The sequence below is a fragment of the Sciurus carolinensis genome, chromosome 7, assembly GCF_902686445.1.
Source record: "Sciurus carolinensis chromosome 7, mSciCar1.2, whole genome shotgun sequence".
In the NCBI taxonomy this organism is placed as follows: Eukaryota; Metazoa; Chordata; class Mammalia; order Rodentia; family Sciuridae; genus Sciurus; species Sciurus carolinensis.
In genome coordinates this window covers 4,488,354-4,632,532 of record NC_062219.1, presented here as the reverse complement: position 1 = coordinate 4,632,532, position 144,179 = coordinate 4,488,354, and positions in this window count along the sequence as shown.

Here is a 144,179-nt window from a genome sequence, read left to right as displayed (position 1 = left end):
TCAGTGGTGCCAGGGGCAGGCTAGTGGAGAAGGATGCTCCCAAGAGACTGTGGCCTCAGTCTCTTTCAGAGACCTGTCCAAAGAGAATTTGTCACTCTGAGGTACACTTGCTGCTAAGTGGCCCAGATTGCTGGCAGTGACACAACATGGCCAGTGGGCCCTGACGACCCTCCCAGGAACAGGCAGATGGGATCGCTGAGCCCTCCTCGGTCAGCACCCAGGCCGTGACCAGGTTACCTTCTACTTGTGACGTGGACTGTGGGGCACAGGGAGCTTCTGACAGAAAGATGAGACAGCCCATGCCACTTCTTGGATGGGTCGAACTGTAAACTGATTGCTTTGTAGGATTCGGGGGTTTGTAAAGAAATCCCCCTAACTCTCTGCGTAGGGACACTGACAAATCTTCTATGTTTCTATTATTTCTTTTGTTTGAGATCCATTTTAGGTGAGTCTATTGAAAACTCCAGCAATCAGCTTATTTACTGGGATTTATTCATCATTCCAGGAGCATTTAAGCCAGCCCCCTATATTGTTCCAGAAACCCAGATTCGGACAGGAGAGTTTCAGGCGGGACAGAACAGGAGCAAGTGCCTGAAGCCTCTGAGCCCACCGTGAGGCTTGTTCAGAGGCCAGACAGATGCCAGGCACCCCTGGAGGGGCTTCAGAAAAGTAGCTCTTCTCCCTTCAGCGATTTTTTTTTTTAATTGTGAATCTCTAGAAGAATTTTATTTTTAGAAAATAAAAATGCGTAACATGTTTTATATGATAAAATATTTCAAATATTTAAGAGAGTAGAGACTATCACAAGACTCACCTTCATCATCTAGATTTAGCAGAAGGTTTTTCCTTTACCTTTACTTGGGGTTCTTTTTAATCGTAATGGGATGAAAGGTTTCCGGCCGCTCACGTGAGGCGAGCTGGAACCGCGGCCCTCCTCCCGCCCTGCGCAGTGTCCCTCCTCCGCGCCTGCCCTCTGGTCTGCGGCGGCTCCGCTCGCTTCTTACCTTCATTTCCATTCAGCTGGTTTCCTGGGCTTCTTGCTCAGTCTCCTGCTGAGCTCCTGGCGACTCTTGCGGACATTTCTTGCCCTTCTGTGTGTCATGGCGCCCAGCTGTTCCCGTTCCACCGCTCAGGCTGGGAGCTGGGCCGTTCCTGTTTGCGAAGCCCGTCTCTGATGAGCTCTTCAAATCTGCTTAACTTTAGGGTCTTCTAGCTCATCTGTGTGTCTACACCATGGTCATCGCCTCCTCCAGAATTGTCTACTGGATTCTCATTAGCCCACCCAGAAACAACTGTGTTGGAATGTTTTAGCTGCAGGTCTTGTTACTGCTGTGTAGTATTCCCCTGTGCAAATATCACCCACTTCTTTTGACAGCATGACATTTTTAATATTCCAGACTGTGCTGTTATGAATATTGAATATATCTCCTGTTATTCATGGTAGGTTTTTAGAGAGATGGGTGGCAGTGTAGAAGAGATGTGCGTGTTACACTTCACAGATAGTGCCGAAGATCCTCCCCAGAGCCGCTGAGCCCACCCACCCTTGATAGGGGCAGGGTTTTAAAATGCTTATCTGGTATACAGAATTGCCTTGGCCAGCCCAGCTGTTATTTGATCAAGTTTCTGTTTCAGTCTTTTTCTCATTTTTCATTGGATTGTTTTGTATTTTTTATAGCTTTATAGGATATGCTCACATACACATGCTTGTTGCCTCTCTCTGTGTGTATATATACACGTATGCTGATATATACATGTTGATGGGTGTGTGTATGCATACAAGCGTTCTAGATTCTAATTCCTCATTGATAATATGTAGTGTAAATATTTCCTTCAGAGAGATTCGTGGCTGTATTCTATAGAATCTTTTGATGGACTGAAGCTTTCAGCTCTAATAGTCATTTTTTTTTATGGTTTGTGCTTTTTACAACATACTTAAGAAATAATTTAGTATGTGAAAATTTTAAAAAGTCATTTACATTGTCTTTCAAGTTTTGAAATTTGCCTTTCACTTTAAATCTTGGAACCACCTCAGAGTTGATTCTGATATTTGCTATTATGTAGGAAAATTCTTCTCTTTTCGTTCCCTTCCTGTATGAATTCCCATTTCTGCCCAGCAGAACTGGGTAGTCCATATGTTCCCTCATCTTCTGCAGGGCTGTCTGGAAAGTAAACTGAGTGTCTGTTTCTGGGCATCTCTGGTGTATTCCAGGTGTCTGTTTAGCCTGTACCAGGACATACATTTTTTTTTAAATTTTTAGTTAAAGAAGGACCTTTATATGATTTGTTAATTGTTTTATGTGGTACTGCGGATCGAACCCAGTGCCTCACACATGCTAGGCGAGCGCGCCCACTGAGAACACTCACTCTTACCTGGCCTGGTCTTTTAGGGTTTGCTGGTTGTCTGACAATCACCATTTTTTCTTCTACCATTTGGCTACTTTGGTCCTTCACTGTTTGATACCAGTTTCAGAATCAGCACATCACATTTAATACCATAGAATTCTTGGGAGCATGTTCACTGGAATTCATTGGCTCAATAGATCAATTTGGGCATGAGTACTAAAATTCCTGCCTTTGAACACAGGGTATTACTCTATTTATTTAGGACTTCCTTGAATGATTCCAATAAAACTTAACACGTTCTTCACTAAGACGTGTCTCTTTCTGGAGTTGGTCTTCCGTTACGGAGGATGAGGTTTGGGGAAGCACGGTGGTAAGCCGTGATTTCTGTGTATGCCTGTGGACATGGAGTGTTCTCCGGTGCCTGAGTGCACCCTGAAGTGACTTGGTCCCCAGATGGGCTGCTCTAGCCTGGCGCACATCCACATCCTCCTTGTTCTTCTGTCCTTCCCACCTATGACTTTGTGGGTATGGTCCTCAAATCCCTACCTATAATAGCACGCATTTTAAATTTATTTTGGTTCTCGTTTATTCTAGCACTGTTATCAGGTATATGGACATTTAGGTAAAATGTCAACCAAAACTTCAGTCATTATATAGTAATATCTTTAAATTTATAGTGCTCTCTGCTTTAAAAACTACTTTGTCTGATAGTAATATTACCAGTTGGTTGTTGTTATCTTTCTTACATATCTTTCTTCTGTATTTAAATTTATAATATTTTTATGATTTTTTATATTTAAGTTATATGTTTTGCTAGCATGTGGCTTGATTTTGTGTTTGGACCAAATATATCTATTGTTGTAGTTACAATTTTATTTGCCAGTAAATGGGCAGAGCTGGAGAAGATCATGCTAAGCAAAATAAGCCAATCCCAAAAAACCAAAGGCCAAATGTTTTCTCTGATATGTGGATTTCACAATAAGGCGGGGGCTAGGGGACAACAGAGGTACTTTGGGTCAGGCAGGCGGGGCGAAGGAGGGAAGGGGTGTGGAGGTAGGAAGGGTGGCAGAATGACATTACCCTGTGTGCCCACTTGACCGCAGGTTCGGTGTGATTCTACGTTGCGTAAGCCAGAAGACTGAAAGTCAGGCCCCTTTATCTCTATGTGTCCAAGTGCATCCTACTGTCCTGTGTAACTAGTTAGGACAACAAAAGCAACTGTGGTCAGCAGTTAGCAGAATCCATCTGACTCTGTGTGAAGGCGAGTTGTTTCTACCGCGCTCTTTATGCTTTCCGCTCAGTCTGACTTCCATTTCTCATCATTATTTTTGCCTTTTTAAAATTGAGTTTGTTCTCTCAATTTCCCTTTGCCTGGATTTTATCAACTTCCTTTCCATAATTATGTTTTCATTATCTAAACGAATCAATATCTTTACTTCCCAATACGTCATGCAGTACCTCATTTTCTTTTTTTTATAATTTTTTGTTCTGTTTAGTTTTACATGACAGCAGAATGCATTTTGATTCATTACACAAATGGGGTACAGCTTTTCATTTCTCTGGGCGTACACGATGTAGAGTCCCAGCATTCATGTAATCTTACATGTACCTAGGGGAATGATGCTTATCACATTCCACCATCTTTCCTACCTCTGTTCCTTCCCCTCACCTCAGTTCCCTCCACACAATCCAACATTCTTCCATTCTTCACTACCCCCCCCCCCCACTTTCTGTATCAGCATCACCTATCAGAGAAAACATTCAGCCTTTGGTTTCTTGGGATTGGCTTATGTCACTTAGCATGATATTCTCCAGTTCCATCCATTTACCTGCAAATGCCATGATTTTATTCTTCTTTAGGGCTGAGTAATATTCCATTGTGTATATATATCACAGTTTCTTTATCCATTCATCTATTGAAAGGCATCTAGGTTGGTTCCACAATCTAGCTACTGTGAATATTGATGTGGCCGTGTCACTGTAGTATTCTAATTTTAAGTCCTTTGGGTATAAACTGGGGAGTGGATAGGTGGGTCAAATGGTGGGTCCATTCCAAGTTTTCTGAGGAATCTCAATACTGCTTTCCAGAGTGATTGCAGGTGACAAAAACATACAACAGAGAAAAGATAGCTTCTTCAACAAACGGTGCTGGGAAAACTGGAAATCTGTATGCAGTAAAATGAAATTAAACCTCTATCTCTCACCCTGCACAAAACTCAAATCAAATTGGATCAAGAATCTAGGAATTAGACCAGAGATCCTGCACCTAATAGAAGAAAAATTAGGCCCAAATCTTCATCATGTCAACATAGGACCAGATTCCCTTAACATGACACTCAAAGAGCAAGAAGTAAAAGCAAGAATCAATAAATGGTATGAACTCAAACTAAAAAGTTTTTTTCTCAGCAAAGGAAACAATCAGTAAAGTGAAAAGAGAGCCTAGAGTGGGAGGAAATCTTTACCACACACGCATCACATAGAGCACTGATCTCCAGAATTTATAAAGAACTCAAAAAATTTTACATCAAAAATACAAAGAACCCAATCAATAAATGTGCTAAGGAACTGAGCAGACACTTCACAGAGATAGATATGCAGATATATGAAAAAATGTTCAACATCTCATTTTCTTTTACAGTATTTTTACCAAACATTTCATCAGAGATGAATCTTGTGTGTGTTCATTCCTCTAAAGTCAGACGCGGTTTTCTTGTTTTAGGTAGTCGACATTGGTGTAGATTTCTATCAGGACACATTTCTTCTGCTCCAAGTTGTATGTGTTGTTTTCCAAGCAGGAGAGAAGACCCTTACCTCTGTCTCCCGGTGAACTCTCTTACGTTAGCACCAGAATTCACTGCAAGGCTTAGCTGAAGTGCCTTGCCCTTGCTCTACCCAGCAGAAACTGATTTTGCATTTCATTTTTCTAAATCTCGACTCACTCATTTCTTCAAATAGTGCCAGACTCCATGCCTCCTCCCGTGTTACCAGTCACAGCACTCGATCAAAGCCGAGTGCTCCTGAGAGAAGCCTTTCTCTCCTCCCATTGGCTCAGCGTCACTGCGTCCACCTTCCTCACGCAGCTCTGCAGCTCTGGGAAGCCACAGAGCCCAGACCCATGATTGATTAGGACTGCCGCCATATATAAACCTGAGATTTCTTCTGTGACAAGATAAGCACAGACAAGGGGCTTGATCACTGTCAGCAGCTGCCAGATGTTAAGCGGGCATTTGGGCAGCGTTCCTAAGGCAAGCTCTCCAGCGTGAGCACAACGAACGCTCCTTTGTTTCTCTTGGATTAGGTACGTGGTATAGCGTGGTGGAAGATCAGACCGTTTTAGATGAGTGTCTGATTGTTATTAAAACATCGCCCTTGGTAATGGCATCGTAGGGTTCTTCCATCAAAGTGAGGTGTTGCTGCTCACCACCTGCACGGCCAGCTAGCACTCAGATTTCTGTGGTGAGGCTGCTGGGGCTTGTGGGGCTGGGGATCCAGGACAGCTGGTCCTTGAGTGACAGGCAGCACTCATCCGTTCCTGCTTCGGGAACACTGGCCACAGAAAGTCACTCTGAACTTGGTTTCATGAGTCTCATGGATGAAAAGGCTGCAGATGTATGGTCATATGTTCTTGCCATGCTTCGAAGCTGAAGGTAATTGTTTTAAGACTCTGAGACTTCCTGAAAGGTCAGTTACCTCAAGTAGGAGGAGCTTGTTATGGGGATGAGCTCATCACAGTTGCATCAGAAAAAACTCCTGTTCAATGTGAAAAACTAGGAAGAAAAAGGTTTTTTTAATGAATCATTTCTATAGCTAACAAAACTATTAATTCATGATGACCCAAAGCAGGAAAAATTCTCCAGTTTTCTTATCCTTTATCAACCTTCCTCTACCTTCCACTGAGGCAGAAGACATAAGACATCCAGGAAGTCATTCAAGGGTGAACCTCTTCTTTACCAAGAAATGACTCTTTCAGAAACACTTTTGTCTTCAGGTACCATTACGTTCTTTAAGAGTACACATTATCCTCCTTCATCACTTGAGTGAAAAGAGAGAGAAAAAGATCAAAAGATAGATAGATAGAGAGAGAGAGAGAGAGAGACAGGGAGACTAAAGAACTGGCCCGTGTGCCTGAAGACTCTTCCAGTAGGACTCGGTGTACTTTTCCACTGGGCATTATGCCCAGCTCATTCTAAGTATTTATTTTTTTCTAAATTGCAGCTTTTATTCCAGCCCCTTCAGAGATAATGGGACCACACATCCTATTATCAGAATGACTCTGCTCTTTGGGCAACTTGGCAAGGGTTTTTGTGCTGCAGGTAGCATTCGCTCCCATTCTCTGGTGTGGAAAATGGACCCTGTCTGGGACCATGTTGCAGGTTCCTCTCTCCTTTATAAACACCTGAACTCTGCTTCAAAATGTCAACTCCAGTGTCATAACACAATGGAAGGAACTTCAGATTCACTTTCTCTGTGTTTTCTTGAAAACGCGGTAGATGCAATTTTCTTTCTTTGATAAGGGATCTTTAGAAATGTGCAGAAAAATATCAAGTGACATGAGCTGACAAATCAGTGCACTGAAAAGAACAGAGAATTTTTAACATGAACTTTAAGATTTCTCCTTTAAATATTTGGGGGTTTGCCGGGAGCTGTGAGTGGCTGTGCACATTACTTAACTTCCTTGAGTCTCAGTTTTGTACTCTGTGAACTCAGATGCATAATATTTCCCCTGTCTACCTTGCACAGTTATTAATAATGATACTCACCATTTCTTTGCTGATGGAAAATCTAGAATAATGAAAATTCAGTGACCAAAATGACCAGACAGGAAATCGATTCCTGGCTGGACGATTATCGTGAAGCTTCTTATCAGTTTGCTTTTTCACTGCACACGGGGGAGTTTTCTTCGCCTTGCCCTTTTAAAATTCAGAATGACCCAGGAGGCGCTCCTGGTGAGGTTAGCATGCGGCCTGCTGCTCCAGGCAGTTTGTTCTGCCTCCTTTGGAAAACAAACGATGAACTGGCGTGTGGCTTGGGGGCGACAAAGGAACTGGCAGGTGTGTCAACTGGTGAAGGACTGTGCCCCACACATTTGCATACAGGAGGGGAGCACTAGGAGTCCCTGCGAGGCTCGCCTGGATGTGGCCCGGAATGTGCCTGCACTAGGAGACACCTGTTAGTTAGTGCATATGCGGGTGCAGTGACTCCCGGGAGGCTGGGGTCTGAGTTGTCTCCCAGATGTCGCTGACTCCATGGAAGTCAGAACAAACTGGAAAGTGAGCGCAGAGTGCTGGCCTCGGTGGCCAAAGCTGGGCAGGCAGGTGACTCCGCTTGGTGGTAAGTCTCTGGTTTCGTTCCCAGAAAATAATCTTACCTTAGATACCCTGGGGCCACTTAAGTTAGGGTCCCGGTGATGATTAATCCACAAGGAGAGAACACCAGGGCTTCCTTCCCAGCTGTTAGTGAATGGGTGTGAGTAGTGAACTGGTGTGGGCAGTGCAGACAGGTGGACAGTGCAGACGGTGGGCAGTGCAGACAGGTGGGCAGTGAGGCAGGTGGGCAGTGAGGCAGGTGGGCAGTGAGGCAGGTGGGCAGTGAGGCATGTGGGCAATGCAGGCAGGTTGACAGTGAGGCAGGTGGACAGTGAGGCAGGTAGACAGTGCAGGAAGGTGGGCAGTGAGGCAGGTGGGCAGTGAGGCAGGTGGACAGTGCAGGAAGGTGGGCAGTGAGGCAGGTGGGCAGTGAGGCAGGTGGACAGTGCAGGCAGGTGGGCAGTGAGGCAGGTGGGCAGTGAGGCAGGTGGACAGTGCAGGAAGGTGGGCAGTGAGGCAGGTGGGCAGTGAGGCAGGTCGGCAGTGCAGGAAGGTGGGCAGTGAGGCAGGTGGGCAGTGAGGCAGGTGGACAGTGCAGGAAGGTGGGCAGTGAGGCAGGTGGGCAGTGAGGCAGGTGGGCAATGAGGCAGGTCGGCAGTGCAGGCAGGTGGGCAGTGAGGCAGGTGGGCAGTGAGGCAGGTGGGCAGTGAGGCAGGTGGGCAGTGAGGCAGGTGAGTAGTGAGGCCGGTGGGCAGTGCAGGCCGGTGGGCAGGGCAGGCAGCAGGAACCCCGGTAAATCCATGGCCTAGCTGGAGGGGCCTCCCCTACTTTGCCCTGCACAGGTTTCTTCTCCCTCATCTGGAGCCCTCCATGTGTCCTCAGTGTCCCCCAGGATCCCGCGGCCTGTCCTCTCTCCCACCTCCGATTCCACCTCACACCCTCTGGCTGGGCTGCTTTTCCAGAGCCACTCCCCTGACTCATGGTACCAGCCTGCGTGGAAGCTCCAGGAGCTCTCCTTTCTAGGGGCGTCCACCCAAACTCTCCTTGCTGGATTTTGCTGTCTCAGCGAGCAGGCCCGTCCCCCATCTGAACCCCTCTCCATTCCACCAGGAGGGCCAACCAGGCACCTCAGCCCTCACTCGTCTGGGTCATAACCCCCAGGCTCGTGGGTGGCAGTTTGTCCCTAGACTCACTCACTAGGATTCAGTTGCTTTTCCCTTACTTTTACTCTGGTTCTTCACCTAAAATCATTTGCCCATTCTTTAGGGTTTGACCAGAAACTTCCTCCCTACCTTCCCTAACCCATCATCCTTCTCTGCCAAAAGAAAAGCAGACTCGTTCCCTAAATCCTCATAACACTTCGGCTTCACAGTTCGATGACCAGGTACTCCCTACCACATATGTTGTGGCACATGCCACATGTCCCCTGGTGAATGAACCCTGTGGTCAGGTCGCATCTGCGACTCACGTTATGCTCCTCTGTCTCCTTTGACGTGCAATTGGCCAAATACTTGTTGAACCAAGTCAATTCCATGCCGCTTCTCCGTGTTCGGCTCTGAAGATGCCAGAAGGCACGTGCAAGCGTAACTTGCTTTCAAAAACTCCCTGCTTTCAATTCTGACCTGAAGCAGAAGTTGGGACGATGACATGATAGAATATTCATACAGTCACGTTATCATAGCTCATCCCCAAATCCGTTCCTTAAATGGCTTAGCCGACTTAATGGATTGCCTTCGTTTTAAGGATCATTTAAATATAATCTTCCTCCCCTCCAATTATTTCAATCACTGTGAGCTTTTCCTGACCTACTTTTAAACCAGTGAAGGAAACCTTTCCAGAGCCAACACTTGTGATTGCAGACTAGATAATAGTGTTATCGCAGTTACAGGCTCCCGAGGACGTTTTCCTCACCAAATCTAAATTATGTAAGAGGATTCAGATTATTTTACAATCACCTCTTGAGGTTCAAGAGGGTCCCCAACATAATACACCTCTCTTTTGCCCACATTCTCAGCTGACTGAGCACTAAAACCAAGAAATCAAAAAGTTGGGAGAACAGAATGTGACTTTTATTACTAATGCATTGACGAAGAAGAAAAGGATTAGAGCTGGCGACAGTGGTATTCTGATACCTGTATCCTCCATGGAGTCAGTGTGACTGACCTAGAGACAGGAAGTGCTGGACATGGGCAGGCACTGACCTGCAGGGCAGGAACTCGAATATCAAATCACCAGGGGTGGAGGACAGAGGTATGGAGGACAATGAGAACAGAGGGGCGGCAGCCTCACTCCAAAGGGTAGGGAGTGGTCTCTTTGCCCCCTCACTTCTATCTCTGTACCCAGAAGTCAGATGAGTGACTTTCTTCCACTGGAAGGTGACTAGTGACCACAGGTGTCACACAGTCCGGGGATTGTGAGTGACAGAATGGGGATCTCCCTCCCCAACAGATGCCTAAGATAGAGTGGAAGGAGAAAATGTGTTTTAGCTTTATATATTTACATATTTAAGTAAGACAAACATTTGAATCACCACAATTATTCATGAGAACTTTTATAAATCAATGAACCTTGAAATATCAGTTCCATCAAGTTTAAATGAGAATAAAATAGAATAAAAATGAGATGATGTATTTGTGAATTTCTATTTTTTAAACTGTAAGTTTTCTACAAACATTAGTCCAGACTAATATAAAATTCATGTCTATCCTTTAATCAAATTCCTACCATAATTTATATTATAAAAAGATTAAAAAGTTGACATGTGCATTTAAGATTCTTTGAAATAGAAGGTAAATATTTCTTATTTAATTTTAACAAGAAAGGAAAAATAAAATAAAATATATGAATCCAAACAATCAGTGCAATGAATGAATTAATGAATTGATCTATGAAAAGATAAAGACTATCAGGTTCCCAGAAGACAAAGTCTGGAAATAAATTGCTTAAAAGAGACAAACCTAAAGGCTTAGGAAAAGATGGATCAGGGATATGCAATTAAAAATAGCAAAGAATATATTTATAAGAACGCATTTAGAGTTTACAGATAACATGTCAACATCTGAAAGTTCACATCAGTAAAAACGCAGGACATGCTCAGAATTTCATTGATCAGTGAGGGGGTAAATGAGCTTAAAATATTTTATAAACAAAAATAACAATCTAGAACTCACGTCCACAGGTTTCTGTGGCATACACTACGCGAACGGAAAACACATGGTCTTTCCAAATGTCTCCTCAACAGTGTCACCTGGGTCTATCTGTCATCCTGACTGTCACTTCCTACCAGCAGCCTGGGTTGGACGTTTGCCGGTCAGACCACACTTACTGCGCCTGCGGCCGCCAGGTATTTCCTTCACAGAGCTCCGGACCCCTGGGCACCTCCTCACCCAGCCTCGAGGCTTCAAGCAAGGCTGCCATTGATTCCGCTGTGATCTGTGCAGTGGGCAGGGCCCAGCAGGAGCGGTCACCCTGCGCTCCAGCGGTGGAGCCCAGTTCCAGGAAGACCTCTTCCTGGCTGGCGAGTCCGTGCTGGACTCTGGCGACGATCTCAGCGGGGGCTATTGGCCGAGACCTGGTTTTTCTGCCCAGGTGTCTCTCCAGGGGTTGCTCAGGCCTCCTATGGCGTGACATTAGAGCCCAACAGCACATGTCCCACGGGAGAGCAGGGAGGGTCCCTCGGAACCAAGGGACCGAGTTAGGCTGCACCCTCACGGGAGTCGGCGACCTTGCAGCTCCTGCCCGCCTCGCGCCAGCAGCTCCCGCTTGTCTCTCTGTTTTCAAGGCACCAGCTTCCCACCAGTGCACAAGCTCACCAAGGGCAGCACTGCAGGGCCGTCACCTGGGACAGGGTCAGACCCCTGCATACAAATGGGCCAGCAGGAAGACAGCTCCGCCCACTCAGCGGGCTCTACTCCAGACCCTCCCACGGGCCGACTGGAGCTTGATATCCAGCACAGTCTGGCCCAAGAAGTGCCAGCCTGCAAGGCCAGTCAGTGCCCCTGCAGATACCACCTGCTGAACGGATGCGGAAAGAGAAGAGACCCTGAACGCGGGGTCGGACACTTTGCATTCAGTAGGAATCATCCTCCACCAGAGGTGAGAAAGGAAGATCTTTCCACCAGAAAAAGACAAACCAAAGTGGATAACAATACTAAACCTTAAAATAATACTGAAAATTGAAATTGCAAAAATCTGCAGTTTAAAAGGGAGGATAGATTTCTTTTAAATTTTTTTTTTTTTTTTTTTAGAAAAAAACATGATAGTGTGTTCTTCTCCACCAAAACCCTGTGTGCATCTGCAGGGCTCATGGTCTCTTGATGTCTAAGGTAAAAAGTGAAATTCCTTTCTCCTCCTCATGAGAGTGATGCACGTCGTGCTTAGTGGGAAGGTGAAGGTACAGCCCGAGCCCGGCTTCCTGGGTGGCGGTAGGCCGCCGCGGTCCTGGCATTTTCTGTTCTGTGTTCAGTGTTTGCTTTGCCAGCTTTCCTTCCATGCTTGCCCTCTTCTGAGCTGGGTTGTGCCCCCGCAAATTCCTAAGCCAAAGTTCAGGATTGTTTTAGTCACCTTTATCACTGCTGTGACTCGAAGACCCAAACAGAACAAGTGTGGGAGGAAAGGTTCCTTTAGGGGCTTGTGGCTTCATAGGTCTCAGTCCGTAAGTGGCTGGCTTTATTCCTCAGGACTTCAGGTGAGGCAGAAAGACCTGGTGGGAGAGTGTGGGGAGGGATGCAGCTCACACGATGATCAGAAGAGAGAGACTCCACTAGCCAGATATAGATATGTACCCCAAAGCCAGGCCCCAGTGTCCACCTCCCCCACCACACCTGCCACTTCGGTCACCACCCAATTAAGCCCATCAGGGATTAATTCGCTCATTGGGCTAAGACTCTCACAACCCAATCACTTCTCCTCTGAACCTTTTTGCACTGTCTCACATGTGAGCTTTGCGGGGACGCCTCACTTCCAGACCATAACAAGGATGTTGATGGGCTGGCTTCTGGGGTCCTCTGTGACGGCTTTAGGAAGTGGGCCCTTTAGCGTGTGTGTGAGGGGTCCTGAGGGTGGACCCCTGGGAGATGAAGGGAAGGAAAGAGAGCTTTATCTTGGCTGTGGGAGGACATAAGCAGCGGGTGTCTGCCAGCAAACCAGGAATCAGGGCCTCACTGGGCATGGACTGGCCCGGCACCTCGACCCTGGACTTCCAGCCTGGAGCTGTGAGACAGCCTGTAGGGTCTGCTGTGGCCACTGACCTGACTATGGCAGCATGCGACTGTACTTAGATTTGGGTTTTTGAAGAGGTGACCAAGTTAAAATGAGGTCACTGGGGTGGACCCTAACATGGTCGACTGGTGTCTCTAGAAGAGGAGGGGATTTGTTCACAGATCTGTGCACAGGGAAGACAAAGGGAAGACACAGGCAGAAGACAGAGAACACATCACCCACAGCCAGGGAGAGGCCCCAGCCAGCCCGTCACCCGCGGCGTTGGAAGGAGCCCACCTGCCCGCAGCTTGATGTTGGGAATTTCCAGCTCCAGAAATTTTAGAAAATAGACTCTGCTGTTTAAACCACTCGGTCTTCATGCTGTGTTACAGTAGCCCTTGCACATCACCCATCCTATCCAGAGATTTGAATGGACTGAAGACAGGAATATCTTCATTAAATTAGCAGAACTTTATCATGTTTTCCTATTAGTTTATTCAGCATGTTCCCCAAATGCCTTGGAAGGCGAAAGAATAAACACTAACACAGTGTGTGTATGTGTGTGCGTACATCTATACATTGAATATATAAATATATTTCCAATTTTCCAAATCAATGAACCCAGATTTATCTTTAAATGCTATTTTCAGCGTCACTGTTCATGTCAAATTATGATAGTATTTTGAAGTATGATTCTATGAATATTCAGGACATTTGAATAAAGAAATGTGCAACCTCTCTATTCAAAGTTGGCAGATGTCCTGAATATTCAGTGTATAGAGACACCAGTGGTATAGAGACCAATGTATAGAGACATCATGGCCACTGTGCAACCTGCTACAGAAAGTGTAGAATATTCATTATCTGAACTATAAGGCTTGTGTTGTGCTATTTTTGTGATTTAAAAAAAATGTGAATACAGTTTTTTTTTTTAACGTTCACATTCTACAAAGAGTTACAATAACCCATTTGGTCAATCACTTAGCTCACAACTTAGCATGGAGATTAAATGTGGTTACTCTTGTTCATGATGGACCAGTCTCTGTTTCTAGCTTCTTGAATCAGTAAGAACCACAGCAAACACTGACCAAGGGCTGGGGCCAGACCCTGAGCTAAGTGTTTTCCGACACCAGCTCATTTCGATGGCCCCCTTTGAGATGCTGCTGGAATGGTCCTAGAGTCTGACCGTGACACCTGCTTGCTGCCAGCTGGATTACTGCTGTGCCCTGTCACCCACGGGGCCCACTGATGCCAGAGCCCTGGTGACCCAGCTGGACTCTGCTCTTGTCAGTAACCCTTCCCGACACAACTGGCGCTCCTCAAGTTGTTGGCTTCCTGGTTCAGATGTCAGAAATTCACTTAGGATCCTTCCCTGGGGTCTGCTGTCCGCCGTGGACATAGCTTCTTTCAGCACATTACGTAGAGCTGAGATCCAGTTGTTTCGTTTTTTTCTTTCCGTCCTTAGTCCATGACAGAATATTGCACTCAGAAAGCAGCAAGAATAATGACACCTTAGCTACTCCGTATTGATTAGTCATTCAGTTTTCTATTTGAGGCAAATCACCATAGTTAGCTGTACCTTCTTTCATCTGCAGTGGAGCAGGAATAATTACCAGCAGGCTTACGGATTGTCAGCTTTTAAAAGATGATTCTGATTTATAAACCAGGATGTTACATTCAAGCTCCTGGGTGATGGGCTGGAGAACTTTTTCTGTCTTTGGTAACTCAAACAGCAGTCAGTGTCTTGGTGGTGGAGACCCACTAAGGAAAAAAAGTTCTAGCATAATACTGCTGGTTAATTTTATTTATTGGTTTAACTCCTTATTTATTGATCTATTCATTTTCAGTACTAGGGCTTGGCCCCGGGACTGCTGTGACACTGAGCTACATTACCAGCTCCTCCTTTGTAGGGAACATTCCTCAAGCTTATCTGACATCAGTCGCTGAACCATGGTCTAAGTAAGCCAAACCTCAGAGAAACTGAGGTCATGGGAAAGACTTGCCTTGGAATGAAGGTCTTTGCAGCTGCTGAGGCTGAGTTAGAGCTGAAGGGAGGCCTCGCTCTGTCAAGCATCCCAGCAAGTTGTGATGTGAGCTCGCCCACACTGCCTTGCCTCATGCTGTGTGCAGGGGCTTCCCGTCCCCCAGTCCTTTGTCTCAGACCTGTTGCTGGGAAGAATTGCTTAGGCATGCTTGGTTTGTGTACACAACCTCGATGTATAGTTCACCTATAGGCTGACTCTGTTATGCTTTAACAAGTGGGTTAACCTGATTGGATAATGGGCCTATATATGTCCTGTCCTAAGTAAAATTAGATCCATGCCTTCAGAGCTAGGTTTCCGATGCCTGAGTAAGCACGCTGGGTAAGGCTAGGTAGGGTAGGTGTTGTTCGTTCTCACCCTCAGTGAACCGATCTCTGAACATCTACACTCCTTTTTTTTTTTTTAATTTTTGAAAGTTGCCCAGACTGGTCTCAACCTTGTCATCCTTGCTGCCTCAGCCTCCCAAGCCTTTGGTGTCACCATGCCCAGGCTGCCTGGACATCCTCATGCATCGCTGTAACTACACAACTGCCTCCACACATTTCTCTGCACATTCAGCCCCTGTATACACCTGTCATCTAAGGGTGGCCACAGTGAGAATGTGAGTGTTGACCACAGCTGCAAGTGCACCCCTCGTGCTTCCCACCACCCTTGGCTGCAGAGTCCCAAATGTCACTTGTGTTCCAAGAGCTGGTGACCCAGGCTGAGCCCTCAGCAATGCAGAGTCCTCGACACCAGAGTTTCACAGCAGTAGGGGCTTGAATGACACTTGGTGGCACAAAAGCAAGTGCATATGATTTGCTTCTGCCCTCGCAGCCGCCGGGAAGATGAATGGCATCCGTGCTCCAGGCCACTCTGTTGGCCTTGAACTTGGAGACTTGCCACTTGACGCTTCTCACAGTTGGGCAAGTTAGGGAGTCTGCCTGAGCCCCAGTTTCTCCTTCAGTAAAATGGGAGGGGGTCACTCACAAGACGGGGCTCTCAAGTCAAGGACTGAATGAGCACGCGGTCACACAATACAGGCGTTAGCACTCGCCATTCTCCCTAAGGAATTGTTCTCCCCTGAATCTGGTCCTATGTGGTTTCTATAAACACATTTTTTTTTTCAAAATAATAGCTAATGCTGATTAATTATTAAGCAAGTCAATGAACTCCCACAAGAAAAGAATTACTCGGAGCATGAAATAGTAAATTGGTAACTCATGGATATCTTTTGTTCACAACACATATATTAAAATTTAATTAATTATCAACATTTAAATACTCATAAATTCCACATAAAACCTACACATGAGTTGCTTTGCGTGAAAACTAAAGGTTAGTAACAGGAGGCCATGCTCTGTAAGGCCTGAGCTGTAGCTTTCCATTTCTACCAACACTGGCAAGGGCAGGTGTCCACTCTGAACCCCCACTTTATTTTATTATGTCTGGTACACTTTACCTAAAATGATGTTATCTGCTTGACTCCTGAAGCAATTCATATTTGTAAATTTTTCTCCAGAGATATATAATATTCAAGAATGCTATTTTGAGGATGAAAATCTAGAAAAGGAACCAACAATTGTGAAACATAGACCCCATCTTCACAAACAAGCAAGTCAATGAACATATGAAAAAATAAATAAGAACTTTATGGAAACTGCAGGCACTACTCGCTAATTCTATCACTTTTTAAAAAACAAAGCTGTTAAGGTACATCAGGCATCTGACAGATAACGGGTGTGACGACACACAATTATGTGGATAGAAGTGACTTCCTAGAGCCCCTGGCTGGCATCTGATATTTTTCTTTCTTTACCTGAATGGAGATTTGCAAATGCTATGCAAGTGAGCCTACTATGTGCACACTCAGTGATATGACACGTATGGAGTCTGTCGTTCTTAAGAAAGAAGAGCTCTTAATACCCCACTTTGACCACCTCCCAGATCCACACCTGGGCCTCGGCCCACGTTTGACCCTTCCCAGTGCAAACCTCTGCACTCAGCCACGCACACGGGTGGCTTCCACACACTGCAGGAGGCCCAGCCAGCTCCTGGCATAGAGCCTGCTTCTCAGCACACGGCTGCGTCCTGCACGTCCCGCTCTGACAGCTGCTGTAGGTCGACCCAGGCCTCAGTCCCAGGGCAGCCTCTTCTCCACATGGACGTGATGCACCAGACCCTGTTCTTGCCTCACCTGTCTTTGCTCTTCCATCCATCAGCCCACCCGCTGGAGATGCTGGCCTGAAACACTGATCATGGTTGCAGGTTGAAAACCTGGTGGTTTCTTGCTGTCTATGCAATAAAGTCAAATATTAGGGTGACTTAGGTTTTTGGTCTGCCTTATTTTATCTCTCCAGCTTCTAGTTCTACTTTCCTCATTTATTCATCATTTGCCGATGCTCATGAATCACGTGCTGTGTTTCCAGGACGTGCTGGGTGTTTGGGATGAAGGTGTGAACAAAACAGAGACACCTGTCCTCACAGAGGTCCTGGGTAGCAAACCCTGGCTTTGCATCACGTGTTTTGAAAGTAAAGTCTGTGACCTGCCCGGGCCTGCCTTTGTCATATTTTCTAGGCGGCCCTCTCACTAGCTGCAGGCTGAGTGGCTGCACTGGAGGCCCTGTGCCTCGCGGAGCCTGCAGCTTCCACCAGAGGACCCTGCACAGGGAGCTTGCTGGCCGCCCACGGTGCAGGCAGACAGACTGAGCCTGGCCGGTGCCTCGACCCCATCTGTTCGCCCAATTCCCACAATCCCTTTCTGTGCACGTCTGACAGTCCAATTCTTTCAGGGACAGTTTTAAAATTTATCTGTATTTTAGAGTCATGATTGGTTTCCTCAACTCAGAACTTCCTTCTTTCTCTTTAGCAACAATACCCTCTTTTTCCATCTTGTGGGTCCTTTATTTCAGTCTGTGATATCAGAAATCATTCATCTGTCTGCATCCTTCTAAATGTGGGGTTTGGGAACCAAAAAATGTTTGACCCTTTTTGCATGTGTCCTCTAAGAGAGTAGAGGGTACAATCTGCACGGAAATCAGTCACCACAGTTTCCCAGGGAGAACCACGAATCTTTTTGTCATCACCCAGCGGGTATTCTAGTTGTTGTCATTGTCATTCTGCATGCGGTTTCTCTGGACTGAAGAGTACACCTCCCAGTGACTGTGCAGGGTCCTCCAGTCAGGGGTGGCACGTTCTCCCACCCCAGAGAGATCCACAGACCTGCGCTTCTCCTGATCTGTGCAAACATGCTTCCATCGTTTTATCACCTGCTACTCTTCGGTTATTACTATTATTTTAACCAGTTCACACGGCACCGAGCCCACTTATCCTCTCAGGCCTCATGTGAATGCCAGAGGAAAGTGAAAGCAGACGTGGATTCCCGAAGGAAAACCAGGGCTCTCGTCAGTGCAGCAGACGTGCGGCGCCTCCGCGGCTCCAGGAACTCAGGTGTTTTCTTTTGCAATAGACAAGACTCCCACCTGCTTTCATGAGGCTCCAGAGTTTTCCTTCAAAGCTCAACTTGTAGGATTTACAGAAAGCAGAGCAAATCCCAAAGATGTCCTTTAATTATTTTCCTTTCCTACAAAAATCAAGGAAATTGGAGGGCAATTAACAGTTGATTCACAAGGTCCCTGCGAGCCATCCGGATGTGAGTGGACCTTGTTATGGTTCGGGCCCTGCTCCTCCCTGTCCAAGGGCCCCCTATTCTGCCCTGCTTCCCTTTGCTGAGACTCTGAGAGCACAGAACCTGTCTGCAGAAGGATCAGGAGAGTCCCACTGACATGGTGGTCCTTGGCAAACTTCAGGTACCCTGCGGCAGGAAATTTCTGTGTTTTCTGGAATGCTTGTACATTTCTTACAAGCAATTATGTCGACTCTGCAGTGATCCAAATTGCCTCTTAAAACAGCTGTAACAACTAAACCAAGAGCCATCATCTGAGAGTTTTGGCTGCAGAGACAGCCCCGGATTTCTATAAAAATGAATCTAGCAAGTAACATAACTGAGAATTTGTTTCCCAATCGATGTGTTTGGTACAGTTTGTAAACCAGTCCCTTCCGTGAGTCGAGTGCTGTGATGTGGTGGAGTCTCATATGTGACGATGACGTCTTTAAAATATTTTCTAAGCTAGAGAGCAAAATTGTGTATACATGTATCAAGCAAAAATAAAAAGGGAGCTCATAATGTTTTTAGAAATTATTTCACTACTTTTGTAATTTGAGAGCTTTGGTCACAAATCTGACAGAAACAAATAGACATAAAATGTCCTTGATTTGTCACCTGAAGGTACCTCAAACCAGGGCTTGTGTTAAGCCGGATACGTTGGATGTAGCTGACGCCTCCCCTGAGCGCAGACAGCACAGACCCCCTGGCACCGTGTTGGCTCACAGGACTGCTTCCTAACGTTGCTTCTTTCCTATTTATTTCCTAACTCGACTGAGTCTCTTAGACCATGTGCTGTTGCTTCTTTCAGCTTTGAATCCTAATCCAACGGAACCTCTGTCAGGTGCTCTTTCTCCTCCCTGCTGACCTGGAGTGCATTGACTTGGTATATCTTCCCTCCAAAAGTACGCTGGAATACCAGCCCACGCTACCTTGAAATGTGGACCTCCACTCCAATGCCAAGGAGGCCCTGCGAAGGGACAGACACCTAGAGGAGCCGGGCAAGAGGGCATGTGCAGTGAGGCCCAAATACGAGCGAGAAACGCTCAAGAAGGCCAGCAAACCACTAGACGCCAGTGGCGGCGGGTTGGCTCTCCTACGTCCGAAGGGCATAACCCTACCACACCCTGATTGCTGCCTGTGGCCTTCAAAACGGTAAGATGTAAATTCCTATTGTTTAAGCCACCTACTTCGTGGAGTTTTGTCAGGGTTGCCTGGGAAGCCAACATAGGCCCCTGTGGGGACTCACTCTTCCATGGGGACCTGTCCTTCTGTCCTCGGGCGCCCAGGCTCAGCATGCTCCGCCCCAGGACGCTGACCAGGACAACTGCAGTGGGCACAGTCAGCTGACTTCCACGGGGGCTCGGCCCATGGGGAGCTTGGCGGGAGGGCAGATGGGGGTGGGGTTCATCTTGGGTGAACTGTGTCTGTCGAGTGGGAACCTGGGGCACAGCAGGGACCGGAGAGCCTGTTCTCCAATTCTCCAAAATGCTCCAGCATTTCTTGTGTGGTCCTGAGGCAGAGGAGGGAAATCACCTTGCTACTTACGGAGGACACCAGAGGGCACAGGCGCTGCTTCTCCCCAGGGTCCCTCTCTTCCCCGCGCCCCTGCTTTGCCCCATTTTTCTACAGCAACTGCCCCCCCCCTTGGCTTGGCCTCTGCTGCAACCCTGGGACCAGCATCTCCTGCTGCCCCAGCCGCGGTGAGTCCCTCAGTCCTCCCCATCTTGCAGACAGACCCTTCAGTTAATATTTCTTAATTGTCTTCAATTGAGTCAAGCCAATCCATTTCCTTTGGAGACCCTTCCTCCCACAATGCCTCTGCATCCGAAACATAATTAAAACATGTTCGCCATTTGGCCCTCTTCAGTTTTCTCTCCTGGAATCATCTTCCCTTCCAGAGCCATCTGTCAAACTTGGCAACTCCTGCTTACAAAGGAGGCTCCAGGCGAGCGTCCAGGGAGGGCTGTTCCGGGAGGGGTCTGAATGCTTTCGCAGGTGAAGATGGCTCCCTGGACCCCTGCAGAGGAGGCTGCCCAGAGGCTGAGGCCACAGACGCAGTGGGAGCAGAGGCCAGCCTGTCTGACTGACAGGTGGACGCCTTCCATCCATCCAAGCAGAAGCCACAGGTGCACAGGTGCTGGTGTCCAGGTGTGGCCCAATTAACCAGGTAAGAGGAAGTGGGTCCCACTGACTCCTGCCAGGCAGGGAGATATAGGTCCTCAGTTTGTCTCTGCCCAGTGCAGTGAGCTGTCCTTCTGCCCCAGGTCCAGAGGGAAAATAGAAGCCACTTCTCGCGCTGTGTTTTCTCTTTCCTTTTACACCCCTCCTTCGTGTTTAGAGTTGATCTCTTCTCTCATTCTTCCAAAACCCGAGACATTTCACTCATGGCAAATTAACAGCAGTTTCATTATCACATGTGATAATGTGACTTCTGAGAGTTGGCACAAGTTCACTCTAAGACCGGCGACTTGAGCAGCTACTGGGACGGAGTGGACGGCTGGGCTGGTGAGGTTGGCGCATGCTCATGGCAGCCGAGCCTGCTCCCTCGCCCACTTACCACATTTCTTCAAAAGTCATCCTTCTCACCTCTTCTTCTCGAGTCCTGTGTTATCTGCTTCTTTCCAGAATGCTCTCCCTTCTGCATGCCCCCCTGGTCCTCTCCTTCACCTCTTCCAAGATGTTTGACCTCCCAAGTTCAAGACTTGGGAACTTAATCCCTCGCGTGGCATTGTTGTGGGCTGTGCCCTTCAGGTGTCGGTGCTTGCTCCTGGATTTCCCAGTCACCGAAAACTGAGCAGAACACACTTCTGTGTGTACATGACCTGGTCTGTGATACTCTGTCACTGCAGCAGTAAAGCGGCTAAGACAACATTACTGAAATGTTATTTTTCTCAATAAGACCTGTTCAGATGCTCAAGAAAACAGTGAATAAATACATGGAGGCTGCTGGACTTGCCTGCGGCCACAGTACCTTGCCTTGAGGTCCCACGTAAGGATCAGTTGGCCCCTCCAGAGCTGTGGGCTGTGTTAGCTAGGTTTTCATCTCTGTCACCAAAATACTTGATAAAAGCAACTTAGAGGAGAAGGTTTTTTGGCTCACAGATTTAGAGATTTAGTCCATGTTTACCTGACTCCATTCCTCAGGGCTGGAGATGAGGCCGGACATTGTGGTGTGACAAAGGAAAGCTGGTCAGCCCTTGACAACCAGGAAGCAGAGAGTGTGAGGAGCTGGGGACAAGACACAGTGCCCAAAGGCATGTTCCCAGCCTCCCACGTCCTTCAGCAATGCCCCAGCCTGTGGTTTAGACATTAGGTGTCCCTCAAAATTCATGTGTGATACAATGCAAAAAGGTTTAGGGGAGAAATGACTCTTTGTGAGAGACTTAACCCAATCAGTGAATTAATCCCCTGATGGGATTAACTGAGAGGAACTGAGGGCAGGTGGGGTGTGGCTGGAGGAGGTAGGCACTGGGGCCATGCCTTCGGAAGTATGTTTTGCATGTGGCACGTGGAGACTCTCTCTGCTTCCTGATCACTATGGGAGCTGCTTCCCGCCACCACACTCTCCTGCCATGATGTCCTGCCCCTTCTCCAGCCCCAAGGAATGAAGCTGGTTGTCTATGAATTGTGACCTCTGAAACCGTGAGCCCTCTAATGAACTTTGCCTCCTTTAAACTTGTCCTTGTCAGGACTTTTAGTCATAACAGTGAAAAAGTTGACGAACACACTGTACCTGCCCCAGTTACACCCTACCTGCCCCAGTGACCACCCAGTTAACTCACCCATCAAAGGGCTCAAGTCTCTGATCAGTTGCAGCTCTCATAATCTAATGGTTTCACCTCCTGCATTAAGACAGGAGCGTGGGGCCTGGGCTCCTATCCAAGCCACGGCAGGGGACCCGTCTGCGGCTGGGCAGCGGTGAGCCTCTGAAGGAAGCGGGGGCTGGCCCGGCCTCTAACTCCCTGTGGCCACATCTCTAAACAGCAGTGAGGTTTTCCTTTTCGTCCTTGTCACTCCCTTAAGCTATCGATGGCATTTTAGTAAGGTCCAAATAACAGTGCAAAGTGGTCCTGGATGGATTGGGACAAACTAGGAGAAAGGCAGTTCCATGAGAGGGTTGGAGTGACAGGCATGGGCCTCTCACGCCTTCCTGGAGGTCCCTCTTGGTAAGGAGTGACTTTGCCAGGACAAGGGGCCCCAAGGGGCGTCAGATACCAAAGCAGCGCCCAGGGAGAAAACTTGTGTCCTGGGGACAGGCAGTCACAGTGGCCGAGCGTGGAGCAGGAGGTGGGTGACGGAGGTGGGGCTCTGGTTCTGATGATCAGGCAGATCCCGTTCACAGCCGTCATACCTGGATCCCGCAGGAATGCTATTTCATCTGTTCTTGTGACTGGTGAAACCCAGTGTGGTCACAGATTTATTCGCGTTTAAATATATTCTATTTAGATGTATATAAGCATTTATATGTAAATAAATAGCATCTATCATGCATATGCCATCTCTCAAGTATCAATCATCTGTCATCTGCCTATCTATCTATCTATCTATCTATCTATCTATCATCTATCTATCGGTTTATCTACTAGACTGTGACACTTCAAAATTCAAAGAGTATGCCTTACTCCTGGATTTAGACTAACCCCGAGTACAGTACTTGTCGTGGTAGACCTTCAGCCTTTGAATTCAGTGGAAGTTAGTAGACATGCTAAAGGCATTTGAAGGCAAAAAGTTTTCTGAGTGCAATTGAAGAGTCAGTTAAGTGAATACAGCACCTGCCATCTTACAATTAATTCAAGCAATAATGGGTGGGTATTTAACATTTATAAAGGAAAGACTTAACCTGCTTTCAAAGTGTGATTCTGAGCAAATTATTTATAGGATAACTGGGAGAAAAATAATTTTTACTTTTTTTTATTTTTCAGACTGCATTTTGATTCCTTGAACACAAATGGGGTACATCATTTCGTTTCCATGGTTGTGCACAATGTGGATTCATACCATTCGTGTAATCATACACGCGCACAGGGTATGAACAATGGTGGAATGAGACAGACATCATTACCCTAATTCTTACTGTTTTAACAACAGATGTCATTGTGTGTTACACTATGTCTGCCCTACAAATTAAAAATAAAATATTGGCCAAAGTTGAAGAAGGGATTTCTTGATAATGGTTCAAAGTGAGTTTCAATAGATCTCTCGAATTGAAATCAGGAATTCCGGAAGGCACGATGAACAGTACGCTGTGCCTGTGGCGGTGGCTCTGAGCTGGTGTTCATAAGAATCCTGTTAACCTACGTGCAGACGCTGAGAAGGAGAGCCGAGTCCAGGGCACTCCTCCCAGTCAGGGCATCCAGAGGAAAAGGAGTGGAAGGACCGAGGCCCCAGGAGTCAAAGCCTAGCAGCATTTCAGCAGTAGAGACGGAAGCGCGGCAGTGCTGTCCAGGCGGGGAGAAGGTGGGAGGAGGAAGAGCCAGCACCAGGGCACTTGCTGACTAGAGCTCAGCACTCACGCTGCTCCTCCAAGAGACCCTGAGGCTGCAAGCTGCCCAGGAGGAGGCAGAGAGAGAAAAAAATAACCGTGTGAGTGTGTGTGTGTGTGTGTGTGTGTGTGTGTGTATAAGAGTGGGGGGGAGAGAGAGGGAGACTCTTCCTCTGAGAATTATAAAAGAAGGAAATAAGAACTAAACCCACATTTGCTTCTTGGGCATGTAGCCTGCACAGTGGCCCAGGGTGCTGATCTCTCTAGGGACAGCAACACCTGGGTCTGTGGCCATCCATCCCTGTGCTGAAATCCTTATAAAGTTATGTTTGAACTGTGTTTTGTTGGGAAGCTCTGCAGGACCATCAACAGGCAGGTCAGTGGAGGAGACGTGCCAGGAAGCAGCATGTGGGCTGAGCAGCGGCCTTCCACTTGCCATGGATACCCAGGCGGGGGCAGGCCAGTGCAGTGGAGCCGAGGAAGGGTCAGGATGGACCTGGGACTGATTGCAGAATCAGCAGTTGCATCTAGCTGTCAACTCAGGAGCAAATGGAGGGGCTCCCCATGGGGAGCACGGGACCCCGGGGGGCCCCAGTCTTGCATTCCATCCATGCAACATCTGCATGATGTTTTCTCTGCCCCAAGGGCCAGGACGTGATCTGCCAGCGCTCAGAGAGCGGAAGTGTGCACAACCAGAGGTGTCGGTGACCGCCGGGGAGACTTCCCACCACGTTCTCCATGAAAGTCACAGCAAAATTTGAACACCATCTTTTCTCAGAATTCTAGAGACTAGCTGAAGGCTTGCAGAAACTGGGGGATTTATCCAACTTAACTGGCTAAATTTTGACAGTAGCAGTTGACTTTGAGGCATTGTAACTTTCCATACTCTTACCTCCTGCCTCTGCTTCCTGTGAAGCCTTGAAAAAAAATAGCCCCATGTGTAATGAAAACCAGTGGTCTGGCAGCCGCCAGAGGGAGGAGAGGGGCCTCGTGACACAGAACACTCATTATTTCTATCTGGTGTTTCCTTAGAGAAGAATCCACTTGTAGGACTGTCTGCATCTGACCTGACCAGAACTGAGCCCTTGTAGTGTGTGTGTGAGTGAGTGTGTGTGTATGTGTGTGTGAGTGTGTGTGTATGTGTGTGTGAGTGCACGTGTGTGAATGTGCGTGTGAGTGTGTGTGTGTGTATGAGTGCACGTGTGAGTGCACATGTGTGCATGTGTGAGTGCACACGTGTGTGAGTGCACATGTGTTCATGTATGTGTGTGTGCATGTGTGTTCATGTATGTGCGTATGAGTGCACATGTGTTCAGTGTACGTGTGTGTGTATGTGTGTGTGGTGGTGGAAGAGGGTTCTCCAGATCAAAGTCAGAAAAGCAAACCAAACTAGAAGAGGCACTTGATAACTTCAGGCTACCTGAGGAAGTGAATAAAATTTGATAAAACAATAGATGAGCCGAAAGTCTTAATAGCAGCAGCAGTTAGAAGTTAAGTTATGAGTTGTCCACGGGGGTTTTGATAAGCTGTAAGATATTCTTGAAAATTTAGAGGACTGTGTGCAGACACGGGGCTGCGCTCATGTGTGGGACCAGATCCAGGCAAGTCCTGAGAGGGTCCCACTCCCAGTGCGACTGGTCCTGTCACTGTACAAGCAGGAAGCAAAGACAGGACCTCCCAGGCTAAGCACTGCTGACAAACCCCAGGTCCACCAACACCCCTGGAAAACACGAGGAGACGTACTGGTTTCAAGCACGTGAGGGCATCTCTAGCCAGTCCATCAACTGACCCTCAACTGAGCAGAGACCTGTGGCTACACATGATAAAGAATACGAAACAAAGGACAAATAAAACGATTTTATGAAATTGTTTTAGAAAAGTCACCAAACAAGAAAAACTAACTCCAAAAACAAGCAAAACCAAAACTGCTGGTGTGGGGTGAGAACTTGGTGTCTGCGTCACTGCGCTGTTACTTTAAAAGACCAGCTGCCAACAAACCGAAATTATGCAGATCATGATTTTGTACATAAGAAATCTTGAGGAATCCATAAAATACTATTGGAACATAAATGAATTCAAGAAAAGTTCATTATACAAAAATCGGTTGTATTTGTATATACTAGCCACCTCTAATACAAAAATGAAATTAAGAAAGTATTTCCATTTCCAGTAGAATAAAAGAATAAAAAATTCCTGGGAATACACTCAAAAGTACAAAATTTTTCACCGAATGGCAAAAAATGTCATTGAAAGAAATTAAGAAGGCATAAGGCAAAGGCAGCTGGTGTTCATGGAGTGGAAGACCTGCTATGGTTAGCATGAAGGCATATCCCAAATAGACACACTAATTCTACACACCCCTATCACAATCTCAACTTCCTTCTTAAAATAATAAATTAAAAAGTTGTTCCTAAAATTCATAGAAAAGCTCATAGGATTGAGAATAGCCTAAACAATCTTGAAAAACAAAAACAAAGCTGCAGAATTCATGCAGGGGCTGTGGAACCTACTACAAAGATGTGTGATTCAAGCATAAACAATAGACATATTGACCATGGAGAAGAATCAAGAGTCCAAAAATCCACCCGTGTATTTTTGTTACCTGCTGTTTGACATAAGTGCCAAGACTGCTGAACGGGGAGAAGAAGAGTCTCTTCAACTAATGGCACTGGGGCAACCGGATATTCAGTTGTAACAGAACTAGGTTTGACCCCTGCCTCTTCCCATACACAAAAGTGGACTCTGCACATGGTACCTAAGCTTTAAAATACTCAGAACACAGAATAAGTTTTCATGAACCTGGATGAGGATATCTGTCCTTAGATATGACACAGAAAGCATGAGCAACTAAAGAAAATGAGATAAATTGTATTTTACCAAAAGTAAAAATATTTGTGCTTTAAAGACACTTTCAAGAAAGTAAAAAGACAATACCCAGAATGCAGAGATGGGAGAAAATATTTTTGAATCATAATTTATAATTGACCAAATATTCAGAATATATAAAGAACTCCTACAACTCCTAAGAAAGAGACCTAGAACTTATGTTTTAAATGGACTAAGTAACAGAAAAGACATTTCACCAAAAGAAGATGTATGAATGGTCAATATACTCATGAGGATATTGAAAATCATTAGTCATTAGGGAAATGAAATCAAAACCACAGTGTGACATCACTTTACCTCTGTAAGGATAGCTATCATAATCATCATTTGTAAGAGGTAGAAGTTAGTAGTGTTAAGGGTGTGGGTAAAGGGATCCCTCCTCTGTGGCCAGGGGAATGACAAAAGTCACAGCCGTTTTGGAAAGCAGTCTGGCAGCTTCTCAAAGGTTAAACGTGGGTTTACTACATGATCTGGCAATCCTACTCCTAGGCACAAACCCAAAATAAATGACAAAGCACGTTTAACAGAAACTCACTCCATATGGATACTCAGGGCCGTGTTGTTCATAGCAGCCCAAAAGTAGAAGCCATTTAAGAAGCCCTCACTTGAGCAAGGGATGAGATACATGGCATGTACAAGCAATGACATGCTTTGTGGCCATAAAAGAAATATAACCAGATGCACGACGAGTGAGCACAAACCTTGGAAACACTGCGCTAAGTGAATGAAGTCAGACAAAACTCAGCTCCGTGTTTCATGATCCCACTCAAATGAAGTGTCCAGAGAAGGCAAGTTCACAGAGACACGCTGTGGACTGGTGGTCTCCCGGGGCTGGAGGATGGCCAGAATCGGGGCAGCTGAAAGAGTGAAGGGTGAGGTGGAAACACTAAGGAATTAAATCACAGCTGCAAACACACTAAAGACCACTGCATGATACATGCCAAGAGGTAGACTCTGTGGTTTATGGGTTTCATCTCAATCAATAAGTGTGTGCATATACATTTAAATAAAGCATATCAGAGAGATACCAGCACATCAAGTCTCAGCCTCATCAACGGCTGCAGTATTGGAAGGCTTCCACTGGCAGCCTTGGAAATAGAGCTTCACTGGAAAGACTGCACGTGATGAACGAGAACACTTTTCATCTGAAGATTCAGAGAGACCAATTGTTAATGAGGGCTACAATCCTAAAGTCAATTTTTCTTCATAATTGAAGACACAGCAGTAGAATGCACAAAATATTTTAAATCACATGCAATTCATGAACACATAAGCTGCAATGGCATGAAGTCACAAGTTGCTGGCGAACGTCTGAGGAAACATTAAAATGCCATTGCATAAACTGACATTCAGAATTAAACTCAGACTTATTGGTAAGAGATCTGTGTGAACAGTTACTGTTTAAGAAGATTGTTCTGTGTGGGGCTTCAGCCCTAGCTGTACTAAAATTTATATTTTCAAATAATTCATTTGTGATTTATCCCAATGCCATGGCCTAAGAAATATTCCTGACTGTTCTGGTAATACCTGCATCTGCAGAAAGAACCTTCCCGAATTGGAAATTTTAATGACTCTTTGTAATTTTGTGTTTCCTGAGATTTCCAACAGCTGTTTACCCTCCACGTGGTCTTGGTAGTGGACCCCCATGCTCAGGGACAAGTCACCTGGGCATCATTACAGGGCCATTCCCAAATTTCTACTTAAGTAACTTAGTTATTAAAAAAAAAAAAAAAAGAACTCAATGAAACCAGAGCCAGGGATCGCTATGAAAACCAGTTCTACACTGCCTACGTCACATTCCTCAACTCCAACTGCCTGTCGATGACCAGTGACACCAACACAAACAAGTGACCAGAGTCTCCATGACGTCACCAAAATACAAACGTTGATGACCTAAGAAATGTGCTCGTGGGAAAGTGAGCCAGAAGAGCTTTGTGATCAATTAAGTATCCCATTAATGAAGTATTTCTGTCAACTACAACTATGACCTCAAAAATATGTATGGCTCTTTTGCAACTGGTATTCTTATATCACTACTACTACATTGTTTTATAAGTGATGAGAAATTTTAAAAGAAAAATCTTTGAATTTTAGCACATTTAATTGCATTTTTATTGCCTTTATAAAGGGGTGCCTCTGGTTATCATTTGGCTCAGTGTTCTGCAAATTATGTAGCTGATCTTGGGCATAAAATATATTGTTGAAAATCTAGCCTTAAAATGGTTAGGTACCCCTTTAATATTTAAAAAAAAATGTATTTTTAAAGAAATAAAACACCATCAATGTCCAGACAGTGTGATCTTCATAGACGAACCTGGTGTGGCATTAGGGAGAACTGACACACTCCTGTCCCTGCTCTGGGGTCCTGAAAGCGTGACGGGAGTGTGTGTGGAGCCTGGGAAGTAGAGTCCCCTGAGGTCCAGTCCTGTGCAACCAGCTGCGGTACCACCAGCCTGCAGGAGGGAAGGGCTCGGAGACGAGGGGGTGCATTTTCTGCTTGTTGCTGAGCCTTTGGGCTCTGCTGGGACCTGGTGGGCAGTGGGGAGAGGCACCAATGCCGCCATTCCTGGGGTGTGCCAAGCAGTCTTCCCGTGGACATTTAATCATGGGAATGTTCCAGCTGGGCCGGTCTGTCTTCTCCCTGCGTGAGAGGCAGACCCTCTGTGCGCTGTTCCACCGTCTGACCTGGCCGCGGCAGCAGCCCACACACGTGTTCCATGCAGCGGGATTTTATTCACATGGAGTCAGTAAGGGACAGCAGAAACCTACTCTACCTTGTGAGCCCGTCTCCCCAGGCTCAGGAAAGCTTCCCAGGGAGGGCAGGCCCCCAAGTGCATCTCCTCTGTGCCCCACAGCAGCGTGAACCCAGGGAGCAGACCACCCTGGGTTCGACACTCCCGTGGGGACACGGCCCTCTGGCTAATGCATTCAAGGACATGTTGCTTCTGCAGTGTGCGGGGCCGTCTGTCCGCTCCTCCTTATCTCAGGGAGTCCCGTTCTCAGCACACGCTGCCCTCCTCATGGGAACAGGAGGTGGGAGCAGGGCTGGGCCAAGGCCACACTCCTGTGCTGCCTCGCCACTCAGCGGCTCCCAGAGGCACCATCTCCTGAAGACTCATCACAGACCTCCTTCACGGAGCCGGCTTTGAGAGCACAAATCCTAGGACTTGGGAATTCAGGGCGAATTAGTTTAAAATACCATTTTTTCCACAGGACTGTCACTGTTTCTGAAGCCTGCATACGACGAAAGTACAGAGTAAGGCCTTCAGATGTCATTCCACGCAATAGATCATGTCTACGGAGCACAGAAAGACCTTCCATTAACCCGTGACCTAAGGCCGCGAGGCGCGCGTGAGCATCGGCTAACTGTGTGTGCAGTCAGCTATGCATCTTCCTTTTCCAGGTGTTATTTATTGTCCTGCTATTGCTATCTCAATTGACAAAGCCAGCATACCTTTGCACCATTATCCATAAAACTAAAATGAGCTGGAACAGCAGCAGGGACTTACAAAACTCTCTGGTGCTACCAGGGTGGTGCACGTCTACAGTACAGCATTTCCTACTAGTAAACATTTCCTGCCTAATTATACCTATTGTTCCAATGTTTAAACAGATAAGCAAAGAGAAAAAAAAAATTAGAAAGGCAAGCATGAAAAATCAACACTCCTTTTCCCTCAATGTGAGACATTACTCTGGGTTGTTAAATTTGCCATGAATTTGCAATTTATTTTAAAAGGCATCTTCCTTTTCCTTCTCTCCAATAAGATATATCTTCTGTGGTTTTTTTTTTTTTTTCAATAAATTCAATGCACTTGAAAAAATACCCAGATGGTTCAGTTTCTTTGGAGAAGTATATGTATCCAAGATAACATTCACAGCTGCTGGAAAATGTATTTCTCCATTGTGGCTACCACCTGATGCTCATCATATAAAATTGGAACAAAAAATAGAGAGGCAAAGAATAAAACTTGAAGTCGTTTACATAAAAAGAAACTAAGATTATCGCTATGTTCTCTTAAAGTAGTTTAATCCAGCTCTTAGATTGAAGCTCATTTTTAGTGACAAATTGATGTAACAGAGAAAGTATCACTGACCCTCTGAGTCCCAGGTACCAAAGAGAGCCAACGTGTATCACATCTAAAGAGGGGCTGTTCGGAGCTTGACTCGTTGGCCTTGCATGGCACCAAGTGATTCCCCGACAGTGCTAGTGGAAGATCCCAGAAAAATCAATGCTCATCAGAACCATTCACATTAGCTTCTAACCCAGAGTCACGGGCATCACTATTTAAGGGTCTTAATTTCCTAGTCAGTCAACAATGTTATTGAGAATCTACTGTGTACTTTAGATTGAATTTAAAATGAAAGGAGGGCAAAAAATACACAGTATTTATAACCTGGAATGCTCATACCTGCTTTGACATTTTCTGTGTCTTCATTAGAGTATTTCCTCATACATCTCTGAAGTCTCCTCGTCACTCATCTGAACTCTGTGCTTACTGGACTAAAGCAACAAGTCTTCTAAAGAAGCATCTGTGACCAGAAGTGAGCTCTATTTTCTGAATCAAATTTTCTGTCTTTCTGTCAATGTACCTGTCTACCTCTCCATCCATCCACCTATCCAGTTACCTCTTTCTTTTGTTGGCCTATGTTTAATCTATGGTTTATTACAATGAACCAGATAGAGATTGCTTGACGACTCTTTGTAGCAAGCATCCACAGAACCCACACTGGGTGCTGTACAACGTCCTCAGAATACTTAATGCTCAGCACACCACCAGGTGGGGAGTGTCCTCCCCCGTCCACACTTAACCTCTGAGTATTTTAAGGCACAAGACATACAATAACTTTCTCCACCATTCAGTTGGTAAACAGTAGAATTGGAATTTAAACATTGGCCATTGTAAGAATCCAAGTTCTTAATCATTTTTCTGTGTTTTGTTTGTTTGTTCTGTTTTCTTGTTTCCAGTTCACAACAGCTATATAAAAAAAGAAATGCAATGTTTATTTAACAGGTAAGAAAAGGGAGCTTCAGGGTTTACATGCTATCAAAAGACTCTGTCCAAGTTTCGTAAGTGCCGACAGGAGATGAGAGAATTCTAGTTCAGAGACAAATGACTCAGCAGTGGCAATAGTCAGGTCATTAACTGTTCTTGTGCCAGTTCCTCAATTCATAATGTTAGGAGGGTGAGACAGGGGACCTAGCACTGCAGCAGGGAACCGGAAGCTCGGGGAACCCAAGAGTCCTGCAATGGGAGGTGGGGATGCCTGTCCTTTGCCCTGGGGAGAACACACTGTCTTTCTCTTCATTAAACTTATGTATTGATTGACAGGAAAAAATTACATATATGTACGTATGTGTTTATATATGTATAGGGCACAAATATGATATTTTAATGTATGAGTATATTTTGAAATGACCAAATAAAACTATTTAATACACATATTACTTAACATACTTAGCAATTTTCAAGTGTGCAATGTATATTTTTAATCTTCACAACGTTTTGCTTTATAATGTTCTGTAATTTAGCCATCCTCCACAGTTTAAATTCAACTTTTTTTTTCCTCTTTATTTATACAGACTTCATTTTGATAAATTGTACACAAATGGGGTACAACTTTTCATTCCTGTGGTTGTGCACGATGTAGTTTCACACCAGAACTTTAGATTACGTAGAGGGAAATGAGAGGGAAGAGGGGTTGGGGGTATGAAAAATGGTCAAATGAGACAGACATCATTACCCTATGATATTTTTATTAACTCTAATCACTAAACTGTACAATAGATCTCTTGAAATCACGCTTTAAATTTTACATACTACATTTACAAAATGAAGACCAAAGGTACATATATTAAACACTACTTGTATTTGAGATAAATGCCACTTGATCATAGTGAATCATTCTATTAATGTGCTGTTTAATTAAGGTTTGTTATTATTTGTTGACTTTTCTGCATCTATCTTCGTCAGGGATATGTGTGTGTGTGTGTGTGTGTGTGTGTGGTCCCTGTCTGGCTTTGGTATCCAGCTAATTCTGGTCTTGTAAAAGAGTTTGGAAGTACACCCTCTTCTTCATTTTCTGGAAGAGTTTGAGAAGGATTGGTAATAGTTCATCTTTAAATGTCTGGTAGAATTCAAGAGGGAAGCCATCTGCTCCTGGGCTGCTTTGCAATAGGAGAATTTTTAATACTGATTCAATTTTCTAGTGCATTATCAGTAGGCTCAGATTTTGTATATCTTCATGATTCGGTCTGGATAGATTATGGGATTCTAGGAATTCACCCTCCTGTTCTAGGTGATCCAATTTGCTGAGATAATTAACTCACACAATGGTCTCCCGGGAACCGCTGCATTTCCATGTGCCCTTGTAGTACGTCTCTCTCGTGGCTGTGTGGTCTACAAACCTCCTGGAGGATCACGCCAGACCACAGAAGAGAGCGCCTTTGCTCGGGACACAGACAGGAGAGACCTGTAGGGATTTATGAAAACGTGCTCCCGGCAAGGAGAGGCGCTCGGGTTTGAACCAGTGCGTCCAGTTCCCCATTCCCCGTGGTCCACAGATTTCTCTCCAGTGGTTCACCACTGGTCCCTCTTTTCCAGGTCTTAGCTCTGTCATAAAGAACGTGGAGTCCAGTGCATATTATAAAGATCTAAATACGTACAGTCATGAATACTGAGTGAATAATTTTATTTGTACACAAATGAGTTATTACGGTCCATGAGTTTTCATTCATATCTAATACTTGAAAATTATAAAACAACCTTTATTTCACTTTTAAAATTCAACAATTTTGAGTAAAGAGTCAAACTCAGAACCTTCCCTTCACAGTGCGCTGTGCTTCCTTGACCTCCGTCCGGGCTCCGCTGCCTTCCCTGCTCGGGGTGAGCCGCGTCCTCCCGGGCCTTCTCTGCAGGGCCTCCTCCGCTCGCCCTGGCCATGCTGAGCTGCCGGCCCTGGTGTCTCCCCGCCCTCCTGGGCTGGGTTTCTTGTTCTGGAACCCACTGCTGCCCGGCCTGCCCCGACGTGCCACCTATTTGGGTTCATGAAACCTGCCAGTCCCCAGCCCCTCCTCATGGCTCAGTGCCACTAAGACCTAAGACGTCCCTACAAGAGTCACAGGCCTGCCACACACACGCGGGCAGCGTGGGGGTCCCTGCTGTCCTTAGTCTCCTTGGATTTCCATTGCTGCCTCCACAAGCCCTTCCCTGCGACTCTGCTTTGGAGTCCGGGTCGGGGAACTGAAGAACTAGAATCCAGGCGGTGGGAAGGCTTCAGGCCGGTCTCCCCTGTCTTCCTCTACCTGTTGCCGGTGAATCTCTGGCGCGTCCCTTTTTGTAGGAAGATGGCTGTTACCTCATCATGTATTTTTTCCTCACTCTGCAGCTTATCATATAAATGCTCTGCAGTTTTGCAAGAATTTTCTTCTTGAAGCCCACGCATTCTTTCTCTGTATCAACAAAATTTAACTTTTCCAACTGCAAACTTTGTTTTTAAGATTATTTATTCACCAATAAGATTATTTATTCACCACTCATTCAAGTATCTAATTATTTGCTATAGATTTATTAAAACCATTTTCAGCATTTCGATTATATCACCTTTGTTCAACATTGAAGCTGTTCCACTTCTGAGTCAGAACATTCACAAAACGGTCAGCAATGCCATGGTCGTAGGGCAGGAAGTAGGGTAAGGAGAGTAAAAGGGGAAAGTCAATGCCAACCATCAATCCCATGCAATATTCAAAGATGTGAATCAGAGATGATAGGGTGAAGATAAACTTTCTAAGGAGGCATAAAGTAACAAAATCATCAACTCTTCTCCAGTCCAGAAAATTACTTCTCAAAAAAAAAAAAAGAAACAAAAATTAAGCTTTGCTTTTCGTTTACTCTGAATGTTTATGTTCCAGAGAATTTCTACTCAAATCAATAGGCCCATTGTAACACATTGCAGAAGGGTAAAAACCATAGGGTCATCTCAGTGGAGGCAAAAAAGCATTGATACAACTCAACCTCCTCATGACAAAAATGGAACCAGTTAGATACAGGGCGGGAACACTTCAACCTAATCAGGTCCTTATATAAGCCACAGTTAGCATGCTGTCCAATGAGGAAAAGACAGAAGCTTTCTCATCAAGATCTGGAATAAGACAAGAATTCCCAAATTTCCTTCTTTATTTAGCCCAGTACTGGAATTCCTAGACAGAGAAATCAAAAAATAGAAGAAAATAAAGGGCCTTGGAATTGGAAAAGAGGAAGTCAATTTGTCACTGTTTGCAGATGACATGATCGTCAATTGAGAAAACTGAAAAAAAAACTCCTTTGAAATAAACCCCTGGAACTAATTAAAAATTAGCAAATTTCTGGGATTTGAAGTGAACATTAAAAATTGCTTTTTTATGCACCAATAGAAAATTTTCTGAAACAGAAATCAAGAAAACAATCTCATATATGATAGCTATTAAAATGAGATAGCTAGAAATAATTCATCCTAATGGTTAAGAGCTCTATAATGAAAACCATGAAACATGGATAAAATAAATGGAAGAAAACACAGAAAAATAAAAAGATGGCCTCTATTCATAAAGTGTCCATAGTAGTTAGTGATCTACAAATTCAATGCAATCTCTATCAAATTATCAAAGACATTCTTTATAGAACAAGAAAAAGAGAAACCACTAAAATTTATACAGAATTATAAACAAATGAAAAACAAGAAACCAAAAAGCAATAAACAAAACCTTGAATAGCCACAGTTCTCTGATTTCAAAACACACTACAAAACTATAGTAATCAAAGAAGCATGGCATGGCAAGAAAACAGACACTGAACCAGCCTTTCAGTACAGAGAACCTAGAAGTCAACACATGTGTCTGTAGACAATTGTCTTTCAACAAAAGTTCTAAGAACCTGCTTAGGAGAAAGGAGCAGTCTTCTCAACAAATGGTGCTGGGAACATTGGGTGTCCACATAAGAAGAACGAAACCAGACTTCTTTCTCTCCACCAGTTACAAAAATCAACTCAAAATGGACTGGAAACTTATATGTAACACCCCAAACAGTGAAGCTATTAGAAAAGAGCATAGGATAAATGCTGCAAGAATATTTTTGGAAAAATCTTAAAAGCATAAGAGACAAAAGCAAATATAAGCAAATGGGATTATATCAAACAAAAATGTTTCTGATCAGCAAATACTCAACAGAGTAAGGAGCCAACATTTAGAATAGAAGAACTGTATTCCGGGCAGGTGAGAACTGCCAGAATAAATAAGGTTTTCAAAATATTCAAAAATCTCAATAGCAAAAAATCACCACCAACAAAAAACTAATAATCCAATTAAAAACTGGTAATAGACTTAAATAAACTTTTCTCAAAAGAGGACATAAAAATGGCCAACAGGTATATGAAAAAATGCTCATCACTAAGCAGGGAACTACAAATCGAGACCACAATGACATATCACATCACTTCAGTAAGAATGGCTGTTAACAAAAAGTCAAAAGGTAAGAAGTGCAGGCAAGGATGTGGGGGGAAAGGAACCCCTTGCATACAGTGTGGGGGTTCCTCACAAAATATAAAATAGAACAGCCCTACTACTTGGAAATTATCCAACTGAAATGAAATTGTATGTCAAAGAGCAATCTGAATCTTCACGTTCATTGCAGCACTATCCCCAACAGCCAAAGGAAAGAAACCAAGTGCCAATGAACTGATCATAGATAAAGAAAATGTGGTATATGTACACAGTGGAATACTATTTAGCCATGAAAAGAATGAAATCCTGTCATCTGAAATGAAATTGGTAGAGCTAAAGACGAAGTTAAGTGAAGTAAGGTAGACACAGAAAGACAAGTACCATGCCTTATGCATATGTAGACTACAGAAAAACTGACTTCATCCATGGCAATTGTAGATGGTGGTTACCAGAGATCAGGAGAGTTCATGGGAAGGAAGAATGGGAGATGTTTACCGATGACTATGAATCTACAGTTAGACACAGTAAAGACAATTATGTATTATATTATTTCACAAATCTATAAGAATTTTGATTATTTTCACAGGAAAAAAAAGATGACCATTTGAGAAGATAGATATGTTTCACCTGATTTATAAAAGACAAAATGTATACCTATTTCAAAATATTGCATGAGACTCCATAAATTTGTTTTATTTTTATGCTTTCTGCATTATTTAAAAGTAAACTTAACCATAAATAAATAAATAAACATAAAAAATATTAAAAAAATATTTCCATGGCATTCAAATTCTCTTCCCATGGCTCCCTGAGATCAAAGAGATCAGCTCTCCAAGACTGCCTGCACCAGAGCTTCCCAGTCAGGACTGGGCGTTGTGCATGTGTCTGGGAGTGACTGCAGGAGTTCTTGACAGGTTGGGGTCTTCAGTCCCTGGGGTGGCCAGATGCAGAATGGTTTTTCTGGAGTCCCCAGGCTGATACATCTGATCATTTGCAGACTTCTGCTTATGCCAAAGTGCCTTCTGAATATGATTGCTTTCTATGTGTGCCGCGGGGTCAAAAGTCTGAGAACCCCCCTCTACCAGGTCTTACTAATTATGCATGGTGTGAGCATGTAGATTTTGGGGGAGTGGATTTTTATTGGGACCCCAATTTGTACAGCAAAGGTTTGGCCTGTGTCCTTTTTGTGTGTCCCTCAAAGCAAAGAAATCTTTTGCCAATAAATGCTGAACAATATTTTTATGAATAAATTCTATGTAGAGACAATAATAAGCCTCAAATTTGTTAGCCACAGAGTTACAGATGCTAGATGCTGTCTTCCAGATGAGTATTTTGAAGTTAAGAAAGTCATGTCCCTGTTAGGGACAGTGGGGAGGTGCTTCAGCACAGTTGTGCCAGTCTTGGCTGAAATACAGACTCTCTTGAGAAAACCAGTCACTAACTGTGGAGTCGTCTGTTAATGAAAGACAATCGATACTAGACTAGAGAGCTTAATTTCATGTTAAGGAACTTTAACTAACCACTGGTAGTTTTTCTTATCGTTGCTGAACTATCCTAACAGATGATTGGCAGGGACTTTGGAAGGGAACAGCTGGAGACTCGGAAGGTTTTATGAGTGTTCTGATGGAAGGAACTACATCTCGTTCATTACCTCTGCCTGTAAATGAAGAAATGTCGTTAGCAGAAATGAAAAATAATAAACACAAAAGATACACTGGAGAAATAGTGGGGAAGAGTCCACGATGGATAAATGAAACAGACGTGAAAGGGGCAGACCCTTCACCTGTGAGCCGCTGGAAGGTGGTGATTACAGAGCCTCAGGAAGCCGTCCTTCCCTGGGCGGGATGGATGGAGCACCACAGGGAGCCCAGGGGTCCAGTGGGCAGGGACACGTCAGCTACCCAGCGGCGTGAGGGACAGAAGTTGCCTGGGAGAAGCAGGCGGCCCCCCCTGTGGACCACCAGCCCTCCTGGAGAGGGGTCCCCGGCAAAAGACCAGGAGTGCACCAACTTACGTCATCTCGAGAGCCTGTTAGTGTTAGAAAGACGGGTCGGGAAAAGGGGTCACTTCTCTCGGGCATTTGCAGAAGAGGGACGGAATTTGATGGTGACGCTGAAGATGCATCCGGACCAAGTACAAGTTTTCCCCCAGGCAGGTGACCTGAGTTAGCAAAATCCCCGAAGGAAATTGTGTTTCAACTGTAAAACAAGGAAAGAATGAGAAAAAAAAAAAAAATGTCGGAGTCTACCAAGTAGGACAGTGACTTTCCACAGACACCAGAAGGAAAAAGTAAATTTCCAGCCACGTTGTTGAAGAGCACACACCGACACCATGCACTTCAAGTGGATAAACAATCATGGTGCTTCACCCTGAGAATATCTACATAGCGCCTTTGGGAACTGTACAAGAAAGCTAATACATTTTCCCCAGACGAGGAAGCTGGAGAACAAATTTGCTCAGTGACTGGCGCTGAATGCTTCGTATTTACATTCTTTCAGGTTCTGAGCATGCAGGTTATGAATCTGCGGCTGCACGTGGATTTCTTTGGTATCTCAGTGTCAACAGCCACTGTTGGTATTCATTCAGCTGTGGCAGTACCCGAGCCATTCTCAGGAACAAAGCTGTGAGCAAAGAACCCCTGGCTTTCTGACACAAATTAAATATTCTTGGTTTGGAACTGAATATGAGGCTAGAGGCTAAAAGCTATCCCCAGATCATAATGCAATAGAGACAACTTGTTCCTGAAAAGATATGGCTGCAGTGTTGCAGCTGGGGTCACCCGATGACTCATCTTTTATGCCAGTTAATCGCGGTACAAAGCTATTCAAAAGAATTCCGGATCAACATGAATAGTGTTATAAATCCAGGCAGGAGTTCAGAGGTTCGCACAAGAGATAGCTATAATTATTGCTTAGACTGCCAAAAGCACAATAAAAGAAACTACAACCCTGAACAGCAGGCATAAAATTCATATTAGCCTTGTGGAATATGCACAGATTAAATTCTGAAATTCAATTAATTCAAGGTTAAAGCAACATCCACATTTGAGGAGATAGCAAAGTGAGGGTTTTCATTATTTTTTTTACTTCATTGAGCAATATATTGGACAGTTAAATACTATACTTAGTATTATATGATGTAGGGTTGCAAAACCGTGGTTTTTGTTAAAGCTTGCATTAGTTTAGAAAATGGAAGTGTTAAATATAAAATAGTCAATCATTTTGTAATATTCAGAGTAGGAAGTAAAATTCAAATTCCACCTCCAGGAATAGCTGTGGTTAATTCTGCATCTGGTTTCAGGGATGTGTCCTGCTCCACTGTGTGAGCCCCGAGTTTCCCTTGAGCTGTGCCGACTGAGAGGATGTAGCCTGATGGACTTTTGTCACCATTTGAAAAGTAGTCCTGGTATCCTGTCTGTATAAATCCCCACTGGGGACACTTTTTTCCATGAGATGTCCCAGAATTGTGATGGTTGAATATTTTATATCATAATGCATTTTTCAAATTTTATCACCAGAAGAAAGTTCAGGTCCTTCCAGTCCCACCCCTGTTAAATGAGCACACCGCTGTGAAGCTCAGCAACACCAGTTGGGCGGCTTTTAACCTTTGCAGCACACTGAAGAAAAACGGTCATTTTATTTTTCATATTTTTTATTTTTAAGTTTGGTTGTATTTTTCAAATTCTTTCTAGAAGTTGCATTTTGATTTGTGATGATTGTTTTTTCCAGGGTCTTCTTTCTTTAATTTTATTTTGAGTACAACATAATGTGTGTGTACCTGTGCACATGCAGGATGCGGTGCATGTAAGCAAATCGACGTGACCCTCGCTTCACCCTCATCTGCTTTTGTCATAACAGAACCAAATCAACCCTCTTCTCAGATTTTCTGCATCCAGTGGAACATGAGCACAAGGCCATGGATCCCTAGACACGCCTGCTTGGTAGCTCTTGTTCAAAACCTTTGGTCTGTGTCTTCCCATTTCTGGTCTCTCCCAGTCCCAGAGCCTCCACTATCTTTCAATGTATTTGACATTTGTAAGATTCTGCACGTGAGAATATGAAAACAGTTAATTTATGAAAGGTGAATGGAGAAACTATGGTGCAAATAAAGGAATTCTGTTTGACCTGAAACAAGGAGATGCTGCCATTTGTGGAAACAGGGGTCACCCTGGGGGAGCATGTGCTGAATGACCTTAGCCAGACTGAAGAGCCTGCACGATCCGTATGTGGACCAGCCTCTTGACCAGGTGCCTTTAGCTTCCCCCGTGATGAACTCTGGTCCTGCTATGGCTGTTAGCATGATCCGAGGATTTATCTATACACATGTTGCTGTAGCCTTGATTCATCGATTCGACCAACATGCATTAAGCAACTAGCACATGTCCGTCACTATAGAACATGAGGATTTATAAAGCAGAAGGGAGTCTGACCCTTCTTTGAGAGGCATGAAAGGGAAGAAAAACAATAAAAGCAGCAATAAGCAGGTAAGAAGAAGCTGCTGATGCACTTCTGGGGACTGCTGAGGCAGGAAGGAAGTGAGAAGAGTAGAAGAGAGGAAAGGAAGATAAGCAGCAGAGAGGGTGGTCACCAAGCCTGCTGAGGACATGGCTAAAATGTGAATCGAGCAAAGGATTCAGGTACTAACGTTTCGGGGGAAGAGCAGGCCATTCAGAGGGAAGGTCAGCAGAAAGCATGGACTTCGTGCATGTATGTATGCGTGTGTTTTTGAGGGAGGGACCTGGCCCATTCCACACCTCTCTGGGCCAAGCTGTCACCACCCACTGGGAACCCCTTGAGGGTTCTGTCCTCCAGTTGAGCCCAGTGGTGCTGCTTCCTTTGGCAACCGACAAGGTGAAGGGAGGTGCTGCCTGCTGGGGTTTGCTACAGGACTCCGAGTGACCACACCTGGAGCTCGGTCCTCCTCGTAGGTAAGGACGCCCATAAGATGCAGACCAGCATAAGATGCTGGTTACTTATGGAAACCTTGGCAAAACTCAAGCACACTTTTTTTTTTCTAAGCTTTGACTCTAACTTACCACTAATGGATATTACTTACTGGAGAAATCCAGAAAGAAGATTCTTCCTGGGCAGAATTTATCTCCTTGCTCCCTTCTTTCATAAGTTTGCTGTAACAGAAACTATTAAAATATAGTGTTGAAAACTAGAAAATAAGACAAGAAAAACAGGAAAACAAAATCCACGTCTGCCACATAGAAATTGCCACTCTCTATGGTAATATACATTAAACTGTCTTAGAAACAGAACCTGCAGATTCTCTTTCTCATACTGTCTTATGCTTTATGTTGCAATAGCTAAATGCTATAGACTAGGTAATTTATAAGAAGAAGGGATTATTCTGCTTATGATTCTGGAGACTGAGAAGTCCAAGGTCAAGGGCTGGTCCTGGTGAGGGCCTTCTTGCTGGTGGGGGCTCCCTGCAGGGTCTTGAGCTGGTGCCAGGAGTCCCATGGAAGAGACGGAGCCTGACTCAGTTTTATAACAGTCACTCTCCAGGTAACCTGCTAACCATCACCCGTTGATTTATGAATCCACCAGCAGGTAACCCAGTCCCTTCTTAACGATCCCACCTGTTCTCATCTTTTCCTACCTCACCGTGGGGATTGAACTGCAGCCTGGGTGTTGCAGGCATTCTCTACGCATGCTTTGAGCAGGGGCAGGTACCAGGGATTGAACTCAGGGGCACTCAGCCTCTGAGCCACATCCCCAGCTCTGTTTTGTATTTTATTCAGAGACGGGGTCTCACTAAGTTGCTCAGTGCCTTGCTTTTACTGAGGCTGGGTTTGAGCTTGGGATCCCCCTTCCTCAGCCTCCTGAGTCACTGGGATGAGGGGCGTGTACCACAGCGTCTGGTTATGCACACGTTTTTAATGCAGGTGAGATAATACTGCATATTTTACTTTGTATCTCTTTTCATTCACTTTCTAACTTCCCATTTCAACAAATTTAAATCTTATTTAAAATGTATGCTATTTTCAAGTGCCTTCAATGATCTAAAACTTGACCTTTATATCTAGATTATTCAAAAATTGTCTAAATAGTGCTTGTACCTCATCTAGGTGTTAGTTTTATGTTCATGGCCTCAACCCTTTTTCATTTAATTGCATTTATTTATTGATTCATACATTTGTTTAATTATTGGTACTGGGGAATAAACCCTGGGGTGCTTTACCAATGAGCTAAACCCCCAGTCATTCTTTTTTTTTGAGACGAGGTCTTGCTAAGTTGCTTGGGCCTTGCTAAGTTTCTGAGGCTGGCTCTGAACTTGTGATTCTCCTGCCTCGGCCCCTGAGTAGCTTAGATACAGGTGTGCACCATCCTGCCTGAATCCTTTTTTTTTTTTTTTTAATTTTTTTTTCAAGTACAGTGACTTTTGAAGAAACCAGAAACCAGGTCTTGTGTGCAATCTGGTAAAAGAACTTCCACTGGTAGTTGTGGGCATGCTGGGCATGACCCCTCACCTCCTAGGGATGAAGGAGTAGGCATGGTGAGGGGACCCTGGAGAGGGGCTTCTGGGTTTTTTTCTAGAACTTGTGGACCTCGTTCACTAACATCTGAACCGCGGTGCTCCTTGTGGTTGCAGGAAAAATGGCAGAAATGGGCACCATCTGGACTTCACCAGGGGCAGGCCCAGGGGCAGACTTTCTCCACACTGACTGTGGCCTCCAAGTCAAGACGAGGAGATGTCAGGGAACTAAGAACTTGTGGACCAGAGGAGATGGCTGTTCCTTCCACAGGAAGTAGGCACTTCCTTCCGGTGATGAAGCGTCTACGGAGCCAGCTTGGGATATCCACTGACATGCATCACAAAATTACAGTGAGGGATACTCTTGTAGCTTACCTCTCCGTCCCACCCAGGCCGGGTGGATCCAATGCCGCCTCCTGGGAAGGTGGGAGGATCCAGGGTGTGGAAGAGTGGACGCAGAACCGCACCGCTGCAGGACTCCTGCCGTGGCCAGCACGCAGGAAGGAAGCTTTGGTGAGTGGTGATATTTGGAGTTTTATTATTATAGTTTGGCTAAATATCAAATGGACTTTTGTGAGTTCGATTTACAAAACTATTTATCTAAGGGGGATCACAAATGCAAGAAATCTCCCTGGAGTTATTTGCTCAAGGCTAGTGGGAGGAATTTTAAAAATTCTTCGTGATTATACCCTATCATGCCTCCCTTGTTGAAAGCACTAATTATAGACAAATTGTTGCTCTCTTCTCCTTGAAAAATAATGAGAAAATGGAAAGTGTTCTTTTAAAATGCTTCACTTTATATGCATGTGTCCCCTGGTGGTAAATGTCTCCTTTGAGTGTGAGCCTACTAACTGAAGCTATTAATTTTTATTGTCATCATGCAAGCTGATATTTGTGTAGCACGTGTTAGTTTACAGGGGACTTTCATACTCATGGTGTTTATTGCTACACTTTTATTGACTGCTTCCTCTCTATATTTGGGGTGGCATCTGCATTATCTCAGGATTCTCTGTGTTCCTAACACTTCTTACTGAGTTGCCTTCCAGGGTCATGAGTATTTACAAGATATTTCCCAAACTAGGGCTGGATCATTATTTCCAGAAACACGAAAGAGCCCATTAGTTCTAAAATATTGTACATGCTTATTTAGAGAGAAGCCTATTTCATGGGTTGGGTATCATTTGGTCATTAGTCTAAGGGAAAATATCATAACACTCATGAATAAATTTAAAAAATCTGAAAAAAAAACACATGTCAAGAGGCCACATAGACCACAAGGCATTCAATCAGGGAAATAATTGGCTTCTTTAATTCAGCATAATTCATAACCTGCACTGTGAAAATGAAGAGCTATGAAGTGCAAGGAATAAGGGTAATTGACAGCTGCCAGATTTTAATGGGCAACATATAATATCCACGGAACAGCAGTTTTCAGCAGGCAGGTAGAAAGTAAAGCAAGGTGAGAATTCTGTGAAAATAACGTATTCTATAATTATCTTTCGCTTCCTCACAGAAATAAATGGCAGGGGAGTTCACTGTGAGCATTAGAAGCGGTTTAAGAACAGCGGCTTGTGTCTCCCAACAGAAGACACTCGGCGGAGCGTGGCGTGATAGATGGGGCCAGCCTGTTCTTCAGAAGAGGGGCTCCCGTGTTGGTCACCACAAGGAAGTCCACTGCAGACAGTGCTTTCCTCTAGTGACCCGACTGGGAGGAGGGAAGGCAAGAGCTGTGGAAGAAGACCACGTCTGTGCTCAAGGCAGACTGGAAGCTCTAGGGCACTGCCACGGGAAAGCCCCCTCTTCCACCCCGCCAGGAGACAGGCAGGCGCCTCTCCAGCAGTGGTTGAGTGAAGGAGTCCAGGGTGGAAAGCCGAGCCTGAGCCTGCATGCCCACGAACACTGAGTGCCTAGTGTCCACCTTAGCATCGACACACCTTATTTTTGGTCAGAAAACTTAGTACCCAGTTAGCAACCATTTTGCACCTGGAATCTAAAGCTCATCCCCTTATGCAGCTCCAAGACTTCAGCGTCACTTTCTGTCCAGGTTATTACAAGTTACCCACTCATGGTTCGTAGCATCCTTGAGCACAGAACCAAACACTCGATTAACAATCAAACCAGTTTGGAGACCACAGGCTTCTGCAGTCAGGCTGCTTTTCCAACAAGAGGGAGAGCCCTTTTCTTCCTAGTGAGGTTTGTCTTGGTTACTGTCTGGACTGGTAGAGGATGTCAGAATTGACAAGAGGTGACAAGAGGTGACAAGAGGTGACTTCTGTGGTAGGTCAGAACAATGCCATGCGCGATCCTGTCCTATCTTAGGGAGCTCCCTCTAGTATTCAAGCAACCTTGCCATGGTGGGGCCTGTGCGATCCTCAGGAGATGCCCTTGACTATAAGAAGGCCTGGCTCCCAAGTGGGGATCAGTTTGCTCTTTGTGCATTTTTAAATGAAATAGTATGTGGTGATTTAAATTGCTAAGGGAGTTATGAATTTATTTCCATGGAAACAATGATATTTTAAGTAAAATAAGAAAGCTATAAACCAGTTTTGTTTTTGTTATGGAGATGTAATATCTAAATAAATACAAAAGTTTGAAGCAACATCAGAATATCAATGGTGACTTTACCTAAATCATAAGATAGCAAATGATTTTGATATTTTCATGTCTCACTTAGTTTTATTTTCTAAATCCTCTTCCAAATGGCATGAGTTATTTAAAAAAGAAAGCTACAAATCATATAAAGGAAGCTTCATGTCGGTTGTTGCAAGCATTTTACTTTCTCATCCTGTTCTCAACTGTTTTCCGTGATGCAAAAAGCTACAGCAGGCTCTCTGCTGGCGGCGGGTCCCCCTCATGCCTGTCTGCTGTGTGTGCTCCCAGGTGTCCATAACTGTGCAGCACGTGGCCGGGTGGGGGAGGTACAGGCCTCTGCTTACTAAAGGGAAGAGGAACTAGAGGTTACCTGCTGCCCTGAGAATCACCCCTCTGCCCTCACTCAGCAGTGGTTCACTTCCGCTTCCTGGGCACGCCCAGGACCATGACCACCCAGCAGCAGCTCCGTAGTGAAATCTGGGAGCAGCCTGATTTCATGAGATCTTCACAAGCACTGCCTGGAGTCCACTGGCATTTGCTGGCGAGCCACCAAGTCCACTGATTTCAATGCACAAATGTACATAGTTTACGTCATTCTCAGAGTTGCTTTTTAATATTTTATTTTATAAAGAAGACTTCAGAAGGGATTAAAAAAAACTGCGCAAAGCCTTCCTCTTCTTTCGTTAAGACCATCTTCCGATATCCACAGCCTTTCTATGGAATATTCCCCACCTGAAAGTAGGTCACTGGGGGACAGGAGCCAGTTGTTCCCAGAGAACATCCATCCGCCTGTGTTTCTTCTTGACCTGTCTTTCTCCTCCTCTTATCTTGCCTACATTTGTGACACACAACTCCATTGGTTGATGTCATTTTAGGGACTATGTTTTGAAGGACATGACTTTAATTAAATATATTCTGGAACTAAAAGGGGCACCTCTTCTTTTTTGTTGCAGTGATGGAGACTAAGAAATGTCAAGGAGTTGCTATTTGGAGTAGTCAAGGATTCAGTCAGAAGGGTCCTGTGTTCTTGGCCTCGCAATGCCTATAACTTACCAGAAGCCCTTTACTAATTAGACAGCAATGACCTAGTAGCTACCAGAACACATTCATATGTAAGCGTAGCCAGGAAACATTGAAACTAACCCAGAATGAAGAATTTAAACACAGAAACCATAGTTCTAAAATGTGCTTGTGCATAGAAAGATCTACGGGCCTAAAACTCATAATGAAATTCACCTTTAATGAGCACATGTCTCCATTCTATTTGAATGACTAGCAAGATCATAACAGGCACATTTCATCTAAAATGTACATGCAATTTTTATGATTAGTGAAAAAGATCAATAGAACTTATAGTATTTAAAACTCATGTAATTGAAGCCAGAATTGGGGACAGGCAGTTAGTGTAGAATAGGGGATCCAGTCAGATCAAGGAAATGGGGGCCATGAAAGTCATCTGCCTCTGGAAGTTGGAGACCGCCCTGAGAGAATGGAATGCCAAGGGCCTCCAGAGCCCATTGATAACCAAATTTATCTGCCCTTGTCAGGGACTACAGGCAAGGAGAAGCTAATTAATGCCCCCTGGGCCCTTACCTGCCTGAATCACCTTCCCCCTGCCCATCACTTCTCACTTTATGCAAAACCGGGCCTAGTCAGTAGGCAGAAAGGAGAGATAAGGGGGAGAAAACTGGAGGACAAAAGAGATCTTAACCTATAAAAGATGTAGGTGCGCTCACTTCTTGGGACTTCAGAACATCAGCCATGGCCCTCTTCTCCCTCCCAGGAGAAGTCTGTATTATTACTACTTTTAAATAAAACCTCTTAATATGCTTGCCTTGGCGTGCTTCTCTAGTGTTCAAACCTCAACATTAGAGGGAGCAGAACTCATCACCGGTAAACGGCGGTATCATAATGATGCACCCTTAAACACTTAATAGTCAAGCAGCAGACCAACAAATACAAAAAAGGATCTCAAAATAGTGAGAGAAAATATAAATCTCCTACTCAAACTTGCTGTAAGACTGACAGTTGATTTAGTGACAGAAGCAATGGACACAAAAAAGAGAATGGGTTTGTGTAGCTAATTTCACTAATTTTGGAATAGAGGAGAAATGTATGCCTTGATAAATGTGTTTCAGTTACCTTTTGCATTACTATAACCAAAATACACAACAAGAGCAACACAGAGTAGGGAAGGTTTATCTGGGTCTCACTATTTCAGAGGTCTCAGTCCATAGATGGCCAACTTCATTGCTCTGGGCCCAAGGTGAGGCAGCGCATCATGAGGGAAGGGCCGAAGAGAGGAAAGCTGATCAGCTCGTAGCAGGGTTAGAGAGCAAGAGAGAGAGAGGAGACACAGGAGGAGCAACCCTTCAAAACTTCCAGGGCACAACCCTGTGACCCACTTCCTCTAGCCACACTCACCTGCCTGCAGTTACTGCCCAGTCGATCCCTTCAAACTAGAACAGAGAGATTAGGTTACAGTTCTCATAACCCAGACCTTTCACCCTGAACGTTTCTGCACTAACAGGAGCTTTGGGGGTGTTGGGGTCTTTAGTCCCCTTGCTCTTCTTGACCAGCGACAAGGGAAGGGAGCACTCCCCAACAAGACCAGACCAGGATAGGTAGAGCCAACTGACCACCTGCACCCAACCCTGTGGGTGGAGGACAATCAGACGCCGTCAGGGAGACCAGTCACAGCAGGAACTCGTTTATTGAGGAAGTCACACAGCTTTTATGTTGGGTGAAAGCTAGGCAGGAACCAATCAGCTTAAAGGTCAGCAAGGCAGAGGTGTTCACGCAGGCGAGAGTCCCATAGGACTATGTGGCATCGCGGAACTGTTGTTAACCAATCCCTGACAGTGGTCCGATTTATCACCATTAACTTTTGAAACTGCCTTTGAGGCCTTGATCTTGCTCACTCGCCAGGGAGTAAGGAGTCAGCTTGAGTTAGTTAACGTGTCATCAGTCCCAACAAACAAAGTGATTAGGTTACAGCTCTCATAACCCAGACCTTTCACCCTGAACTTTTCTGCACTAACAGGAGCTTTGGGGGTATATCCAAACCACAACAAAAGGGTACACAACCTATCCCGTGTCGGCACAACATAGCCATGCTCGCTTACTCCCAGTTACTCGGATAACTGAGGCAGGAGGATCACAAATTCTAAGCCAGTCTGAGTAACTTAGAGTGACCCTGCCACAAAGAAAATGAATAAATAAAAAATCTTCTAGAACATAGCTTTGTGATAGTATGTCCCAGGGCTCAAACCCTGGTGTTGCAAATTGAAAATAAAACAAAGCAAACCAAGAAAAGAAAATTCCTGAATCATTTCAGCTTACTCCATGCTGAAATACTATCTATATTTCCACAGGTCAGGAACATCACTGATTTTTTGCTATTATTTCATTTATTCAACATTGATCTTAAATACCCAGGCAGGATAATAAAAAGGGGAAACAAATAATTGGTGTATGGCATAGAAATAAAGGGTCATTAATATGACTAGTTACATCAGCACTATAAAAAAGAAATATAATGTGAGCCACATATGTAATTTTGAATTTTCTAGAGGTGACATTTGTAAAAAAAGAAAAATACAAAATAATACATTGTGAGGCTTCTGCAAGGATGGAGACAAAGTGGAAACACACTGAAAATGGGCTTCTGTACAGACAGGGAGTTACAGTAAATAACACTGGAAAAACCCAACCATCTATATGGGGAAAATGAAATTCTATTCTTATTTTACACCATAAGCAAAGCTCATAGGTAGCAACAAGTTAAAATGCAAAAGACAAACTTTCCAAATGTAAAATCTAACACAGAATTGGCATGATTTTAATATTTGCATTCCCAGTCAAATTCATATATTGAGATCCAAATCCCCTTCAATTATGAGGTGGGTTTTCTAGAATGAGAATAGTCTAAGAGGGTTCTACCCTTACAACAGAAGTCTTAAAAAGACCACCATGTGAGGTCACAATCATAAGTCACTACCTATGAGCCAGAAAATGGTGGTCTGTCAGACACCAAATCAGCCTTGATCTTGGCCTCCCAGCTTCTAGACTGTTTGTTTATAAGATAACCAATTTTTGGTTTTTATTCTAGCAGCCTGAATAAACTAAAACATGAAGTCTTTATGATCATGGGCTAGGAAAACAACTCTTAGAACAGCATACAATAAGCATCAACCGTAAGGGAAAAGAAATTCTGTGACATCTACCCATACCTTTGCATCAAAGGTATCATGGAATTAGAAGCCACAAGATCTAGTGGAAAATATTCACCATAACTGAAACAATTAACATCCAGAATATTAAAAGGAACTTCTATGAATCACAAAAGAAGATGAATTACCCAGGCGAGAAAAAGGGCAAATAATTTGAGGAAGTCTTGCAGGAGCAAAGCAGATTTAAAAGACAGACAGTTGCCAGGCAAAGTTGTGAACACCTGTAATCCCAGCAGCTCAGGAAGCTGAGACAGGAGGATTGCAAGTTCAAAGCCAGCCTCAGCAGTTTAGCAAGGACCTAAGCAATGTAGGAAGACCCTGTCTCAAATTGGAAAAAAAAAAAAAAAAAAAAAAAAAAAAGAATAGGGCTGTAGCCCAGTGGCAAAGCACTCCTGGGTTAACAAAACAAACAAATAAATCAAAATGAAAACTTGTTCGACCTCTCTGTAATCACAGGAAGGCAGATTAAAACCTCAAGAAGACAGCTTCTTGCACTGGGCACACTGACAGGCTCTCCTCCCCTCATCTTCCTCTCCTTCAGGGATGCCTTGCTCTCGTGGACCATTTGTTCAGCTCAGGAGACTTCGCGGAACTCCCTGAAGAAGTTACTATTGGATTGGTGGGCCAAGCTGGCCAGAACTTTTGTGACGGCTTCCTACCCAGTAACACAGCATGACTATTTAGCTAGGTATTTTCAAATTAATGTCAATGAAATATTAAAATTTCCTTTTTAAAAGGTTGCCTGAAAATTTTTCTGGTTATTACAAACAGCATCTTTCTAATTATTAATTTTCCGACTCATTGTTGGTGTGTAGGAAGGCCTTACTGATGTGTGTACAATTTAGTTAGTTAATACTACTCAATGCATTTAGTAATTATTAAAATTTGCATGAGGTTTCGTTTTTGACTTGTCTTCTGTAGCTCACCCACATGAGTGTGGTCCAAATTAAGATACTGCCTAGGTGTGAAATACACAATGAACTTCAAAGAATAGGTGTGAAAAGGAAAGAAAACACTGTTGTTTTGATAAATTTTGTACCTAGTACTTGTTGAAGTGATAACATTTGAGACCCAGAGGAGCAAGCAGCACCAGCCCCAGGCCTGCCTGCCTCCGCAGGGAGGGTTTGGCAGGAGTCCAGGGCTTGGGCACTGAAGCTCGGGCCGTCCCCATCCTCAGGGATGCTTCAGCTTTCAGAAGTGGCAGGGTACACTCAGGTGGCTCAGGTGGGAGAGGGAAAGGACAGGACTGGAATTTAGGCGGGGCCTAGAAATAGTTCACTTAAGCAACCCAAGGTTAAATAGACAACTTTTGTTTGTAATTAGATATTTAGAATCTCAGAGTCTGAATGTACCCTGGATTTTTGTAGAACAGGAAATCCCCCATTCTTGGAAGCTTTTCTTTCGAGTAGTGCCAGGTCATTTATTGTCCACTGCAAAGGGAAGGGGAGTTGACAAGTATCAGGGCTGAGTCAACACGGCCCTCTCCCGGGCACCTTCCTTTCAGAGTGAGCAGAGAACGGCCGGCGGGACAGGTGAAGTAACAAGTCAGAGGACACTGCTCCCCCACCACCCCTCCACCAAGCGCTCAGTGCTTTATTTCTTCCTGTGCTTAGTTCCTGCTAAAATCCTTTGATAATTAGAGGACATGTCTATTCAATCTAGGAATTATTTACAGAGACAGATAAGAAATGGGAGCACAACGGCAGGGCCTGGGGTCCCTGTCCCCCAGCCCAGGGTGGCACTGGTCCCCACGGCAGACCTTGACGGAACGCCTCTTCTTGGGGGCGAAGGTCTCTGCTGTTCTCCTCAGGAGGCGAGAGCTTGCAGGGAGCTCTCCTGGGTGTGGCTCGACTGCAGCCTCCACGGAGGCATGAAGGTCGGAGGGAGCGCGTGCTTTCCCTTCCTGACCCCGAGAGAATGTGACGCTGGTCTTTTCAACAGGCTGCAACTCCAGCACCCTCTCTGGGGCCTGGGAACACACAGCCGCTCCAGGAAGACTGTTTGCCAATCTCAAGGACTCCACCTGCTTGTGCCAGGAACCCAGGCCTCTCTAAACATGCCCCGGGAGCTGGAATCTTCGCGTCGGCATCTCTTCGGGTGGGTGTTTGGGGACAGTGTACCAAGCTTGCAGCCCTGCCCGCTTCTCCTCCCGCTGTCTCCTCTGCACTTATGCTGATCAGTGTGCTCGCTAGGGCCACAGCCGCAGGGTTCCCCACTTCATTGAGTCCCTGTCCACCGGCCCCGACCTGCTCCATCCAAGAGAGGTAATTCTGCTGCCCATCTCCACACGGCTGCCTCCAGATTGCTGAAGTCTCTTCCCTCCCAGACAGTTAGGAACTGTCTTTCAATGAAGGCTTACACGACAAAGCTCCAGACTCGGCTCCTCCTGTCTCCAGGTTTCCACAGCTGAGAGGGAGCCCCGATTCCTGAAGGCTGGGAGAAGGCACAGCCAGGAACCCCAGGTCACCGCAGCCTTCTCTGCAGTCCACCCTCTCTTCCAGATGTTTCTCTCACTGGCCCTTGTCACACTGGGTACCGGGTTTTCCCGCAGGACTTCTTGGTCCCTTGCAGATTGAGTTCTTAATGTTGTCTGTCAATGAAAATGATTTTGGAACAATCTGTGTGACTTTGGAGGTTTTCTGGCCCTGGCATGGGGTCAGTCCAGTCCGCATGCTGCCTTGCTGCCTTCCAATCTGGCCTGTTCTGATGTTGGCTTTGAGGGGTTTTATTGCCAAACAGAGTGGAATCCTTCTCATGGGGTGTCTTTCTTGGCATGCATTGAAATGTAAATGGCATTACACTAATGTTTCCCAAATTGAGTGGCACAGAACACAAATGTCCAAGGAGATGCTAATGGAATTCTGAAAAGAAAAAAAAAAAAAATCTGAAGTTAAATGAGTTTGGAAAACACCAAGTAGCCTTGGAGAATTATTATGCATATTAGTACATTAAAGAATCTGTGAAGTCCTTCAGTAAAGAATTTCTTTATTTTGTGCAGCTGAGACTTGCTGAATTTATTTGGTCACAGACCCTTCTTTTCTGATTGTACTTATTAGCATACCATGGGACACTGCTACTCTGTGCAGGTTCGTTTGGGAGACACAGGGATGTTGCTTTCTCATGGTTGCTTCCTAATCCCTTGCTTAGAGAGTCAAGTCGAGACTCACTGCTTCTCTGTGATTGTCTCGTTATTCAGCACCATTCCACACCATAGAGACCAGTTTTACTAGTGAGACGTCACCTGTGAACATCCTGTCCAACCTCCACAACTTTCTCGAAAGTTCCATTCACTTTGAGCAACTATGTCCTGATTCTGTCTTTCATATCATGCCTTCTAAGACTGGCCTGGGAAGATTCACCCTCAGAATTGAGGTCAGTTTTTCACTCATCTTACTCTCTGTTCTTGGACCCTGGGACCCCCGTCCCCCATGTCTCCAGGCTTTAGCTTGCCTGTCTTCCTTGTCCATTTTCATCTATCTGGACTGATATTGGCTCGCTTGTCTCCATGGAAGCAGGTTTGACTTCAGTGAACAAACACCAAAGCAGGCAGTAAAGTGCCTTTGGCGTTTCTTATCTGGATATTGAAGGAACCATCCAGGGAATCTGTGGCCCTCACTCACATAAGTTCTACTTTAAACCTTTCATTTAATGTAGAGGTAAAGGAAGCCCAGTGAGATTAGGATGTTGCTCAAGTTCGTGCAGAAAGTCAGTAGCAGTATTTATTGGTACACTGAAATTTATGTCATTCAATTGATCTTGTCTTAAGAACATTTGGGCAGACGCAGTGAAAAAGCACATCAAGGATTAGAGAAGAACACAACCATTGTCCACTCCTGTTCCTGTCTGAAGCCATTCCCTGCCAAGTAGGCTCATCCCCGACTTGGCTACACTGATTGAATAAGTATGCTGACATGAATTCTGAAGCTGCCGTGCATAACTTCAGGGAAGATGTGGACATGGAATCTGCGGGTTGGGGATAAGGACTCCCTTCACCCTGGGCTCAAACAATTTACAGATCATAGATAAACAGGGTCGCAGCAGTTGCTTCACCAATGCCTGGAGCAAATGCACAATTACATAAAATGTTCAGCCTTCTGGTAACTTGAGAAAAAAATTAAAGCTGAAGTCTACTCAAGTCTCAGGTCATTCACCCATGAGACCTGCCCGATTGCAGCACAGAGCCACAGTCCACTCGCTGGCCAGCTGGGAGAGGAAAGATGGAGGTTACTTGAAGCTGGGAGTAGGGTTCATGAATGTGCTGCCAGCAAGGGACCCAGAAGCATCAGAAGAGCCACAACTCTGAATTACATAATATGCATCAAGACGGCAATTTTGAACCTACTGATCACAGTACTGCTGTAGCTTTGTTATGATACTCGAACTCCAGTGGGGTTTATTAACATCCTTTCCCCAGATCTGTTCATCAGCCAGAAACTAAAGGGTCCTTATTGCCAGCAAGGCCGAGTTCCCAGATTTGATGGTCTTCAAAACCGCCAACGGTCGTACTTCAGGTCATTTCCGACTGCAGAGGCTCACGGGAGGCCTTCTCTTTCCACATTTCAGCCTCGGCCTATTGAGGAAGGGCCTCCTGCCAACCTGCTGGTGGAGGATCCTTGGACAATTCCCAGGAGACCTTTTCTGCCTCCTTCTCTCCTCCTTGGGTCTTCCTGGAGTACCACAGTCTATTTTGATTGCAAAGCATCAGCCATATCACACACCTCATCTTTGCAAGGTCTAGTTCACCAGATGACAGCCAGAGGCTACACCTCATGGGTCTTCTCCTTCCTCCTTATCTCCCGGGGTCACAGGCTCTGAAGGTACCTTGGGAGCCACTGGCACACTGGCCCTGGACCCTGAATTTCCACCCTTGCTTAGTAGGAGAACACGTAGGGGTCACTGCTACTGGACACAGGCAAGTGTCTGGGTTTCGCTTGCCCCATGAGGCTGGGAATGTCCACCAATGGCTACAGTAGCCTGCCAGGCTTTGGCTTAGGAAAGTAGCAAAAGCCTGGGCCACGTGGTTGTTGATAGCTTGCATATGGCTCTTGCCCCAGGAAGGTGGATGCTCTCCTGCATGAGGAGATGGTCTTCCCTCCTCAGGTCACAGGGACTCAGTGAGAACAACAAAGCCCCAGAACACTTAGAGAAGTGCAAGTAGTGAGTATTGTTCCATTGTAGGTCACGTGTGGAGGGGTGGAGACAGAGGCAGAGGTGGGGACAAGTCCTGGCGGGGAGGGCCTGGCCTGCTGTTGGCAGTTTCAGTGTCACTGTGGTTTAGGAGACTGCGGCTGGGGAAAGGCTGGTGCAGAGTACTGACATGATGAGAGACATGCTTTGGCAAAATGTCACTGTGTTGCAGGAACTGAGGGGAGAACATCGGTAGGAGTCCTCATGGTGACTTACACACTGGAGCGCGCACACACACGCACACACACACCACACTGTGAAGTCAACCTGGTTCACAGAATCAACAGGAGCAAAAGCTGACTGAAAGGACAGGAGGTAGAAGGATAAGACTTCTGGGACCCCAGCATAAGCCCCTGAGTGACGTGCCAGAGATGTGCCATTCAAAGAAATAAGAATTACACAGGAGGGATGAGATTTGACAGGACAATGACAGATGGTTTTGTTCCAAAGCGATGGAGTATGGAGTACGGGGGACCTGCAAGTCCATTTCCTGTCCAGCTATGGGGAGCTGGAGTTCAAGATGGGGGTTTGTGCTGCAGCTGGATTGGTGAAGTGACAGCTGAGAGTCCCGTGGGAGCGGGGAGCCTGGTGGGGTGCGGGGCTCCACGTGATGCGGCGGAGGGTCTCCTGCTTCCCGGGGAGGTGGAGCACACACACCTGAGGTCTTCATGCCACACTGAGGGCTCCCCCTGGTCCACGCCTAGGCTGCAGCGGTGATGCGTAAGCAGTAGCCACGCACTCATCTGCCCTTGGCCCCTTAGCGGTGCTTCTGGCCACAGGATCCTTGCGTTTGTTGGCCCCCTTTCTGGAATGTTTCAGCCACCCTGGCTCAGTTGACCCTCTCGCCAGGCCCAGCATTCCCTCACTGTTAGGAGCTCAGCTCACAGTCCAGCCTTGCTCCTTCCTTCTTACCAGCCTTCCCAGAGTGCAGTTATTTTGTACTTTTGGTTATAGAATCTCAAACCTTAGAAAGTAGAGAAAATGCTATGTTAAACTCTCGTCTAGCCCACCTGCAGCAATAGCAGCAGTCAGCTCTGAGGTGATTCTGTCCTATCCCCCTTCTTGATTTGAGTATTTCAAAACAAATTATATCAAATCCTGCACTTTCTGGCCCGAAAACTCAATGCACAGTGTGTGATACACACACACACACACACACACACACTGTGACTTAATTGCCTAACAAAATGAACAAAAACATTCACTTCCCAGTCCATATTTCCCAGTCCATATGTAATATCCCTAGGGAACTTGTTGTTAAAATCACCTAGCCTTCTTTTATGTTTCCATTCTTTCTATTTTTAATTGTGTTGTTGGAAAAATCAAATCATTTGTCCCCTGGATTTGATCAACTACTGTCTCCTGGCATGTTTTAACCGATTCCAAGAGCCTAGGCTAAGAGATTCCTATGCACTGCTTGCATCTCATCATCAAGCTATAATATCTAGCTGATCCACTTTTTGAGGTTATTGGGTTCTGGGGAGTCAACTGGATCCATCCGATTTGAAGCTTCTCATCCCACTTCAGCTCATTATCTTCACTTTCAATGACATTGCTGCCTAGAGTTCTTTTGTTATTAGGGTTGCAAAGTGGTGATTTTCTAATGCTATCAATCACTCAATCTATCTTCATCAACTATGATCTTTTTCCATAAAGAACGTTTCCTTACATAAAATAAGATTATTCTGAAAAGAGAAAGGCAGAACACAGAAAGGCAGAGGTCATGTTTAAATCCTCCCCCTCTTTCTTCCTGGACCATGATGGCAGCCATCCCCTTGGACTGTGAATGTGGGTGATGCGTGTTGTCTCAGCTCCATGCCTGGGCTCCGAATCTCTGCCTGACTCCCTTTGTTCCTTGACATGATCCTGATGCCTTCTTGCTCTTGAAAGACTGTAGGTTCAAATTTTTCTTCTGTTTGCCTCAGATAAGAATAGACATTTCTTCCAGCACCCTGGCTCCTTCTAATCGGAAGTGTTATTTTGAGACCAGGATCCCGAAGCTAGAGGTGTCTGTCAGGTTGTCACTTCCTCTATGCCACATGCTAATAGCAAAAAAATGCATGGTTCTTGCTTTCTCTTCCAATCTATTTTTAAGATTTTCTTCTCTTTGATTTTATATTTTATTCTATTTCTTATCACCTGTTTATACCAATAAGAGCAAATTACAAATTTATTTTCTCATACAATAATCAATTCAAAATAATAATACTAATATTACTAACAAAGTTAAGACTACTGGAAGACACTTAAAATTTATAGACATCATGTCCCTTTGCCCCCAAACACCTCAGTGTGAGTATTATAAGAAAATGGACATTTTCACATGAGCGTATTTAAATTTTCAAAATTTAAAACTAGTCTGTTTCTATTTTTGAGCTCACATTAAAATTTCAATATTCTTAATATAAGCATAAAACAGCACTTGAGAAAATTATGCACCTACCTCTGTAAAAACTCAGCAAAATTAGAAAACTTCCCCATTTAATAAATGACACATATAAAAAACTTAAAGCTGACCTTATACTTGGTGGCAAGTCACTAAATAATTTCTCTCAAAAATTTTCTGACACAAAAAGGCACTAATCACTGCAAATTTTCTGTTGTTGTTACAGCAGAACACACGTGCATGCACATGCACACACACACACGCACACACACTATCATTTATTATGGAAGATTGTAGAATAAAAGATGGTAATCACAGTGGTATGCAACCAGAAGTAAAACATCTCAAATTGCAAAATCCAAAATCTGAAATGCTACAGAATCTGGAATTTCTTTTTGTTGCTCCCATGCTCCAAGAGTGGAAAATTCCATTCTTCACTTCACGGTCTCCGCACAAGACCCTCAAAAACTGTGCAGCATTACCTTCCGACAGGGTGTATAAGGTGCATATGAAACATATATAAATTTCATGTTTAGACTGGACTCCATCCGTGGGATAGCTACTTGTATACTCAAACATTCCAATATAAAAAAAAAATCTGAAATACAAACACTTTGGTCCTAAGCATTTTGGAGAAGGGATACTCAACCTGTGCAAAAAATAGTAAGAAAGAACCCACTACTGTCATGTGTAACAAAAAAGAATCAATCAAACAAAAAATCCCAGTTACCCAGGAACTATAAAAATAAATAAATAAACACATAATTTAATTTTTTTGTTAGAAAAGGAAAGAAAGAATCCAATATGAGGTCCAACATCTGGCTGCTTCAATCTACCTTATAGTCTTTTCACATGTTGTTTTGTTATGATTATTTTGTTTTGTTTTGGTTTTTAAACAAATTTTTGCCCAGGCCTTACCTGCTCAACTATTAGTCCCACTAGGTGAAAGTTCTGATTATTACCCATCCATGTTTGGGACAGATTCCTGAGACTGTGTGTCCTGGAGTAAATGCTTATGTAATTTGGCTAGGTTCAATTTTAGGTATTATACTTCTCTGATTATTTTAGGAATAGTGGTCTCTTCCCCTAAACTGCAAGTCCATAATAATAAGGGCCTCATTTATTTTCCTTCAAGGTGTTCTTTCCAGCACCTGGCACAAAGATGACGAGAAGTAAGCATTTTCTATAGAACTAGTACTAAGAGAAGAGGAATGTTTTTGGTTGTTAAAAGATTATATATCTAGTGAGTTACAAATAATTCTGATATTATGATAAAGAAGTCATAGTTTTTTTTTAAATTTTACATTTCAGTCTATAGTCCATTTTGATTTAAATTCTATAAATGATGTGTGGGGAAAGACGGTTCTTTTTTTTCCTCAGATTTCATTTATTGCAGCATGGTTTATTGAATGATTTTCTTTTTCTCTCTTAATTACCTTGGCACATTGGCACTTCTAGAAGAAAAATTTACTAATCTTGGGTAAGACAAATTAAAAAAAACTTTTTTGAAGTGGGACACAGAAAGATCAAGTTATAAAATAAAAATCTGATCAACTAACATAATTGAAATTTTGCTTTTCCAAACATTTTTACTGAAATGAAGAAGTAACCCTTTGATAAGGAAAATATTTGCAAAACGTGTATCTGAGAGATGACTTGTACCTATAGATTATAATGAACCCTTATAACCCAATCACAGACACCTGTGAGAGGAAGAATCATAAGACACCCCTTAGTTTCCCCTCTCTGGGGTGCACAGGCCCTCAGACCTGCCTCTGAGTATCATGCATGGGGTGGGGTGCATCCGCCACCATGGTCAGGTTGGTAGCCTACTTAGGAAACATGGGGTTTTCCTGGGTGAATGATATACAGGAGCAGAAGGCTCATGGGGCCTAGAAGTAAGACAATGGCCAAACTTCAGAGTGGGCCTTGGAGTCCCAGGCTAGGGACAATCCCCAGGAGCTCAGAGTAGTCCAACAGCAGCCAGAAGGAAGACGGGGACCTGAGTCCCCTTCAGCTGAATCCTGCAACAACCTGAATGAGCCTGGAAGGAACCCAAGTTGCACCGCTCGGGTTTCAGTTTAGAAAGACCCTGGACGGCAGGCTCAGCTCTGCCGTCTCAGACTTCTGAGTCCTGTAATCTGTGGGATGATAACTAGGTGTTGCTCGAAGCACTGCATTTCTGGCAATGTGTTTTCTGTAAGAAAACATTATTATACAACCAGGCTTAAAAAGGTGCAAAACCCTCTTTCGAATATGGGTTGGACTTAGGGATTCACTTCCAAGGAGCAGAGTAAGGCCAAGGGACAAATACTATCTTCATAGACAAAACACAGACTTTCCATTACCGTCAACTTTCCAGGCCAGCAGCACCCGTGCTGGCTCATGCTTTCCATCATGGGTTTGTGGTGGACGTGGTGAGAAGGGCGCACTGTGGCCCTTCCCTGGATCCCATCACCCTGATCTCCTCATGAGGAGAACGCCCAACAAATCCCAAATGGTAGACCTTGCAGAAGACACCTGCCAAGGGATCTCAGAGACTGTGCAGGTCACGAGAGATGGAAACGGACCGAGGAACTGCTATGTGCTGGAGAAAACACGGGCACTGAGGTCTGCGTGCAGCCAGCGTCTTGACTCACCCGGGAACCCAGGAAGCATGAGCGGGAACTTCGTGGGCTCCAGAGGAAGTACTCAGCTCCTTTAGTATGGATGTGCCAGGCTGGGCTTTAGTTCCAAAGACGAACATAAGCAGATGACATTAGGGGAAACTGGGCGAGGGGCTTGTTTGTGAGACTTCTCTGCATTATTTTTTAGATTATCTGTAAAGTTTAAATTGTTTAAGAAAGGTAAAAACTAAAAACACATGAAAACGGTAAAAATCCGTGAGTAGGAAAAGGATAAGGCGATGGTGCAGAAGCAGAAAGAGGTTCGCGGTGTCCAGAGGGGCTGTGAGGGTTAAACTAAAACAGCCAAACATGAGAAAATGGGTCGATTGTGTTCCAAAATAACCTGATGGACTTTCTCTGTATTGTGAAATCTTACCCACTTCAAAGATTATTCAATGTACAGAAGTTTTCAGTCATCCGTTGGCTTTTATTTTAGTTTGTTTTTTCATCCTTTGGCTTTTAAGTGTGGACATGCTTTTCTGCTCGACTTGTGATTCCAGGGGTCATTATCTTGCCATTGACAGACATGTTTGTGGCTGCTAGCCTGCTTTGGATGGAATTGCATTCACTGGGGGAAATTCATGAAGAAAAATAATAACAAAGAAAATAAAAAGCAAACATGCAACTAGACACTTCATAAAAGAAGTGGCGTATGAGCACATGAAAAACTTCCACACATCACTAATCTTCAGGGAAATGCAAATTAAAATAATGCGAGTTTGCTCCATGCTCACTAAAATGACTCAGACGGGAAAACTGCCCACATCAAGGGTTGGCCAAGATGTGGTGCAGCAAGGATTCTCACCCATCGCTGTGGACGATGATGTTGGTACAGCCACTCTGAGAAACAGCAGCCGGAGAGAACTGAGAGAACACATCTATACAAAGACGTGCACAGGAACTTCCGTAGTGCCTTTGCTGTGGTAGCCCAAAGCTAGAACTAACTTAAATTTCTGTGAACAGAATAGGTAAACAAGTTTTAGTATGCACACACAGCGGGGTAAATGCTCAGCAATTAAAAAGAATAAGTTGTCAATATTTCCAGGTGCATAGATGAAACTGGAATTATTCCACTGATGGAAAGAATACAGACTCCAAAATTCCATTATTTCAAGTATAAAAGCTTTTAGAAAATGCAAACCACTCTGTAGTGACCAAGTGGATCAGTGGTACGAGTACGGGGCAGGGAGGGCTAGTGTGAGAGATTACCAGGGAACCTCTGAGGGACACACATGTCCTGCATCTCCATCTGAGGGTTTCGGAGGTGTCTATCTATGTCACAGTGCGCCAGGTGGCCCATTTAAGTATGTGCTATTCATTATTTATCAACCACACTTGAAATAGACATAGAAATAGACAAAGAAAAGAAGGTGAGGACCTAGCGTCCTGTGACTTCCTCAACCATGATCCTTGAACATTCTGGAATTGGGACTGCTCCAGCTGGTGCTTAGCTGATGGACCTGTGTGAATTGTGTGAGCAGCCACATAACAAATCTGCCAAATTCACATAGGTTATCATTGGTTTGTATGTATGGTCAAATTATTTTAAAGATCAATAAAAATTTTGGGGCATATGCATATATTTTTGAAACCATTCTTACTTTAAAAATTCTTTCAGTGTAGGATTCTGTGACGAGATGTCAGATCCATCTTTACAGCCCTTTTCCCTTCTCACAATGAGACTCCCCACTCCCCTTAACTGCTGAGAGGTTTCTCCAGACACTGCTATTACTAACAAATTAGCAGAGCAGCACCGGGAGGAGGTGGGGCCATGGAGTGGGGCTCTTGGCTCAGATGTCTTCCGTGATGCACAGCTTGAAGAAAAGAATGGATTTCAGTTTTATGAACTGCTAATCTAACATCCTCTCCTCCTACACGTCATTAAAATGTTCAAGTAAAGGAAGTGAGTGCTGCCGTTGAAATTCACGGATACATGGAACATCCTGCCTCCCATGGTAGGAGGGCTTTGCAGAAAGAATGAGCAGGGAGTGAGGTGAGGCCCCCAGCCAGGAAGACGCAGGAAGGTTTGCAAGCCTCCGTAAATAGTAGGGGAGACTTTAAGCGTTCCAACTTCACCCCCCTAACAATGATTTCTTACAAAAGCAAGAAGAGAGGAGGATTTGGTCTCGTTACTGAAACAAGAGGTGTTGCTGGGTGCTGGGAGGGACATTTCAGGGGTCTGTGCTGCACTGGTTTCTTCATAAACCCAGCAACCCAGCCAGACAGAGAGGGGGGCTTATTTACAGGCACACAGGTGATACTTAGAGAATTTCAATTAATTGAACAAATTCAAAGGATTGCTGAATATCGAACCCAAGACTCAACCTGAACATTTCATTGTAACTCTTTTATGTAAATTCTATGTTCTAAGGGCATTTGAGGTATTCCCACAGATTTGTTCTTCTGACTTGTATTGCTATGAACATAGTGAACATAAGTGTGTGTGTGTGTGTGTGTGTGTGTGTGTACACACATGTATGTTTGTTTTTGCAGCATATACTACAGAAGTGGAATTGCTGAGCAGTAAGATAAGTGAGCAGCACTTTGTTGGCTATTGCAAAGCAGTTATTAAAAGCAGTTAAGAGTATTAACATCACCACCACTGTGGTGTGGGGTGTGTTTTTCAACATCCTACAGAATGCTAGGTATTATCTGGCATTTTATTTTTTTTACTAACAGTTATGTTCTTTTTTAAATTGCTATCTCATGTGGTTTTAATTTTTCTTATTTCAGTGAACTGTAAGATCAATACTTACGTGACCACCTGATATTCTCTATTTTTTGAATGATTTTTTATTTGTTCTAATTAGTTGTACATGACAGTAGAAGGCATTTATACATTTTGATAGATCATACATAAATGGAGTGTAATCTCTCATTTTTCTGATTGTATGTATTACAGGATCACATCAGTCATGCGGTCATATATGTACCTGAGGTAATAATGTCTATTTCACTCTACTATCCTTCCTTCCCCCACACCCCTTCCCCTCCCTTCACTCCCCTCTACCTAATATAAAGTAACTCTGTTCTTCCCTATCCCACCCCATTATTGTGAATTAGCATCCTGATATTCTCTTTTAGGAAGTGAGCATGTTTAAAGATTTCATACATTATTATTTCTATTCTGTTGGCTAAGTTTTTTTACAGATCGTTAAGAGTCTGTACATTCTGGGTATATGTTCTTAGCTGAATAAATTCATTGTGAACACTTTCCATTGTCTTACAATTGTCTTACAATAGAATTGTCTTACAATTCTCCTTAGGATGTCTTTTGACCCACAATCACTTTCAATTTTAATGTAGGACACATTGCCTATTTTCCCCTTTTGTGCTATAGATATTTGCGTCATGTTCAGTGTTTTTGCCTGTTCCACACTCCTATAAATATGTTACCATTCTAGAACATTATTTAAAGATATCTAATGCTTTACTGTATATGTTTAGATGTACAATCCTGAAATTGATTTCACTGTTTGGTGTGAGGTAGGGATTAAGATTCATTTCAACTTTATGTTTGTGCAAGGGTTTCAGAAGAGTTTATTTGAAAACTGTGCCCTTTCTCCTTCACTTTAGTTTTATCTTAGCCAAAATTCTAAGGTATGAGCCGTCTCTGGATTTCCTGTTACTTTACTTAGGTTTATTTTTCTGTCATTGCATCATAAAACACTGTCTTAGTTCTTTTCTTGACACCTCATACAAGGTTTCATATTTCATACCAATGCACCAACTTTATTTTGCCAGCTTATCTTGTATGTTGCTGGAGGTTTGCATTGCATGTAACCTGGATCAGCAGTGAAGAACTCATGATTGCTCAATTCATCATCCATCATCGAATCTGTCAGCTGTTCTTAGAGCTTCCTGGTGATTTCCCCCCCAACCAAGAAGTCACTTTTGACCAGTACTGTGGGACTTCCCCCTTTGTATGTACAGATTGGTATTCAACCATAAACTCAACTGGGTCAATACAGAGATTTTTGGATATCCTCTGCTATGTAACTTCTTCCTGTCTTTCCTGTAAGAAATTTGCCTTGCAAGTTCTAGATTACTCAGCCTCCTTGACCTTCTCTCTCCTCACTCTGTTCTGGGCCCCTCTGCTGTGACTGGAATTTCTTGTTGAAAGCCTAAGGAATGACATGTCTTACTCCATTTGTTTTGTTTTTCTCAAAGATCCGTTCTTACTAGAACTGCTTATTCTTCAATATCTGAAAGCAGTTGTTTCTAACTGCTGGTTTCTAGATATTAACTACGGGAGGTTACTTCTGGATCATCTACCTCTAGGTCCAAAATACAATTCTAAATAAAATCATTTTGAGTTTTCATGAACTACATGTATTCATCATCCATCATCGAATCTGTCTTGCTCATTCATGTTCTTAGAAACACACTAACAGCCAGCAGAAAACAACTGATTTTGATAATGTTAGTCGATGTGATCACAGCATAGTAGTGTGGATGTATAAATGTCAGAAATGCAATGTTCACATCTTCCAAACACCAGTGTGAACGAAATTCTTCTTGATCATTGCACTTTTAATAGTTTATGATATCAATTGTTAGTTTCCTTTTAGATGAAAAAAATTTTCATAGTCTAAAAAAATTTCCAAATAAAACTGCATCCTTCAATTCATCATTGTAAATCATATAGATTGTGATGTAACCATGAAGTCTAGATAATATTAATATTAGAAGTAAAACCCACCCACCTAATAAAAACTTAACATAATCCTACAATGCCTACTTTGTGTTAAATAATAAATTAATGTAAATTTGGAATTTTGCTAGGATATTGAATTTAGTTCCATGTAGCCAACAAACATTGCTTTTATAGCAAATCAAAAATCAAGTATCTTTGAAATATTGACTTATTGCTACAGCAATAGATTACCCTTTCTCCATATATTCAGAAATTCAAAGACTCAGTGTTCTTTAGGTATTGATATTATTTATTTCAACAACTGTAATACTTAAGTAGAGAAAGATTCATAACATCGAATGCATTAAAACAATTTCTAAAAAGAGATTACGTTACTACAAAGATTTCTTTAATTGTATGAGGTCTGGAAAGTGTCATGAGCGAATACTGATGCCCAAGGCATTCTTTCAAAAAGTAGGTGTCTGGCAAAAGCAGGATACATTAAGAAAACTAAGGATTTATGTGTTGATTTTTTCCCCCTTCAAGTTGAATGAACATTTAAAGAGGTAGCATCCTTATTTAAAAAAAAAAAATCCAGCTTAAATAATGTTGTTAAAGAGCTTAGCTACAAAGCATTACAGGTCTTCAACCCCTATATAATGAGTATATATTGTGCTTTTATATGGCAAGAATATTGCACTATGGAAGAGATTAAAAATAGGGAATATACTTATTAACCTATTTCTGCAGATCTTTGAGCCCTTTTATTTTACTCAACTATATATATATAGTCGTGCATATATATATATATATATATATATATACACATATATATGTAGTTGTTCATATATATAGTTGTTCAAATATATATTTTTGATCTTTAATCTATAATATGCCTAAATACAATATTAGATTTTAATAAGTGATAGTGATCTTTAACTAGATCACTATCAAAGTATCAAATAATTTGAACAATGTGAAGAGGTGATTTTACCATTTTTAGGATTTGTATGATCATTTAAGAAATTTTGCTTATATTATTAAATAATTTGGCTAAAGTATGTGAGTCACATGAAGAGAGCTCATGTTTCAAACACTTTTAGTAGTCTATACTCTCCATATATGTCTAAATTGTATGAAGCAATAAAAATTAAATTGGATTCTTAATACATGTGCTTTGACAGGGCCAACAGCACTTGGAGATATCTTGTGCAACACAGGCATCGAGCACAGAGGCTTGTAGCTCAAAAACTGCTCTATGCAAACATTCCTACAGTCTGCCATTTGCCAAGGGAAATACTTTTGTGAGGCTCATTAATTTAATTGGTCCCTGTCATCTAGTTAGAAAGGAGAAAAGAAGAGCATTTTCTGACAAAGCCAAAGATGGTTAAAAGTCCTATTAGAATGTGCAGCACTTCAGGAATTTTCAAGTTAGTGAGGAAATTGAGTTCAGCATTTTTGCTACCTGCTTCCCCCACCACCCTCCCAGTCTCTCAAATGGTGAATCATAAAATTTCTAACTGAAAAGGAGTCAACCCTTAAATATTAAGAGCTTGCACTAATGAATCTCCTCCTTTTAATTGCATGTAAATATATTTTATCTCTGGACAAATAAATGCAGTTTGTATCAATTCTACTGTGAATGTCTCCCCAACAGCTCTCCAAGATCCTGTCCTGAGAACTAATGAGCTCATCGTGCCCTCTCTCTGCCTCCCACCACTGGGATCTCCTGCACATTCAAATGTTTCCTTCCCCACTCCTTCTTCACTCCCTTAAGTGTATTTCCATACACATGACCCCTCCTGACCTTGACAGGAAGAGGCGAGGGAGACCTACTTGACCAGTTCCTTCCTGCTCCTGGCCCACTCGTTAATGGCAAGTGCCTTTTGGAAATGGCTGCTTGGATGCTTCCAAGATGGTGCTCCAGCATCTGCCTCCAAAGAGGAAGACCTCCCGTTCATATTCTGTGCTGTGTGATCCACTCCACTCATAGAAGAGGGATTCCTTCCCACAATGTCTGGAACTTCTTTTTACTCAAATGGTATCTTTTCAAGACCAAGTTTCCTGACAGGGACCCACGGCCACCTTCGGTGTTGGAAAATGTAGGAAGGCCCTTTCCTATTCTGTTTCTCAGTCATGATTTTTCATTTTTTGTTTGTTTGTTTGTTTGCTTGTTTCTAACACAATAGTCTCCTGGAAAAGGATCCGTAAACCATAGCCCACCATTCAAATCCTGACTGGTATTTATGTTTATACTATCTATACGTTAAGAGTCCTTCTTACATGGTAAAATGGTTGGAAAAAAATCAAAAGGATAATTCACATGCAAATAGTATAAAATTTAAATTTCAGTGTCCATAACATTCTATTGAAACACAACCTTGTGCATTTGTTTAGATATTGCTTGTGGCTCCTTTCATGCTGTCATGGCAGAAGGAAGTACTTATGACACAGAATATATGTCCCAGAGAGCCTAAATCATTCCCATAAGGTCCTTTGCACAGAAGTTTGCTGAACCTTGACCTAGTGAATTTCCAGAACCTAGAAATGTGGGGATTTTTGGCAAGTTGTTTGTGACAGGAAGGTTTTGGTGCGAAGAGATACCCACCGGTCAAATGGGATTAAAAAGGTGAGAAAATGGCTTGTGCCAAGACATAGAATTCCAAGTTCACCTCATGGAACTACCTGCACCGTAATATACTTACCCACCATGTCACTCCTCTCCTGGAGATGGGTGTGAGACACGTGTCTCACAGTGATGGGTTGGTAAACTTATAGTGTTTTAGTTTATCCATCCATAAAATGATCTTTGAAATATATAAATGCAGTATGTTTTTCACTTATTCCAAGATTCTAATTTTATGGTTCTACTGACAATGAAAAATAACTTCCAAAATTGAAAGGTTCAAACCAGTTGTTGAATTCAAGTTGTAAACATCTGAGGAGAAAGCATAACCTCAGGGGCTGGGGATATAGGTCAGTTAGTAGAGTGCTTGCCTCGCATGCACAAGGTCATGGGTTCAATTCCCAGCACCACAGTAAAAAAAAGCATAGCTTTGTCTCAGTTAAATATCTTATGCCATGATAACTTTATCTCTACAATATACCCCAAATCACCTGGAGCACTTCAGCACGAAACATCAACCTTTGGAAAGCCCCTGAACCCAGTGTAGCTTACATAGGAGCTGGACAGGATGGCTTCTCCATGACTTCCTGTCTCTCAGTGGTGATTCCTGGTGTAGAGAGGGGTGCCATTGAACCTGAGCACATACGTGGTTCACTCTCTAATTCTATTAAACTGAAGTTTGCTTTCGAAATTAGTGAAAGCCTGTACCAAATCAGCAATACTGTTTTGGCTAACCCTTGCAGGTCATGAGAGAAGTCTTCTTTTCCCCAAGTGAAAATGCACCATTTCACTGGACATTAAAGTCATGCCCTGTTCCAAGCACCTGCAGATATTTTAGATAGGTAAACAAGTACTGTCTTTGAAAGGGCATTGCTGAGTCATCCCGTAGGAAATCACCATCTACCACTTGCTCTTTGCCTTGTTTAAGGGATTCTTGACGGTGCACCTGCCTGGGCAGTTACCAGGGACATTGCATTCAGCAGTCTTTCTACTGCCAATTTCCCAGAGACTTGCTGTGCCCTATTTCCTCTCTTGTTTATAACCAAAGGTGGCTCACTCAACTCTTCCTTTGTTGATTTGTTGTGAACATACAGCCCCCTTTTGAATTATTCAAATTGATTTTCTTTTTTCTTATAAAACTCACCAATGATAGGAAAGTTTAATCCAACATCAAAGATGGAGTGCTGGCCACTTATGGACGCCCTCTCTGGATTCCTGTGCGCACCTTTCTCTGCAGCATGGCCACGCCTGCTTCTCAACTGCTCACGATCTCTGGGGAACTGGTCTATTCTGAACGTTCTCCCTAGGAAAAGCAATCACACCACCAGTCTGGATGAGTTCTCCCAGGATTTTGCAATCTTACAGCCAGGGAAAGCTTAGCTTTTCGGCCCATTTCATTAAAGGCACATTTTCCCTTCCTTCCTCTGTCCAAGTCATATCTAGGAAACTGGGCAGCATAATGGGACTTGAACTGTTCCAAGTAGAAATTCTTTACTCTGTTTCTGGAAGGTTCACTGCTTTTCTCTATGCGTTTCTGTCAGGCATTATTTGAGGAATGCTTCGCTCAATAGCTGTAACAAGGAAATCTAAATACACAGGCAACATTTCTCTTTCTGCCAACAATTAAGGCAGGATGGCTTTGAAAGGCCAGACATCTGCTTCATGCTGTTCTCGCTTTACTTTCATTTCCTGGGAATTCACTTAGAACATCTCTGTTAAATCCCTAAGAAATGCTTTCTTAGTCATAAATATAGCTTCTCTGTAAACAAAATGCAGGTGGAACTGGTGAAGAACTCTTGCTTTCCCATCTGTGACATAAATTTAGGATTTTAAAGGTTTGATATAAAGGGCTGAGAATTTCCTCTGGGCCACTTGGACTTAAAGAGGTGTGGTAATGATCCTGGACAAAGAGGGGGAGTTCCATTGTTTCCTGCTGAAAGTAACTCAGCTGAAGTCTCCTGGCCACCCTCTTCTTCCCCAAATTTATCATGTGGGTGGGTGGTTACAGACTTGGGTGGAATCGATGTGAAAACAGTGGAAGAAATCGATTCGTGACTCATCCTGAAATTCAGCATTCCAATCAGACTTGAAATAGGTGTGCTCTTGTTATATTATCATAAATGTCAATCATAGTATTTATAATATTATTATAAATGCCGATAATATTATTTAAATATCCACTAAAGAAAGCTCTATGGTTACCTCAGATCACAGAGAGTTTCTACAGCACTGTACAAGGAGGGGAGCCCAGATAGTGGCCAGTGGGCACCCTACATTGGGGGACAGATCCAAGACCAAGAAGACTGGGATTTTCCAAATAGCACAGGAAAGAACAATTGTATACAGACAAAGTCCCAAAGATCCAGAGGAGCCTCCTGCCTTGGGTATTCAGCCAAGCAGCATTTCCAAGCATGCGTTTGAGAAAATGGCTCACAGTCTAAGAGACTATCCTTAAGGATTAGAGACAGTAGCCAGCACTCACACAGGGCTGGGAAACAGGCTGTTCCCAACAGCTATGGAAAGCTCATCACTCATGGGCTTGAGAAGATTATTAAGGTTCTGTGTTGGCAGACAGGTATGATCAGAGAAGTAGATTGAAGTTTGCTCTGATCTCCCTGAGCAAATCTTAAAAGCAAGATTCAAAGTTGTGAAACAGAATTGTATTTTGTATGTTCGAAAAGTTAAGAGGGTACCTGGTAGGTACAACCAAGGTTGAAATTAGCATTCCAGAGATAATATCTATAAGGTGTGAGGCGAACAGTGAGTGCCTAGGAGAGGATCAACAGATCAGAGGAAAGAGAAGTTCATTAAAATGTACAGAGCATCAGTGAGAATAGGTCTGATTTGACCCTTCAGAGGAAAAAAGGGAGAAAGAAAAAAAAGTGTGAAGAAATAATAATGAAAAAATTCAAAATATGATTAAAATACAAGCTCCTGGTTCCAAAGAACAAATGCATGTGAAGACTGCATGAGGCTCAGTCAGGCTGCTCAGTACCCAAAAGGGAGCCTCACAAAACAGCTGCAGAAAAGAGACCCATTGCACTTAAAAGCAGACAGCAAACTCAGAGAAGGCGACGGCGGCTTCCCTGTCCAAAACAGCAAAAGTGAGAAAACAGGGAACACCTTTCTAACAGAGCTGAAGAAAAATGTTGTCCTTCTAGATTCCACTATCTCCAAAAGTATCTTACAAAAATCAAAGCCAAAAAAAAACAACTTTTACATATAAAAGAAGAGAATTGGTCAGAAGGAGAATCATAAGAAATGTTACAAAAGTTCCTTAGGCATAATTAAATAATGTTAAACAGAAATAAGATCTACACAAAATAATCAGTGACATCACACATGGAAAATACACAGTTATATACATTTCTTTTTATTATTTAAATAATTTAAAAATATAACTGTTTAAATAAAAATGATAACATATGGGCAGGTTTACAGCAAATGTATAAGTAAAATATTGTTAAGGCTGAGGGATGAGAAATCAGTTCTACTTTAAGGTCTGTATAAAGGATGAGGCATGATACATTTTAAGTTCAATGTAAGCTAATGCTGTGTGTTAATGTTTAAAGCAAATATTAAACCCAGAAACAAAGCCGTAGCATTTAAGTCAGCAAAGAGAATGTGGTAGGATCATAACAACAGCCACTCAGAAGGAAACAGAAGACCAATGAGGAGCAAGACGGAGTCCAGCCTGGCCAGGGGCACGGACCTGCCAGTGAGTGCTGCATTCAGTGTGAATGGCCTCCTTGTGGTCTGGACGTGAGGAGTGCCCAAGGCTCACATGGGAGACCAGGCAGGAAGGTCTGGAGGAGAAATGATTGGATCATAGTATTGATCTAAGCAGCAGATGGATCCCTGGTGGGATTGGCTGCGTGGTAACTGAAGTGGTGGGTGTGGCTGGAGGGAATGGAATCGGGGCCTGGCTTTGGGTATACATGTGTATCGGGCAAGTGGAGTCTCTCTCTGCCTCCTGATCACCTTGTGAGCTGCTTCCCTCTGCCACCCTCTCCCGCCATGATGTTTAGCCTCAGCAGGAGCCTGGAGGAAGGCAGCTGGCCTTCTATGGACCTGTGAAACTCTGAGCCCTCAAATACACATTTCCTCCTCTATAGTTGTTTTGTTGGGTTTTGGCTGGGTTTTTAAGTCACAGTTGGGAAATAGCTGACTAGAACAGGTTTGATCACCCCACAAGATATGAAAAGCAAGGCCCACCTACATTTTGTTTTCAAGAAAGATCTTTTATTGGGGGGTAGGGAATACCAGGGAATGAACTCAGGGGCACTGGGCTACTGAGCCACATCCCCAGCCCTATTTTGTATATTATTTAGAGACTGGGTCTCACTGAGCTGCTGAGTACCTTGCTTTTATTGAGGCTGGCTTTGAACTCATAATCCTCCTGTCTCACCCTCCCAAACTGCTGGGATTACAGGAGTGTTCCACTGTGCCTGGCTCAAGAAACATCTTTAACAGAACCAAATAAGTTAAAAATGACAGAGGAAATGTTTACTATTTATGAACAATCACTAGTGAAAAGAATGCATGAGAGAGAAAATTAACATCAAAAAAGTTGATTTCAGACAGAATATTACCAATGTCCCTTTCCCCAAAACCTATTCATTACAAGAAAGGTGTCAGTTCACTAAAAGGGTCTAATATCCAAAATTCTTAAACCTAATGCATCTAATAATTGATTTTTATGAAATTTCACCTCGAAATGTAGAATAAATTTTTTTCAAGTTCTTGTTTACCAAGTTAGATACCATTCTGGGTAATTAAACAAGGCTCAATAAACTTTAAAAAATATAAATAATGCAAATTATTTTCTCTGAGGTCAATAGAATTAAATTAGACATCAGTAATAGGGAGATCTCTGTAAAATCATTAAACATTTAGAAACAAGTGTACTTCCAAATGACCTCTGATCAAAGAGAAAATTAAGATTATTAAAATGTATTTTGACATGAATGAAATTAAATGCAGTATATAAAATATTTTTGGCGTTCCATTACAGTGGGGAATATCCTAAAACTTAGAGTGCCACATAAACACCAAAATTTGAGAAAAAGTATCAAATTGATAAGGTCAGCTTCCTCTTCACAAATTACAAAAGAGAATACATTAAACACTGTGTAAACAGAGGGAAGGAAATAATAAAGATAGGACCAATGATAAATGAAATATAATATAAGACAGTGGAGAAGATCAATGACAGCCTAGTGTGTCAGTGCATGCCTGTAATTCAGCAATCCAGAGGTTGAACGAGGAGGTCACAAGTTGGAAGGCCAGTCCCAGGTCCCAGAAACTTCCTGAGACTCTGTCTCAAAATAAAAGGTAAAAAGGGCCGGAGATGCTCAGTATTAAAACGCCTCTGGCTTCAATCCCAGTATCAATAAATAAATAAATAAATAAAATTTAAAAAAATAAAAGAAAGAAAGAAAATCAATGAAATGTAAAGCTGGTTCTTTGAGAATATCAATAAAATTGATAAACCTCTAGTCAGAGTGGTCAGGAGAAAAAAGGAAGAACAAATTGCCAATGTTGGGAATGAAGGAGATATTACCAACACAGATTCTAAAAAAAAAAAATGTGAAGAAAGGATAATAAATACTGTAAACATCTTTGTGCTAAGAAATTTCAACATCTGTATGGGAAGAGCACATCCCTTGGGGTACATCCATTATCAAATCTCACTGCAGAAGAAGCAGATTACTTAAATAGCTGTACATCTCTTATTGAATTCTATTTTTAGTTAAAACTCTTCTCATGAGGAAAGTTATAGGCATGGACGACTTCATTGGTAAATTCTATCAAATATCTAAGGAAGAAATTATAGTAATTCTGCACAAAATATTTAAGAAAAATTGATGAGAAAAATATTTTCGATTCATTCTGTGCTAATAACATTTTTCCAACATGAAAACTAGAGTAAAATTATTGCAAGAAAAGTTTAGACCAACCTGATGTGATGGCACATGCCTATAATACCAGCTACTAGGGAGGTTGCAGTAGGAGGATCGTTAAGTCGAAGGTCAGCCTCAGCAACATATCAAGGCCCTCAGCAACTTAGTGAAACCCTGTCTCAAAATAAAAAGTAAAAAAGGGTTGGTCATATAGCTCAGTGTTAAAGTATCCCTGGGTTCGATCCCAGGTACCAAGAAAGGAAGGAAGAAAGAAAAAGGAAGGAAGGAAGGAAGGAAGGAAGGAAGGAAGGAAGGAAGGAAGGAAGGGAGGGAGGAAGGGAGGGAGGGAGGAAGGGAGGGAGGGAGGGAGGGAGGGAGGGAGAGGAAGGGGAAGGGAAGGAAGAGAGAGAAAAGAAAGGAAGAAAGAAAGGAAGGAAGGAGAGACCAATACCTCCAATGGGCATGAATGGAAATGTTAAAACCAATTTTAGCAAATTGGTGTACATAATATTAAGAAAGGATAACACATCATGATCAATGATCTCAGAAAGAAATGTTGACTTAACATTCCAAAAGGTTAATTCTGCAATCACCCAATTTACCATTATATACAAGTTGAGTATCCTTTATCTATAATTCTCAGGACCAGAAATGTTTCAGATTTCATATTATTTGGATTTGAGAATATTTGCATAGACTCTACTGGTGAGAATCCCTAATCCAGAAATCCAAATGCTCTGAAATCCTACGCTTAGCCTGAATTAGTTTTCTAAAGCTGTGTAACAACATGGAAATCCCCAGAGGTGGGAGGTGCGGACTGGCTGCCAGTGTGTGTGACAGTGTCCGCATCAAGTCTGGGCAAGACATCTGGCTGGCCGTGCACGTCCCAATCTCATCTCACAGTTCTGTTCTTAACGCAGCAGGGTGACCTTAACAGTGGCTCCTCTTCATCTTACTGAAAGGCGCTCTCCAAACACTTTGGCAGGTCAGAAAGCAAGTAACTTTTCACGCCTCCCTCTTCCTCTCCCTCCATATCTAATTAATCAGTGTCTTAGATTGCATTACCCAGAATCTAGACCTGAGACAGGGTTCAGATACACATACTTGATTGACGGAATATTCTTAGGCAAAGCAAAATTGTAAGGATGGGAGTGAAGTTAGGGAGAGGGAAGGAGCCCGGTAAGGACATGCTCTCAGGTCGGGTCTCACTCTAGAGCTGCTTCTGCTTGCCTTGAACCTGGGATGACAGGTCATCCCAATTTCCCTGGACCTGTCTCAGCATTAGCAATGAGTCCCATGCAATAGGAAACTCCCCTGTCCCATCAAAGAGATGCTAGCTCTCCTCAGTAAACCCTTGTATCAGCCCCAGGCTATCCGTGGCCCCTGGTGGGGGGTGGCCATATATGTTCCTGGGAGAAGATGCTCTTGCCAGCTAAGGTCAATTGTCAGCATAGGCATCACAGGAAATCCTCTCAGAAGCTGGAATACAGGTGCCCATGAGTGAGGTGTGGGCAGGGCACCAAAATGGCTCCTGGACAATTTGTAGCCATATTAATTTTCCCAGAAAAAGTTCATTTCTCTCCACCTCCGCAGTCACTATCCTCATCTAAACCACCACCATTTCTCAGTGGAAATACAGACAGCTTTAATGGTCTTCCTGAGGGACATTGGGTTGTCAGTGTCATGGAAAACCAAAGCTAGGCATTTGAGCAAATAACGACCTCTTCTCCGCACCTCACCTTCTCATCTAAATATGAAGAAAATATGCTAAAATTACGTTTGTTCACACATATTTAAACAGATGCCATGCTAACTATTGTGTGTACATGATAAATATCAAACTTATAACCTAAGATTTATTTGTGAAGATCAAATGGCTTTATTAAAAAAAAAAAAAAATGAGAGCAGTTCAATCTAGCAATGTCTACTTGAGCAAGGAAAAAAAAAGTTTCTAGAATTAAGCAGCTGCCCATACTAAAGCCTGTCCAGAAGCCCCTGTGTCCTGTGTCCAGGGGATATCTGTAGCCACAACGAGCGTGACTGAAACAGCGTGAGTGGTTGCTTTCAGCTCTGCCTTACGTGGTCTTGTTTGGGGAGCTATCAGTTTCTGATTGACTGGAAGTTGTGCTGCTGTGATTGGCAGAGACTCAGTTGCTTGGTTACCAGGGCATGTCCATAGTTAGGTTACAGTTTGTATATACAGAGTTCACTATGTACGGAAGCTGCTTTGGTCCAAATTTACTGCTGAAGTGTGGTAACTGATTTTGCTCAAATATAATTCAGTTCAACAGTTTAATATAAGAGACAAATGGTATTTCAAAGACAAAAGTAGAATGCAAGTTCATTAGAGGAATCATTCTTGCCTTATTTGGCACTTTTTTTCCTAGATTCTATGATCGCTTTAGGGGAAAGTAGATAATCAACGAATATTTGCTGACAGCTGATCAAGTTGATGAATCAAAGAAGGTATTTGTTATCTTCAGTGTCACAAAGGACTGTTGCATAGATAAGAATGTGCCCTTCCCATCTTGCTTACATAGCAAAGAGGTGCTAACTCAACAGGTGGCTGAAGATTGATAGCTTCCGGAAGCCGCCACCATAATGGTAAGAATGTAACAGGAAGCTGCCACCAACTCAGCTGCTGTTGCCCAGAGGTCTTTTCTCCAGGTGCCTCCCATGCTAACTCAACCACCCACTGCTGCTGACCCGCTACCCAGAGGTCCATGGCCAGGGTGCCTGCAGATTTGATTACATGTGGCCACCTCCACCTGGGGAGGCCAGCAAGTGCCTGGGGAGCCAGGGTGCCCGCAGGTTTGCTGCTACCACCAACTGGGGAGCAACTTATGCAGCTCCCTCTGTCTGGAGACACTGGCTTGGACCTGGCTGTCCAGTGTTGGGGTGCCTGCTGGTGTAACTGCACCTGTGGTCTTCCTGTTGGGAGTGCTGGTGACCGACATCTTGCTCCTTCTTCTCAGGGTCGTCCTTCGTGTGAGTGCATCACTGGTGGTCTCTCTGCAAATTGGAACTGCACTGAGATCTTGGGACTGCAATGTGTTCAAGTCTGGGGTATCTGTAACCCAGATTTGAGGGATAATGTCTGGGCCTGACAATCCTGGAAAAAGTCAGAGGCAGGGTTGAGAAACTTTTGAATGCCAAGGAAAACAGGTGTTTAATTTTCCCCTGAGCTTGTTTTTCTTTCTTCTCTAACATCTCTACCATATTTGAAACCAGGTATTTTTTATGCATCAGTTTATTGAAGAATGATACATGAATAGTATTTTGCAGATTGTTATGTAGTCTTACATTTTTAATTTTTTTCATTATATATAGTTTTTCTGTTTTCCTTGAATCTCTTTCCATCTTTTCTCTTGCTAAAGGCCAGACTCTATCAATTACTCTTCCACTCTTCCTATGTATTTTTACTTCTGACTTCTCTTCTCCTCCTTCATGGACTTCACGTCCTATACCACTTTTATTCTCTCTTTAACCACTATTTGAAATTGTAAACCCTTTCAACAAATTTTCTGTATATATTCTGGACAATAATTGAACTCATCATTTCTGTTTATTGCAAGAAAACTGTGGACATCTTAATATGAGCGACTAGGTTTGGGATTGTATATTGTTTACATTGGGTGCTATTGATATTGGTCTCCCCCTCAAAGGAGAGGTACTGGAAACCTTCAGGGGCAATATAAGTCTACAGAGTAGAATCTGTACTGCCTCAGATCCATACCACAAGGTGAGAAAACACACACACACACACACACACAAAAAAAAAAAAAAAAAAAAAAAAAAAAAAAAAAACATGAAAAACAAGCATCCCAAATAAACCAAGATGCTCCAAAACAGAATCTACTGACAACACAAAGGAAGGAATGGCCAAGAAGGAGTTTAGAATACACACAGTTAAACTGGTCGGTGAAGTAAAGGATGGTATAAAGAGTGAAATCAAAGAGAAAATACAGGAAGTGAAAGATCACTTCAATAAAGAGATTTTAAGTCCTTTGGGTATAAACTGAGGAGTGGGACAGCTGGGTCAAATGGTGGGTCCAGTCCAAGCTTTCTGAGGAATCTCCATATTGCTTTCCAGAGTGGTTACACCAAGTTGCAACTTCACCAGCAATGTATGAGTGAGCCTTTTCCCCACGTCCACTCCAACACTTAGTATTGCTTGTGTTCTTGATAATAGCCATTCTAATTAGAGTTAGATGAAATCTTAGGGTGGTTTTAATTTGCATTTCTCTAATTTCTAGGGATGATGAGCACTTTTCATATATTTGTTGATCACCTGTTTATCTTCTTCTGTGAGGTGTCAGCTCATTTCCTTAGCCCATTTATTGCTTGGGTTCTTTGCATTTTGGGTTCTTTATAAATTTTGGAGATGAGTGCTCTGTCTGAAGTGTGTGTGGTAAATATTTTCTCCCACTCTGTAGGCTCTCTTTTCACATTGTTGATTGTTTCCTGTGCTGAGAAAAAACGTTTTCGTTTGAATCTATCCCATTTATTGATTCTTGCTTTTATTTCTTGTGCTATGGGGATCTTGTTAAGGGAGTCTGGTCCTAAGCCAACAGTGATGCAGTCACATCAATGTTCATAGCAGCTCAATTCACAATAGCTAGATTGTGGAACCAACCAAGATGCCCTTCAATTGATGAATGAATAAACAAACTGTGGTATACATACACAATGGAATATTACTCAACCATAAAGAAGAATAAAATTACAGCATTTTCTGGTAAATGGATGAAGTTGGAAAATATCATGCTAAGTGAAACAGGTCAAACCCAAAACCCAAATGCTGAATGTTTTCTCTGATAAGTGCATGACAACCTATAACAAGGTGGGATGATGTGGGGAGGAGAAGAATGAAGGAACTTTGGAAGGTGTAGAGGAAAATGGGGTGGAAAGGGGTGGAGGACAGAAAGATAGTAGAATGAAACAGTATTACCCTATGAATATGTATGCTTACATGAATGGTGTGAATCTACAATGTACAACCATAGAAATGAAAAGTTGTACCCCATTTATGTACAATTAATCAAAATGCAGTCTGTAAAAGTGAAAAAGATTTTAATAATAAAAAAATTTTAAATAATAAAAAAGAGAGATAATTAAAAAAACAAACTTATAAATTTAATAGAAAGCATTGCCAACAGATTAGACCACATGGAAGACAAAATAGAATCTCAGGCAATGAAGATGATATAAATAATCTTGAAAATAAAGTTGACCATGTAGATAATATGGTAAGAATACATGAACAGAACTTCCAAGAATATGGGATAACATGAAAAGATCAAACTTAAGAGTTATCAGGCTACATGAAGTAGCTGAGATACAAACCAAAGGAATGCACAATCTTTTCAATGACATAATATCAGAAAATTTCTCAAACCTAAAAAATGAAATGGAAAATCAAATACAAGAGGCTTAATGGACCCCAAATGTACAAAATTCAGCAGACCCACAGCAAGACACACTGTAATTAGCCTGACTGAAATACAGAATAAGGATAAAATCTTACAGGCTGTGAGAGAAAAATGTCAGATTATGTATAGGGGGAAGCCAATTTGAATCTTAGCAGATTTCTCAACCCAGACCCTCAAATCTAGGAGGTCCTGGAACAATATATTTCAAGCTCTGAAAAAAATGGATGTGAACCAAGAATTTCATATCCAGCAAATTTAAGTTTCAGATTTGAAGTTGAAATAAAAACCTTCCATGATAAACAAAAGTTAAAAAGAATTCACAACTAGAAAGCCTGCACTACAGAATGTTCTCAACAAAATATTCCATGAGGATGAAGTGAAAAGAAAGGAAAAGTGAAAACCAGCAAAGGGAGGAATTACACAAAGGAATAGTGAATCAAAGAGGAAACTAAGTCAAATTAAAAACCAGAAATAAATCAACATGACCAGGAATACAAACCATATCTAAATAATAACCTTGAATGTTAATGGAGAGACTCATCATTCAAAAGACATAGACTGGCAGTTTGGATTAAAAAACAAGACCCAACAATATGCTGTCTCCAAGAGACTCACCTCATAGGCAAAGACATCCATGGATTGAAGTTAAAGGTTGTGAAAAACATATCACTCACATGAACTGTGTAAACAAGCAGGGGTTTCTATCCTCATATCAGACAAAGTGGACTTCAAGTCAAAGTTAATCAAAAGGGACAAAGAAGGACATTTCATACTACTGAAGGGAATTATATATCAGCAAGACATAACAATTTTAAATATTTATGCCCCAAACAATGGAGCATCTCTGTACATCAAACAAACCCTTTGCAATTTCAAAAATCAAATAAACCACAACACAATAATACTGGGAGACTTTAACACAACTCTCTCACTACTGGACAGATCTTCCAAACAAAAACTAATTAAAGGAAACTATAGAACTAATTAATACAATCAATACTTTAGATTTAACCAGCATATATAGAATATTTCATTCCTTGACTAGAGAAAACGCTTTTTTCTCAGCAGCACATGGATCCTTCTCTGAAATAGACCATATTTTATGACACAAAGCAACTCTTGGTTAATATGAAGAAACAGAGATAATAGCTTGCATTCTGTCAGATTATAATGGAATGAAATTAGAAATCAATGATAAAATAAAAAATAGAAGCTACTTTACCACCTGGAGACTAAATAATACACTATTGAATGATGAATGGATAACAGAAGACATCGGAGATTAAATAAAAAAATACTTAGAGGTAAATGAGAATAGTGATGCAACATAACAAAATCTCTGGGACACTATGCAGGCAGTACTAAGAGGAAAGTTTATTGCATTGAGTTATTTTATAAAAAATCTATAAAGTCAACAAATAAATGATTGAACATTACATCTCAAAGTACTAGAAAAAGAAGAACAAATTAACATCAAAAATAGTAGAAGACAGGAAATAATTCAAATCAGAGCTGAAATCAATGAAATTGAAAGAAAAGAAACAACTGACAAAATTGACAAAACAAAAAGTTGGTTCTTTGAAAAAATAAATCAAATAGATACACCCCTAGCCATGCTAACGTAGAGAAAAAGAGAGAAAATTCAAATTATTAAAATACATTATGAAAAAGGTAATTTCCCAATGGACATGACTGAAATACAGAAGATAATTAGAAAATATTTTGAAAATTTATACTCCAATAAAATAGAATATATCCAAGATATCAACAATTTCTAGAGACAGATGACCTATCCAAACTGAATCAGGAGGTCATATGCCATTTAAACAAGTCAATTTCAAGTAATGAAATAGAAGACACCATCAAAAGACTACCAATTAACAAAAGCCCAGGGCCATACAGATTCTCAATTGAGTCTTACAAGACCTTCAAAAAAGAATTATCACCAATATTCCTCAGAGAATAACATAGAAAAGAAAAGGATGGAACCCTTCCAAACTAATTTTATGAGATTAATATCACCATGATACCAAAATAAAGAAAAAAGAAACATCAAAGAAAGAAGACTTCAGACCAATATCCCTGATGAACATAGATGCAAAAATTCTCAATGAAATTCTGGAAAATCACATACAAAAACATATCAAAAATATAGTGCATCATGATCAAGTGGGGTTCATCCCAGGGATGCAGGGTTGGTTCAACATATGGAAATCAATAAGCATAATTCACCATATCAACAGACTCAAACACAAGAATCAAATGATCATCTCAATAGATAAAGAAAAAAAATTTGACAAAACACAGCACCTTTTCATGTCCAAAACACTGGAAAATTTAGGCATAGGAAGAACATAACTCAACCTCATAAAAGCTATCTATGCTAAACCCAAGGTTAACATTATTCTAAATGAAGACAAATTGAAAGCATAGCCTCTAAAACAAGAAAAGTTTCTGGAACAAGAAAAGGATGCCCTCTTTCACCACTTTTATTCACCATCATCCTTGAAACTCTAGCCAGAGGAAAAAGACAGGAAAAAGAAATTAAAGGGATATGAACAGGAAAAGAACTTAAACTATCAATAACATGGTTCTATATTTAGAAGATTCCAAAAAATTCTACCATAAAACATCTAGAACTCATAAATGAATACAGCAAAGTACCAGGATATCAACATGCATAAATCAAATGCATTCCTATACATCAGTGATGAATCTGCTGAAAAAGAAATTAGGAAATAACCCCATTCACAAGAGCCTCAAAAAAAAAAAAAACCACAAAAGAACTTAGACATCAATCAATATAAAAAAGGGGTGAAAGACCTCTACAATGAAAACTACAGAACACTAAGGAAACAAATTGAAAAAGACCTTAGGAGATAGAAAGATCTCCCATGCTCCTGGGTAGTCAAGATAAATATTGTCAAAATGGCCATACTACCAAAAGCATTATACAGACTTAATGCAATTCCTATTAATATTCCAAAGACATTCTTCATAGAACTAGAAAAAGTGAACATGAAATTAATTTGGAAAAAGAAGAGACCCAAATAGTCAAAACAATCCTTAGCACAAAGAGTGAATCAGGAGGTTACACAATACCGGACCTTAAATTATACTACGGAACTATTTTAACAAAAGAGCATAGTATTGACATGAAAACACATATGTAGACCAGTGGCACAGAATAGAAGACACAAAGACAAACTCACATAAATACAGTCATCTCAGACTAGATCAAGGCATTAAAAACATTCACTGGAGAAAAGTTAGCCTATTTGACAAATGGTGCTTGGAAAAGTGGGAAGTCGTGTGTAGCAAAAAGAAATTAACCCCCTATGCCTCACCCTGCACAAAAATCAACTCAAAGTGAATCAAAGGCTTAGACACTAGAACAAGACCCTGCACCTAACAGAAGAAAAAGTAGGTCCAAATCTTCCCCATGTCAGCCTAGGATTTGACTTCCTTAATAACACCCCTAAAATTTAAGAAGTAAAATGAAGAATTAATAAAAGGGATGAATTATAACTAAAACGCTTCTTCTCAGCAAATACAACAATCTAAAACATGAAGAGAGAGCTTGCAGAATGGGAGAAAATCTTTACCACATGCACCTCAGATAGAACATTAATTACTAGGATATATAAAAACTAAAAAATCTTAACATGCAAAAACCAAGTAACCCAAACAATAAATGGCCTAAGGAATTGAACAGACAGTTCACAGAAGAAGAAATACAATCAATCAACAAATATACAAAAAGAAAATGTTCAACATCACTAGCAATCAGAGAAATGCAAATCAAAACTACTCTAAGATTTCATCTCACTCCAGAATGGCAATTATCAAGAATACAAGCAACAGTAAGTGTTGGCGAGTATGTGGGGGAAAATGTACATTCATACGTTGCTGGTGGGAATGCAAAATAGTGCAACCACCGTGGAAAGCACTATGGAGATTCCTCAGAAAACTTGGAACGGACCACAATTTGACCCAGCTATCCCACTCTTCTTTGGTTTAAACCCAAAGGACTTAGAATAAACATAGTACAGTGACACAGTCACATCAATGTTTATAGCAGTTTAACTCATAATAGTTAAACTATGGAACCAATCTAGGTGCCCTTGAACAGATGAATGGATTAAAGAAAACTGTGCTATATATAATATTCCATCATGTATACACATATGATGCTATGTGTACACACATAATATGATGGAATATTATATATATCACAGTTTTTATATAGATACATAGTTTATAAGTATATAATGGAATATTATTCAGCCTTAAAGAGGAATGAAATTATGGCATTTGCTAGTAAATGGATGGAGCTGGAGAATATCATGCTAAGCCAAATAAGCCAATCCCACAAAACTAATTGCAGAACATTTTCTCTGATATGTGGGTGGAATTCATAATAAGTGGTGGGGGCTAGAAAGAATAGAGTTACTTTAGTTTAGGTAGAGGGGAGTGATGGGAAGGCAGGGAGCATGGGGGTACAAATGATAGTAGAATGAATCAGACATTATTACCCTGTGTCCATAAATAACTAAACGGCCAGTCAGATTCTATGTCATGTACTACCCAAAGAACAAAAAATCATAGTCCATGCATGTATGATGTATCAAAGTGCATTCTACTGTCATGTATAACTAATTAGAACAAATGAAAAATAAAATTTTAAAAAAGAAAGTAACAGGAATATTGGAGAATTGAGGAAATCGTTTTTTGAAAGCGCCAGCACCTTTCAGCCTAGCTCATAGAAACATGCTCAGGGTGCCTAAGTTCCCAGATATAAAGCCACCTGGAGACCAGGACGGGCGTGCGCGGAGGAGGAGAAGATCCAAAGCGAGCTGAAATCGACCCCATATAGTACTGCAGACTGACCCAGTGGCTACCACTCGGCTTCTACCGCTGCTCTGGCTTCAGAGCCCCAGTGCCCTTGTGTTGAAGGCGTGATGTCACCTGTGTGGTTGTTCTGAAGCTGGGCAGCAAGGCCGTCGGTGTGGATCTGATGGGGAAGCCGGGGGCTGGCAGGAAAGGGACGGGAGTCCAGCCTCCTCCCTCCTCCTCCTCCTCTCCTCTGTTGACCGAGAAGTGCTCCTCCCTGCAGCGAGCCTCCGAGTCCTGGAGGACGGTCTCCGGGGCGGCCCCAGCAGCGTCTCCTGCCCTTGGACCACCCCACCTTCGCCCTTGCGGCCTCTGGTCACGGAGGCAGGGCGGGGGGAGGAGGGAGGCAGGAGAGGGCGACGCGGGCGTGAGAACCCAGGCACGCTGAGACGCCCAAGAGGGCAGGACCCGACTCCCTGGGACCCCGCTCCGGCCCCTTCCCTGCGGAGAAGCCTGTCCGTTCTGTCCTGTGAATAAGACGTGCTTCCTACCTTGCCTCGGTGTTTCTTGGGGGTCGGTCTTCACACCTGGGGAAATGGACCCGCCCTGATTGGCCTTCCCCACTGTGAGCACAGGCACCCAAGGTGGGGAGCTGACTCCCATCAGCAAGCTCCTCCCTCAGCGGCGGGCCAGGCAGACGACACCAGGTGGGACTCGTCTTCAGGGATAAGATGGCTGCTGACCACGAGGCTCTGGGCTACCTGCGCAGCCTTAGCAGAGCCGGCCACGGGAGGAGTCGGTTACTTTTGGCGGGCCCTTTTTGGTGGCCAGAGGGCAGGGGCAGGTCATGGGAGGAGTCTTGGTGGCCAGATCATTTAGGGCAGGGCAGGAAGACAGGTAGGTAGCCGTATCCTTCAATCACTGGCGGCATGGGCTCCCCCGGGTGACTGATGCTAGTCCACCTTCCCTCCTCTCTTCTCTGCACCTGTCGCCCAGGTGTGAGGTAAGTGTGTCTCTCTGTGCAAAGCTTGCAGGGCAGTGTCGGTCACCTAGTAAGTCGTACCCTATGAGACTAGACTATTATGGACATGGATAGACATTAGCTGTCACCAACCACCAGCAACGATGCTCACAGGCAGGAACCCTTCCTGGCGATTCCACCTTCACAGAGGAGGGAGACGAGCTTGTGGCCGTGGAATGTGCTACAGTTCAGCGAAGGAATCTTCCGAACATGAGAAGAAGGAGTATATATAATGCCATCCCCAAACACGCCTGGAGAAAATTGGAAGGCTACCCACGTCGGGCACTCACTGTTCCTCTCCTGCCTTTCTCCCCAGAGGAGGACAGGCGAGACCCCTCTGGCCGCCCTTGCCTGAAGGAGGACTGTCCTGCGTCTGCACGCAGAGGGAAGGACTGAAGACCTGGCGAGCCCGGGCAGACCGGCTCTGCTGGCCCCTCCTCCCGCACACGACCTTGTCTTCAGGTCACCCTTTGCCTGACTGTGCGCATGTGGCCTTTGGGTTTCTGTTTCTGAAGGCTCTCCTGCAATATAGAAGGAATTCCCTAAAAGAACCCACTGCGTTTCTCTTGTTAATCTGTACTTTGTCGTAGGGGTCCCAGCTGTATGCCTTCCCTGCACAACCGCGCCAGGCAGCCAGGAAGCTCGTGGAAACTTCTTCCAGCAAACACGGCTCTCTTTGAAAAATTAAATTTTTAATGATACGTTCACAAAAACAAGTGCCAAATAGAAGAGTTAAATAAAAAAGAGAAAGAGAAGAAAATGAAATATCATTCATTTCAATTTCCATATCTTGCAAAATTTATTCCCAATATGTCTCCAAGCTTATATACATTTGAAAGCCTTAATAGATGAGATAATTTTACAAAATTATTTCAAAATACACACTGTTTTTTGTACCACAGATTGAACCCAGGGGTCTTTTGCAGCACTGAGTTACATCCCCAGCCCTTTCTATTTTCTTTATTTTCAGATAGAGTCTCACTAAGTTGCTGAAGGTGGCCTCAAACTTGAAACCCTCCTGCCTCAGCCTCCCAAATTGCTGGGATTATAGGTGTGCACTGCCATATACATGATTCTTAAAAATTTTAAATCTAACTGTATTTGAATTTACTGTAGATAATCACCTGAATAGACACCAACTTGAAGAGTTTATATATTACTTAAATAAAAGAGGTTACTAGCTTTCAGAAGAACCCCCAGACTCTAAGATGATGAACTGAAAGCTTGAACTCTTTGTGTTTCCTTAACAGTGTGAATGCAGTTTGCTCTAAAAGCACTGATCCGAAGCTGTGTGAGAGGAGGAACCCTCGCCCAGGCTGCCCTCTGCTCTCCCATCCTGGTCCTTCCCGGCTCCTTAGGTCATGTTTAAATACACTCGATTGTCAGTACCAGTCACCTTTACCACACATTCTAAAAAACTTTAATTCATGTTTCATGTTTATCTTTGGTAGAATATTGCTTTCAATGATTTTTTCTCCAAAAATGTCCCGGGGTATAGTATTCCCTGAGTTCCCAAATGCTCTCCTTTATTTTTAGGATAACTAGACTGGTATCAACGCTCACATCACATTTTCATTGAATAGCTATCCACACACTTCCTTAGTAATGGAGTCCAGAGCTTCCCTGGACTCCCCAGCACCCCTCCCGGGTACTAACCGCATCTCCTCCAGGTACACACATCACACACATCTTCACATCACAGAAGAGATCTCCATTTCTTTTTTTTTTTTTCTTATTATATTTGATGTACCACTTATGAATGCCTCAATATCAAATCATATTATTGAAAACTATTAGATACACACGTACATACACATAGGCACAGATACAGATGCAGATGAGCACTACCAATATCTGGCAAACTTTACTTCTGATATGTCTCCAAATTTACATGCATTTGAAAGCATTGATTAATTATCTTACAAAATTAATTTATAATCTGCACAATTTTTTTTTTAGGTACTGTGTTGTGGGTTTTGTTTTGTGTTTCTACTTAACAAGAGTTTTCTTCTATTTTATATATCTGTCTTCTATTAATTGTTTCTCCATTTCTGCTCATTTACCGTCCATTCTCATAACATGTTTTATCTCCTTGAGCTCATGTTCTTGGGGTGAATTTCAAGTTTTGTCATTTGTTGAAGGTTGAAGGGATATGTTTTCCCAGTTCTCAATGCTTCTTTGACTAATTCTTTCCATGCCACCTCTTCTTCTTTTACCTTTTGCTAAGTCACCTCATATCAACTTTTTTATATTCTGCTACATTAAATCTCAGTTATATTTTCAAAGGATGTTTCACCATGTGTACTTTTGTGAGTCATGCAATAGTCACTTGGGAATCATTGGTTTATTGAGTTATACAGATTTTCTAGGTTGCCACATTTCACAATACAGTATCAGAGGCCACATTCCTCAATACGGCTGCTGATCTCAGTAATAGTGAGAAGTTGTGGAATTCCTCCTGGTACATTCGATCGTTCCCACATTCGGGTTTCCTCAGTGAAAACCTGACGCTCATCATCAGCCGACCCACTCGAGGTCGGTTTCCATGAGGTAGGTCCATTTTTGTTTTTAGGACAACAGGTCAAATGGATCAGTTTGTCATTCAGTCCTTCAAATAAAACCAATGCCCAATGGAAACAAGGGCTGATTTAGTTTGCAACAGAACAGTGGCACCCGGTCTTCTTGGAGACTACCACCCACCCTGGAATATACCGGGAGGGCCTCATGCATCATTCACATAGCATGGAACAATTCCGACCAGGACGGGTACCCAGGGTTGAGGTTTCATGAAGCTGACCGCTTTCACTGCTCAGCAGGATATTCTCAAGTCAAACTGGGATGTGCGGCCACTGCAGTGCCTAAGAAGGATGCAAGGACTGCGTTCAGACCCAGGCCCCGTGCGCATCTGTGCTTTTAGCAACCTTTGCTTTCACATCATCATTACAGATGTCAACGCAGCGGGGCAACCAACTTCCCAGCATTGCTATAAAAACACCTGGGCTCTGGGGTCCATGGAGATGGTCTCAGAGAACTCCGGGAATCCATGAAGCCTTTGGAGAGTTAATGCTTGAACAAAACTGTGTAAGAAACGAATCACACTGTTACCAGTGGTCGATCCATTGTGTGGAACCAACGACAAGTAGAAGCGAATCTCTTGATCTCTGTATCTTTAACTGATTAAACTCATACGTTATTTTTGAAAGTAATTTTTTAAAACTTGATAAAGAGTGATAATAAGGAAAAAATAGTTATCATAATTGTCAGCAGCAATTTGGTTCATGTGAAAAGATAGTTTTATCCCTATAATATTGGCGTCTACCTTAATGTGATCTCTGTTTCTAAAATAATCATCTAAGAGTCTTTCAAGTGATGTGTACAAAATTGCTGAGAAATATATGATTAATGCTTTCAAATTATGTATTTCCTACTTTGAATAAATATTTCATTGATTTATAGAATATGTAATAAAATGAAATTATAAAATATAAAATTGAACTTGTCAAAGTCAACAAAACAAATTGATTATGGTCATCAAAACAAATAAATAAATAGGTAAGATCTTAATTTAATCTTTTAGAAAGAAATATATTTACAATTGCTTGTTCCATAGCATTTTCCCAAAGTACGCAGGAAGAGAGAAAGGTAAATCCCCCAAAAGTGACAAATCTGTGATATTATTCAGCAACCAATTTCATTTCTAATAACTTCCCTGAGCTATATAGATTCCATGAATTGAATGATTCCATTGACACACTATTTCCTATTTTCTCATTTATTGTACATTATATTGAAACTCTAATCACCCACATTATATAGAAATCCTTTTATGTCCTGAGTAGGTCAACAGTATTGTTTTGAGCTTATTTGGCTTAAAGAAGACCGGGTATTTTTCTATTCTACATAAACTGATTAAATCTTAATTGCATTTGCCATATTGCTTATAGATTTTTTTGGCATAATTAAACCAATTAAACTTATAAAACATTTATTCACAGAGGTGTCCAGAAAAAAGAATTAAGGAAAGCTATATTTTTCACTCAACTTTTGAGTGTCTTGAGCTTTCATAAGACTAGATTAGTCGTCATTGCAATTAACTGAGTGTAATGAAGAAGTAAAGAGGTGTTGCTCCTGCGTCACCCACTCAGCAGAGAGAGGCTGGAGCACGGCAGACTGGAAAGCTGTTCACGGGGTGTTTCATGTCATTTATCTCAACAAGCACTCGCCAGGTTTAGGGTTCCAAGGACAAAGCTGCAGAGGCCAGGAGTGTTCAGATGTCAACCGAGATCCTAAGGCATCTGAGCTGGTGTTGCTGAGGCTGCTCTCACCCGGTGGGCAGCCATGCACCCGCCGCTGTCCAGGTCAGCAGCCACAGAGGGCCCGTGGGCAGCAGCTCTGCATGAAGCTTCTGCCGCTGCAGAGGGCCACAGCCATGGGCCCGCCCCCGACTTGCCCCTGACCTCTAGCCTGGCGATGGCTGGAGGCAGCGTGCTCAGAAGGAAGCTTGTCGGAAGCACAAAGTCCTCAGAAGCAAGGAAATCCAGTCCCTCCACCCATCTTGGGTCCTCCAGCTGGTGCCAAGCAATTTAAACAGATCAAAGACAAAGTGACAAGAGCAAAACAAATAGAAACTCACCAACATGGGGTGAATAATTCAAAAGTTTGGTTGAACTTGGGCATACTTAGTATCTTGGCCAAGCAACTGAAAATGTGTAACAAAGTGAGAAAGAGAAAGCAGCATGAGTCTTGAGGGGCAGCCTGCGTGGGAGGCGCTTACACGGGAACCTGAGCACACCTCAGGGCCGGTGAGTAAGGCCCCTGGCATAGATTCTTCTGGTGCTTTTCCGGAGTGTCTGGTGACTAACCCTCTTCTTCCTGGTACAGTCAGCAAGAGGTATAACTTTGGAAATTTGTGTCCTGCTTTTAGGCAAAAAGGAGATGGAGAGAGGTTTTTTCTGAAGCTGATGCTTCCTAACGGCATTTAGCTTTGAGTAATTCTTATGCCAAGGGGCACATTTGTGGTGACATATCCTGGATCTCTCTGCAGGCTTGTGGTGACATATTCTGGATCCCTCTGCAGGCTTGCTCTTTATACTAACAGATGTACAGAAACCATTGCTGAGAGTCCTTAGCATCCTGCACTGTTCGCTGAGCAAGCCAGGGCTGATTCAGTTTAGGATCACAGCATATAAGGCTCTACGATACTTAAATGGATCCATTTTTGTTTCTTATGTGTCAGTATTGAATAGACTCATGCAAAATTTGAAAGAAATCAAACAGGAATCATTGAATACTGCTTTAATTTTCCTCCTTTTAGAAATCAGTAGAAAGCAAAGCCTAGGTCTCTTGGTATTTATTTTGAAGGATGGGAGTGGGAAGCTCCTGAGATGTCATTAGAAACTCCAACATGACACTATTTTATGACGGTTGTTTAGGTCTAGGAACTAGGAGCTAAGACTGTGGGGATAGTGTTTGTCACTGACTGCTGAAATCCCTCTGAGGTCGGTTTTGGAATCAAGATGATTGTCCAAGCAGACACCTCAGCTCCAGTAACCTTCCAGCCTCTGAAAGCACTTGATTCAGATTCTCAGAGTAGGCCTTCTCCTGAAGGTCACGTGCAGGTCCATGTGGGAACATCTCCTGGACCGGAGGCCTTACTGCCCTGGGCTAGTTCAAATTGCTCTTTCACTTCAACAAACCAGGAAACCACTTTCTTCCTATCAATAAAGTATTGCTGGTTTCTGAGGCAATGGACTTTCTCCACTCTGAAAAGATTAGCATGAGCCATTGATACAGAAATCTTCGAGCTGTTTTATTGGGGTAGAAGATTGTGCTGTCTGTGCTGACAGCCACTGTGATATCCCTCTGTATTTGATGTGTTGTAATTAAGTCTTTTAAAAAGCCCAAGCATTATTTGTACATCAAATGAAGAAAAACACTCCCAACTTCTCTCTTTGCACCCCACCCAAAGCCTGTGAGCCCATACCATGCTGGCAAAGTCCCCTGTCCCAGCTGTAAGTCTTTGGGAACAAAATCACTACCTTCTAGTGCTACTGTCCAGGGGACAGTCATGCCAGGAGGACAGTGCATTCAGCTCAGAGGTCATTGCTAGCTGTGTCCACATCTCCATCTCCTAGGATAGATGAGCAAAGTAACTGGAGATACCTTGATTCTTTTAGCCTAGCTTGTACAACTCACTGATCCAATAACATTTCATCCAAAACAGGTCATTCAGTTACTAGCACAATATCAGGTTCAGTTGCTATTATAATTATGGGTAATGTGACTGAACAATTTTTCAAACCCTGATTAACAGGCACAACACTATATAGAGAAATCAAAGCCACTGTTTTCCTAAATTGGTATTCTCACTCTCACCAGGTAAGACGTGGGAGCATTTGTGACGCTCCGGCCCTAGGAAGGATATAGACTGTCACTTAGTCCTTGATGCCCCCAGTGCACAGGTCAGACACCGAAGCTGACTGAGGTTGAGCCTTTGTTCACATGAGCAGTCACTGATGGACTCGAGACAGGGACTTGGGCCCATCATACCCCACTCACCGTGCCCCAATACGTACCACTGGGCTAGAACTCTGAACACACAGCCAAGAGTCCTAGGGTATCCTTTTGGGAATATTTATTTAGATGCTACTCTTGGGGTCAAATGTGAGAGGAAAGGAGGCTTCAGGTTAAGATTCCAGCCTTCCTGCCCACACTCCTTCCCCCACTCTCCTGCCCCTTCTACCTGCTCCGTCCTCTCCACAGGCACTGGCTGGTCCTGCCCATGCACTGCAGAGCACTGCAGGCCAGCTGCTAGAATCACCCAACCATCTGTCCACAGAGCTTGCTGGTGGACAGGCTCTTCCTTAACGCTTCCTCTCACTTGCTGGTGGCTCCTGTGTGAAATGTGGCCCTGCGCAGAGGGAAGGCCAACAGGGACAGAGGTAAATGGCAATCAGTCAATGTGCCTGCCTCGAGTCTTTTCATGGGGCCCCAATTGTCACCAATAGACCTCAGGACCAAAAATGGCCAGTGCCAATTGAAGAACTGGACAAAGAGAAGTAGAGTTGAGAGATGACGAAGGAATTCCTGAGTCCATCCTCTCTCCGGGTCTTTCGGAGCCCCACTGCTCTCCTGCCTTGGTTTCTGAGAGAAACAGTGCCAACCTTACAATAATATTTCCATGTGAGTTAAGTGAATTTTAATAGTTTCTTTTTTTCAACACAGAGTTCTACTAATATTCTAACCCTTTTACAAGACATACCAAATAAATCTTGGCGTGGACACTAAGCTCCACAAGTCCCTGACATCGACCTGCTCTCTGCTCACTTGCTCTTGGTTCTTCTTGGTCCACCTTCTTCAAGGATTCTTCCACAGCCTCACTTTTCTTCTTTTTTTCAAGACAGCCAAATAGTCTGGGAAATATTTTCCTAATGTTTTGGAACTTACAGGAACTCTGATTAATGTACATTCCTGGCAAGAGTTATGCTTCCAAGATGCAATACTGCCAGTATATTTTTTCTTATAATGAGATTCCCAAAATGATTTTTTACACAAATAACTGCTCCTTTAGAGTAAATAATGAATAGAATTTGCATGCAAACCTTTATGCAATAAATCACCATTGTTGATGGATACTTTCAATGCTAGCATTATATTTCCTAATGCAAAATTTAAACACTTTACTTTTTTATTATTTTTTAGTGTTATGAATCCTCTGGAAGGATATTTTGTTGATTGCTCCACTATGGCTTATCCTCTTTTATTCCTGGACACATAAATCAAAAATTCTATCTGCATTAGTAACCTCTCTCTTGGAAATATTTAATAATGAATAATGACACAGCATGACTCAGTGAACCAAGCTCTAAATGATGATTCTCCAATCCTGAGAAAGCATGCAAGGGTATGATAAAGTGTGAGGGACTCCGACAGGACCCTGTGATGTGACAGCCAGGAGGTGTTCCAGTGTGGAGTTTCAAAGCTTGTCCCTCTATCAGGGTGTCACACAGCCCAGTCACTATTCTAGGTGCGGGGAAACAACTGCCAGTGGAACGAGAGCTCATAGTCCACATGAGGAGTAAAACTCTAGAGCACAAATGCATCTTCTGAGCCTCAGAGCTTTGCTACTGTGGCTTCTGCAGGCACTCCTCGGAAATATTTCCTATTCTATCAGTTCTTTCCTAATTCATGCCTTCATTCATATCTTCATTCTATCAAGTAGAAGGGTTTTGTTTTTTGTTGTTTTTGTTTTTGCTAAAAGTAACAGGAACTGTTTTTAAATGGTACATTTTATTATTACTACTAATTTTTATAGCTTTTGGAAAATTCTTTTAAAAATGCTCGTTCTAGTTCTATACCATTCAAGCTTACTTAACCACATGCTACCTGCAACGTCATTTGAAGAGTAAGCACCTCGTAGTGGTAGTTATTGTCTCTCCTTTTATGTGTCGGTTATCATGCATTTTATTATTATTCATGCTATTGCCTATAAATTCATCACTGCAAATTTATTTTCAGAAGCAGATACATTTCAGCTTGAGCAGCCATAATAGTTTGGATATTTGAATACAAGTTTTACAGCTACTCAAGATAAGAAAATAATCTTTCAGATATACCTTCACTTAACCATTCCCGGGAGGCAGCCCTCGTTCTCTGTAGATCAGAATGTTTACGTGGTTTTACACTCCTGCTCAAAAAATTTCTTCAGTCTAACTTTTAGACAACTTTAATCTATGAAGTTTCTCTGTTTTGCTTGTCCAAAAAAGTCTTGTCCTTTACTTTCGAAATAGAATAAGCTGGGAAGAGAATTCTGGGTTGGCAGAGATTTTTTAAAGTTATTTTTCATAACTGCTTTAATTTTTATCTTTAGTCTTCTGCAATGTTTTTAGAGCTTTTGAACAAGAAGTCTCTGTTTTTTTTTTGTTTTTTTTTTTTTTTCTGTACTCATCCAACTTGATATTTTCTAAACATTGGAAATTTTGTGCTTTGGTATTTTCTTTTTGTTTGGAAAATTCATGGCTATTGTCTCTTCAAATATTTCTTTTGGTCTACTTTCTCTTTCTTCTCCTCTTTGGAACTACAATTCCACATGAATTATGCCTTTAATAATGTTCTCTGGCTCACGAATGCTCTGTTCCTACTTCCATCTTCACCATCCCGACGGTCACTTTTTTCTTTTCTTTTCTTTTTTTTAGCTTTAATGTTTCAGTTTGGGTTTCCATTGAACAATCTCTAAGTTCACTGAATCTTTCCCCAGCTGTGTTGTGTTAACTAATGGACATGTGGAAGGCGTTCTCCATCTTTATTACCATGTGCTTTATTCCCTGCATGGTAGGCAGAGTAACACCCAAAGGAGGCCACATTGTAGTTTATGGTACCTGCGATTATGGTATAGTGCATGGTAAATGGGAATTAGGCTTGCAGGTAGAATTAAGGTTGCTAATCAACTGAATTCAGGATAAGATGGTTACCCTGGATTAGCTAGGTTCAATGTAATCATGAGGGTCCTTCAGCATGGAAGAAGGAGGGAGAAGAATGAGTTTCAGAGTGACATTAGAAAGACTCCCTTAGGAGTCTATTCCTGGGCTTTAAGATAGGAAGGAGAAATGAAATCAGGACAAGAATACAGTCAAGTCCTAGAAGCTGCAAAGAGCAGGAATGTGTATTCTGTATTCTCCCCATGGCCTGCAGAAAAGAATGTTTCCCTGACAATAACTGATTTCAGCACATTTTTGAAACTGACACCTAGAACTATAAAAGAGTGAATTTGTGTGGAGTCTCCAATTTGGTGCTGATTGGTTGCAGCAGCAATAGGAAACTGCTCCACCTTGCATTTCCAGATTAACTGTTTTGTTCCTCTTTCTTAAAATCTCCCACCCGACCATGTACTTTTTTTACCTTTCCACTTTGAAAATATTGCTCAGAGCTATCTTGAATTTCCTTACTTGATAGTTCCAACATTCACATCATCTATGACTGATTCTGTTGATTGCTTTTTCCATTGGAAGCTTTTTGTATTTATTTTTTATTATATTTCATTTTTTAAAAATTTGTTCTAATTAGTTATATATGAGAATAGAATGCATTTTGACACATTGTACACAATTGGAGCATAACTTAAGGACACCTAAGTTGGTTACATAGTTTAGCAACTATTGTGAATTGAGCCGCTATAAATATTGATGCGGCTGTGTCACTGTAGTATGCTGACTTTAAGTCCACTGGATATAAATGGAGGAGTGGGGTAGCTGGGTCACATGGTGGTTCCGTTCCAAGCTTTCTGAGGGATCTCCACACTGCTTTCCAGAGTGGTTCCACCAATCCCAGTCACACCAGCAATTTACAAGTGTACCTTTTCCCCCACATCCTCGCCAGCACTTATCATTACTAGTATTCCTGATAATTGCCATTCTGACTGGAGTGAGAAGAAATCTTAGTTTTGACTTGCATTTCTCTAATTGCTAAAGATGTTGAATATTTTTTTCAATTATTTGTTGATCGATTGTATTTCTTCCTCTGTGAAGTGTCTGTTCAGTTCCTTAGCACATTTATTGATTGGGTTATTTATTTTTTGGTGTTACGTTATTTGAGTTCTTTTTATATCCAGGAGATTGGTACTCTATCTGAGGTGAATGTGGTAAAGATTTTCTCCCATTCTTTAGACCCTCTCTTCACTTTACTGATTGTTTCTTTGAGAAGAAGTTTTAGTTTGAATTCATCCCATTTATTGATGCTTGATTTTACTTCTTGTGCTTTGGGAGCCTTGTTAATGAAGTCAGATCCTATGCCGACATGATGAAGATTTGGGCCTACTTTCTCCTCTGTTAGGTACAGGGTCTCTGTTCTAGTGACTAAGTCTTTGATCCACTTTGAGTTGATTTTTGTGCAGGGTGAGAAATAGGGGTTTAATTTCATTTTGCTACATATTAATTTTCAGTTTCCCCAGCACCATTTGTTAAAGAGCTATCTTTTTTCCAATGTATTTTTTGGTGCTTTTGTCTAGTATGAGAAACCATAATTGTGTGGGTTTGTCTCTGTATCTTCTATTCTGTACCATTGGTCTATCTGTCTACTTTGGTGCCAATACCATGCTGTTTTTGTTACTGTAGCTCTGTAGTATAGTTTAAATTCTAGTATTGTATTACCTCCTGCTTCACTCTTTTTGCTAAGGATTGTTTTGACTATTTTGGGTCTCTTCTTTTTCCAGATGTATTTCTTGGTTGCTTTTTAGGGTTCTATGAAGAATGTCATTTGAATTTTAATAGGTATTGAATTAAATCTGTATAATGCTTTTGGTAGTATGGCCATATTGACAGTATTAATTCTGCCCATCAAGAGGTCTTTCCATCTTCTAAGATCTTCTTCAATTTCTTTCTTTAGTGTTCTGTAGTTTTATATTGTAGCAGTCTTTTGCCTCTTTTGTTGGATTGATTCCCAAGTATTTAATTTTATTATTTGAGAGTATTGTGAATGGGATAGTTTTCCTAAATTCTCTTGCAGTGGATTCATCACTGATGTATAGAAATGCATTTGATTTGTGGGTATTGAATTTATATCCTGCTACTTTGCTAAAATCATTTAATAGTTCTAGAAGTTTTATGGTGGAATTTTTTGAATCTTCTTAATATAGAATCATGTCATCTACAAATAATGATAGTTTGAGTTCTTCTTTTTCTATTTGTATCCCTTTAATTTCTTTCTTCTAATTGCTGTGGCTGGAGTTTCAATGACCATGTTGAATAGAGGTGGTGGAAGAGGGCATCCCTCTCTTGTTCCAGTTCGTAAAGGGAATGCTTTCAGTTTTTCTCCATCTGAATGATGTTGGCCTTGCACTTAGCATAGATACCTTTCACAATGTTGAGGCATGTCCTACTATCCCTAGTTTTTCTCGTGCTTTGAACATCAAGGGATGCTGTATTTTGTCAAATACCTTTTCTGCATCTATGGAGATAATCCTATGATTCTTGGATTTTAGTCTATTGATGTGACATATTATTTCTACCCTTCCGTCAGTTGCTGTTAGTCCACATTAGAGCCGCTTGATGGGGCTTGTTGCCTTCACCCTGAGATGGAAGATCTCCTTCCTCAGGGGAGAAGAGACTGGGCGCTGTTGCATCATGTTCTTCAGCAGCCCTCCTGGGGACAGCACAAGCAAGGGCTCTGCTCACACACACCGCCCCATCTCTCTTGCAGGCACATGGGGTGGTGGAGAAGAGCCTGCAGTGGGTACCAGCTTCCCTTAGACCTATTGGTCAATAGTCTTTTATACCATCAATTCATCTCACGCTCAATCTTCCAGCAACTGGATAAAGGCTTTAGCTGAACTCCTGCTACTACTGGTATGGATGCCTTGTGTTCCACCCATGTCCACAGGGGAGTGCCCAAGTCCTTTCTCCCTGCAGGTATTTACTCTTCCATAGATGTTCACGTGTGCCCTGTGAGTTCAGGATTCTGAGTGACTGAAGAAGTTAGCATTGTATAGAGGATGCAGGGTTTTATTTTTTCTGTTAGTGTAAGATTATGCAAAAGTAGTATAACAAATAATAAACACACAGAGTCTATAATTAATAAATAGCATACTGTGTGGTATACAATAGCACATTTTTGTGCTAGATTTGTGATCTTTTTTTCTGGTACACCTGCCCTTTTAATAATTGCCTATTTTTATTGTTCCACTGTTTTGGTTTTTTATCTATAGTTTTTGCATGTTTTCTATAGCTATTTCTGACTGATCCTCTTTATCTTTTCAAAATTTTTACTTTATGTACTTTGACATAAAAGTTTACAAACGCCTCATCTATAGAAAAATTCCATGGCTCCTTCTGCACATGTTTGCATATAATGTCCTTGAATGGATGCTACACTTAACACTGGTGTCATTTATTTTAGTTTAAGTAGAACCTGGGTATCTGTGGTCATTTCTGTAGGAGGTGAGGCCCTTGAGCCCTGAGGTTTGTGGCTCATGCGCTCTCTGCTCACCTGCTGTGGAGATGGACTCTTGTTTTTGCAAATGGAGAGCCTTGGTGCATTTTACCTACTTGCCAACTAGGACTTTTGAAATTACAGGGGTCTTGCGTGATCAGACCTGCGTGCTTTTTCTTTTCTAGGCACTGTCTCCGAGTAGAGTCACCCTGCCTGCAAAGGGATCCATTTGCTTTGGAAGGTGTGCTCCCGTGCTCCTCTCTAGATCTGTGGGTCTCTCGATGCCTGCACTGCCTTCCATCTTAGGGACCCTAAGCTTTGTCCTTGTGTTCAATCTCAGCTCATCTCACAGTTGCTCTGAATAAAGAGGAGCACTTTTAGTTTGAGAGTCTATATTTTCTGAAAACTTCTGATATCTTCCCGCTCTTCTCCGGTTCAACATGGCTTTCGGGGGTGGCCACTTAGGCAGGCTTGGCCGTGTTCATGGCTTTAGATGACACTTCAGCGGAGCTGGCACTTTGCTTTCCATTTTGTGATTCGAACATGTGTTTTGTGGTCTGCTCTTCTGATTCTTTACTCCCTGTCTTGAAGGATTTTCCTGTGAGGAGGGAGGGCAGTTGTGAAGTACATTCTCACAGGTGGATCTTATGGAAACTACATATATTTTCCTAATTAATTTGAAATTTAATGAATTAAGAATGGAATTTTATGATTGATGGATGGCTGATGCTCCAAACTGAAGCAAAATTTTAATAAATATTCTTTTCTGGACTTCATAGTATGAAGTATGCTCATTACCAAATAGACTACATTGTCAAAGAGAAATTTATAATTTCCAATTAATGTTGCTAATTAGTATGAACATCATGAGTTACTCTCATGGAATTGACATAGTAATAGACAAAACAAATAAGAAATCTTAATTAGTCTGTGTAACCTTAACGCTGATAAATTTGTATTCTCCTCTTGGTTTTCTGAAGTATTGGAAACAATTTGAAGACAACAATTATAATCCACCTGCTGGCTTCTGAGAAGTCAGTTACTCCTGCTGTAGGAAGGAATAACCTTTGAACTTTTTGTTTCCTTGAACTTTCCTTTGTAGTTCACTGAACAATATTATCTATTTTTTGTAATTAAAATGAAACTGCCTGAATTTCTACATGGTATTCTTAAGTGTATGAAGTGAAAATGTCAAATGTGAGAGTTTAAACGTCTGACAGGTGAGGGGAGACTTCCGACCAGGGAGGCGCTTACCACATTCACCGGCTCTTGTTCTCCATCTCCACGTCACTAGAAATGTCCAGCCTTCTAGAAGACAGAGTCTGCTTTTCCTTGGATAAAATTTCTCATACATAGAAGGAAGTCTTGAGTAAATAATTGGGTTTTGTGTTTTAACTTACCATCAAATAATTAACACATACAACAATGTACAGAGACAAAATAAATGTAATACTGTCATTATCCATGTTGACGTAAGAAGATATCACCAATGAGATTGGAAATGCCTGTGCATGTTTTGAGAAATGAAACTTTCTCTTTGCTCTGGATTAACCAGTACCCTAAATCTAGGCCCTATTATTCCCATATATCTCTTTCTACTCCTAATATATGTAGACAACCGGGAGGAATATAATGCATTATTTTTAATGTTTCAATTGCATGCTTATTCACTGTATGTATTCTTTTAAGTCTTGATTTTTCCATTACTACCTGTTGTGTGAGATTTATCTACCTTAAAAAAGGGTGGGGAGCACTAGCTCACTGATTTTCAGTGCAACACACTATCCCAATATGTGAACGGAACACGGCTTAGAGCTCCAGTCTCCCTTGATTGGCATTTGTGTAGTTTCGGGTCATGTTATTCCAATCAGCGCTTCCATACACATTCTTTTTTATAGTTCTTTATTGAATAATAACTTTTGTCTATTTCATGAGCACACATATCTTCTAATTAGTGCCTTTATTTTGCATTTTCTTGAGCGGTTCTCTTGGTGAACATGTACTGCTATTTTGATGTAGTCAAAGTCCTCACTCTTTGTTAAGTCTGGAATTTTTTCTTTATCGTGTTGAGGAAAGTCTTTCCTACTCTGGTGTCGTGATGTCCTGTATTTCTGTTTAAAACCAACCTTTATCAAATGGATGAAATTGGAGAATATCATGCTAAGTGAGATAAGCCAATCTCAAAAAACCAAAGGAAGAATGATCTCGCTGATAAGCGGATGATGACACATAATGGGGGGTGGGAGGGGTTAGTGTTAGGGTTAGGGTTAGGTTTAGGGTTAGGGTTAGGGAGGGGGGCAAGAATGGAGGAAGGAGGGACTGTATAGAGGGAAAAGAGGGGTGGGAGGGGTGGGGGGAAGGGAAAAAAATAACAGAATGAATCAAACGACATTACCCTATGTAAATTTATGATTACACAAATGGTACGCCTTTACTCCATGTACAAACAGAGACACAACATGTATCCCATTTGTCTACAATAAAAAAAAAAACAACCAACCTTTATGTTGTTAACATGCATAGAATTGACGTCTGCATACAATTTGATACCGAACACATTTTCGTTCCCTTCCGTGTTGACATTGATCATCTCAGTGACTTTTTGAATGTCTCCCCTTGCCCACTAACCTGCCACACCATTGTGTCATTGGTACCATTCCCTGCGTGCCTGATCTGAACTTGGTTCTGCCTGTCTGTTTGTTTGCACCTGGACCAATACTATCCTATTACGATTTCTGCAGTTTTATATCAAGCCCAGAGGTTAGCATTTCAGTAATCTAATCCTTGTCATCTTTCCATTTGACCATTTTTGTCCTTAAATTACCTTTTCAGTTTGGGGTTATTGAATTTCATTGGCAGTCCTTTGAAGTTATGACTGAAGCTGCGTTGAATCTGCAGTTTGCAGAAAATTGCCTTTTTAGGATGCTTAGGTATTTCATACCTGCCATGCTATGCCTGTTTGCTGATGTTTTCTTTCTTTTTCTTAAATAATTTTGTACCTAATCAAAAATGCATCTTTTTCAGACTTCTCTCTAGGTACTTGTTTTCTCTCTGTGGTGCTAGGGATTAACCAAGGCCTCACACATGCCAAGCACATGCTGTGCGGCTGAGCTACATTTCCAGGTCTATGTATTTGATATTTTTACTGTAACTACAAACAGTGTCTGTTCTGAATTATAAATTATTTTAAGTAGTACATTCTACTGAGTATAGTAGTTAATTCAATTTAATATGAGACCAGTGGTCATCCTCAGTCACCTTGTGAAGTTCCTGTGTGTAAAATGTAAATTTTGAATTAGAAAGTGCTTGGATGTCCTATGGGGATAATAAGTAGCTATATTACCTACTCAGACTGGCAATTTTTCTCTTTCCTGATTCAATAATTTTCATTTTATCTTTTGTTCTCTTCAGTTGTTAGGCCTTCAGCTTACTCTTAAACCCAAGCAGAAACACTAATCTTTTTTCTGATTTTAAAGGCAGTATTTATATCACTTAACCATAAAGTAAGTAATGTTGTAAATAATCTTTCCCTGATTTAAAAAAAAAAAAGAAAAAAAAATCCCCTTTAGTTAGTAGTTACTGAGAGTTCATAATTAATCATTTGTTTTTTATCGAGCTATATTTTAAAATTTGTTTAGATTGTCATCGAGTTTTTTCTACTTTTAATATTGTAAGTATCAAGGCAGAAGATTTCAAAATAGCTAAGAATCTTGCTTTTCTAGAGTAGATAAAACTTGATCATGATATATTTTTAATGCTTCACTGGTTATTGCTAGCTAATATTCTTTTAGATATTTATATTTATATCTATATAAATGAAATTTACCTATAATATTAATTTAAACTGCCTTGGGCTATTTATAGTTCTAAAATTGTTCTAGATTCTTTAAATTTATTTAGGAAGTGTCCTTTTTTGCTCTACTTTTTTTAAAGAATTTTCATGTACTGTAATTTCATTTTCTGTGAAAGTTTAGTAGAAATCCCTTGTAACACTATATGAATTTAGAGTTTGTGTTTCTATTGAATGAACTTTTGGATAATAGCTTAATTTTCACAGTGATTTTGGGAATAGTTGGCTTTATTTTTCATAAATATCAGTTTTGTTGTCTATTTCAGAAATATGTACATATTCATAAAATTTAAACTTTATTATCGTAAACTTTTTGGTGTTGTTACCTTAGTCTTAGAAAAAAAAAATCACATTACCTGTAATTTTGTCACATAACATTTTTTGTATATTATTTTTGCCTTCCATTTTGTTTTTAATTCAACTTCTCAAATACTATGTATTCACTAATCTTTGTCTATGACAATTTTTGGATATGTTATTGTTACTATTTTCCCCTTAATTCAAAAGTCTCTGGATTAAATATGTTATTCTTATTTTCACTTTTTTTATTTGCATGTTTAGCTTATGTATTTTATTTTCTAATACAAATATTTAAGAATATATTTTACATATATTATATATGCACACATACATTCACACATATAATTTTAAGTATTTTAAAGTATTACTATATTTTACTTTAATAAATCTTGCATTTTATATAATTTTTATCATTATTTTCTATAGATAATTTTAAGTTTGTATCAATATTACATCTTAAACTATAAGATAATTTTTTAAAAATCCCTATATGTGGAGATTTTCCAAATTCCATGTTAAATCCATTGTGTTGAGAAAATGTGTTTTTTCCTTGCATATTTATGGTCATTACTAATTTTTTGAAATAATTTCTATTATTTCATTTTATATTTTATATTTATCTTGTTTATAGTCTTCTCTCTCTTTATTTTATTCTTCTGATTTCATTCTCCAGATTTTTTCTCCTACACTTTGTTAGTGGTAAAGCTAGTCCTTGTCCTTCGGGGCATCTTCTTAGATTTTTACTATGCATAATGAAGTCTAACATTAATCTTGTGTCTTTCTCCTCCCATACAATATTAGGACTTAAATCACAGCTTCAATCCCACCCCTCCTTCTTACAAGTTGTTTTAGAAGATCTAAGCCGGTATAGGTTTTCATTTCAGAACTCAGGTATGATTATGATTGTTACAGTGTCAAATCTTTTCAGTGTAAAATCTATTGACTAATTTCATTCTTACCGATGATTCTCCCATGTCAGACAGACCTTTCTAAGATGATTTTCCTTCTTTATGAAGCATAACTCTTAAGAGTTTCCTGTAGTTCATCTGTTAGTGATAAAATTTGTTCATATCCAAAAGTGTCTTTAGTTTATTTTGAGTTACTATTGAGCTTCATATACAGATTCATGTTTATAATTATTTTCTTTCAGACACTTGAGAATGTTATTCCATTGTCTTCAGACTTCTACCTTACTGTTGAGAAATCAGCTGTTAGATTAACTGTTGCTTTTCTATGATTTCCTTTCCTACTGTCTGTGTGCATCAATGTTTTCTCCTATTCTTAAGATATTTGACTTTGGTGGTTTCATTATGTCATTGCATTTGGCATAGAATTATCTTTCACTAACACTGCCTGGGTTTCTTTTGCCTATTCTTCTGATATATTTCCTAGCTATCTGTTCATTTTTTTTCAGTGAAACCTAACCACCAATTTTATATTTCAAAGGGATTAAATATTATACATTTTAATGTTCTTACTAGTTATTTTTCCCATTAACCCATTTGTCAATTTTATGGACTTATTGCTTATTCATGTTTTAATTCTGTCATGTGTTCATAAATTTTGAGCATACTGAGTTTTATAACCTATTATTTTATCTGACTCATTCATGGGAATTGTTCTGTGTGTTCTTGTAATTTATTTTTAAGTCTAATGTATCCTCTGGATTATCCAAGTTAATAATGTACTTGAGAGATGAGATTTTTGTTGATGAAATATTTCTGCAGAATTGATTTGCTTTTGCTTCTACCTCTTGCTTGTATGATGTCTATGGGACCACATTCATGAGTTGAGTGGATTGCATGAATCTCACCCCATAACCCAAGGGGTCCACGTTAAGGACTGCAGTTTTGCAAATAAACTATCTTTTCTTCTCACTTGAATAGAATACCTGTGACTAATTAGATACTTCAGGAGGAAGACAACTTTGGTTCACCTTTTCACTGAAGGTTCTGGCTTTGGTTTTTGGAATAGTTTTCCTTGACTCACTTTTGTGAGACAGAATCTGACCTCATTCCACTTGAGTATCCCCATCATGCTCCTTCTACCATGAAACAACTTTCATATACAACTAAACATCTCATTGCTGGAGTGTCACTGTGGATTCCAGTTTCCAGTGTGCTCTTCCTTTTAGCCCTTAGGAATTTCTTTTCTATCTTGTGATCACAGAGGTAAATATAAAATTCATTTGTCATCTGTAGGGCAACAATTCTGGAATATACAGTATGCTGCATTGCTGTGACTACAAGATTACTTTTCAAAGTTTGTGGTTATCGAAACTTTTCCAGGAATGAAATTAATAACATTTAAAAGCAAGCACAGACTAATCAGAATAAAAATACTCCTTAAACCTGTAAGCTACATAGCTACTCATCTGTAAATAAATATCAGTCCTCCTTCGTCTGAATATAAAAATAGGTGGGAGAAAATGAAATTACTTCAATATTAGCTTCATAAAACAGATAAGAATGTTTCAGTTTTAAAATCTGTTACAAATATAATTTTCAGATGCACATTTAACACTTGGTTCTATGTAACTATAAAGGTTGATTATCTATAGTCACTTATTCAAAACAAAAGGTGATTATGAACTATCAAATGCTGTTTTTAAGTCATGTAATGCACTAAACAATTTGGTTCTATACTCATAGTGGGCAGGTGTCTGAATATCTTAACTCTCTACTATGAATCATATGGTTTACTATATGCCAGTAATAAAGATAGGCACATTAGGAGCATTTTATCTCTAATTCTCACAAAAAATTTGTATAGTAGGTATTATGATTTGGATATTATTTGTCTCCCAAAGCTTCTGATTCAAAGCAGGAATATTCAGTGATAAAATAACTGTATTGTGGGAGTTACAACTTAATCTTCCATCCTAGTTAAATGAACTGACCTAATGGTAACTACAGGCAGATGGGGCATGACTGGAAGAGACAGGTCACTGAGGGCATGCCTTGAAAGGGTTTAGCCCATTTTCCCCACACTTTCTTCTTCCTGGCTTCTCTGCCATGCCCTTCTGCCATGATGGTCTGTCTTACCTTGCATCCACAACAATGAAGTTGGTCAACCATGGACTGAATCTCTGAATCCATGAGTGGAAACAAACTTTTCCTCCTCTAAGTTGTTCCTGTCAGATATTTTGGTTACAGCAATGAAAAGCTGACTAATACAGAAATTGGAACCAAAAAGTGGGATAATTGATTAACCTGACCATATTGTTCAAAAGCTTTAGGAACTAATTTAGGGAGGACATTAGAAAAGGTTGGAAATGCAGGCAAGAGAAGGCTTAGAACTAGCAGAACTTAATTCTGGTGTAAACTCAGAAAATCAGAATACCAATAGAAAGGCAGATATAGTAAAGATGGTGCTCATGAAGTTTCAGAGGGGAATGGGGAATCTATTGGGAATTGAACTAGCAGCCCATGTATGTTACATTATGGCAAGGAACTTATCTATATTTTGTCCATGTCCTGAGACTGAGGTTGAATTTTAAATGATGAACTAATTAATCTGGTACAGGAAATTTCAAGGCAGCACAGGATTCAATTAGTGGCATGGATATTACTGGCAGCTTTTAGCCAGGTTTACTGTGAGAAAAGGAATAAAAAGCAGAGGAAGAGGAGTTTTAAACTTGCAGTTTGGCCAGAAATGTGCATGCAAACCTGGGGCCAAGAGGGTGTGATTATTAAAGAGATTATAGCCCCTAAAGAGATAGTAAGTATTTTTCACAGAGAAAATAGGAAAAATGGCTTGAGGGCTTCTCACATATTTGCAAGACCACAACCACGGCAGACTTGAGAGTGTAGAGTGGTAATTCATTTGAGAAGAGTTCATGTGGGTATCCTTGGAAGGTCTAGGAAGTTGTTTCAACATGCACAGTTGCTCAGACACTTAGCAGCCACTGCAAACATGATCCTAGAGGCTCCAGTTATTGCTGGAACCCTGACATCTTTCCCATGGTGGTGGTTTAGCACAAATATGGAATGCTGGAGTTAGAGACTCATGGAAACTTCTACTGAGATATAAAGAGGAGGCCTCAGAGACCAGGCAAAGTATACCAGGGTCAGAATATGTGCAAGCTGCCACTGTGAAGGTAATGAATGAAGATGTGAATGTGAAGCTTAAGTTGGAATAGGGACCCCTGAAATTAAGAGATGCCTGTAATCTTGACTGTCTGCCTAGAAAAGCTTTTGGCTGTGGAGAGAGCCAAGCCAAAAGAGACCCATGTGTGCTGCTACTGGAAAGGCCAAAGGAGTGAGACGTCCCAAACCCTTTGGAGAGCATGGTCTCAACACCATGTGTTCTAGAAGCTGAATATGGAATTATGAAACCTGTTTGCCTGTGTTTCTATCTTCTTTGGGTCCCACCCCTTTGTTTTCTGCCCCTATTTCTCCATTTTTGAAGGGAAATATTTATTCTGTGTCACTGTATATTGAATATGTATAATTAGCTTTTCCTCTTACAGAAGATCATAGCCAAGAGTGCCTTGTGTCTCAGAAGAAACTTTGGACTTGGACTTTGAAACAATTCCAGAACTCTTAATACTCTGAAGATTGTTCTAGGTGAACTAAATGCATATTGCATTGTGAGATGGATATAAGCCTTTGGGGACCAGTGATGAAATATTATGGTTTGTATATCAAGAGAAACTAAGAAACTGGCATAATGAAATATTTCATGAGTGCTTTCATCAGAATCCAACCCTAGATTTTCCAAATACAACAAAGATGGTTCTATCAACCAATGTTACTTATTAATAATGAATGGAATTAGTAGGGAGACTGAATTTTGAATATTCCCATTGTCCATCTCTGACTGAGCACTAATGGTGCTAGGAATACTCATTGTACAATGCTATTAATTAAAGTTATTTGGTATTCATGTCTTTTTTTTATAATAGTCTTTAAAAATACTTTGTTGAATTGTTCAGGATGATATCAGAATTATCTCAAAATTAATGCTGCATAATATAAAATACAACAGATATGACTCTAAATATTGGTTCATCTGTGTTTCTATATTACTTTTTTAGGGGTAGATGGCAAAATATGATTCTCACATTATTTTATTTTTTCTTAAAACTCTGATTATATGAAGTTGTCTATTATTAATTTAAATGAAGAACTATGTTGATAAAACCCTATAAAATCAAAACAAAAATTGCTCAAAATAAATGCTTTATTTGTAAGATTGTTGCTCATTTCAATAGTAGGTAGGTACAGTAGCTCAAACTGGGGCTAATGATATAATTTAAAAACAAACTTTATAGTATGCTTGGAACATTAAGCAATAAGTTTTACTCAAATACTTATTGAGTATACTCAAATATACACCTAGTATTTACTCATTTACTCAAATATTCACACATTTTTGTAGTCTCACCATTCTATGTCGTGTTTGAGTGTAATTTAAATTCAATAAAAGTCAGCAATTTTAAGTGTACAGTGGAATCCGTTTGACAAATACATACAGTCATGGAGTCAGACTGAATCAAGAAACAGCCGTGATGCAGTCAGGGAGTGTGCCCGTCCCTCACGGTGAGAAGTCACCCTGCACCCCTGGTGTGAACCCCACTGATGTTTCCTATTCTTGCGATTTCATCTCTTCTGATGTCACGTACCTGCGATTGTGCGCTACCTTGTCTTTTGTGTCCAGCTTCTGTTGGTGTCCTTGATCTGCATCCACATTGCCACGTGTACCCATGGCTCAGGACTTTGGCTTTCTGGATTGTTTTCTTCATATGGATTTACTCCATATGTTTGTCCATTCACCTGTTGGTGACCATTTTTGTTATTTCTAGGTTTGGACTAGTATTCAGAAAGCTACTATAGATACTGGGGTGTGGATATTTGTTTAGGGAAACAGGTTTTACTTCCCTTGGGAAATCTTATACTTAGACTGGATGGATCATATATTAAGCTTGTGTGGAATTTACCAAAAACTTGCCAAACTATTTCTCAGGAAAAGGCTGCAGCCTTTGACATTCCTGATTCCTACATATCCTTGTCAGCCTGTGGTATTGTTAGCTTCTTAATTTCATCTTTTCCAGTGTGTATAATGGTATCTTGTTTTGATTTTAATGGAATTTTGCTCATGACTGCAGATGTTGAACATATTTTCATATGCTTATTTCACATATAGATCTTCTTTGATATAGTAACCATTCAAATGTTTGGCAATATTTTACTAGATTGCTTTTATTAATGATATTTAAGTGTTCTTCATATATTATAGATCAAATTCCTATGCATTTATATATTTTTAAAATGTTTTCTCCCAGTTTGTGGATTTCCTTTTTACCTTCTTAACTTTATTTTAAGATGAGTAATATTTTTCAATTTTGAAGACAGTTAATGTATCACTGACTTATCTAAGAAACTTTGCTTACTGTTTTGTCATAAAGATATCCTTATGCTTACTTTCAGAGAACTTCAGTTTGTTTTGTGTCTTCACATTTCTCACCCATTTTAATATAATTTTGGTATGGTGTGAATACCTTTGTTTTGGTATATGACTAATTTTGTGGCAATATTTGTGGAAAAGATGATTGTTTTTTCATTGAATTGGGTTGCAATGTTTATGATAATCCGTTGACTGTCTTAGATGCATCTCTTCTGATGTTTCTGTTCTGTTCCATTGTTTTATATCTATCTTAGTCATCACCCTCTTTAATACTGTAGCTTTATGGTAACTATTGAAGTTATGGTATAAGTTCTGTAATTTCACTATTAATTTGCACAATTACTTTGGCTATACTTTACTGATTCCATATAAATTTTAAAATCACCCAAATAATTTTCTCTATTTAAAAAGTTTATTGTTTTCATGATTGGCATTACAATAATTTTGCTGATTAATTTGGGCAGAGTTCTCTTGCTGACATTTTTGAATCTTCTGGTCCGTGTATATATAGTGCAGCCCTTGATTTACTTTGCTCTTTAATTTCACCGATATTTTATAGTATTCAGTTGGGTTCTTATATATATTTTGTTAAATTTGTTGCTAAATATTTACCAGTTTTGGTGCTATAATAAATAGTATGCTTTACATTTTACTTTTATTATTATGTAGGAATGTAAGTAAGCTTTTTTTTTAAACTTCCATTATACAACCTTTATAGTCAGATGAGTTTTAGCAGCTTAGTTTGGATTTTCTACACTTTCATGTTTTATAAGAATAAATATGGTGTAATTTGTTTTTCAAACTCATGTGTTTAAACACACACACTCACACACACACACAAGCACACATAGTTTCACACACTTTTTTTTTGGCCTTATCGAGTTGGCTAAATCACTGAGCACAGTGTAGGACAGTGTGATGAGAACAGCGGTTCTGGCTTGTTCACACTCTGAGATGGACAGATTCAGCCTTTTCCCCTGTGCATAGGTTAGCTGAAGGTCCTTGTAGAAGTCTTATCAGTGTGGAAAGTTGCCTGTATTCCTAGTTCTCTGAGACTCCACAAATGGATGTTGAATTTTGCCTAATGTTTTTTTTGTTCCTATCAAAGTATTCTTTAAAGTCTTGTTTAATCCTTTGTTTTGTTTTGTGATGTGTTATGTTGATTAATTTTGATATTGAAATGAACTTAGGATAAATCATCAGATCATGACAGTATTTTTTACAATGATCCTTCATTTTATTTTCTAACAGTATCATGTTTTGTGTTTATTAGGCATACTAGTCAGTGTTTTTATTTACTTGCAAACACTTGATCTTGTTTGGTGTCAGGATAGTTGAAGATCTCATGAATTGTATAAACTTCCCTTCCCTTTTTAATTTTTGGAAAGGTTTGTGTAGGATTGGCATTATTCCTTTCTTGAATATTTGGTAGTTTGAGTCAGTCAGTCATCTTGGCCAGGATCCTTGTGGGAAGGATTTTAACTCAGGAATCAGAGCTGTGCAAGATCTGGCACGCATTTCTTTTTGAGTGAGGTTTGATGATTCTGTTTCGGGGACTCTGCTCGTCTCGTTACAGCTGTAGCGTCCCTGGCCCAGGATTGCTCCCCTGCGCTTCCATTCTCCTAGCTCGGGGGCAGGGACGGCACGCCACCTCCCTGCTGCTGTTCTGAAGGGACGCTGGAGCTGCCTACTCAAGGCCTAGCTGTGTCCTGCCAGTCACACTCAGGGTCACGGGTGCTCTTCCTGATGGACGGGTGCCGTCCACCTGGAACTCCCTCTCCCTGCCGGGTTGCCCGTCTCGCTCCGACGTCACTTTTCTGACTCGAGCAGAGTCCCGTGGCTTCCTTTTGCTCCAGATCGCACCGTCTGCCCTCTCCCATCTTTTCACTTTAAATTGACATTTGAAGTGTATATCTTACAGAAAAATGCAGTTGACTACTGCTATTACTTGTAATATTGCTAACTTGTCTTTGAAACGGGAAACTTAGAACTCTTCTACTAATATATTTCAGGTCATGGTTGGAAATCTGAATCCTCCATGTTATTTGCTTTCTGATTCTTCTAAATGTAATTGTTTCTTTTATCCTCTTTTGCTTCTTTATTTTAAATCAACAAATGTATCTTAATTCATTTACATTTATTTTTATGTTTTTTGTTTTATTGTCTTTTTTGGAAGTTTATCTCTATGGTTTAAATGCATCTTTATCACTGTCACATACAAACAATAATCTGCCTTTTCATATGGATTTTTGAGAAAATTTCATGTTCCTCCCCTGTTCCTCAGTTTTATTTTATTTTATTTTTTTGTCATACATCTTAATTCTACCTACTGTAAAGCCTATGAAGCATCCTTACTATTAATTTTTAGGCACTCAGTAGTTTTTTAAACAGGTTGTAAATGAAAAAAGCATTTCATGTTCACTGGCATGTTTATTATTTCTGGTTCTTATTAATTCCTCCTGGCCTTCCAAATTTTACATCCTTCTGATATTATGTTCCTTCTTTCTGATAAACTTTATTGCAGTTCTCTTCAGTTTAGAGCTCCTGCTGATGTTTTCAGTGAAGCTGTGACGTCCTGAAGTAACAGTCTCTGTCCCCCCTTTTTGAAGGTATGCTCGCAGGTATGTAGGGGTGTGGATTTCCAGGTGTTAGGCCTGTGGAAGTCAGTGAATCTCTTCTTTGTCTTTGCGTGCCATTTTTATTCTGTGGTCTCCCTTCAAAATGGTCTTCTCTTTACATTTTAATTGTCTTCAAACTAACAAGACTGGGCTTCCATCTTGTTTTCCTCCCTGCTGCTCAGGGTTCTGTAGGTTTGGACCCCTTGCTTCCTCCTTCAATTTCATGACCTTCTTGGCCCTCTTCACCTCGGACATTTCTTTTGTCCCAACCTGACTCTCTTCTCCGTTGGGGGCTTCAGTTAGAAGAGTCTTTGACAGAACTCTTGGATGTCTTTGTTCCATTTTATTCTTTCTCCTGTCTCTCTGTGTTTCCATTTGGAAGATTCCTCAACTTTGTCCATTTTTCCCACTTGTCTAGTCTAGTTTTCCGTCCTGCCCAGGAAGGAGCCCATCTCTGCCACGTCTTCTTTCCGGGCACACCCGTGACACGTCCAGCTGCTCCCTGTCTCCCTGCAGGTTTGCTTCCTCACGGCTGCTTTCCCACCATGGTCCACCTCTGGGTCTGGGTCAGCGCGGGGCCTCCGGTGGGCGCCTGTTTCTGAGGTGCAGGGGCATTTCCCTGTCCATCCCGGGGCCTGAGGCAGGGTCAGGCCTTCACCCTCCCCTCCCCTACAGGGCGATGGCCTGTCCTCTGGTCACGCTGGGGGTTCTGAAGCACACTGACCTTTTGTCTTTCTCTGGGGTTCACCCAGCTCTCCTGTGCCAATGCGGGACTGTGTCCACCCATGAGCTTCCTGCACTGCCCTTAGTGGGGAGAGCTTACCTCGCTCATTCACTGGGTGGGGACGTGCAGGCTTGCCAGGCTCTGCAGAAGCATCCCGCCTGTGCCTGAGACTCGATGGCAGGAGCATCTTCTATCTGCCTCCAGCTGTGGAAGGCACTTGCTCCGTAGGAGAGATCATAGTGAGTGCAGTTCGTGGCTCTCTCAGCAGCAGCTGGTCCACATCTGCCTGCCTGAACAATTGAAGATGATTCTGTCTCGTCCCCTTGTGAGCGACTGTGGTATCTGCAGAGATGAGCAGACTCTGGGTGTCTGGGGCTCCCACAGTTCTAAACAGAATTCTAAATTCAAGCACACTCTCTGCCTTTTAAAATGGATTAAGGTGGAAAGACTCTTTTCCTCCCTGATACAGTTGCCACCGCTCCTCTCATGCTCCACCGAGGAGAAACAATTCATGTGTCCCTTATGCCCTCTCAGGGGCTTGCTGCATAGTGGCATGCAGTTCCCCTATTGCTTTGTGCGTTAGCTCTCTAAAAGGCCTGAGCAATTCATCTGGCTGGGTCATTATCAGGGTGAGAGAATATTCTGCAGGTTTCTATGTCCTGAGTTGCAGTGGACCCAGGAACACGGTTGCCGGAGTGTCTGAGTAGGATTCTGCCTGTCAGCTCTTCTAAGGAAGCCGACTGGCTGAAAGCAAAGGCTTTGACATTTTAGCCTCTTCAAAATAACCTGCCTTGTGAATTGCCTTGTCAGATGCCCCTTCAGTTAAATAAATTCCTTTTGAATTGAATATTATTGACTTTTTCAAGCTTTGTTAGGTTTAGTTCATTCTATATCAGGTTATCAATTTAAAATCTGTTATCTTAACCTATCTACTGCTCTATTTCTGTTTCTATTTGAATTTCAAATTTCTGCTACCTGTTCACATCAATACATTACCATGTTATCTTCTAATTGTATTGAGTTAAATATTGGTACTTTGTAGCTTATAGAAAAATTTTAGACAAATTCCACTGCTTCTCAGGAAAACAAAATTCAAAGACAATAAAAAGAGACATAACATTTTATGCTCCATCTATGTCTCTGGGTTAATTTCAAAACAGTCATGGGCATGAGATTAAATGATGATTTTCATAGCTGTTTACCTAATTTAAAACTAGAATAGAAATGACTTTTGTGGAAAGACCAAACAAAAACCAATGACATCTATTTACACCATGTTTTATAGATCAGTATACATTAATATTTGGAAACTACGATGAAAATGAAATTTTATAAATATTGTGAGAAAGGAGAGAAAGAGTGAACTGATATTGCTGGATTCATAAATGGTCTCCCATGATAAGCACAAGGTGTGGAGTTTCATGGCCGACTTTTCGATGACTAGCATAAGAGCACATTTTCAAGTATTTGACACTGGGTGTGCAGTTTGTGATAAAAGAACTAATGTCTGGAACTTGCTGGGTCATTTGAGTTTTGTCCTGACTCTGAATGGCAGTGGGTCCTTCAAAAACTAATACCTTATCATTGCCACACTACTTGGAAGGTATTCATGCCCAAGTTGATGTCAGCTAGAGGTTGTTTGTAAACACTTGGTTCTTTAATTGCTGACTTTTTAATTTTGTTCCATGAGCACACCCAGGAGTCATAATTTATAAATGCATTCACTGGCACTTTTAAATTATATATTACTTGAATTGTCAGGAGCCGAGCTTTTTCCCAGCTTTTATTTTTAAACCTCTATGATGGTAAATTCTTTCTCTTTTCTTACAATGTGTTTAGAAATTTGTTTAAAATGGGGAACTAGAAGTGAGGGTTAAGACATCTCTTAGAGGTTTTATGAAACCAATAATTTGTTTTACTATTTCTCAAATTTTTATTTCCTTTTTTTTAGGGAGTATGGATGTGTGAAACAATCAGAGTGATTTAATTGCTGTCACTTAAACAGTGGACACTGGCAGAGAAAATTAATTTGGAACTCAATTTAATTTCTTATACTTTAATACATCTGCATGGAAGCATTCTATTTCTGGAATTTCTGTATTGTTTTAGATAGCAACATAGTGTTTTTGTGAAACTGATATTTGAAAATAATAGTCAAGTTACCAAAGTGTAAGCTTTAAACATAAAGTTCTCAGAATGATACTTCATGTGGGTCATGATGTACAAACCCTACACACACACATGCTCACACTCAAGAATGCACACATAATCTGGAACAGATCACTTGCACTGGCACTATCAGTGGCAGAGGGCTTCATTAAGAAGACTTGGCTCACCAAGTTAAGAAAAAGAGTATCAGCTGTCGTTCTTGAAGATGCCGGCAGCCTTTCCTATTGGGCCAGTGTAGTCTAAACTCCACCTGAGCTCCCGGGCCTAAACCAGGACCCCATGTCAGCCTTTCTCCATGTTTTAGTCAGTTTTTTCACTGCTGTGACTAAAAGTGGTGACAAGAACAACTGTAGAGGAGGAAAAGTTCATCCGGGGCTCACAGTTCCAGAGGTCTCAGTCCACAGAAGGCCGGCTCCATTCCTTGGGGCTCTGGTGAGGCAAAACATCATGGCAGAAGAGTGTGGCCGAGGGAAGGAGCTCACATGAAGATCAGGAGGCAGAGAGAAAGGTTTTCACTTGCCAAACACAAATATATACCCAAAGCCATGCCCCAATGCCCACCACCTCCAGTCGCACCCACCGCTTCAGGCCCCGCTCAGTTAACCCCCACCAGGGGATTCATGCTCTGACTGAGTCGAGGTGCTCATAACTCAGTCATCCCCCCTCTGGACCTCCCTGCCCTGTCTCACACGTGAGCTGCTGGGGACACCTCACATCCAAACCACACACTGACCATTAAGAAAATGTAGTCCTTCAGTACATGGACGTGTGTGTGTGTGTGTGTGTGTGTGTGTGTGTTGTGTATTTATATTTATATATGTCTATTTATGTTTTAAAACTTCCATTTTTCATTTTATGTGATCTGAAGAATACAGATTCTGGTTGTATTTTTCCCTCAACACAAATATTTATTTTATTTTGAGGTTATTTTAAATAATGCTTTTAAAAATTCTAACTTCTGTTCTTCCTTACTTTTCTACAGCAATTTATTTTGTGTATTCACTCTGTGTCCTGTTACCTCGCTAGGCTTAGTTTTTTGGGAGACCCTTGGGAAGCCTTCTGATAAGTTCTACCTAGAGGAGCGTGTAGTCCGCACACAGAGGCACTTCTGTTTCCTGCCCTGTTCTGGATGCCTCAGTGCACGGCTGTGTTCTGGGACCTTGAATGGGGTGGTGGTGGGCACAGTCCTGGGTTGCCCCTGATCTCAAGACCCCACTCCCCAGGAAGCCTGCTGCTAGCTACAAACGAATGGAGGTACCTTTACCAAACTGAGGCTGTTTCCTTTTGTTCTTTGATGAGGTTTTTGTTGTATTAATAGAGGGCACATTTTATCAAATGCTTCTGTTCATGGGGCGAGACAATTGTATGGTTCTCCTCTGTGTCGTACAGTTGGTCCTCCATCGGTGGGGTCCACATCTGTGGATTCAACCAATCTTGATCAAAAATACTTGGGAAAGTTTTTCATCTGTGCTGAACATGTACAGACATGTTTTTCTTGTCATTATTCTCTAAAAATAAAGAATAACAACTATCAACATGAAATTTACATTGTGCTGGGCATTATAGATAACCTGGGCTGATTAAAGCAGAGGGGTGGATGACACAGACTGTGTGAAACACTCAGCTTGCACACCTGGGGAAATTCCGCTTAGTTATGACTCACTTTTGCCTTATCTATTGCTGGATTCGATGTGCCAATGCTTTGTGGATGTTTTTGTCTGTCTTTATCTACAAGTAATATTGGCGAACAGTGAACATGCTTTTGGTTTTAGGTTTAGGGTGGTGTTAGTTCCTTAAAAATGCCATTGGAGGTATTTTCTCCCTAATATACTTAAAATGACTCTGTAGACCTGTATTTATTTTATCTTCAAATACTCGATAATATTCAGTCCTGATTAAATCTGAAACTTCAGGTTTTTTAAAAATTCTTGGAAGCTTTTAAAATATTCACATATATGTTTGCCTCAGCATCTATATGATATACAGAAGATATAATTTCTTTAAAATCAACATAAAGAACAATGATATCTCTATATTCATCATATTCTAAAATAAAACCAAAGTAGTTAAATCATATCATGGCATGTCGCTCTGAAATTTAATATTCTAGGAACAAAGAGAAGAGAAATTCAACAAAGGAAAGCAAGAGCATGTAGAAAGAATCAGGAACCAACTGAACATTGAATATTCTAAAGAGCAGTGAAAAGCTAAAGGCCATTTTCATATATTTATTTAAATTTCAGATTGAATTTTTTTCAGCTTAGAATCCTAAATAAAGCCAGACCATCAGACAGGTAAACAGATAAAATAAAACCATTTTCAAACATCTAATGTCTCCAGATTTACTATGTAACCTTCGGACATTACTAAAATACATTCTCAGTTAAAAAGTCAAGAGTGAAACATTTGATGTAGATATATATGTAATTCCAAAAATAGGAATCCCACCCAGGAGAGAGGTGAAGGATGTACTAGGGAAAACAGTGCTGCAATTTGGATCCTGAATGCCACCAACAATCCCTGGGATAAAAACATGTGTCCAGATTTGGTGGTATTGGGAGGTGGGGGGTCCTTTCAGAGATGAAGTGACAGGGGTCTTCAGATCACTGGGGCGTGCTGCTGAAGAGACAGTGGGACTCAGAAGGTTCTTTTCCTTCTCTTTGTACTTGCAATGAGATGAGCCCTCTTGCTCTGCTCTGCTCCCCACGATAATGTGCTTCCTCAACACATGCTCAACAGCAGCAGAGCCCATTGGTCGTGGTTGGAAACCTCCCAAACTGTGAATCGAAATAACTCCTCCTTCTCTCTCTCTCTTTTTTTTTTTTTTTTTTTTTTTTGAGTGGGGGGCAGTACGAGGGATTGAACTCAGGGGCAGTGGACCACTGAGCCACATCCCCAACCCTATTTTGTTTTTTTATTTAGAGAGAGGGTCTCACTGAGTTGCTTAGCACCTCGCCATTGCTGAGGCTGACTTTGCACTCAGAGTCCTCCTATCTTGGCCTCCTGAGCTGCTGGGATTACAGCCACCGTTCCTGGCAAAATAACTTCTCTCTTACAAGTTTTTTTGTCCCAGGTATTTGTTAGAGTGATGGAAAACTGACTAACACTGTCAGTGAAGGAAATTGTTAGCACATGGTCACATAAAAATTCTAGAAGGGCAATTGTATGATTACAGCAGGACCTCTGAGGACTTCAGAAGCAAGAACAGTGGGGAGAATCCAATCAACGTATTTTCTTATAGGATTGATCACATCAAAAATGCTATTGCAAAGTTATGGGTTAGAATTCAAAATGGAGGATCCGAGGAAGGCTGTATTTCCAGTTGCCTATGGCTCAGGATTCAGACAGCATGCATGAGTACCACCTCTCAGTGAAATATAAATGCCATTTGTATTCCTTCCTTTGAGAAGTGCCTATTTATTTCTTTCTTCCCATTTATTGATTGTCTTATTTGGGGCTTTTTTTGGTGTTAATTTTTTTTTGAGTTCTTTGCATATTCTGGATATTAATGCCCCATCTGAAGTGGGTGAAAGATAAAAGATAAAATTCCCTGAAATTCACTATCAGACCAAGTCTCTTAGAGACTCATACATTTGTGTGCACTGAACAAAGAACAAGAAGGAGGACGCTGAAGCCAGGCTGTGGGAGTGTCGGCAGCACTGCAGAGGAGGGTCACCCAGACGGAGAAACCATGGGCAGGTTTAGCAGGCAACAACCTTGAGATCAGAAAGCAGCCCGAATGGACTTAGCCCACCCAGAAGCTGTACAGTAAGCTGCTGTTTGAAAAGTGCTCTGTGTTTTTCTACTTGTACGTTGGGAACTGAAGGCAAGAGACACCTTGGCAAGGACACACCGCGGCATTTCCTCTTCCTATTGGCCTATTTTATGGCTGATTAATACTCCCTTGAACATCTACACCACATATTCTTTATTCATTCATCTGCTGAAGGGCACTTAGATTGGTTCCAGTGTTTGGCTGTTGTGAGTTGTGCTATAAACATTTATGTGACTGCATCACTCCAGTGTGCTAATTTTAATTCTTGTGTATGTATACTAAGGGGTGTATAGCTGGGTCATACGTGATTCCATTCCCAGCTTTTTGAGAAATTTTCATGCTACTTTCCAGAGTGGTTACACCAATCTGCAGTCCCACCAACAATGTACGAGTGTACCTTTTCCCCACCATCCTTACAACTTCATTGTTATTTGTATTTTTGATGGTTGCCATTCTGACCAGTGTGAGATGAGATCTCAGTGTACTTTTAATTTCAATTCCCTAACTGCTAGAAATGTTGAACATTTAAAAAATGCATTTGTTGACCATGTGTATTTCTTCCTCTGAGAAGTGTCTGGTTAGTTCTTTTGCCCAGCTATTGATTGGGTTGTTTGTTGCTAAGTTTTTTTGAGTTGTTTTTGTATTCTGGATATTAATGCCCTATCTGAGAAGCAGATAGCAGAGATTTTCTATCATTCTGTAGCTTCTCTTGTCATCCTCTTGATTGCTTCCTTTACTGTGCAGAGCCTTTTAATTTAATGCCACTTACTGATGTTTGGTTGTATTTCTCGTGCTTTAGGATTCTCCTTAAGGAAGTCAGTTCCTGTGATGGTATGTTGAAGTGTAACGCCTACATTTTTTTCTAGCCATTGCAGAGATTTGTTCTAATTCCTAGACCTTTGATCCAATTTGACTTGACTTTTGTCCAGGTGAGAGATGGGGTAAAATTTCATTCTACTACATATGGATTTCTAGTTTTGCCAGCACCATTTGTGAAAAAGGCTATCTTTTCTGCAATCTATGCTTTGGCACCTTTGTCTAGTGTCAGATAACTGTATTTATGTGGGTTTGTTTCTGGGCCTTCTATTCTATTTCCTTGGTCTTCAGGTTTGACTTGTTACTAGCACCATGCTGTTTTTGTTACTGTAGCTCTGCAGTGTGATTTAGAGTCCAGTATTGCTGTGTCTTCTGTTTTACTTTTCTCACTAAGTGTTGTTTTGGCTATTCTGGGTTTCTTCTTTTCCCAAATGAATTTATTAACTGCTTTTTCTACTTCTGTGAAGAATGTCATTGTAATTTTGATGAGAATTGTGTTGAAACTGTGTATAGCACTGCTGGTAGTATGACTATTTTGACATATTATTTCTACCTATTCAAGAATATTGGAGGTCTTTCCATCTTCTAAGGTTGTCTTCAATTTCACTCTTCAGTGTTCTGTAGTTTTCATTATAGTAGTCCTTTCACCTCTTTTGTTAGATTGATTCTCATGTATGGTTTTTGAAAATTTTTTGAGACTATTGTGAATGAAATCATTTTCCAAATTTCTTTTTTCACATATTCATCATTGGAGTATAGGAACATGATTGATTGGAGAGTTAATCTCGGATCCTGATATTTTGCTGAATTCATTTACAAGGTTTCTAAGTCTTCTTGTGGTATATTTTAGGTGTCATAAACATAGGAGCATGTCATCAGAAAACAATTTCAGATCTTCCTTTTCTATGTATATCGCTTTAATTTCTTTCTATTTCCTGATGGCTAGAATTTCAAGGACTATGTTGACAATGAATGGTGAAAATGGTGATCCTTTTCTTGTTTCTTGTTTAGAGGATGTGCTTTCAATTTTTCACCACTCAGTATAATGTTGGCCTTTCATTTGTCATATAAAGCCTTTGAAATGTTGGAAAAAGTTCCTTCCCTCCCTTTCTATATAGTTTTAAACATGAATTTGCACTGTCCTTTGTTAAATCCTTTTTTTGCATCTATTGAGATAATCATGTGATCATTATCCTGAAGTCTATTTATTTATTTATTTATTTATGTGGTGCTGGGGATCAAACTCAGGGCTTTGTGCTTGCAAGGCAAGCACTCTACCGACTGAGCTATCTCCCCAGCCCCTGAAGTCTATTTATGTGGTGAATTGTATTTATTGACTTCTGCTTCTTGAAGCAACCTTGGATCCCAGGGATAAAACCCACTTGATCATGGCACACTATCTTTTTAATATGTTTTTGTATGAATTTGCCAACATTTAATTAAGAATTTTTGCATCTATATTCATCAAGGAAATTGGTCTGAAACTTTCTTTCCTTAATATATATTTGTCTGGATTTGGTATCAGGGTGCTACTAGCTTCATAGAGTGAGTTTTTCAGTGTTCCCTTCTTATCTGTTTCAGGGACTGATTTAAGGAGGAAAGGTATTAACTTGTTTCTAAAAATCTGGTAGAACTAGTCTGAAAATCCATCTGGTCCTGAGCTTTTCTTTCTAGAAAGATTTTGATATCTGCTTCAATTTTATTACTTGATATTGATCTATTGAAGTTTTCTATATCCTCATGGTTCAATTTGGTTGGGTCATATGTCTCAGGGAATTTGTCCATATTTTCAAGATCTAGCTTATTGGAGTACACATTTTCAAAACAGTTTCTAGTGATTCTCTGATTTCATTAGTGTCTGTAATTATATCCTTTTTCATCTTGAATTTTGTTAATTTGAGTTTTTCCCTCATTCTTTTAGCTAGTTTTAATAAGGGTTTATTGATCTTATTTATCCTTTCAAAGAATCAACAGTTTTATTGATCTCATATTTTCTTTAATTCTAAATTTCATTTATTTCAGCTATGATTTCCTGTCTTCTACTGACTTTGATGTTTTTTTTTTTTTCTTTGCTTTCTAGGACCTTGAGATGTTTGTTAGATTATTTATCCTTCTATTATTTTAAAATATAAATTCAGTGCTATGAACTTTTCTTCTACAACTGCATTCATACTGTCCCAGAGATTTTGACATGTTGTATCACTATTCTCATTTGTTTCTCCATTGATTTCTTCTGCTATCCACTCATTATTCAAAAGTGTGTTATTTAATATCCAGGTTTTAGAGTGGTTCTGTTTTTCTCTAATAGCTAATTTCTAAGTTCATTGCATTATAATCTGAAAGGATGCACGGTATTATCTATGTTGTTTTGCATTTGCTAAGACTTTCTTTGTGAATTAAAACATGGTATATTTTTGAAAATGTTCCCTCTACTGCTGAGAAGAAAGTGAATTCAGTCATTGGTGAATGAAATATTCTATAAATGTCTGCTAGGTCCATATTATTAATTGTATTTTGTAGTTCTATAGAATCTTTTCTTAGTTTATGATTGGATGATCTATCCAGTGGTTAGAGAGTCATGTTAAAGTCATCCAATATTATTGTATTGTGGTATATTTGTTTCTTAATTTTGAGAAAGGTTTGTTTTATATATGTAGATACTCCATTGGTTGGGGCAAACATATTTACAATCATTATATCTTGTTGATGTATGATCTCCTTAAGCAGTATGAAGTGCTTGAAGTACACTTTACCTGATATGAGAATAGCTACCACTGCTTGTTTACTAGTCCAAGGTAAATGGTATGACTTTTTCCTCCTTTCACCTTCAGTCTGTGGATGTCTGTTTATGAGGTGAGCCTGTTGCTGACAGAGTATTGTTTAGTCTTATCTTTAATCCAGTCTATCAGCCATGTCTTTTGATTGAAGAGTTTAGACCACTGAGGAATAAATTTTACTTCCTCCCATTTTGATTCATTTCTAATGTCTAAATCACACTTAATTCTCCTTTCATCGACTGTTCTTCTGGTGTAATCAATTCCTCTATATGCTATTTTTTTATTTTTATTTTTCATTTGTTTTTCCATGAAATATCTCATTAAGTACATTTTGTAGCATAGACTTTCTAGTTATGAGTACTTTTAGCTTCTGTTTAACCTGGAAGGTTTTTCTTTCATCTTCAATTCTGAAGTTTAATTTTCCTGGGTATGGTAATCTTGGTTGGCATTCATTTTCTTTCAGAGTTTTGTATGTGTTATTCCAAGCCCTACTGACTTTAAGGTCTAGGATGAGACATCAGTTAAAATTCAGATTGGTTTACCTCTAATTGTGTCCAGCCACTTTTATCTTGCAACTTTTAAAATTTTATTCTTATCCTATATGTTAGATATTTTCATAAAGTGAGTCCTATATGTCACTTAAATTTTTTAATTCCTTCTTTTTATATATACATATCAGTAGAATATACTTTGACTATATATATATATATAGATAGATAGATAGATAGATAGAGAGAGAGAGAGAGAGAGAGAGAATAACTTCTGATCCTTGTGGTGTTACATGACGTGAAGTTACACTGGTTGTTTATGCCTATATGAAATAGGAAAATAATGTCCAATTCATTCTACTGTCTTTCCTGTTTCCAACTTTCTCAATTCCCTTCATTCCTCTTTATCTAATCCAATGAACTTCTACTCTGCCCTCCCTTATTCTGTGTTTGCATCTGCAAATCAGAAAGAACATTTGACCTTTAGTTTTTTGGGACTGGTTTAATTAACTTAGCCTGGTAGTCTCCAGTTCCATCCATTTACTAGCAAATGCTATAATTTCATTCTTCTTTATGAGTGAGTAATATTATATATACCACAATTTCTTTTTCCATTTATTTGTTGAATGACACCTAGGTTGGTTCCATAGCTTAGTTATTGTGAATTGAGCTACTATAAACGTTGATGTGGCCATATCACTATAGTATCCTAATTTTAAGTCATTTGGGTGTATACCAATGACTGGGATAAGTAGGTCAAATGGTGGTTCCATTTCAAGCTTTCTGAGAAATCTCCATGCTACTTTCCATAGTGATAGCACCAATTTGCAGTTCCACCAGCAATGTATGAGTGTACCTTTTTCCCCACATCCACACCAATATTTACTGTTACTTGTATTCTTGATGATTGCTGTTCTGACTGGAGTGAGATGGAATCTCAGTGTAATTTTAATTTGAATTTCTGTAGTTGTTAGAGATGTTGCACATGTTTTCATATATTTGTTCACTGATTATATGCCTTCTTATGTGAGGTGTTTGTTCAGTTCTTTTGCCCATTTATTGATCAGGTTAATTTTATTTTTTTGGTGTTAAGTTTCTTGAGTTCTTTAGGCTCCCATTCTGTAGGCTCTCTCTTCAGTTTCATGATTATTTCCTTTGCTGTGAAGAAGATTTTAGTTTGATATGATCCCACATATTGACACTTTTTTTTTTTTTTTTGGAGGGAGGACCAGGGATTGAACTCAGGAGCGCTCAACCATTAAGCCACATCACCAGCCCTATTTTGTATTTTATTTAGAGACTGAGTCTCACTGAGTTGATTAGTACCTCACTTTTGCTGAGGCTGGCTTTGAACTCACAATCCTCCTGCCTCAACCTCCCAAGCTGCTGGAATTATAGGTGTGCACCACCATGCCTGGACCATTTATTGATTCTTGATTTTACTTCTTGCACTTTAGAAGTCTTTTTGAAGAATTCGGTTCCTACTTTTACTTCTAGCAGGTTCAGAGTCTCTGGTCTTATGCCTACAACCTTCGTCTACTTTGAGTTGGGTTTTGTTATGCTTCTTGAATATTTGAATATTTGAATTTCCATCCCATTCTTATGCTTGGAAATTTTTCTCATATTATTTTATTAAAAAGGTTATGCATCCTTTTAGCTTGTATTTTAGAACCATTATTTACTCCAATAATTCTTAAATTTGGTCTCTTGATGATGTCCACATTTCTTCAATATTCTGATCATAGTCTCTTTACATCTTTTCTTTATGGTCAATTTTATTGTCAAGATTATATACTTTTTCTTTGAGGCCTAAAAATTTGTCTTTAAAGTGATCTAATGTATTGGTAATAGCCAAATTTCTTAGTCTTTCTCTCTCTTTCTCTCTCTCTCCTCCCTCTCTCTTTGCCTTTTTCTACTTATTTTGTTTTCCTCTTTCTTTTTAGCCATCACTTGCTACATTCATTTGCATTCTCTCACATTTTGAATATTATAAGCTTTCTTTATCCTTCCAATCACATTTTCTTTTCTCTTAATAAACTGTATTCTTACCATATTTTAGAACTATTTGTTTTAAATAACTCCTTATTGTTATTTAAAACAATAATTCTTATTTTTGTTGAACAATAAGAATTCTTATTGTTGCACCTATTAATATTGTTAACGGTACATTGACATCCACTGTTTCCTTTAATGACAGGTCCAGTTCACAAAATGTTTCCCTGTAGGGTCTGTACCAATGCCTCCTTTTTTATTTCTGATTTTATTTCTGCACTCTTTTTATTGTCACTGTAAGAATTTGGCAATTTTATTGATCCTATCAGACAGACTACTTTTCCTTTTTTGACTTTTTTATAGTGTTTCTATTCTCTATATCAGTAATTTATTCTTAAGCTTTGGCTTTCTTTATTTGATACTCAGTTATTAGATGCATATATGTTTCTTATATCTTCCTTGAAATTAACATTTTATCATTGTGAAATATTTCTGTTTATCATTGTAACATGTTTGATTTAATGTCTTTTTTTCTGATATTGCCATTGTCTCCTCTAGCTTCATTATGTTTGCTCTTCACATAATATATCACTTTTCCTCTTACCTACAATTTTTGTATCTTTGAATGTGGATTAGATTCTCCAGAGAAGCAGAAACTATAGCAAATGTGTATGTGTGTGTGTGTGTGTGTGTGTGTGTGTGTGTGTGTGTAGGGAGGGATTGAAAGAGAGAGAGATTAGAGGAAATTGGCTCATATGATTATAGAAGCTGACAAGTGCCCCAGTTCTGGCAAGATTTTGATCCAAGAGAGTTGATGGTGTAGTTCACTTCTGAGTCCAAATGTCTAAGAACATGAAGAGCCAACAGTGTAATTCTAACTTAAATGTTGGTTGGCTTGAAATCCAGGGAGATTAATATTTTTTTCATTTGGGTCCAAGGACAAAGAAAATCTGATGTCCCAGTTCCAAAGCAGCCAGGTGAAGTAGCTCTTTTTTAATCATGGGAAGGTCAGTATTTTTGTTCTCTTCAGGCCTACAGTGAATTGAATGAAGCCCACCAACATTAAAAGTTGTAATCTGCTTTATTCAGTTTATTGATTTGGATGCTAATCTCATCTAAAACACTCTCAAAGACATTCCCAAGATAATATTTGAGCAAATATCGAGACACTTAAAGACTTAGTGAAGTTGAAAAATCAAATTAACTATGACAGAATCTAAAGTCTGTCATTTATTAGATAATTTAATCTATACTTTTTTTATTACTGATATAATTTGAGTTGTGTCTGCCATTTTGGTTTTTGATTTTTATGTTTCATAAAACATAAGACATTTTGTTTTTGTATACCTCCTTTATCTCTTTTTGTTATAAAAAAGTGTGCATTTTCTAATGTAGATCATTTCTTTAATAATTTTTCATTATATATTTGCAGTTATTTCTTTATCAGTTATCCTATTAACTTACTATCTTAACTTAGCAGAATCAGCTTCAAATTTATAGTAATTTAATTTTGGTGACATATAGAAACATGATTTCACATTACCTTTACTAATTTTTGTGGTATTTTAATATATACAATATCTATTAATGTTACAACCTTAATTATTTTTATAATTAATACTTTAGCATCTGCAATCATTTATTTAACCTGATAAGGTTTTTTTTTTCCCCTATCGTTCACCTTTGTGGTGGACACAATATAATATACTTACATTATTGTGAGTATAGGTCCAGAGTTATATACTATCTTTATAATTTAAAAAAATGCTCTTACTGGTATTTTTTATGCATTTTAATTTTCACTTGAAGTCACTTACTTTTATCCTGAAGAACTTTCTGTAGCATTCTTATGAGTTTGTTCTGCCATCAACAAATTCTCCATTTTTCTTTTCTTTTTTTTTTTAATCTGTGACAATCTTTATTTCTTCTTCAGTTCTGAAATTTTGCTGAATGAAGGATCTTGGTTGACAACTTCTGTTTTCTTGTTTCTTTTTATCTTTGAGAATTTCTCCTGAGCCAGAGCTCAATTTGAGTGGTCTTTCTTGCACATTACCAAATGTCTGGCAGAGGGTGGAGAATCCTAGGACCTCGTGGCTTGCCTTTCTTTGCGTGTATACACGGTTTTGTGAACCTGGCAGAGTATTCAGGACTCCTGAATTTTCAGTATACCATGCGTAAGGTAGAGCCTCCGTCACACTAGCACGAGCTGGGTGAAACAGGAGATTGAGTCCTCCATGGCTTAGTCTCAAAACTGTGCACAGGGGCAGGTGAGGAACACTGATATCATGCTCTTTCTGTGAAGGAAGACTTCCACGTCTGTAATGCCAGGAGAAGTGACGGTGGGTAGTGCTGTTCGCTGCAGCAGTCTGAAGGTGACTTGCTGAGGTGGGAGTGGGGAGTGACAGCTGTCTGGGCTCAAGTGCCAGAGATTTTTGCTTTTCTTACCAAATTACTATAGATTATTAAGCAGATATTTCCTTTTAGGATTTAGAGGACGTCAGCGTTGTCTGTGTACACGTGTGTGATTTTACCAGTTTCATTAGGGAATGGGTCACTCTGACTCCTCACACTGTTATGCCAGAAGCTGATGCGCAGCATGTTCATCTCACACTGACCCTATTTCCTGAGAAAAGTATTCCAAACTGTTGTGTAAAGATTAATGTTCTGACTAGAAAATTCTGGGATCCTAAAGGAGATGGCAACAAGGAATATTGTTGTTACAAACCTAATCATTCACTTAACTACCCCGTTTCAATATGGCACCCTTATCTCCAGCCAGACTCTCTGTCTTACCCTCTTCAGCATGTGGCAGGTAGTATCTTGGCTGCATGCAGCTTTGGAAGCATTTTAGAGAACCCCTTATATGCATTTTCAGTTAGTCTAACTTCTATCCCTCAAATGCAACCCGAAGCACTTTACCCATTAATCTGTTTGTGTGCATGGAGAGGGTTGTTCATTTGGAATGCAAATTACTTGACTTATCGCCTTTTTTCAAGGCCAGTTTAAGATTTTACTTTCTGGCTCTGCTATTTCAATTTAGACTTACAGACTTGCATTTCACCTTTCAAAACTCAGTATTTTCTGTTTTGCCAGTTGAAAGGTTTTTAAAAAGATTCATTTCTTGTTATTTAGAGGCTTGCGGGGAAGGTTGAAAGAAGACCATCTTCTTTAATGTAATACATACTATTTATTTAACTGTGGTAATTGTTCTTATTTGTTAAAATAAAAATAAATTTAAATATAAAATGGACTTTTTATTTTTAAAAACACCATCAAAATTTTATAAAAATACAACTTACTTTTCCTTTCAAATTGTTTTCTTATTTATTTATTTCTTTGTCTTTTTCCTTTCCTTTTCTTTTTTCTTTTATGGTTTTCTTTTCTTTTTCTTTATGCTGAGATTCTGGCACTAAACTCAGGATCTTATGCATGTGAGACACACACTCTACCACTGATCTACAACCCCAGCCCAAAACAGTATTTTCTTACTGGCCATCTGCACTTTGTTAATATACGTTAAGCATTTTCTATTAACTTAATCATATAAAAGAAGTTAAATTGTAGGTTTTTAAGTCTTGAGGATGGCTTAAAGTGGAAAACTATTTAAAAGTATTTTATGTTTATACATTTTTTTCCTTTTGATTTTTAACTCCACACCAAGAAACTTTGATCATTAAACATGTGTTGCGGATTGTATTATTTAAATTATTATATTATCTACATAAGTAATTTTTCTGTGTATACTTTGATCAGTTCACAATGCTCACTCTGCTCACTATGCTATATTTAAATACTTAAGAGAAATAAACGAAAGCCCCAGTTTCTACAACGGTAAACAAATGAGTATATCTTGGGAAATTAAATGGAAATTAAGTACTTGTGAAATATCTGACAATAATTGAACCCAATGCACTGAAAACCAAACATTAAATCCCATCTTTAAAGCAGGGGAAGTTTATTTCTCACTGCAAAGGAGAGAGAAAAACAATGAATCAGTCCTTCATCTTCTTATCAAAAGAAATGCAAGTGCTAATGAGAAAATTCAAATGGCACACACTGTCATAGCTTCAATATCTAATTTTTTCTTTTTTTTCTTTTTTTGGCAAGGGACAATTGCAAGAAAATAATGGTTTTCAGACAATTTCAAAGGTTTGAGTTAATAAACTCCGACTTCCCCATTTGGAACTCAATTGAAGCTTCCACAACTGGCGCCTCAACTCACTGAAAAGCAAGGATGAAACACGAGCTTTCCGCTGTAATATGGAGACACCCGTCACTGCCGCCCGGCCTGTGTCCCTTCTGAGCTACAGGATCACTGGAACATCTTCAAGGTCTTTGAAAACACTCTTCCACTCCTTCTGATATCATTCTTTGTGGTTTTTATTTTCTTTTTTGAAATCATACTTACTTTACAGAAGACTCATCTTCCGTTGAAATATGAAATGAAAAAAAGACTAAATGAAAAGGGTAGCAGCCTGTAAATCATGCTTCTCATGATGGGCTGTGATCTGTGAACTTTAGAATGACGGGTGCAGAGGCAGGAGAGAGGGAGCTTCTAGAGATGTGCAGACTGCCCTCTCCTTTACAAACTTGTGTCAGTGTCTATCAATAAAGCAGAGCAGTGGAGTTGTCCTGCCACAACTGAGTATCTGTATGCCATGGTTTGATCCTTTCCACCCCAACCACACCCTCACCATTCCTTCCCCTGCCACCCAATGTCCCTTTTAGTATTTTTTCTAGGTTCCTCATAATGAGAGAAAACATATGATACCTGTCTTTCTGAGTCTGACTTATTTCACTTAACATTATCATCTCAAATTAGATCCATTTTCTTACAAATTACATGATTTTGTTCTTATTTATGCCTGAATAATACTCCATTGTGTGTATATATATATATCACATTTTCTTCATCCATTCATCAATTGATACGCATTTAATTGTTCTACTTGTGCTCATTTGTTAATCTATATAAAATAAACTTAAATACAAATTGTTCATAATTTAGTATTGTCCTTTGGAGGATTTTCAGTTTTTCCAGGAAGACAGAATCGAGTGGACCTTTTGGCGTGATAACGTAAGGGTGCCTTGACTTTTTCAGGAGTGAGAGGCGGATGACCGTCAGTGGACGTGGCAGGTGGGCCTCCAAGTCAGAGCTCCTCTCTCCCTTGACACACCTCGAGTGAACAAGGGGCTCCCACGGGAGCAGAGGGATTGTGACCAGGAGCCAAGCGCACGCGATTGAAGGTCATGGGACACAGTGAGAGTGGCCACCTCCACCTTAGGCCACATGACTGGGAGGGACACCAGAAAGCTCCGAAGAAGTCTGGACCCATGACAGCTCTTTACCTGGGGAAACGGAAACTGGTTCTGCCCATATTTCAGGCTTACAGACCTCAGTCTTTCTGGCCCTCGCTGTGCTGTTGGGGAACTCTGGAGAAACTGCCATGTGCAAGTGTGAAGGAAGCGCCCCAGGTAGCACCGAGCACTCTGGAGACCATTCCGGTGCCACTGTGCTGTGGGGTGCTCTGTACTAAACATGAACTTGAAAAGAAAATTCTTTCACTCTGGCGAGTCAGTAGCATCTGCAGCCTTGGTCAGTCAAAGAACAGGGGTGTGTTGGCAGCAAGAGCCTTTAGGTGGCCATTCCCTGTTTGAAGAAGTCACCAGACAAGCCTGACTCTTAGGATTCTACAGTCAGTGTCACCAGAGTAGCAGAAGCCATGGGGCTTGCTAAGGTCCTCCAGAGGAGCTCAGCACAGGTTCCTGCCTAAATGACAGACGTCAGCTGGTGCCCCAGTGATCCTAAACAAGTGTAAGATGGAAATTAGGGAAGGAGGACCCTGGACCAAGTTAGATGTCCAGTTCATTTATAAGGTAGACACTAGCTTCATTATAGTTTGGATCTTAAGAAGAAAGTGATTTTAACGTTTTCACCCTGCTGGATGAAGTCTGGAATGTGTCTTTTACCACCCAATGAAGCTTCCCTCATCTGGAAAAAACTGGAGACGGTTACTGAGCATCTCTTCATGCTGGTTCTGTTTCCTGCACTTGGATAAGAGAGAGCACAAGACAATTATCCCTTCCGTGTGGAGGATGGTGTCCTTGCCCTTCGGTGTCTGCTGCCCTCCCCAAGGATGTCCCATGCTCCTCTCTCCTTGCTCTTCAGTGAGTCCTTCTCCAAAGCATCTGAAATGAGTGACATGTGACAGAGTCTGTGCCAGCTTGCCCTCAGAGTGACCCTGACTAGTAAAGTCTCCAGATTTGATTCCTTCAGGAAAAGGAGCCTCCACTGGAAGCAGCTGAGAAGTCTCTCCTGCTTCCAGAGCTTCTCCTGGAGATGACGTCTTAGCAGACACAGACTTGCCAACAAGAAAATGAAAAGGCGAATGTGAACAAGAAGTGAGGTAATCAGGGTCTGGGGGTTCAGAGTAAGGCAGGAGGGAGGAGGGGTGGCACAGTTTGCAATACGGTGGGCATGGTGACTGGCAAGAGCGAGGATGGCACTGGGCTTCTTCCAGGTGTGGCGGAATTGCTTGGTTCCCACACGTCATTTGTCACCAGCAGTACGTTTTAGTGCACTAGGTCACCAAGGTGCTCTGTTTCCCTCATATCCTGCTGTTCTTTCTGTCCAAGTCTGATACACACTGAGCGCCTACTAAGTGCCCAGTGGACGAGAGGGCAAGAATCCTGCGTGCATGTCTGCAGCCAAGCTGCCTGGGCAGACCTCGCCGGCTCCCTCCAGGGCCTGGCCGAGTCTCCTCCCAGCTGCTCGCTCGGAGACCTCTGTAGCTCCTGAAAGTCTGTCTGCATCAGCATATGCTCCAAAGGGTTCCTTTCCTTTCTCAAAAACTCTTTAAACATTAAATTCTTCCGTTTTAATACACATAAATGCTACTGTGGGGGCTGGGGAGGGGCGGGTCAAGCCTCCATCGGATCAGAGTGCCAGCGGTGCTCCTTATCAATCACACCACATCAGCCGTATTTATTGACCTCGGAGCCAGAGGATGGACGGACACACAATGTGAAGTGAGCACATTCGTACCGGGCGGGGGTAAGGGAGGCTGGCAGGAGACACAGCTTTTGAACATCAAAAAACGTTTAAAGTACTTAGCAAAAGTTACAGAACACAGACCAAACAAGCAAGTTTATTTTGTTAGAAAATTCTGCTTTCATAGGGTTTGCTGATGTGCTGTGTCTGTGAAGAGGACGCCTCCAGTCACCTCCTTCCTAAGGGAGGGGAAGAAGTTGCAAATTTGGGGGCCATCTCCCAGGATGGCTGGAGACCCTTGGAATGTCTGTCCCTGGGTCCACGTGGCTGCCTGGGAGCCAGTCTGCAGAGAGAGAAGCGGGAAGGGAAGCACCCCATGGACAATGGGTACAGAGGTCCCGATGGGTGTGTGTGAACAGGCCACAGGAAAAAGGAGGTGGCAGGACAGGACAAGTCCTGGCTCTTCCTCTAGTACTGCAGGCTTTCCCATGTCACAGTGTCCCCATGAGAGAGCCCAGGTCCTGACCGTTTACCTTCCACCCTTGCAATCCCAGGAGGAATCCCTCAAAGCACACAGGACTGGGGTGCTAATGTCCCTGAGCACCACCAGGAGAGTCCAAGGTCGTCACCCCCACCCATGAGGTTCAGTAAAATAAACATCAAGCCGTGGTCTGGACCTGGGATGACCCCAAGGCCCTGTGTTGGAGACATGCTGTCCAGCCAGGAGGCCTGCAGGAGGCGGCCTCCTGGGAGCAGGCTAGGTGTTTGGTGGCGTGCCCTTGGGGGCTGCTGCAACCCCGCCCTTCCTCTTCCTGTGTCTTCTTGGGCCTTGTGGCTTCCATTATGTGAGCGGTTTCCTCCCCTTACACTCCGGCCAAGATGTGCTGACTTGTCAGGGACTAAACGCACTGGGGTTGGTCGTCTGTGGACTGAAGCTTCTGAAACCATGACCCAATTAACCTTTCCTCCTGTTAAGCTAATTTAATTCAGGTATTTGTCATAGTGATGGAAAGCTGACTAGCACAGAATCACCTGGTGACGAGGCATCTCACTCTTGGGAGACGGGGTGGAGGGTGCCCCTTGTCCTGCAGCCCTGTCTCAACCAGTCAGTACTTAGACATGTGTCTTAGGCCTCTGCTTTGAGTTAGTTGCCAGTCACTCTTGTTTTCACAGATGATCAGCTTACACCAAACTAAGTGGAGCTGGTGCTCTGCTTTCCAGAGCTAGACTTCAGTCTTATTTCAACTGTGTACGGCTTCATGGCAGAAGCAAGTCTGGAGTCAAGCCCTCCCCTGGGATTCCATCCAAGTTCTAGGAACTGAGGACATTATTTTTCTTGTATGGTAGCACTCTAGGGTGCTAGGAGTCCCTTGAGACTCTTTAAGGTTTGTCCACTAGTCCATGAATTACTGACCCAGCTATCTAGGAGGGAAGGAAGAAAGACAAGTTAAAAGGCATGTCAGAAAGTAGGGATAGGCATGGAGGGTCGGGAGTGATGTGGAGGGTGGAAGCCTGAAGGGGCCCAGTCAGTGTGTCCACAAACCCCACTGGTGGAACTAAAGTATGCCTTTCAGACCAGATGTGGGCCATGGATTGTGGCCAGGAACGCTGGGCCCTTGTGATGACCAAGCCATTCCTGCTCTGGGTTCTTGCTGTGTATTTAGAATCACCCGAGGAAGGGGACATGGGTTCTCTGTCCTGGAAGTCCTTAACTGGTCTGGGTTTTCCCTCTACCATCCCTCCCCCAGGATCGCACTGGCAGGAGAAGCCTTTCTCAGGGATGCAGCAGCTACAAGCTCTAGATTCCCCCTCAGATGCTCCTCCTCCTTCCCCTGGATCCCAGGGCCCTTCCTCCTACGTGCGAGCTGGCTAGGGGTCAGGGGAGTGAAGGCAGGCACACTCTTGCTCTGAACTACCCACCTGCTTCCAGAGCTTTTATCCACAGACTTCAATCTGAAATTCAAAGACCAGTAGTCATCTCCATCACTCTGTCTGTGGTCTTCCCTTTCCCGAGGAAAGGGATGCAGAATTCCCTGTCTGTTTGCTCAAATTGTGAGACAAACATCATGGCTTTCTGAGGGATTCAGACTCAGTGCAACAGGATCAACTCACATCGAGATGAAGTCATTCTGGTTTTAATTCTCATTCACTCTCCTGATTCTGTCAAACAGAAAACGTTCTGTTGGTGTCCTTGTGCTGTGAAATCATCCCGGGACACCCACGATCACACTTTTCAACTTAGAGTAGTGGGGCAGGATCACAATTTCCGTGGGAATAGCATTTAAAAAGAATGTACCAGACTCCTTTTTTATTGTATGTATTTTATGCTTACCTTCTACTTGCAATAGAGTGCAATGTGTTGTTAAGTTTACTTTTGAAATAATTTTTCCTGAAAAACATTGATTTAGGAGAAAATCAATATGGTTACAAGTTGTTCACACAGTGAAAAGTCACAACAGTGGAGAAGAAATGACTGACATGTGGGAATACTGCTCCTACTGCCTGCCTTAGGTCAGGAGCAGGTGACACAGGTCACTGAGAGGACCACCTGGATCAGCATTTCAAAATGTTACCTCTGCACCAGAATGAAAGCAAATTGTCTTCTTTGAGAAGAAAATATTTCAAGTTAAATGTTCAGATTTTCAAAGAAATCTTTTCTTGCCATTCAAAAATAATTTTACTTATTGTTTTCATCAGGTTTCTCATTTCTGTGACCAAAAGATTTTGACAGGGACAATGAGAGGAGGAGAAGTTTATTTTGGGGATCCCAGTTTCAGAGGTTTCAGTTCATAGATGGCCAACTCCATTCCTCAGGGACTGAGGTGAGGCAGGACATCATGGCAGAAGAATGTGGCAAAGGAAAGCAGCTCAGGGTATTGCACTTTTCAGAGACCAAATGCATCCCTCAGAGGCACATCCCAATGACCCATCTCCTCCAGCCACTCCATGCCTGGGCAGGTCATCACAGTGAGTCCTTATCAGAGGATCAATGCACTGCTTATGTTGCAGTTCTCATGACCTGATCATTTCACCTTGAAATTTCCTGCATTGTATCACACATGAGCTTTGGGGGGACACCTCAACTCTATACCATAACATTCTTCCTGTGGACCCCAGATATCACACCCATCTCATAATGCAAAATGCACATAGTCAATTTTCAAAAGTCCCCACAGTCTTAACAGTTAAGACATTGTCCCAAAGTCTAAGACCAAGGTCTCCTCTGATACTTAAGGCAAACTCTCAACATGAACCCCTATAAAAATCAAAAGTCAGTTACATATATCTAACATATAAAGACACAGAGTAAACATCTCCATTCCAAAAGAAAGAAGTAATGGGATCAAAGCAAGACCAAATTCCAGCTCGGCAAACAAGTTCCATAGTTCCATGTTCAGCATCTGGAGCACACAGCATCCTGATATTCTCTCCAAAGGGCTTGTGTAGCTCCACCTTCTAGGGCTTTGCTGATTGCAGCCCACCCAGCCTCTCTTGGCTTGTCTCTGATTGCTTCCTGTAGCTTGCCTTGGCAGATGTTCCAAGGTGCTGGCATTTATTAATCTTGGGGTCTCCACTGCAGCTTTGGCTTCCTCCTCTCATCTCCACTCCACACCCTCTTAGAGGCTCAGATATGCTGACTCTGCTGCACTTGGCCTGACCTCCCAGGCCTTCCTTTGAAATCTCAGTATCAGCCTCCATGATCCCCTAACTCCAGCAGCACCAGAACCATGTAGTTTCCATCAAGTTCTGTCACCATTTAAAGTAGCAACTCTAAGTCTCCTAGGACCATGACTGCAGCAGCCTCAGAGTGCCTGGGTGGTTCAGCATGGTAAAACAATTTTCTAGGCTACTCTGTACAAGCAGGGTGCTCCACCGATCTCTGCTTAAAATTTTAATTTTACACCCTTGAGCCTGAGAGAAGTGTGGTCTTGCCAATTTATGAGATCTGCTCAGGTTATCTTTCCTATTGTTTCTGGGTAAAGCAATTAGTGTTTCATTAGTGACTGCAATGTATTTAACACCCACAGTTTCTTAGCTCCACTTTTACTTAAATTTTTCTGTCCAAACTGAAAGTTTTTCAAATTTATCTGCCTTGCTTTCCTCTCCTGATTAACACAATAAACTCAGCTAAAAACTACCAGCAATATTTGTGCCTTGAAATATTCTCTTTACTTAGTCCATCACCTTCAAATTCAGTCTAACAGAAAGTCTCAGAACATGGGCAAAATGCAGAAAACTTCTTAGCTAGAATGTAACACAATGGTATCTACTCCAATTTCCTGTAGAGTTTTCCTCTTCCTCTGAGACCTCATGAGCAGAGGTTTTATTGTCCACAGTCTAATCAGCATCTGGTCTTCTGAATTTCCATCAGAACTGCCCATCCAGGTCCACCTACCACATTCCAAAGTTTTCTATCTGGCATCATTAAACCTTCCAAAATTTCTCCCATAAATTCCAAAAAGATCCCAAAGTTTCTGAATCACATGGTCATGTTGTTACATTAATGACCCCACTTCTGGTACCAATTTTTTTTTTTTTTTTTTTTTTTTTTGTCAGTTTTTCTGCTTCTGTGACCAAAAGACCTGACAAGAACAATTAAAGGAGGAAATGTTTATTTCTGGGCTCACAGTTTCAGAGGTCTTGGCCCATAAATGACTTACTCTAATTTTCAGAGCTTCTGAACATCATGGCAGCAGAGTGTGGGGGTGGAAATTGGCTTAGGACATCATACCAGGAATCAGAGAGAGAGCTGTTCTCACCCAAACAAAATATATACCAAAAGGCATTCCCCCAACACCCACTTCCTCCAGCCATATCCTACTTGTATATAGTTACCACCCAGTTAATATTTATCAGAGGATTAATATACTTATTGGGTTAAGGCTTTCAAACCCAATCATTTTCACCTCTAAATCTTCTCACATTGTCTCACATGTGAACTTTTGGGAGACACCTTATATCTAAACCATAAAACATATCCTTGTCCAGGTTCTATACAGTTACTCTCAGAGGCTGTTCCTTTAAGTACATGTGAGTTCTGAATACATGTGGATATGTGCTAACACACTCAGAAACATGCACTTGAAAGCTCATCAAATGCAATATATTTAAGACAGGTTTCTCCAGCATTTCTACCATCTGTATCAGGTGATGCCAGGTCTTGCCCCCTGCCTTGTGTGTTGTTCTTTTTCACCAAGACTCACTGGCTGACCCTCATATCCAGCAACATCTAATTGGTTTTAGACCCTTGCATCCATTATACTACCTAAAGCCCACTTCCTGGGCTACTGGCTAAATCTTCCTACAGCTACATGACTGTTATCTCCTCTCATACGCCTTCCCCAGCCCCACCAACACAGCCCCTAGCAGGCAGGAATCTCAATCTTTATGGTCCCATTGGATCTTGTGCCTAGTTTAGTCAGAGCATCCCCAGATGCTACTGAAATTATCCATCTAGACTCCTCTTCTCTATGAGACTGTGCGCTGCTTCTGGGGCATGTTCATAATTCCAGAGTTCTTGGCAAGGGGTCTCACACATAGTAGGCTCCCAGTAACGCTTTGTTCTTCATAAAAGCCCCTTCCTATTATTGTGCCATTTTACAACAAGTAGGCATTGTTACACATTTAGGAATGTGGATGCACTTTGAAGCCTTTCTGAAAATGCAATAGTGTTAATATTATAGCCCATCTGCAAGAATATATACATGCAGAATGAGGAGCTGGTGGGGAAAACATTGGAGAGATGATAACTAGATGAGTCTTATTTATACCCACACTGGGAAACAAACAAGAGAACATGTAAGACTGGCTCAAAATTGCACATTAATAGTCTCTGTATATAGAATAGAGGTTAAAAAAGGAGGACTTGGTCCATCTAAAAATATTCAATGCATATTTACAAAATTCAAAATAAAGACTCAGTATTCACAATAAAGTCTCAGAGAGTGATTTTTCATCTCTGAACCAAGAACTGATTCACTGAGAATTCCACTGGGTATTTGGGAAAGTACCTTCTCTGCTCTTAACCACGTGACAAGAGAATTGTCCAGAATTATCTGATTCTGTTCTACCCTGAGTAAAACGGAGATTAAAATGGTCCCTCCTGGAGAACTTCTGGGAGATTCACAGGACACACACAGGCCGTTTTGCAGAGGAGCTCACCACAAATCTCTCACTGCAGCTTAGATGTGAAATAACCAAGTGTTAAGAAAAATCAAAAGTCACGTATATCTACAATCTAATCCGGCAAGAAATCTTGGCATTTAGTATAAAGGGGAGCACATTTCTTCTTTAAAGAGTCAGATAGAAGCATTTTGGGCTTTGAAGGTTATGTGGCCAGTTCCATAATTACCCTTCCATTGAAAGTGCAGCCACATGTAAATGAAGGGATGGGCCCGGGTGGATCTGGTCCACAGGCATAATCTGCAAACCTCTCAGTTATTAACTAGAAGAACCAAACATGAGTCAGACTTTTCTACCCTCTCTGGCTCTATTGAGGTGTGATTCACATAAAAATTGTATAAAATTAAGAAGCATGATGTGAAAATTTGGTGAGTCACTATTTAACAGGAAAATTCTTACATTACTTTTTTATTGGTTTAGGATGATTGATCATACTACTATTTTCCATTATTTCAAATCAGTAAGCTTCTATGTTTTGGGAATAAAGTTACATGCTCTTTTATTATATTGCTGGACAGCACTATGAAGTTAAGAGACACAATGAAGATCTGTTGACTTTCATTCCAAGAGAAATCACTACATAAACTCACCAGAGATGAAGGAACATTAAGGTCATATCTGTTAGAAAACCAGAATTCTGGCTTTGACTAATAATCATTCATTTTTTCTAGGAGCCTAATGGGTGGGGTGGAAAGAAAATCAAAGATAAGTAAATTCCAATAATCTCATAACTGGGAAAAGAAAATAAATGCACATTGATCGATTGCACCTAAATTAATAGAAAACACCCAATGAACTTCCATTGTGCATCACTTTCCACAGAGGGAGGAAACAATGTGTTCTGTGTTTTATTTCTGCTTATTTTACTACCAAAAAACTCCAAAAAAAATAATAAATGTTCAAAAGAATTTAATCTCTAAATGTGCTATTCAATTGTGCACTCACATGCACAGTTTTTCACTGAATGACCCCCTGATTAGAATTTGTCGCTATCTTTTCCTTGAAATCTGTCAGTTTAAGATTTTTTTCTGTCAAGAGTGGGAGTCCCACACAGTGGAGCAAGCCCAGCACACAGTTTTTCCCTGTTGAGTCTGGACCTTTAGGTAGCCTATTTTATCCTGTCTCTAAAGGGGTTTTTGTTTGTTTGTTTGTTTTAATTTTATTTTTCTTCCTACTCTCTTAACAATAACTATGTTCTTCTTTTCTCTAGTATATCCTGTTATGTCTTCTCCCTCTAAATTTCAAGACCTTGACCAGAGGTTGATTTTTAAAGAAATCCACATGAGAAATGCAGGTCAGAGAAATTCATGTCATTCATGTAACCAAATACAAAAATATTTGATGTTCCTCTAAGGGGACAGTCCACACAGAGAAAGGTGGACAGTGCCCATCTCTCTCATTGACAAATGCATTGAGCTCCTCCCTCCAACAGGGGCTAACTTTTTCTCAAGCAGTGAAAAGATACTTCTCCTTTCTAGTTACACCTTAGGCTAGAGAGGGGGCCCGTGCATGTTCCTTCTCACAAACACATAATTTAATGAAACTGTCATAAACTCTAGTATTTTCCTTTTGCACCTTTTTGTTGAACTAGTTTTACTTTCTTGTAGTTTTGCAGTATAGAGGAAGTTATTCACTTAATATTCACAAGTTACCATAGAAAATCAATTTGGAATGTAAATAAACTATCAAAACATCAGTTTTTTTTTTCTTTTTTCATATTTTTCTTCAGATTGTGATTCACATATTTGATTTCACTGCCTTCTCTGATTCAAATAAAAGAAGACTTATAATATTTGGCACTGATATTTCTATTGTTTTCCAGTTGAGTTCTGCATGTGGGCCATGATGTGTGTGGAATGACTCTCTGGGTGTCTGGTTTCCCACCACTTCTCAGCAATGTCTTATGAGGATCAGGTGCAACCTTCCTAGGGCGTCGCCTCCTTTACTGACCACACGCTGCTTCAGGATAAAATTTAGACTGGGTTTGCCAGACCCTTGGACACGAACTCTTAAGAATTCATAGGGCAAAATAAAGAAGATGCAAGATGGAGTGAATATTTTAAAGTCTCTGAGGTAATGAGTAAAATAACATTTACTGATAAATAGCTGAGGTTGTTTATGTGAGTAAAATGTCTGCTCTTGGGAGAGATGAAGAATTTCAGAAAGTACCCCCACTTCCTTTTCATATTACTGTGAGCTTAACATATGGAGAAGTTTGCTTGAGATGCAAGAAATTCTGCACATTTTCATACAGGAGTAACAGTGTGACTTATTTTTTATTACCAAAATATTAGATCAAGATACAGGAGCTTGGATTGTGCAACAAGCAATATATGAGTTAATTTTAAGTTTCATGCTAACACACTAGCAATGGGCAGAACAGTCCAATGTCAATGCTTTAAATATAACAGTATTAACATCAAACTGGGAAAACACACAGTGAAGAAAATTTAGCATCTTTACACAGAAAACTGTCACTTTCGTACATTTGAAAAGATGCTACACATTCATCTGGAAAATACATTATTCAGTATACAATGCTCAGCAAATAGCAAGTCCTTCCTCAATATTCGTGGATATGATCACAAATATATGGACTCCATCAGCACTTCCTCCTCTCCAAATTAAATCTCAGCTAACCTCCCTACCCAAGCCCCCTGTCTACACCCTGATGTTGAATGGCGTCAACTAGGAAAGTGAAGGCCAACCCTGCTCGCAGGCAATGCCCACAGTCAGGCAGGGCAGAGGGAAGCCACCCGCCAGGTGCTGGCTGGCCCAGTGTTAATTTTCCAGATCTCTAGCCTTTCACATAATAGTCCATCAAATGTAAATACATTTCTATAACTAGATTGCTTGGAGCTTGCTCAAGATTGACCTGTGACCTTCATCTATGAAAAATGGATACGCTTGCCTGCCTCACACTGACACTGAGCGTGTTCAATTAATGCTCACATTATAAAGCATGTGCAAACAACACAAGCGGAAATTAAATCCTTTTCACTCTCTGTCTGGGTCTGAGCATTCATAAATTGAAATAAGTGTGAAAGCGCTGTCCTCAATCAATTCCGGCTCCAGTCCCTGACCTGATTATGCTCTGCCTATCAATATACATTCCTTAATTAAATGTGGTTCGGTGAGCATTAATGATATTAAAAAGAGGGAACGGGCTCTTACTGCTTGCCCTCGTGTTGGTGGGGAAGACAATAGCGAGGCTGATGGGAGGAACCCCGGCAGGAGGAGAGGCCCCGCAGGACAGGAGGCCGCCACGTCCCCATCAGCATTACCTCCTACCTGGTGATGTCACACAGCCTCTGGGGAGTCGCTGTTCCCGCCTCCGCCACCTCTCAGGGTCCTGGGCCTGCAGGAAGCAGGAGGGCAGTGAATTCCTTCAGAAATTCTGCCCTGGTCCTGGTGTTCTCATGACCTTCACGGCTGTGTTGACACTGCTGCACACATTTTCAGGCATTTTCTGACACTCCATTTAAGCAATATGAAAAGTCATTTCAAGAAACACAGTTTTCTTCCTGAGAAAAATTTGGAAATGCTCTCTCGGTGGGCGGTGAGCGGCCACCGTGCCCCCCATTTCCCGGGCTGCCCCTATCCCTCTTTCCTCTCTTCCCGTCTTCTGCACCCGTGAAGAGCTGTGAGCCAGGCCGGCCTGCAGGGGAGCAGTCCTGCACCAGGGGCGACAGTCCATCAGGCTCCTGATGGGTGTAGGCCGCCATCGCCACTTTCATGCGGACGTGTTGGCGACGGTGCTGGAAACTGCCAATTGACGCTTCTCCGGGGAAAGCTTTCACTGGCTTTACAGTGAGCCTGGGGGATACAGACTAAGTGACCCAGGAGTCACAGGTGGGCTGGGAGGAGGGAGGAGGAGGCAGGCCCGGCGCTCTCCTTGGCGGTCCGTCATCCCACAGGCTGCGCGGCTGCACCGCCGACCGAGGTGCCGGGACCTGCGGCCTCTGAGAGCTGGTGCCCGAAGAGCCGCCAGGTGGACCGCGCCCTGCAGAGCAGGGTCGCAGACGGGAAGAGCGGTCCGTGCGGGACACCGGCGTCGCGTCGGCGGAGTGGGGCTCCGTGCGGAGAGGACCAGCCTCGGGCTCCTCCGACCCCGGGGGCTCGTCAAGCCTCGGGGAGAGAAGCGGACTCCAGGGGAGCCCGAAACCCCCAGGAGCGCGGGCCTGGGCTCGGGCTGGAGCACTCGCCGGTCCTCCTGAGGCTGAGCTTGGTCCCCAGAGCCGCGCACGCATAAAGAAACGACACCGAATCTGTGCGGCTGCGTGACCCCGAGAGGGGTGGCAGGAAGGGATCGCCATCGGCTGCCGCAGGAGGGGAGCCCAGCCGGCGCTGCGGAGGACGCGACCCCACTAGCTGGGCAGGAGGGGCTCGGTGACGGTCCTCTGTCTGCCCTGCTGTGACAGCCCACCGCCGGCCGGGAAGGGAAGGGCGGCGGCGCAGGGAAGGCGGCCCTCCTGATGCGCGTTTCTCTCCGGTTTTCCATCTCAGGCCCCCTCCTTACGAGCCCCGTCCCTCAACATTTAAGGGTGCTCAGGATTCCCAGCATCCATAAGACGAGGGAGAGACGAGAGGGTGAATTCTAAAGGCAAAGAAAGGGAGCAAGACAGGGAAACCTGCCTGAGCTGCTCTTGGCTCATCGTCCCCTTCCGTCCTTCCTGGGCCCCCTTGGCCTTTCCGAGGCCCAGCCTCTTACTGAGTTGGCCTTTGTTCTCCCTACAGCCTCACAACTCGCTCACCCTGAAACCGGCCTTTGGTTCCCACAACTCCACCAAGAGCCTGCGCCCCAGATCACCATGACCCTGCTGCTGAGTTCAAAGGGCAAGTTCCCATCTGCGTCCTGTCCTCCCTGGCCTCCTAGGCTCTCGGTCTCCTTCCTCAACCTTCTTGACTTCGCTGCACCTCACCCGGACGGCTACCCTCCGGCCACTGCCTCAGCCTCCACGGCAGGCTTCCTGCCCTGGGTCTGCTGCCAACCTGAGCTCCAGACCTGAGTTCTCTCTTCTCTCTTCGCTCTCTGCGCCTCCTGGGTGGGTCTCAACCACCGATTTTATGCTGTTGATGCTCAGAACTTTATTAGCGCTGCAGATCTCCTTTACCAGATCCTGGCTCACTCGCTAACATTCCCAGCAACTGAAAAGGGGTGTCTCACCACGTCGGAGAGGAACTACTGATTCCCTGCAAAACAACTCCACCTGCCAGGGATCAAGATGGACTTCGGAGCAGTTTTGCAAACCAAAGCCCAGGACTGGGCTGCGGCTTCCCTTCCTCCTCAGCTCTGCTCTGTAGCCCATCTGGTGTCCCTCACTGTCCCCTCTGCAAGGCTTCCTCCTCTTCAGCCTTACTGCAGCTTCCTGGCCCTGGACGTTATTTTGCGTCCACATCTCCACCAGGGACTGTTACTGTGGTTTGAATGAAATCTGTCCCCCACTCACATGGAGGAACTAAATCCCCACGTCACATACTGACAGTATTCAGAGGGTGGAAACTTCATCCCGCCTCGGTATCTAGAAGCCATAGGGTTAGATTAGTCCACAAGTAAAGGTTCCAGGATTGAGTCCCTGTGGATTTAGAAGAAGAGGAAGAGGACACACGGACAAACACGTTCCCTGTCTCTCACCCGCCGGGCCTGCTCCATCTCAGGACTCTACCCACAAGAAGGTCATCCCAGGTGTGGCCCTTTGACCTTGCACCTCCAGAACTGTGAACTAAAATAAACCTCTTTTCTATGGAGAGTAGCGTGCCTCGGGTATTTTACTGTACAAATGAAAACACTGAGCAAACGCAGTCTGTCTTTTCATTGTTCCATATGCAGATTTGCTCTGTTTCTGATCAGCAGCCAGGTATGTCTCTAAAGTGGCACCTGTCCGCATCCCTCCAGGTCCTGTGTGCTGTTCTGCCATTCTTACCTGATCTCAGGTCCTTCCCCTGCTTTCCACCTCCATCCACAATGAAAGCTCTCAAGTTTAGACTCTTCCTTTCTTTCCGAAATATATGCTCCCTTCACTTTGCCAAAATTATTCCTACTCATTTGTCAGAGTTCTGCTTAAATGAAAGGTATTTTTTTCCTAAAAATATCTTCTCAAGGGCTCCCTGGCCTCATGGTAAACTCCTTTAGTGGTCCTTAGTACACACTGCTATGATTCTTTTAAAATTCTCTGTATTGCGTTATTAATGTTTGCTTAATTGCCTGTCAAACCTGATAAAAGGAAGCAAGATCAATGGATATTAACAGGTCTGTGATCAGAGTTGAAGAGAGCCAATACTCAAAGAAGAAGCAAGCAAATTATTATTTGTATATATGTTTACTGATATGGAAATATATTTGATAATTTTCTATGATTTTTTAATGTTTTTTATTTGTTCTAATTATTTGTACATGACACTAGAATGCATTTGTGTATTTTGATAGATCACACATAAATGGAGTATAATCTCATTTTTCTGATTGTACATATTGCAGAATCACATTGGTCATGCAGTCTTACATACACATGAGGTAATAATGTCTGTTTCACACTACTATCATTCCTTCCCCCATACTCCTTCCCCTCCCTTCACATCCCTCTACTTAATATAAAGTAACTTTATTCTTCTCTAGCACCATCCCCTACTGTGAATTAGCATCTGCATATCAGAGAAAACATTTGACCTTTGGTTTTTGGGTTTGGCTTATTTCACTTGGCATAATATTCTCCAACTCCATCCATTTACTGGAAAATGCCAAAATTTCATTCTTCTTTAAGACCAAGTAATATTCCATTATATATATGAATATCACTTATTCTTTATCCATTCATCTGTTGAAAGGCACCAAGATTGGTTCCATAGTTTAGCTATTGTGAGTTAAGCTGCTGTAAATATTGATGTGACTGTGTCACTGTAGTATACTGATTTTAAGTCCTTTGTGTAAATACCAAGAAGTGGGATAGCTGGGTCAAATGTTGGTTCCATTCCAAGTTTTCTGAGGAATCTCCATACTGCTTTCCCTAGTGGTTGCAACATTTTGCATTCCCACCAGCAATGTATGAGTGTGCTTTTATCCCCACATCCTTGACAACACTTATTGTTGCTTGTAGCAAAAGGCATCACAATACCTGACCTCAAACTATACTGCAGAGCTATAGTAATAAAAACAGCATGGTATTTGCACCAAAACAGACAGGCAGACCAATGGTACAGAATAGGAGACACAGAGACAAACCCACATAAATACATTTATCTCATACTAGACAAAGGTGCCAAAAACATTCACTAGAAAAGATAGTCTATTCAACAAATGGTGCTGGGAAAAATGGAAAGCCACAGGTAACAAAATGAAATTAAACCTCTATCTCTTACCCTGCAAGAAACTCAACTCAAAGTTGATCAAAGATGTAGGCACTAGAACAGAGACCCTGTGCCTAAGAGAAGAAGTAGGCCCAAATCTTCATCATGTCAGCTTAGAACCTGACTTCCTTAACAAGACCCCAAAAGCACAAGAAGTAAAAGCAAGAATCAATAAATGGGATGGATTCAAACTAAAAAGCTTCAGCAAAAGAAGCCATCAATAATGTGAAGAGAGAGCCTTCAGAGAGGGAGAAAATCTTACCACATGCACCTCAGATAAAGCATTAACCTCTAGGATATATAATGAACTCAGAAAACTTAACACCAAAAAAACAAATAATCCAATCAATAAATAGGCTATGGAACTGAACAGACACTTCACAGAAGAAGATATACAATCAATCAACAAATAAATGAAAAAATGTTCAACTTCTCTATAATTAGAGA